Raw genomic sequence first — 144,179 nt, 5'->3', positions numbered from 1 at the left:
TAGACGTCAAACCGCCGTCGGGTTCTGACGTCAATCCGATGTTAATGTAGACGTCAAACCGCCGTCGGGTTCTGACGTCAATCCGATGTTAATGTAGACGTCAAACCGCCGTCGGGTTCTGACGTCAATCCGATGTTGAATGTAGACGTCAAACCGGCGTCGGGTTCTGACGTCAATCCGATGTTGAATGTAGACGTCAAACCGGCGTCGGGTTCTGACGTCAATCCGATGTTGAATGTAGACGTCAAACCGGCGTCGGGTTCTGGCGTCAATCCGATGTTGAATGTAGACGTCAAACCAGCGTCGGGTTCTGACGTCAACCCGACGAATTAGGTAACTAGGTAATTACAATTAGGTAAACAATTAGGCTATACATTCTCGCCTGAAAGACTCTTAAAACTACATTTCGTGACACAAGTCACACAACAACAGTAGTTCTGTCATGACAACTCATGGGAGAGATTGGCATGTCATTGTTATGACATCGTCATAATTATGACAACTCTTATAAAGATTGATTTTTATTATCTCATAGTTTAAACTTTTTATGTCAACTATCATTTCTGTCTCTTATAATTTCAACTTTTTCCTCATAATTTTGACTTTTATGTCATAATTAGGCTATGACTTTTAATCTTATAATAACTTTTTTTGTCATAATTCTGATTTTATTATGATTTACCAAAGTTTTTTTTTAATTATTATTATCTGGTAGAATTTGGCTTCCATATTCAGAAGTTGTGTTGAAGTTCTGACGTCAATCTGAGGTCAGTTCTGACGTCAACCCGACTTTCATTTCAACCCAAAATCCGACCTCTGTTTATGTGGCACATTTGTTGCCTGTCCTCAATTGTTTTCAGAATAATTAGTCGTCAAAAGCAGAGGAAGCCAGCGTGGTCATGCTTTGCGCCCATTTCCACAGCATTGTCCTGTGGGGAGATTAGCTTGGAGTCTTGTCAATGCTGGAAAGTAAGGAGGGTAATTCCTCTGCAGCCGGCTCTGGGCAGAGCTACAATGTGATACAGATCAGAGATTGTCAATCTTTCAGATGCCATGGACACCCAAATTATGATCATCCTCATGTGAGGGACCAACATCCAAAAAATGTATAGGCATTTATTTAGTTTCTAGTATAAAGGCCCAATTTTTATTGTAAAAAATATATATATTATAACTATGTCTAAATATTATTTATTATTTTCTTTACATTTTATTTCTACACGGTTTTTCTCTGAACATTTCCAGGGACCCCTAGCATTCCCTGACTGCTGGGTTACCAAAAATGTTCACGGACCCCCTCCAGCGGAGTACGCCAGAGCCGAAGCCTGAGCCCAACATCATCCCGGAGCCTGAGCCCGAAAAAATGTCTGACCAGGTGTGTGCGCCAGCAACATTGTTTCTGAGGGTATGCTGGTGGAATATGAGGGGATGAAATGGAGCCCTGTCCCTTTGACTATGGCGGACGTGGATGCGCTGAACTCAGCACCCCTAATATTGTTTGAGGAGATGGGGGAGGATAATTGCTCCATGTCTGTTTCGTCGCCCAACACCGAGTTATTGAAGTCTTTGATTTCCCCGCCCTGCACTCCCTCCTCCTCTGCCTGTTCTGTGTCGGCCAGATGAGGCCGTTTTTAGACTGCTTGTGTGTCCAGTATCGGCCAGGATTCAGGGAGGCCATATATTAACCTTCTGCCTGCACTGCCCAGTCCTTCAGCCCTGTCTTCATAACCCCCTCAGCTTTTCGTCTCCTCCTGCCATCGTGGATCCGCCTAAACAATTAGGTTGTAAACTACATTCTCGCCTGAAAGACTCTTAAAACTACATTTCGTGACACAACAGAAGTTCTGTCATGACAACAGATTGGCATGTCATTGTTATGACATTGTCATAATTATGACAACTTTTATAAAGATTGATTTTTATTATCTCATAGTTTAAACTTTTATGTCAACTATAATTTCTGTCTCTTATAATTTCAACTTTTTACTCATAATTTTGACTTTTAGGCTATGACTATTAATCTTGTAATGACTTCGAATCCCATAACTTTTTATGTCATAATTCTTACTTTATTATGATTTACCAAAGGTTTTTATTTATTTATTTTTTCTGGTGGAATTTGGCTTCCATATTCAGAAGTTGTGTAGAAATGCAGCAATCAATTTGCTAATGCCTTCTTGAATCCACAAGAGGGCAATGTAATACCACTGAATCTGGGATTATTGTCTGGGATTCAGTGGGTTTCAAAAAGACAATAAGGTGTAGAAATTAACTGCATATATTTAACTTTCTTTATAATGATTCTGATATAAAAGTAATCTAGGAGAACATAATGTAGTATTTTAATAGGTCCCCCAATAGGAAATCAATATATGACACTCAAAGCAAACCTACTGAAAATGCATTCATCAATCCACACAACACAATATTCATTTAATTCACAATGTTATATCAATATTGTTTGCATATTTCATAATAACCATCTTCAGACTTCTGTCATAATTAATTTGACTTAAAAGTACAAAAAAGCACTTGACCCCAGCAAAAGTCAAATATTCAGCTTTTTATTATTAGGCCTACCTGAATAAAACTTAGGAATTACCAATAAATAAATTCATAGTTCAAATAAATTCACAGTAAGCAAATAGCTACGTCTGTTTGGTTAATATTAACAGAAATTCTAATAAGAAAGAAAGATTTTTTGGAGATTTTTCTTTAGGGTTGGTCTTCAGATAGCCTGCAGATCTGTCTCTGGGTCTCTGTGTTGGCGGTGTGTCCCAAATACATGTGATGTGGTGCAAACATAATTCTGATTACATTTTGCAAACAGATGAAAAGAATTCTTCTCTGATTTAGGAACATGTACATGGCTAGGCAGCTTCCTTTCACTTGAAAGGCTTGGATTGCGCCTTTCCATTCTTTCAAGTCCAAGGAAGTTCTCATTTCCCTCCTCCAGGAAGCAATGGTTTCGCACAATTTGGTCTGAATAGCATCTCTTCTGCTGTTGAAGAAAGAATTTCAGCTGCATCCTCAACATCCTCATCCGGGACAAGCAGATTAATCTGGGATTCGTTGGCAAAGCGAGTGCAGTTAATGAACATTTTAGGGGTCATCCATCTCCAAAAGCTGCTATTTGTGTTCAGGATTGAATCAAAGTGACATGATGGTCCATTTTTCATACAGGCAGGGAAAAATCTAGCCTTTGATGCGAAAACTGAGTTTTTAGTGACATGGTCAGGGATAGCCAGCTGGGAAAGATGCCGCCGGTACATTTTCTGTGTCCTTTGAGCCGTTTCTCTTCATCATGTTCCAGTGCATTAGTGCATATGTTCAGTCATAAACAAATTACACACACTTTGTTTGCACAGTAAAGGCCCGAGTCCACTGGGAAAAGCACCATGTAGAGTTTTAGGCCTGTTTTCTGGGTGCCAACTAGTGTTTCCATTCTAGCCTGAAAGTGTGAAATCTTCATGTTTGTCTTTTATCTCCTGTCATCTCGACGCTTTCAACAGGAATTTAACCACTTTACCGTGGTGTTCTTGAGCGGCATAATCGAGTGGGCGTCTGCCCCCGTTGTCAGGGGTGTCTGTTTGAGCACCGTTGAGTAGCAGAGGCCGAACAGCATCCAGTTGTCCATGCTGACTCGCCAGGCTCAGGGCCCGACTCGTCCCGTCGCTCTACACCCGCCCCGCGCCCCGCACCCCGCACCCCAAAGAGCAGCTGCATGAAACAAGCTCTCGCGCTGTGCTGGGTCAGTTCAATGGAACACATTAACAGAGTGCGCACGTTTACACCTTCAATCTCCACACACGTGTTTACCACGTCATCTCCCAAGGCCACGAGGATGAAATGGGCAAGTAAGTTGGACGTTCCCTTCCCTCAGGGCCGGCCCGCGGCATAGGCGGTATAGGCAAATGCTAAGGGCGCCACTCATCCATAGGGGCGCCAGAATGAGTGAACGAGTGAATTTTTTTTTTTTTTACATATTTTTTTTTTATAATAGGCTACTATTTTAAAACCATTAATTCGAAATACTACCAAATAAAGCAAAAAAAAAAAAAAAAAAAAAAAGTCTGCGATAGATACAGTGCCAAAAAGAAGAGAAGAGGATAAAGACAGAGGTAAAGTGATGTAGTGAATGAACAATTTATTGCATAGGAGTAAGATACTATAATTTCATGGCAGTTATTTTTACCTTAAAGGGATAGTTCACTTTGAAATTAATTTTGGATATGTTTTAGCTTACCTCAAGGGCATCCAAGATGTAGGTGTCTTTGTTTCCGCAGTAGTTTCAATTTTTATATTTTTAGGTCAAACCGTTCTTGTCTGTCAGTCATATAATGCAGGTCTATGGTCACTGGCTCAAAACACAAGCACAGAGTCCAAATTAAAACAATTCCCCATCGTCCAAATGAAACAATTCCCCATCATAAGTACACATTGATGGCCTAAGACACGAAACGAGCGGTTTGTGTGAGAAAACGAACAGTATTTATATCGTTGTTATCTCTTGAAAACAGCACACGTCCAAATGATCTGACGGCGCGGGCGGGTATAGATATATACATAGATGTCACCTTGGCTACTGCAGTTCATTGGAACGAAACCGTAGTCAAGCGACATCTAGTGTATACATCTATACCCGCCCGCTGGCGGGTATAGATGTATACACTAGATGTCGCCTTCGCTACTGCAGTTCATTGGAACGAAACCGTAGCCAAGGCGACATCTATGTATATATCTATACCCGCCCGCGCCGTCAGATCATTTGGACGTGTGCTGTTTTCAAGAGATAACAACGATATAAATACTGTTCGTTTTCTCACACAAACCGCTCGTTTCGTGTCTTAGGCCATCAATGTGTACTTATGATGGGGAATTGTTTCATTTGGACGATGGGGAATTGTTTTAATTTGGACTCTGTGCTTGTGTTTTGAGCCAGTGACCATAGACCTGCATTATATGACTGACAGACAAGAACGGTTTGACCTAAAAATATCAAAATTGAAACTACTGCGGAAACAAAGACACCTACATCTTGGATGCCCTTGAGGTAAGCTAAAACATATCAAAAATTAATTTCAAAGTGAACTATCCCTTTAAACTTAATGTTAGCAGTTGAGTTCTGAGTCCCCAGACTGTGATTTTGTAACAATCATGTCAGTTTTAAGACGCATTTTTTATTATCACTTTTTTATTAATGTTTTACTCTACAGTTGTGCAGTTTTGGGGGGATACAGTACAGGTCAAAAGTTTGGAAACATTACTATTTTTAATGTTTTTGAAAGAAGTTTCTTCTGCTCATCAAGCCTGCATTTATTTGATCAAAAATACAGAAAAAAAATTAATATTGTGATATATTATTACAATTTAAAATAATTTGTTTTCAATTTATTGTACTTTAAATTATCATTTATTTCTGTGATGCAAAGCTGAATTTTCAGCATCATTACTCCATTCTTCAGTGTCACATGTGACATCCGGTCTATCACATGATCCTTTAGAAATCCTTCTAATATGATGATTTATTATGAGTGTTGGAAACAGTTCTGCTGTAATGTGTGTGTGTGTGTGTATATATATATATATATATATGCTAAATCATGAACACAATGACAGGGTGAAATGGGCTGTGATGCATGGGGCGCCAGGTAAAATCTTGCCTAGGGCAGCAAATTGGTCAGGGCCGGCCCGGCTTCCCTCATAGCCTGCAGAAATATCCCAGCTCCGTTCCATAGCTCAGGGTGGTCTCCTGAATGCATGTTATTAATACAATCAAATATATTCATATCTGTGTGCCACCCTTATGTATTATGGGGTTGAGTCTTTCTGGGCTTTTGAATTGTCTGTGTGCTTAATTACGAATTGATTTGTGAGACCTCAGGCGAGTCTCTCTCTCTGCCCCTCCCTGCCCTGATTTCCTCTTTCCATAAACAGCTCGATATTACGCTCAGTAGTTTGTTCTGTTCATATGTCCCATATTTCATGTGCTCTGATTCTCATCTCTTCAGGTGCGCTGTCTTCTGTCTGTGGCTGAGACTCACCGCTTGAGTGAGGTTGGCCATGTTTCCATGGTGACAGGGTATCTGACGTGAGCAAACGAGGGCAGCTGTGAACTATTATAGCAGATTGCCCTCTGTAATAGCCTATATATTACAAATCTATTTAATACGATTTTATTAACTTTTCCAGACTAAATTCAAACACATTTATAAATATTTTTTTATGGAATATTTTCATTTCTAAAGAAATTTCTGTTATGTTCTGTTATAACTTCATGGACCATTTGCATTTAAATGATGAGTTTATATATATTTGTATATAGTGAAATGTCACCATAGGCTGCCATTCAAATTCAATTGTTGATATCAGCCGGAGACGGTGGTGTCCAAGCCAGAGACGTTGGTGTCTGTGCCGGAGACGCTGGTGTCCGTGCCGGATAACGGTGGTGTCTGTGCCTCTGGTGTCGGTTCCGGAGACGTTGGTGTCCGTGCTGGAGACAAGCATCTGCAGAAGAGCATCTCTGAATGCATGTGATGGTGTGAGGGTATTTTCTTAGCACACTTTGGGCCCTTTAGTACCAAGTGAGCATTGTTTAAATGCCACAGGAGTATTGTTGCTGACCATGTCCATCCCTATTATGACCACAGTGCACCCATCTTCTGATGGATACTTCCAGCAGGATAATGCACAATGTCACAAAGCTCAAATCATCTCAGATCATCAGTTCACTACACTCAAATGTCCTCTAATAAAGTGGCTGTTGAGTGTGTGTGTATGTGTATGCATATATAATAGTTAACATCTAATAATGAAGAAATGAAATAGAACTAATAAAATAAACAGAAAATGAAAAGAATAATGAAGAAAATTGGTTGCTGTCCGGTTCTGCCATTTCTTTCTGTTCTGTTAAATAGAAATCTTTGTGGAGAAAAGACAGCAGTCAATTATCACATCCACAAAAGACAATGATGGCACCCATAGTTTATCTGCACTATTGTGTTTGTTGCTTTTTATTACCATTTTTTATTATAAACTACATGCTTTATTTTTTTTTTTTTTTTGAACAGACAATTTGTTTTAAATGTTGAAAAACACTTATTTGAACACAGATTTTACAAGTCTTGTGCAATTATGGAGCTAAATGGAGCTGGAAAATATGTACTGGATTAGTAAAAAGCATTCATATGCATATGGAATGGGTTGACAAGCAAACTACCCAATTAAACTCCTGTTCTGGCTCAATTTATCCCTTGCTTGAACAACAAGAAAACTGCTTCAGGCCATGCCCCATTCCAGGAGTTTAAGTGTACCTTAAATTATTGACAGTTTTACTGAAATGTCTTCTCATTTCTTTCAGCTCTCCTGATGTATTTGAGCCCCCAGTGAAGCCATTACCACCAGGGGCACCAAACTGGGCTCTAAGACTGCGTGGGTGTGAGGTTTGTCCAGTAGAAAATGGATAAATTGAGTTTTTTTTTTTTGGGACAAAACTTTCACTTATAATTTTTTTAATTATAACTTAAAAAAGTAGTGTAATATGCATGGAAATAGCCTAAATGCATTGTACTTTTTCTATTGTGCGTATAGCCCTCTGTCAAACAGATCCATTTACAGCAACACAATCTGATGATGTCAAGCTAATGTGGCTTGGTGAATCTTTTTTCTGTGTGATTGTTTCACGAGGAACAGAAGATCGGAGAATCGTACCGTGGTTACTGTAACACAGAGACAGAGCTTGAGGCCGTTCTGCTTCTACACAAGCAGCAGACTCACGGTGTGTTTGGCACCCGCCAATCACCCTCACCGGCTAAACCTGCCACCAGACTCATGTGGAAATCACAGTATGTGCCCTACGATGACATTCCCTTTGTTAATGCAAGTAATATGGCCCTTTTTGCCTGTGGGATCTGTGGTATGACTTTATGTGAGATACCCTTATTTAATTCTTAAAGCTGTTTAGTCATGTAGAGGATATGTTATTTTAATGCCTGAACTGTGTTTTGACTAATATTGGAATTTTAATCGATGTCTGTAAATTTGGGGGCATCTGAATGCTAGTGGTATATTGGCACACAAAATTAGCAAATGAAACTGGAGGTGTCTCCATCGCAAACCGCTGATCCAGCGGCCTCTTCCTCTCCAGCAGCTAACAACATCGAGCCTCTATCCTCAAACAGGGGACGCCGGCCCTCTAGATCTTCTCCGCATACTCCGAGACGCCGAAGACTCCCCTCACCACCGCCAGCGAGGAACTCATCATCTTCCTCATCGTCTTCCTCCGCGCCTTCACACCTTTCAGTGCCCCCAAACATCCCTCCCATAGGGAAGTGGACAGTTAAGGGGCTGAGACAAGCCTTAATTAATTCAGATGCAAATTTTTCCCGCAGGATGAAAAAAGCAGAGTTGTTTGATTTATATGTCACCTTACAATCTTCTCACCCTTCTGTTTCAGCTCCAATCCCATCGGCTCGACGAGCAAGGCCCGCCGGGCCCCGATCGCTCGTCCCGCAGCGTCTACACCTTCCTCACCCGCAGCGCCGGGCCCCGCCCCCGCGCCACGTCATCGCAGACCTTCCGCTAGCCTGGGCCGCGCCCCGGATCCAGTCGCGGAAGGGAGCCAAACTTTTCCGGGTCAATTCCTCTCCTCAGCCCCTCCCACCGTGGTACCTCACGCTCCAGATCTCTGCAATTCTACTTTCACACAAGATCCCCAAATGTTTTTCTTCCCTTCTACTTCTTTCAGTTTTCCTCCTTCCCAAGCGCCAGGTACTCACCCTAACGTGAGGATGCCTCCGTTAGCTGGTCAATCGCTGGCGCATTTCCTTCCCCTTCCCCTTCCACACTATGCTCTTCCTATTCCTCCTCCTTCTATCCCGAGGGCCGATCTCTGCGCGAGGATGCCTCCGCAATCGGCCACAGCCCCGACTTTTCCTCCCTTTAACCCACTCCAAGTGCGCTCTCCTTTCTCTCTCTTCTCAGCCACTCCTCAACCAGCCCCTCCGAATGCAGTTGCCGCAGAACCTCCTCCAGTGACGAACAACATCAGAGCCCAAATCCTCGCAGAAATTCAGGATGCTGGCACCAGATGCAGACCCCACTCCAACCCCAGTACCTCCTTATTCTCAGCTGATCTTCCCATAAACCATCCGCTAAAATCCCTCCTGGACACGTCCATTGATTCCATCCTCCAAGCAGTTTCTCCCAGAACCCTGCAAACATATTACACCGCGTGGAAATCGTTCAAGTCATTCCACCTCTCTCACAACCTGCCGTTTCCCGAATTCTCTCTTCTAACCGTTTCTTCGTTCATATCGCACCTTAATTCAGTTAAAGGTCTCCAAGCCGGATCCATAAAAAGCTATCTAAGCGGCATTCAATTCTTCCATAAATTAATCCACGGTAAACCTGCACCTGCAATTAATAACTCCCAAACGTCCCTTCTAATTAAGGGAATCCAAAGAACCCACCCCACTCGCCCAGACACCAGACAACCAATCACAATTGATATACTCACCAGATGCATTTCATCACTCCGTCTTGGATACCACTCCACCAACACCGCCTATACATTAGAAGCTATGTTCATCCTAGCATTCTTCGGTTTCCTCCGCTGCTCCGAACTGACCATCACTTCCTTATTCGACCCAAACATTCATCCTACAATTTCAGACCTACAGATCGTAGACCATGAAACCATATCATTTTTCATTAAACAAAGTAAAACCGACAGAGCTAAAAAAGGTCACTTTGTTTATATTTTCAATTTACAAACTCCCATCCAACCGTACCATGCTCTTTTTAACTACCTGCAGTACAAACGTTCCAGGGGTCTCATTTATAAAGCGTGCGTACGCACAAAACGGGGCTGGAAACGTACGTACGCCAGTTCCCACGCAAAGGTTGTGATCTATAAAAAACAAACTTGACGGGAGAATGTGCGCACCTTTAAGCAAACTTTGAGCCGTGCGTACGCACATTCTGGAGACAAAGGGAATTGGCGACACCGATGGTGAGCTGGAGTTAAGTGTCTTTTTGGTCACTTTTAGACAAAATCTGAAGAAAATTAAACATATACAGAAAGAAAATACAAATATAATTTCACTCACCAAGCCTATCATTTGAAGCAAATATCCATCCCTTCTTAAATGTCCGCGGCAGCGAGCGCGTTGGGCCGTTTAGTGAAACTGACGCAAATAACAGTTTAAATAAATAAAATAATGATTTAAACTATGTTTTACTTCTGATATAAACATTTAGATTAAATATGCAATTCAAATGAATGGAGTTACACACTTAAACATGAAATCATTACTGAGAAGTTACAACATTTTTATATTCAAATTCAATCAATAGAAATATTTGTTGTGGATGCGATTGTTTTTGAACACTTTTCCTGTGGCGTGCTTTAATGTTTTAACCACAGAGATAATTGCTTATCATGATAATACCAGATTGTCTGAGAAAATAGTTTCGTGCAAATAATGCCCAAGGCCTATCTGTTTCCATTAAAAAAATCAATTAAAAATACAATTCGGCCAATGGAAAAGATTGAGAAAAACTTTCTCTGAAATGTATTTTACACTATTTGATTTAAGTAGGCTATTCAAAAACAAGGCAAGGATAGACAACTACTTGATTTTTATTAATGTAATGTGTCTTGTACCGTTAAATGTTATCACGTGGATGAATAATCATATGCAAATGATATGAAGATGAGGATCTGCATAGTAAAACTAGGCGTTGTAAGCTCCATATATGGTTATTTCGGGGAGGAGACGCATGTGCGCACAATCTTCTGCTGACTGGGATTTATAAAGTGAATTCTGCGCAGGTTCTGGCGTACGAATGGTTTTATAAATCCGAATATTTTTTTGCGTACGCCATTTTTGGCTTTCGGGCGCACGTAAACTTTTAGTAAGGTTCCTACGCACAGTTTTATAAATGAGACCCCAGGTCCAAATCCCCACTCGACCCACTCTTCACTAACGAGTCCAATCATCCAGCTACGAGATTTTGGTTCCAAAAGCACCTCAAAGCAGTCCTCATCAAATCCGGCGTCACAGCAGATAATTTCTCTAGCCACTCATTCCGTATCGGAGCAGCTACCACAGCCGCACAAAAAGGTCTCTCCCATCAACAAATTCAAACCCTCGGTCGCTGGTCATCTGAAGCTTTCAAAACTTATATTAGATCCAGCCGCTTCCACATCAGAAACGCTCACCAAGCCCTAACTAATTAGATCATTCATTTCCATCACCTGCAACGTCACATCCTTCGTCACTTTCCGCACCGATACCTGTACAAACCCACTTTCCGAATCTATTTGCTCGCCGTATTTACACTCGCTTCAATAATTCTAGAGCATTTTTACAAACTATTGCAGGCTCCCCCGTTCGCACGCAGTGACGGCTCCCCGTTCGTGGGCCGGGCTCAGTCCCCCTTCCGAAGCGCCGTTCGAGCCCTCCCGTTCGAATTGCAGTGAGAGCCTGCCTGTCTTAGTCGTCGCCGGACGGCCGCGCTCGTGTCGCTAGGTGGGCTCCCCATTCGTCGGGCCGCGAAGGGTCTATTCCCGTGCCCCAGCCCCGTCGAAGCGCTGGTCGAGCCCTCCCGACCGAGTCCAGCGGGCGCCCTCCGTTCAACCTGGCGAGGCTTACCCGTCCGATGCCGTGAGCATATAAGTTCCCGTCGGATGCTGCGAGAGCCCTCCTGGGTGAACGGTTAAACTCGTTCACAAATTCACGCTCGCATAATTCTTGCGTCATCGAGCTGTCAGTTCAACTGCGGAACGGGCTCATCCGTCCGATGCCGTGAGCATCCAAGTTCCCGTCGGACGTTGCGAGAGCCTTCCCAGTCGAATAGGCAAGCTCGTTCCTTGGTAAATACATACCCTTCACATTTTGGGGAGATAAATTCTACGCTCGCTGTCCTGCGTTCATCTGGCCTTTTTGGGGGGAGTACTCTGGGGTCGGGCCGAATTCCGAGCTCGGAGCCCTCCCCCCGGACAGCAAGCCAAATACGCATTATAATATTACATCAGATTTCATTAACATGTGAACTCGTGAAATGAAGTTTTATGTAACAAAGTTCGGGAGGAGCATGTTCAGGTAATCATCCAATCAGCACAAGAAGAAGCCAGTATAAATAAAGCCTTCCCTTACCTCCTGTCTCATGACAAATTTCTCAGCATCCCGCCACCACCCCATCACCTCACATTCAGATGGGTCTGCTCATAGATACCTATGATCTATACATTCATAGGGGGGAGTACTCTGGGGTCGGGCCGAATTCCGAGCTCGGAGCCCTCCCCCCGGACAGCAAGCCAAATACGCATTATAATATTACATCAGATTTCATTAACATGTGAACTCGTGAACCAGGTTTACACTGTAAGCAGCTCAGGTATGACTCATATGGTTTCAAATCTCTTTGTTTTATTTGCTGGAAAACTATTTACCGTTGCTTTGTGAACGCCCTGGCAGGAGGTTTGTAGGACATGAGATGTTCCAGAACCACATCCATGAGGCTCAGAAAGCTCTTCAGCTGACGGCGGGACCACTGGCTACCTCAGATACAGAGGTGTGAACAGAAAACATGTTTGTAAAGCATTAGATTGGTGAGCACAAATATGCCAACCATTTTCTGTAGTAAGCATTTATTTTTATGTTTTTGTTGTTGTTGTTGCAGTGGAAAGCAGAGGCTAATAACCTGCTTCCAGAGACTTTGACCCTGACTCCTGCTACTGTGGATGGTAAAATACTGTTGAAATATTGTTTGAAATTCGACATACATTATTAAAACAATAAGTGTTTAATGACTTGAGGCTGGAATACACTACAGAATCTTTGCCCAGTTTTTTGTCATAGTAGCTCAGTGGGTAGCACTGTCACCTCACAGCGAAAAGATCTCCGGTTCGAGTCCCGGCTGAGCCAGGAGCCCTGTCTGTGTGGAGTTTGCATGTTCTCCATGTGTCTGCGTATCCTCAGTCATTCAGTGTTTGATACCCAGTTTTTCCACCAGCGTGTGTATGATGCCTAGAGTTTTAACATCTGTTCAGAAGTTGTGTAGTGTATTCCAGCCTTTAACATCTTGTAATCATTCAATACAATTTAGAGAGTAGAGGAAAGGTCCTGCCTCAAAAAGAAAGCACATACCTGTAGTCAAAGTATAAGCATTGTTTACCCTGCCACAGAATATAGTGTACTGCTGTTATATTGACAGTGTCCTCTCAGAAGGAAGGACTCTTGGAAGAGTGACACTCTTTCTCCAGAGGCTGTGCAGCTCTTCAGCTCTCTCACCTCACTGCAGCCCAAGATCTTTGCACATCTCCAGGTGACCCTGTTCTGAAATGATCATTTTTTATATGGATCTATTCATTTTAAGTTTTTAATTTCTGAATAAATGTAAAAATTTTCAGGGTGATCAACTGTTCTGAAAGTATAATTGAAGAAACAAAACAAAAAAACATTAAATTAAATGCTTGGAAACCTTATTACGTAATTTTTGTATACATTTTGGTTTTTAACTTTTTTTAATGTTCCTATTAACTTATTAAAACGTTATTTCAAAGCTTTCAAAACCTCTAGTTTTAAACATTTTAAAAACTTTTGTTGGTTAATGCGAACCTTAAGGGAACATTCAATTTTATAATTTTGCAAACATTATGTGAAGGTTACTTTTGAATGTTCTCTGAACAGTCTGAAACAAGTTGTAACATTTAAAAAAAATGTTAGATAAACATCCAACTAAAATATTCAGTTATTTCAGAACATTATTTAAAAACATATAACTTTGAACAAATGTTCTATTAACGTTAATGGAAGAATGTTTGTTCATAAAAACTTGCCTGGCTTCATTTGTGAGAATGTTCTCTGTTGCCTGGGACAAAGCTGGTTGGCAAACTTATCCTTTAAGAGTGCTCTCCTCTTGTCCGATAGGCCATCCAGATACAGCCTGCCTTGTATCCAGTTGAAGACACTGCCCAACCTACACCCCCACCACCACCAGAAGCCCCAGAGCTATCCAGTCCTGCACCTCCACAGCCTGTTCTGCTGAGTCCGTCCCAGTTCCTCCAGTCAAGTGGCAGTGTATGGGATCAAAATCCTGCCTAAAGTATTGCGTGAATCAAAAATTTAAAAACACATGTAAAAATATATTGCACAAACTGAAAAAAATAATGCAAAATGATCAGAACAGCAAACAACGTGGTCACGGATGAAAATATAATAAGCGTGAATCAAGAAATAACAAGCATGAATAAAAACTTTAAACGCATTAAAAGTTATTTTGCACAAAACTTAAACTTATGGTCATGCTTTCTTAAAAAGTATGTTTTCCTTGGTTTTATTACTCTGTACTTTGTGCTCTCTTGCATTTTCTGCTCATATTTTACTATTTTGTACGCTTGTGCTGTTTTTCTCTTTGCTCTTCTTTCTATGTTCTGCACTTGCTTTCCCAAATGTTGCGGTTCGAGCTTCATGTAAATTAGGGCGGGCTTAAGTGTCACCATTGGTCCACTAGTTCTAGATTGACAGCTACTCCTCTAGCCAATCAATCGAAGAGGGGAGTTGACTTCACACCAATGTTTATTCGAGCCTCGAGCGAGTTATTCGTTCAAACTTCTCGTTCAAATTGGCAATTCTTTGATGAAACACTGTAGCTTTACTGCTTTAAAGTCTTTGTAAAGTTAAATTAAACTGTCGTCTTCCCCTGTATAAGTAAGCATATTCATGCTTGTTATTTCTTGATTCACGCTTATATTTTGATCCGTGACCACGTTGTTTGCTATTCTGATCATTTTGTTTGCTATTCTGATCAGTTTGTGCAATATGTTTTAAAATTTTTGATTCACGCTTATTATTTTTTGATCCGTGGCTGCAATACTTTAGGCGGGAAATTGATCCCATAGCAGTGCTGGTGAAAGCATATCTCTGTGTGACCCCCCGACCCTGCTCGGCATGAGCCAGCTGGTGAGTGTGACCTCGGTGACTAATGCCGGAGCTGAAGGTGGCATCACACAGATCTTGTTGGAGGACGGACAGTCCATTCCAGTCCAGATTGTGGACCCTGCAAGCATAGGTAAGTACATGGCACCACAGAAATAAATAAAAAAATCTAAATTTAACCAATTAGAATCATGAAAATAACATACAAACCTGTTGTTTGTTCTTACTGTTCAGCTTTGACTCTCTCAGCAGACGACACTTCAGTTAAATAGGAGAGTGGGAAATCTATGGATGTGTCAGCAGTCAGAAATACAACAACGAGAAAAGAAAACAAATGTCCATTTCTGTGACAACAGCGATTGACGATTGAGCTCTTTGACCAATAGAGGACTGATTCATTGTTTCAAGTACAGTATTATGATAACATGAACTCATGCAATATTGATTTGTATTATTATTTGTTTTCATTTCCCATTATTGCTATTTTAATTTATTACAAAGCTATTTTATTATATTTTATTATATTTAAAGCTAAATGTTTTCTGTTGCATTCTATTCACACAAAAAACTATTTCACAACTTTTTATAAGAATATCTTATGATATTCCTATGAGTATTTCTGCAGGTATTTCTACCCTTTGAATAGAAGCCTAATGGATCCTTGCGGTGGACTTTTTAAAGTCCCCCTGTGGTGAAATTCAAGTTTTTAATGTTGTTTATAAGTCTATGTGGTGTTTTTAATATGCTTTAAGACAAACCATGTGCAAATTCATAAGTGAGCAACACTGCTGAGTATTTTCTCCTTAAAACTGCAGTGAAACAAAGACAAGGTTTGAAATTGCTGGTGTTTATGATGTCACAAACTACCTTGTAACCAATCAGATCAACATGTGATTGTTAATGAGAGGATGACAGAGCTGGTTAATTGGCATATTCATAGAACCAGTATTCTAAATGAGGCAAGGGTGTAGAGTTACATTCAAGCTATTTTAAGGCATGACGATTTTTTTTTTTTCAAGGACAAAACAGAAGAACAGTAGAAGAACAGTGTCTGTTTATGAAGTTCAGATTACTGTGATAGTGTTTACCTGTGAATAGTAATTGTTGTATTTTAATCATTTTCTCTGCTTGCCTGTATTTACATGATCGTGTGCCTGAATTTAGAAGATAATTATTTCATATTTATCATACAAGAATGTAAGAAATGATAATATTAGCATTCCTCTGATTTTAATTGGCCAAATGCTTTTACAAAAATGCTGAAGAAAGAATGCAGCCTTTGCTAATATTAAACTGTTTTACCTTGTTCTGTTCGATCGGTTGCTTCCATTGATCCATTGATGACTTACACAAATAATCTGTTTTACCTTGTTCTGTTCGATCGGTTGCTTCCATTGATCCATTGATGACTTCCACAAATAATCAGTTTTTCTTGAATCATGAATTTTCTTCCATTCAGGTACCGCTGATGCTGTTGTCGTTGTAACAAGACAGTGATCTTCTGCCAGGAACATCAGGTCAATCTTCTGCTGTCCAGAATCAGGTGGTTTGTCTTCGTCTGGCATCTCAGCTGAGACCTGTCCACTATGGGTGACCCTAGCAGTAGTTGTGAAGTACCAGTGGCGTAGCTCTCAGCATCACTGATGCACACAAGCCCTCACAGCACGTCAAGCTGCAAACCGTGTGAGGGACCCTAACCTTCCCTAACCTGCAGTAACTGCTTAAAAACAACCGCATATCAACCAACTAACGTTAGGCTACTCTAAACATCCTGACAACCACATAGCAATGCATGAAAAACCACTCAGAAGAGTCCAGCAACCGCAAAGCAACACGCTAACAACCGCGCAAAAAACCTTGGCAAACGCATGTCAACACGCAGGAAACCATCCAAAACATCCCACCAACAACCGTGTAGCAAAACGCTAAAAACCACTTAGAACGAACAGCATATCAATGCTTTGACAATCACCAAAAACATCCTGACAACCTCACAACAATGTGCAAAACACCTCTAGAAAATAAAACGTACTCATAAAACTATAAACTTACTCTGTAACTATATACAGTATTTACATACACGTCCCGCTGTGTGATACGTTACTCCGGGCTCCATGTGACACTGTGATGACTCAGTGTCTGGGCTTCTTTCTTCGGGGTTCCTCAGGCAGGGGCTCTTCACTGATGTCCACGTGGATTCGAGGAGCGAATCTTCTGCTGGTTGTGGAGAAGCTCTCAGTGATCCGGACACGTCCGTCGGGATGCTCCGTCTCCTCCAGTGAAGGGCGGTTGAGTGCCTCCCACAGTCGCTGCTTGATCTTCAGTCCTAGTTCAAGGCTGTAGGGACGCTGCCGACCACTGGGCGTCTTCATCATGGGCTCCACCACAGAGCGGTAGATGTCCTGGTAGGCCTCTACGCTGTAGCCGTGGATGGAGATAGGCTCATCCCGCTGACGCACGTCGTCCACTGAAGAGACTGGGTCTGGGACTGCTGGACGGATGTCAGGAAGGACAGCAGCGTTCTTCAAGTAGCCTTCTTCCAAACCCGTGGGCCTTTGAGCTCTGGCAGAGATGCGGCTGTAAGTGTGATCTAACCTGACCAACGTTACAGCTGCCAGCCTTGGAAGCTCACAAGGGTCCGGACTGGAAGAGACGCCCTCCACCGATCCCCTCAGGCGTTTGGGAAGAGCCCTGGTTCTTCCTGACCGACGCTGCTCCATGATAATGAATCAAGAAGAACTAACGTTACAAAGACTGTGGAAAAATCACTAAGACTTACCAAATTGTAGAGTTGTGAAGAGCTTGCAGCAAGTGCGTTCAGGCTTCAAGGCTTCACAGGTGTGTTGATTTTTGAAATCTACTGGACTGACATAGTATGTTTAGGATTAATTAAATGTAAACATCACTTAATATCAGCAGTAAGTCAATTAGAGCAGCATGAGCTCTATGTTATGTATTATGCTTCTCCAATTACCATTATCATCTTCATTTATTCCTCTATGTACAGAGATAAATACATGGAAATGTATTTAAAATACAAATACTGTGTGAAAAAAAAAGTATTTAAATAAAAATACAAAATACTGTGTGAAATAATGTATTTAAATACAAATACAGTATTTTGTATTTTGAAAATACACAAAATACATGTGAAATTGGCCATCCAGTGCAGGTATAGGTCTGAAGAATGACTACTGACTTTTCATTCCTAACCACATCTCTGCCCTTTCTTTCTTTCTTTCTTTCTTTCTTTCTTTCTTTCTTTCTTTCTTTCTTTCTTTCTTTCTGGCAATTACAAATAAATGTATGCAAAATAGCAGCCATTTATATACTTATTTATGGTTACAATGTAGTCTATTACTTTTTGATTATTATTTTTTATGTACAATAAAACTGAAGATTTTTGTGGAGTATCATTCATCAGTGCTTCTTTTTCCTCTCCCAACGTTCCAAGAATTCCTGCCCACTAAAAGCTGCACGGATATTTGCTTACCCCACAAATAGGCCCATCTATGTAAACGATTTAGAAAAAGTTCCATCAATTCAAACTTTATATCATCGATATGTAGTGTCATATCACCCAGCCCTAACATGCAGTAATGCTTTAAACACATTTGACATGCTAGTTGATAAAAATCAACTATTCTTTCTTTTGTTCTTTCATGTTAACTGAAGTGAATAATGCACTATTTTAACTTTAACCAACAAGTAGAATTGATCATGACATTCTCACCTTATAAAAAAGAAAAAAAGAAAAAAATCGCTGATCCAATGTTGAGCTAGTGAATGTCTGAACTAGTTGATGCACAAAATCAGTACCCTGATAAAGAGGTTGACTGGCAAAAAAATATTTTATGTATTTTGAAAATGCAAAAATACTCATCTTAAATGTATTTAAACAAATTACATTTGATTTTTTCCAAAGGCTTTAAAATACAAAATAGTATTTTGTATTTCAAATACGTATTTTAAATACATGCATTGAAATACTGCCCATCCCTGTGTATGTATATATATATTACTCATCTTTGTGTGTATGTAGTGGTGTTTGTTAAGGCCAGCATCACTGTTACTGGGTTCATGAATGAATCTGTGTGTTGAAATTCATCTTTAAAGTGAACATACCATTCTTGCATTGACTCATTTCTTTTGTTCACTAAAGTGTCTTATTTTGTTCAGTGCTCGCCTGCTCTGGTGGCTTTTCCTGCCTCCACAGACTAGAGCACAAGCCGGTTTTATTGGATTGCGGCCTGTGAAGAAGCATTTGGTTGGTTGTGAATCTACTAAATAAATCTGTTTGGAGTCTGATTAAATCCTGTTGGAGAATGAATATTCAGATGCACATACATATAGTTTTTTACATTTTTATTTGTTTTATTTTTCCCTTTTCTTGTTCTTTTTCTAGCCTGGTAAATGTCCAGTAGTTGACCAGATAAAACAAAATATCTGCTCAATTTATAAAATTAATTCTGCTTTTAACCTGTGTCTTGATTTTGTAATTGCAGACACCAAGGGCGAAAAGAAACATTGAGCAGCTGAAAAGAAGAAAGCAAAGACACATTGTAGGACACGCTAAGAAGTGATCGTCAATCATTACTGCCATTTGACTTTTCTCCTATAACAAAAGAAAATGAACTAATAATTTTGATTTATTTTAAAGCGTGCAAGTATATGCTTTGTTTACTGTGTTATGTTTGCTAACTTGCAAATCAATACATATTTATTGTCTGCATCCACTAATATCATTGTTGGCTAGTTAAATAATATAATAATTCATAATGGGCTGCAACTAACGATAATCCATTAATCTGTTGATTATTCCTTCACATAATCTGATAAAAAGGCTGATTTTATTCTATATATTTATAGAATTTTTTTTTAAATAATAATAATAAAGTTTTATTTATATAGCGCCTTTCCAGGGCTCAAGGACGCTTGTATTCCACATCTAGCTCCAAGCACTGACAACTTTTAAAGCAAATAGAATATGTATGTATGTAAGTACAGTATGTGTTTGTATATATGTGGTGCTGCATGAAGAAAACTGTCATTATCATCATCTGCCACTCAATCATGATGTTAAGTTAAATGATTTTTTTGTGTGCAAATTCTTTATAAAGTTTTCTATTTTTACTATGTTTATTACCTCATGAAGACTAATCTGGATTTTGATGTTTGCCCATTGTCTTTCACTAACAGATATTTTGGGTCTTTTGATTTTTCACACTGCTAATCATAATTCAATTACCTGCTTGTCTTTTTAATCCACTAGCTGTTGTGTAACTCAAGGTCTGTGCTGTGATCTTTCACACCAATATACTTTTATTCTACTATAGTGTCAATAGCCAAATTGAACTACATATAAAATATGAGAATACACCTGAACAAATCTCTCATCTTGTTAAAAAGACAACCAGTAGAGGGCGCTGCTCACTCAATGCCAGTGGCTCTCTCAACTTCTACAACTCCATCCTTCTATGACTGATTTCACCAAGTGCAACATGTTCCTGGATCAACATCTTTGTTGATCCTGGAACAACATTCCCATCAACCAATCAGGTTTGAGGGACAAGTTTATTTTATGTGAAGTGTAAGCTTATAACCAGGGTTAGGTGCTTCTACATGTTATTCACCTATCTATTCCCTCTGATTTGATTAGGTTTAGGGGTATGCATAGGGCTAGGACTAAATTTTCAGACAGAAATGAGGAAAAATCCAGTTTGAGCAGGCGCAATTCAAAAGTGCTGATTTAAGTCATGACATCTGAAATGATGAGAGCAATCCAGCAGATTTCCACATGTGGCAGATTGTTCACCTATTAGAGAAAACTGCACATAACTGAAATACTAGCTGTAAGCGCTGGTGTGGTGAGGTTACTGCATGAACCCAAAAGAAGGAATCACAGCACATCTTTGAGTGTGTCCTCCTCAGCCAAGCCATGCAGCTTTAACAGGGTGAAATAGGAGAAAAGCCAGGGACGGGAAATATCCTGCGTCTGCTCCAGCCCTTCTGCCTGCACAAAAAGACCCCTGTGAAACTTTAACTGCTGCTCCAGTGCTGCCCTCTGCCTGTCGTAGAGAGAAATACACTTTACTTCACATTAAGCTCCTGCAGTTTGAAAAATAGCAATATTATACTGCAAAATGATATAGAAAAATGTAAGGAGATTTTTAACCAATGCAATGTATGCTGAGCATTTTAAAGGCACACTAAGCAGTTTCCGTTTTTCTCAAACAGCGACCCCTAGAGTCTACTTGTATTTAACGTTACTGTCGTAACCACTCACGCAGAGCCGTCGCTGCCATACATAATAAAGGCTAAATAAATAAATAAATAAATAGCCTTTATTATGTATATCTGTGCGTTCTGATAACGCAAGAGTTGCAACTATGGCAGCTGAGAAGGCCATTCTTTGTGTTCTTTTTGAAGAATTTTCGGAGCCTGATGAAATCGGTATAAATACGTGTTTAATAATAGCCTACTGCAAAATAGATGTTACAGTCACTGCCCTTGCCGTCCAGAATAAAAGAGAACATTCCAATCGAGTGAAGGGATTTATGGAAACTGACAAAACAAAAACAATCAAACTAATAAATAAATAAACCAGGAGGCGTTTCTCTGACTGGATGTTCTTCCTCCATTTTTGGCCTATACTGGCGTTAAAAGAGGAGTTTGGGAAATCCCGTTCTGATTCATAAACTCATCACCATAGCTATAGCTATTCTTACCTGTAAAAATGACATTTCTAGATATCTTTAATAATATTTTCACTAGTTAAAATGCTAATTCTTGATATCAACAATTGAATTTCAACTAGTAAAAACTATACTTATTGATATCTGTAATTGTATTTTCACTACTACTGTATATATATTTATATTCTAATTAATTCAAATAACAGAAATGTCAATAAAAATGCCAATGTTTTATGACATTGTAAGATTTTTTAATTTGCAACTATTTTAATAACTTTAAGAAATACTAAAACTAAAGTTTTTTTTTTTTTTTTTTTTTTTAATACAACATTCATAAATGAACAATACATTTAAATATTTAACATTCCCCCCAAAAAATATTTTAATAAATTCAACATTTTGGGTCACATCAGACCGCAGTGCGAGCTAGCAGTACCTCAGACCGGCAGGGGGCGACAACATGCACGAACTCAATTATAACAGCTGACAGACAATCACGAAGAAGTGTTCTGTTGTCATGGCGGTGTTTTAAACTGCCGGACACTTCCTATAAACAAATATTGAGTTTAGTGGCTGTTTACCAACTGGCTGTCATGATAAAACATTATACCACTGATTTACTCGTCCATTTACTGTGTTTTCGTGTGATAAACCAATCTCTTTTTTTTGTAATCGATCGGTAACGTTACAGTCAGTAGATAATTAGTTGCTCTGTAAAGGATTAACTTACTCAAGCGGGATTGATTTCGTTTGTTATTTCCATCAAGACAGCTCATAAATAAGATTTTATCAGAATGATTTCTGATTTCCAAAGGGGATATGCCATTACCATTGGTGAATTGGGTCCTGTGAACCGTGAATGGATTAAAAAAGGCTTCCCTGTGTCTCAAATGGCTGGTCTGCAAACACAGGTACTGTACTGATGTAAGAACATATATGAGTGTGTGTGTGTGTGTGTGTGATGCTGCATGCTGTATACTTATGCAAACTTGATTTTGATGTTGATGAACAAGCTTCTCCTTGATTCTCATTTGTTCTGATTCTTCTGATCACAGCTTCAGTTCAATAACATAGCGGCACCCAGTGTTCATAACCGAGCCACCGGTGTGGGACCCCCTTCTCCCATCGTGATAGAGAAACTTATACCCCGTGTAGAGAGGCAGGATGATATGGAGAGCTGCAGCAGCTCCTTACACCTCTCAGTCCTCTCAGAAGAGCGCCTGCAGGCTGCCGTCAGACTCGCCAGGAGAGATCTGCGCAGGAAACGACAGGAATCCATCAGCCGTTCCTCACTTGAACCAGCGGAGAGATCCCAGATTATCAGCCCTGAAAGAAGCAACACAGATCACAGTCCTCATGTGGTCTACCCAAAGATGTCAGGTCCAAAGAAGCAAATACAAAACGGGGATCAGGTGCTTGTTTATACTCCTCAGAATCCCAACAGGCAACTTAAACAGGGCCCGTCACCCACCAAAGACCTCGATCCGAGAGTCAACAGCAATGAACCTCAGCTCAGCCAGGAGATCCGTAAATTACAGAAGGAACTGAGCACATATGTTCAAAGGATAGAGCAGTTGGTTAATAAAGGTATTCTTATTATTCCTAGTCACCCAAATTATATATTTTTCGCTTTTAAAGAGGCTTGCATGTGGGTTTTCTGCAGGACGTGTGGTGGAGGTTCTGGAGCCTGATGAGAAGCACAGGATGGAGATCCGGCGGCAGGAGCAGGCAGCCCGTTCCGCACGTATCATCTATGTGTTACAACAGCAGGTCTGTAAGCACTGCAATTCATGTACAGAATGGCAGCACAGTAATATGAAGTATTTAAGAGTACTGAAGAGGAATTTAGGCTGTCTTTTCACTATCTCTGATATTTGCGCATTTCACCCTCAAGTGACAGTCGCACAGAACTTTCAGATTGGTCGTGAAGCATCCGTTACTCTCTGCTTATTCACCATGGTAAAATAAATAAATAATGAATACATATATTCACACAAAACAAAAGACTGCCAATACATTTGAAAGAGAAGCATAGTAGATTTTTTAGAGCTAATTAACGTAAATAACTTTTGTCCTTAAAAGTGTAAATGTATACAGTTATTTCAGACATAATTATTCACAATTCTGCTTATTGAGCATTTTTAAATTATAAAAATATCCACACAAATAATATGACCGTCAATACATTTCAAAGAAAAGCATAGTAGGTTTTCTACTGCTAGAGTAATAATTTGTAATAATTACAAAATAATTATTTTAGTGCAAAAATTTTGGTAATTTTAACCTCAAACATTTATATCCACACAAAAACCTCACACGTTTATAGGTTTGATTAGAATACATAACATCTGTCGCATGCAGTTTATTGGCTCAAGTTGCATCTGAAAATTCTGCAATACGCATATCAACAACAAACCACGTAGCTCCTGTGCTACTCGCCCTTGAATGACTTCTGGTCTGTCATTTGTCAGAGATGAAAAGGAGGCTTTAGAGATTCACAACGGGACTGTTTTGTTTCTCTTTTCAAGATTAAACAGATACAGGAGGATTTAGACAAGCTGCGTTCCCAGAATGTCAAACACACCCAAAAGGTACCAAAGTTTATTTTACCCAACAAATCAATATCAAAAAGGTTAAATTTAAATTTTAGCTTGATTTTGAAGTGCATGAATTAGACATGCAGGGGCTTTAAATGTTTCTGTGGTTGTCTTCTCAGTCCAAGGCAATGGACAGACTGGCTGCTGCTCACCGGGGAGCTGTAAGAGCCATGCAGGTTTTTATCAACCAGCTGTCGGACCCTACAGAGAGCAGAGTGCCCACCCACTGCAAAGAGCTGGGTAAGCTGATTCGCCAGCTCTCTCTCTGCTCAGCCAAAGTACAGGCGGGACAAGGATCTACTGTACCAGAGACAGCCCTCGACATCCTGCAGAAATTAGAGGTGATTAATTAAATACACACTATGTATAAATGCAAAAGTTAAAGGGATACTCCACTTTTTTCGGAAATAAGCTCATTTTACATCTCCCCCAGAGTTAAACAGTTGAGTTTTACCGTTTTAGAATCCATTCAGCCGAACTCCGGGTCTGACGGTACCACTTTTAGCATAGCTTAGCACAGATCATTGATTCTGATGAGTCCAGTAGCATTTCTTTCAAAATGACCAAAGAGTTTCAATATTTTTCCTATTTAAAACTTGACTCTTCTGTAGTTAAACCGTGTACTAAGATCGACGGAAAATGAAAAGTTGCGATTTTCTAAGCCTATATGGCTAGGAACTACTCTCATTCCGGCGTAATAATCAAGGAACTATGTGGCTGTACCATGAGTGCAGCAGGCGTAATGATATGACGCAGCGCCTGAAAATAGTCCCCAGCTCGGTAACTTCTTCCAACGTGACCGGGACTAAGTTTGTCTAACCTATTAGACCTATTTTCAGGCGCTGCGTCATATCATTACGCCTGCTGCACTCATGGTACAGCCGCACAGTTCCTTGATTATTACGCCGGAATGAGAGTAGTTCCTAGTCATATAGGCTTAGAAAATCGCAACTTTTCATTTTCCGTCGATCTTAGTACACGGTTTAACTACAGAAGAGTCAAGTTTTAAATAGGAAAAATATTGAAACTCTTTGGTCATTTTGAAAGAAATGCTACTGGACTCATCAGAATCAATGATCTGTGCTAAGCTATGCTAAAAGTGGTACCGTCAGACCCGGAGTTCGGCTGAATGGATTCTAAAACGGTAAAACTCAACTGTTTAACTCTGGGGGAGATGTAAAATGAGCTTATTTCCGAAAAAAGTGGAGTATCCCTTTAATACAAAAACCTTATTTAATGTTTTTTTGTGTTTTGTTCCTCAGACGCTTGACTCAGCACTGAGTAAGCAGGAGGCACCCAGGAAAAGAGACGTAGATTTGCAGATTGTCAACCCAGTGGAAAAGACTTCTAGCCGGGTCAGGGCCCGCAGCATGTCCCCTCCTCGTCCTGCCAGAGACCCAGCTGAGAGGACCTCACAAAGACCCCGAAAGTCAGCTGCTGCAAAAAAGCCTGGTGGTGAGTCATGACGACCAAGGTGACGTTAATTTTTCAGAAAGCTTTTTGGTGTTGTATCTGTTAAGGGTTGCGTAGACTAGTCGACTTTAATGCTCTTCCATGAGACTTTAAAGGATTAGTTCACCCCAAAATGAAAATTTCCTAATAATTTACTCACCCCAATGCCATCCAAGATATCCATGTCTTCCTTTCCTCAGTGGGAGAGAAATTATGTTTTTTGAGGAAAACATTTCTGGATTTTTCTTCTAACAATGGACTTCATTGGTTACCATCGTTTTTAAGTCCAAATCAATGCAGTTTCAGAAGTCTTTGAAGTGTTTAAACGGGCTGTACGCGATCACAGCTGAAGAAGAGGTTGTTATCTAGCGAAACGATAGGTCATTTTAATAAAAAAATAAATAATTTATAGACTTTTTACCTTCAATAGTTCGGATTGAGCTGATCAACCAACGGACAGGGAACTACGTCATCACGTTGAAAGGTCACGCCGGCGCCGGCAGAAGTACCGCCCCACTGTTTACAATGCGACCGTACGTAGGAGGATAGTTCAAATAGTATTATTTGCTATTATATATAGTAATAGTATTCAGTGAATATGAATATGAATAGTATATGAATAACATTCTAATGAATATGAACAGTAGTTCAAATAGTATTGCCGGCGCCGGCGTAACCTTTCAACGTGATGACGTAGTTCCCTGTCCGTTTGTTGATCAGCTCAATCCGAACTATTGAAGGTAAAAAGTCTATAAATTATAAAACATTTTTTGAAAATGACCTATCGTTTCGTTAGATAACAACCTCTTCTTCAGCTTCAAACACTTCAAAGACTTTTGAAACTGCATTGATTTGGACTTAAAAACGATGGTAACCAATGAAGTCCATTGTTAGAAGAAAAATCCAGAAATGTTTTCCTCAAAAAACATCATTTCTCTCCCACTGAGGAAAGGAAGACATGGATATCTTGGATGGCATTGGGGTGAGTAAATTATTAGGAAATTTTCATTTTGGGGTGAACTAATCCTTTAAGCTTGACGTCGACTAGTCGCTGATCATGGCCTATAGAGGGCGCAACAGGATAAGAAATCTTTTAAGTCCACTTTAAAATGACAAATAAATGCATACTCCGAGAGCGCTCCACAAGATATGTTTGATTATACCATCTGAATGCTCAAAAGTGATCGAGAGAATGCATGTGTTAAACAGCTTATTGTACACATAAGTTAATCGCCGTTCTAAACTAATGCGCTGCTGCATTGTAACACGCAAACAGATAGTAGCTCGCCCATCATGAGTAGACTGCGTGCACAGAGAAACATTCAGTAGCGCGGAAATGTATTGTCAACACTGTTCTGTGAAAAGTGAAAAGTTCTAGCATATATTTCCTAGTAACTAAAACCCACAATCACCCCCACCAATCGCAATCGCTCTCTCACTTATAAATGTTATCTTTACTGTACAAATACTTTTCAGTGCCCCTGTATTTTGAAATAAAATCAATATTGAGTTATTTATTTAATGTGAAAATGATTTGTAGGGTGAGTTTGGTTTCAGGGTATTGCATAATAAAATCTGATATTTTTGTTAATGAATGCAGGCAGCAGACTGGCAGGGAAATCCCACAAGACCTCACAGGCTTTGGTGAAGGAGCGCAATGAAGTTCTAAAGGCAGGGCTAGAGAGCCTCATACATCATCAAAAACTCAGAGAGGCAGAAGCACAGAAACCCAACAAAACTACCAGTGCCATCAACCCAGACCATGTTAAGGTTTTTTCTTTTATTATTAATTCAGTGATGTTAGTTTTAGTTATAGTTAGTTATAGTAGTACTTTACTACTATAGTAATTTAGTACTTTTTTTACTTTAATGTGATACACTAACATTCAAAAGTTTGGGGTTAGTATGTTGTATTTGTATTTAGTATGTTGTATATGTATTTAAAGAAATTTATATTTTTTTATAAGGAGGCATTAAATTGGTCAAAAGTAGCAGTTAAACATTTAAATTGTTACAAAAGCTTTATCTCAAATAAATGCTGTTCTTTTGAACATCAAATAATCCTGACATTTTTTTAATCATGGTTTTCACAAAAATATTAAGCAGAACAGCTGTTTTAAACATTGATAATAATAATAATAATAATAAATGATTCTTAAACACATCAAATCAGCATATTACAATGATTTCTGAAGGATCATGTGACACTGAAGACTGGAGTGATGATGCTGAAAATTCAGCTTTGCCATAACAGGAATAAATTACATTACAATTAAAATATATTAAAATAGAAAAGAGTTACTTAATAATTACTAATATTTCATAATATTACAGATTTTACTGTATTTTTGATCAAATAAATGCAGCCTCGATGAGCATTAGAGACTTCTTTCATAAACATTACAAAATGACCAACCCCAAACATTTTAATGATAGTGTATGATTGTTGATATCTTATTTTGAAGGATTTTAGATGACAGTTTTCAAAAGAATCTAAGTGATAAAAGACACACTATGCCTCAAATTAAGCAGGCGGGTCATCTTCGTGATGCCAGCTTCCAGCAGCCCACTGTCTCATCCCGACTAAGAGAGAACCAGGTACCCCAGAAAGAGCCCACTGTGCCTTGGATGCCAACTTCTCCTCACTCTCCTCCTCGCCCACAGTCAGTACATCCAACCCTCTTATCCATTACTTATTCAGACTTGACATGGTTGCACCTTTGTATTCTACTCAAATGTATGTATGTATATATACACAGGTGTAGTGCTGTGTCCAGCCGGCCAGAGCCCAGATGTCTGTTCTCACCTCAAAAGAGCCCTGTAAAGGAGAAGCCACAGACCAATTCCAGTACACAGCTCCTATCACATGATAGGAAACAAGCCCAAAATGAAGCCCTCAGGTATATAGTGAACCCTCTCTTCCAGATATTTAAGATGTTTCTCAGGAGTTTCCAAAGAAAAAAATATTATTACCTGGCTTAGTTTATATAAACAATCATCACTCTCATCCTCAATTGTGAGATGCTCTTGTTCACTGTTGAGCATGTGACCGCAGTTGATGTTCATTGCTGTGCATTTTTCATTTGCAATAGGCAAGCCTGGTTGGACCGGATGACTGCAGACAGACTGAGAGAGCTGAATCGTCTGAGTAAAGAAGAGGCCGACCGCATTAACAAACTCCGGTACAACAGCAGCTGCTTCATTATTATACTTAACCAGCGGTTCAATTAACTATGCACGCAAAAAAATGAATTCTTGTGCTTTTTTTATTTAGTTCATTAAAAAGAGCTCATGCAATGCATTTCTTGAACATTTTGTCACTAAATTGAACTGGGTGCAATCAAAATGCAAGTTGACAATCAATTTACGTTGGGGCTACTTGAATAATGATGTTTGAAAATACAGATCTAGACAAGCTGGAAATAAAAAAAAAACTGTTGGTCTCAAATCATCTATCTGTATGGAAGCTTGTTTCCGCCACAGAAGAAAACTCACAATTCTGACTTGTTTTCTTGCAATTTTGAGGTTTTAGAGATTTAAACTCTCTCAATTGTGAGAAAACAAGTCAGAATTGTGAGATAAAAAGTCACAATTGCTTGTTATAAATTCAGAATTGTGAAATATAACTCGCAAAATTACCTCTTTTATACCTCGGAAACAAGCTTACATAAATCTGTGTAGTTAATTTAACTGAATAAATATACCACTAACTTTTAGTATACTAGAAAAAAAACATTTAGTGTGTATTAAAAACTCTGCTCAGTCCTTTGCATGTAGTAGGTTTGCTAAATTAGTTAGTCAAACCATTTGTTTGAAAATTCTTTAATTGCTTTGTAAAGTTTTCCTCAATTTAATTGTTCATTGAACTTTGAATTTTTGAGTGCATGTTATTATCATTGATGTGTTTTAATATGTGGGCATGGTAGGACCACAGTGGGCTCCCCGACAGAATGGGCGGAAAAAGCTGAGCGGGCCGTTAAAGAGAGAATTCAGCCTTTGTTGGATCGAGCACAGGTAAACGCATACATCTGATTACCCCCCCCCCCCCCCCCCCCCCCCCCAAACCCCCCAAATAATGTCTGACATGGTGAGTCCATCTGCAGGAGATTTAATCTCTTGCAAGACTGAGTGTACCATTGGACTGTTTTTCCACAATAGTTGTATGTTCTTCCCCTCGGGCACGCTGTGAACAGCTGTTGTGCATGTATGTTGGCATTGATGTGAATAGACAGTCATTTCTTTCTGTTTGTTTCTTTTCTTTCTCATACTTGTGCGGCAGGTGGTTGAAGCAGGAAGTGACACTCTCAGAGAGCGGCTGAAGGTTGCAGATAAGGTGAGAAACTCATTACTTTTCTAAAACTACTTACTTTCGTATTCCTGGTTGAGCACTGAGGCTTTTCAATCCATATTCAATTTAAAAAAGTTCTCATAAAAAAGAAAATGTGAGAATGTGACTACGCTATGCTGTGTTGTAAATGCTGGCAGCCTGGGGCCAGGGCGGATGTCCTGAGCGAAGCTCTTCTGGAGGATCTTCTGGAGGACGCAGCTCAAGCTCTGTGGGTGACGGAGAGGCAGCAGGTGGCCGAGACTGATGCTGAGAGGAAGCTGCAGGGCCCCACATTAGAGAGCATGTTGCTGAGGATGGAGGAGATAGAGGTCAGTGTGTGGGAGATAAAGACATAGATTATAAGATTTGTTAGTTTGGAGTTTTGCCAATGTTCAGTCCATGATGTTATTGGCGCTTTTCCACTGCATGGTACGGCTCGGCTCGGTACGGTTCGACTCGGCGCGGAACGGTTCGGCTCGCTTCGCTTTTCCACTGCGTGGTACGACTCGACTCGACTCGGCACGGTTCGGTTCGCTTTAGCTCGGTTGCTTTTCCACTGCAGTTAGTACCGCTTCAAAGTGATCGTTATATAGTTGCTGTCTCTACTACCATGACATCATATTAAATGCGAATTTTTCATTCCGTGTTTCCCCATCCACTCCTCGGCAACTGACGAGAGGAACGTCTGCACCTCGTCCACTGACCACGATTCAGCCATTTCTTTTTTTTTAAAGTTTATACTTTAAAAGTACCGTACCATGCCGTACCGTTACGGAAGAGGATTAGGGCCAAGCAATAATAAAAAAATAAAACTATCTCGAGATTAAAGTCATTATAATTCAAGATTAAACTCGTTAAATTTCGAGAAAAAAAGTCGAAATACAATCTTGAGAATAAAGTCATTAAATATCGAGATTAAAGTCATTATAATTCGAGATTAAACTCGTTAAATTTCGAGAAAAAAGTCTAAATACAATCTTGAGAATAAACTCATTAAATATCGAGAATAAAGTCGTTGTGTTTCGAGAAAAAAATCGTTAAATTTCGAGAAAAAAACTCGAAATACAATCTTGAGAATAAACTCATTAAATTTCGAGAATAAAGTCGTTGTGTTTCGAGAAAAAAAGTCGAAATTAAATGTAGAGAATAACGCATTCGATCAGTGTTCATTGCATAGCCTAGCCTCATCGAGGTTTCGTGGTTTCCCAGGATACCATAAGATGCATTATTAATCGCTGTTGGTTGTGTACGCCTCCATCCACAGAATGTAACGACTGTAACCATCTATACAGCCATTAATGGCAATGCCGTACGGTTTTAATTTATCATAGCTGTCCACAGTCTATATGCCAGAGTGCATTTGGGCCAGCGCAAGTGTAGCCTACTCTCCTTCGTCGAAATTCCACACATTGAGGATCAAAAAGTTTAATAATGCGTCTTATGGTATCCTGGGAAACCACGAAACCTCGTTGAATTTCATGTTGGACAAAAGCGAGTACATCGCGCAAATTGGACTGATTTTTTCTTCTAAAAAGACCTAGCCGACCTAAGAATGTTCTATTCTTTGTTACTGAAAGAAAGTCTAAAATATAGCTTGACTAAGTGATCCAACTCTGCCATGTCCTCTATCAGTAGGCTTGAACACTGATCCAATGCGTTATTCTCTACATTTCATTTTGACTTTTTTTCTCGAAACACAACGACTTTATTCTCGAAATTTAATGAGTTTATTCTCAAGATTGTATTTCGAGTTTTTTTCCCGAAATTTAACGAGTTTTTTTCTCGAAACACAACGACTTTATTCTCGAAATGTAATGAGTTTATTCTCAATATTGTATTTCGACTTTTTTCTCGAAATTTAACGAGTTTTTTTGTCGAAACACAACGACTTTATTCTCAATATTTAATGAGTTTATTCTCAAGATTGTATTTCGACTTTTTTTCTCGAAAGTTAACGAGTTTAATCTCGCATTATAATGACTTTAATCTCGAGATGGTTTTATTTTTTTTATTATTGCCTGGCCCTAATCCTCTTCCGCAGTACCGTACCATGCAGTGGAAAAGTGCCAAATGTAATGGACTGAACTTGATATGTTTCTTTTTTATTATTATTATTATTATTATTATTTGATATAATTATTATAATTATTATTATATAAAAAAAGAAATGGTCAAAAATAAAAACAAAATATTATTATTATTATTGTTATTAATTGATTATTATTGTAATTATTTTATTATAATATAAAAATTGTTATGATAACAATTATAATATGAAATTATTATAATTATTATATAAAAAAGAAATTATTAAAAACTTTTATAAATAGTCATTTATATTAGGTGTAATTGTTTTTGTATTAGTAATTTTATTTTTATTAGTATAAATTTTTCTTTTTATTGAGATTTTCTTTGCATCATTTTGATTGGGTCAAAATGTAAAAAAATAAACTGAAGTATTAAACCAGCCGACACATAAAGCTCTGTTTTGTTACTCAGAGAGACCAGGAAGATGTGCGTCGACGCTTTGCTATGATCTCATACTCAGACCCTCTCATTTGGGAAAAAGGCACAGGTGAGACACAGTACCCACACAGGCCATTCACATTCATCCCTGACAAAAATAGTTATCAGTTGTCCTTTTGAGAGCATTTGAAGGTCAGTCTCTGCATCCCCCCCCACTTTGTCCCCAGAGAGACAGACAAGTATGTGCTCTGCATTTTGTTTGGCTGATATGACAGTGATATCCACCAGATGGCAGCAGTGTAACACGTCTTGTGTGTTGCAGACGATCTGAGGAATATTTCTAGCTCCAGGCCAGCCTCTCCACAGCCAATCCGACTGACGAAACCAGTCCTGAATGCACCCGGCTCGGCCGACATCCTCCTGCAAAAGCCAGTGGAGACTGGGTGAGTGACTGTCGGCTGGTTTTAGAGTGTATATGCCTGGCACATTTGGATCAGTCACAATTGAATCAGTCTTTACTTGAATTTGCAGAAGAACAGCACATTGACCAGAGTGTTTTTTTGCACTGTAATATCTGTCTGTTTAGGGAGAATTCAATAACAGCCACAAAGCTAAATCTAAAATATCTGCTGGTAAAAGCTCTCTCTCCCTCCGCCTCCTCCTTCTATAGTTCTGCCAAGAGAAAGCAGGAGCCTCGCTTCTTTCTGCCCGAAGCTTTGGCAGCAGCTGTGGCTCAGTAAATGAATGAGGAAAATAAAAGAATAAATAGGGACAGTCTTGAGAGTGTGAGAGTTGTCTAAAGCGAGAGAGATGGGAAATTCAGTGGAACAGGTTCAATAGATGCATTAGAAGATTAAAATGTTTTCTCCTCTTCAGCTTCAGCTCACAGCAAGGCCCTTCAGCTCTGTGAACGCAGTGTAAACATTCAGCCTCCACTTTCTTTTTCTCTCAACATAGGAGCACAATGTCTAAACAAACTTCAAAGCATCATCTCATGTCTAATCTCAGGGAATTACAGCAGTGTCTACAAGCTTTCCAAGTGTGTATTCTGTCTGCTACATTCTGACTAAAATGATCAGTACACCTTTTAATAATTTATGTTTGCATATATTCATGTAGCAAATGCTTTTATCAAAGCGACAACACAAACAAATCATTCTGAGTGCTGCAATACAAAGTTTCAAAGGTACAAACTAGTATAGAGATGTAAGTGTGACAGTGAATAGTAGAGAGCGTACAGTATGTGTAATAGTATATACTGTATTTCATGTGCTGCTGTTCACTGAGTTTTACAAAATGTCACATTTCTGTCACTGAATGACTATTGAATATTTATTGGTAGGTGTAATGTGTTTATTGGTATGTGGACTTTGGTGAAATGACAATCCAATACCCCTAAAAAACCCTCCAAAACCCCTACACTCTCATTGGGTGAATTTTTTTTTTCCCACAGCAAATTATCAAATCTAGCACAAGAGCTTTTACATGTGAATATTATATACAAAATATATTACATTTTATAATTTATAATATATATTACATGTAAGTGTATAAGTAGAAATGATACACATTACAATAATAAATAACGGGGTTCAAGAGTTTTATGCCATTTATGCTGTTAGGGTTTATGTTGACCTGAAATGTACAGCTGACACCATAAAATATTCACAAAAAAGAATACGCTAAAACACACACACAGAAACGAAAGGCTTGAACAATAATACTTGATACTCAATAACCATGCTTACACACACACAAACACACACACACACACACACACAAAACTAAAAGTGTTCAAACGTTCAAACGTTTTGGCATCCTGTCGCGGACGTCAATCGATATGTTGGTTTTTTAAAAACATTTTTTAGGATTATTATTGACAGTCAGATTCTAGAGAAGCTTTCTGCACTGGTTGGGTTTCGATCGGGTGAAAACCCTAGAACTAGTTATTGAGCTTTTGTTCAATAGGTTTAAAAAAAAAAAAAAAAAAAACTTTCTGAGCCAAGGATTCCAACGATATAAAACACTTGAGCCTACTATAAACTGTTTAGGGGTTATGAGCCATTACGTACTTTTGATCGCTGTAGCGCCACCATCGGGCCGATTGGGGCGAGCCTTGGTGACGTTGTAGACGGGGTGAAAAGTTTGAAGTCTCTACGACTTACGGTTTGGTCTGCCCGATCACTTTTAGGGGAGAATGCTAATCCTTGGAAATGCTAACAATTACAATAGGGGATGGATGGATGGATGGATGGATGGAGATATGGCTGCCAACTGCTGCTGCCTCTCTGTTATCATACAGTGCTGCAGTATTGGGCATTTGTTCACTGGTCTCAGGTCAGTGAGCATCATGCTTCACTGATTATCTTTGTCCAACAAAAAAAAAAAGCACCAACTTCAATCTGGAACCGGTACAGATAGAGGACAAGGCACTGTAGTCCTTTTATAGTAATATTTGTGTTACCATACCTCTGCATGTAAACAGTCAATTCACATCCCAGACGGTAACCATAAGGACTGATGAGGCCCACTTGGAGATTTGTTTTCTCTCCCCATATTCCAGTGCACTCACCATGGGTATTTGGGCAAGCGTGGATGCCACAGGCTGAGTGGGCCATGGGTACTCTCCACTGCCCTGATCTGAACCTTTGTTTGGATTTATTTATCCTTAGCTAGTCACTTTATGCTGTCAGAAAACACTGGCTCTGAAATATCACTGCACAAGGAGGCTATTCTTCAGTCTCTCTTTTGTCTGTGTTGAAACATGAGCAATGACTGTGACCACGATCAAGATCCCTCTGGAGAAATCCAGTGAGCTGCAATGACTGAAAGGGATGCAGGGATCAAGGGTCTGTCAGTTATACTGACAGTTGTCCAGTAGAGAAATCACATAACTGAAATATGTTATTGCAATTTTATATGTCATTTATTTCTTGATTGCAAAGCTGAATTTTCAGCATCATTACTCCAGTCTTCAGTGTCACACGATCCTTCCGAAATCAGTCTAATATGCAAAAAAAAGCATACACTACATGAAAGTGTTTTTATTTTATTTTTTATTTCACCAATGTAAATAGATAAAAAGCACTATGATTTGACAAATGACACTTGGAATGTAAATCTTGTAGTGATTTGTGTAACTTAACAGAAATGGCCAATTTTTGTATGGAAAAAGTTAGTACACCTGTTTTTTTTATCAATACATCAGATGCATCAGTTAGATAAAATGAAGTACAAATTAGTTGAACCACATTAAAGAGTAAGGCCTACACTTTTTCTTAATTGGGTGCACTAACTTTTTCCCACAGCGCTGTAGTTAGTAAGTAATAATAGCAGTTGCTTGTATCCAAAGCAACTTGTATTACACTCAGTGCTATCACCTTACTTTAAAGGACAAAATCTTGACATCACTTCAATATCCTTGTCTAGTTGCCAGCTGGCCAACGTAATGCAATATTTTATTTCTTTGACTTAGGAAATGGCTGTCATCAAAAGCTTTTTGCAACTTATTCTTGACTAATCCATCCCAAAAAAGTGTCCATATCTGCCTTCATCCTGCTTGCACAGTATAGTGACAACTTGGCAACTGCTGCTCGTTTAAAAGCCACACAAATGGACATTACACTGTTGATCAGAAAGTTACAGCCAATCTACTCATCAGCTGTCTCTTAATGTCATTTATTCTTCTGGCCTCCGTCGTTAATTCTCTCCTGATGTTACAGTTTTATATATTAGAATCAACCTAATGGTGCAATCAAACTCTCAGTGAGCATTTTACATCCTTTTTGCAGCTTATTTACATCAGAATGGACGATTATTGGGCGGATGTGGCCGAGAAAGATAAAAGTCGTGGAAAATGAATTATGCAAAGCATTATGGTAATTACTCGGCTTTTAGTACAGCAACTAAAGGCCAAGGCCGAACAGAGGATTTATGATGGGAAACCAGTCAAATGTTATTTGCGTATGAAATGTGCCACTAGAGGGGGCAACAACTGGGGGCTTTTTGGCGGTGTAGCACATGCTCATGGGAGGTTATTTGAAGAGCGGATATTGGGCCTTGATGTTGATTAGCACGAAGAGCTTATTATTTGTTGTCTAATCTCTGATTACCTGTGAAGGCAACACACTGTTTGAAACGGAAACACTGTGGAGTTTGTAAATGGCACACACAAACTGATGTTATATAATCCGGATTCAGAAGGCTGCACACTGTTCATTTGTCACTGCTAGGTTGGTTGCATAGAGGCAATGTGTCCTTACTTCAGCGCAATAGAGAGCTGTCAGTGTGGCTTTGCTTTTTAGCTTTAGTTTTTATTGTTATGATTATTCAGAGAACCACTTTGGCTTGAGAAAAGGAATGTTAGGGGACCCAGGGGAGAAGCATTATCAATCATAAAAGCATCAAACAGACCAATCTGTGCACTGAAATCACCAGCCACTCCTCTTCTATTCTAGTCCATTTTAGTGCGCTCTTTCAACATCAATATTTCACACAATACACAGACAGAGAGGAAGTCTTCAATGTGGTTTGTCATTCTGCACCATTCATTTTCTGAATGGCTAGGTTCATATTTTAATTTGACAAAATGGCATTTGAAACATTTTGCACTGGATTTGATTGTATCTATCTTATCCATGAGTAAAAGTGGGCGGCACATACAAGTGTTACAGGTGGTTGTAGAGGAGAGGAGAATTTCAGAGATGTAGCGAGTTACTACATTTTGGAAAATTACTTAAATGGCTTTTATTATTTTATACTTCTATTCAGCACGGACGCATTCAATTGTTCAAAAGTGACAGTAAATACGTTTATAATGTTACAAAAGATTTCTGTTTTCAAATTGAATAGCTGTATTTTTAAACTTTGTTCATCAAAGAACCATGAAAAAACTGCATCATAGTTTCCACAAAAAATATAAAGCAGCACAACTGTTTTCAACAATAATAATAAATGTTTCTTGTGCACCAAATTGGAATGATTTCTGAAGGATCATGTGACACTGTGAAGACTGCAGTGATGATGCTGAAAATTCAGCTTTGCCAGCACAGGAATAAATTACAATTTAAAATATATTGAAATAGAAAATAGTTCTACAAACGTAATTCAGGATAAATTCTTTGAAAACAAGTCTTATAATCTTATACAATTTTGCTGTACATTTGTCTTGTTTTAATTGATCTTGTTTGCTTTGCAGTCGAGTGCTATTAAATCTTACACTCTGCAACAAACTCTCACTGAATGAGGTTTTCTAATGCAGAAGAGTCAGGAACAGAATCATAAAGAAGTGGTGATATCTTATAATGTCATGTGTCTGCATCCGCACAAAGAGGTTATGGGTGTTGGAGGTCTCAACAACAGAGTGACCAACACATCTAAGAGAGTGTCTGATCCCCCACTTCTCATTCAAAGCTTAAAGAGATCAATGCAGAGCTCATGGTGAGGCTGCCTCTTTCGGTTTGATCTTCATTCTCTGTTCTTTAACCTTTTAATTCATACCGCCATCTCTCGTTCTTTTCCTCCATCTCTTTCTCCATCTAACCTTGCCCGGCAAATCTCCCTCTCCATGATGGTAACCTTGCTGCTGGTTATGGCCCTCTCACTGGATGAAAACCACAAAACTGGAGCCCTTTAGCTTTATTGGTTTTGATCTCTGGCTTCTGAACATTGATAGAGCATTGGTCATCCAGAATCTCATCCACTGACTTTTACACGTCTCTTTTCTGTTTGCACAACCTTATTACGGCTGCCTTTCACCATTATATCACTCCCGTCTGTTCAGGTCAAAACGCTGTCCGTCTATGGTCTGCAGCTTTTCTGATCCATTCTGTATTCCTTGCAAGAACTTCAAAGCAATGTTTCCATCTTGTAACCTTTGTCGACCATTTTAAAAGCACAGAATGACACACCTGTAATGTTATGTATGTAAAATGTATTTATATAATATAAAAATATTATTTATTTTAACATTTATTTATGTATGAGGTATTTATTTATTTAGAATCATTTATTACACGAATGTGTATCCTTAACCACACATTTGCATATGAACAACCATTCTGTATTCATTTTGATTCTGTGATTTCGTTTGTCAAAAAGTGGTGAATTTTTCATTGAAAGAACTGGATCACAAAAGTAATTTACTTGTGAATCAATTTAAGGCCCGTTCACACCAAGGACGATAACTATAAAGATAACGATAAAGATATAATTCTAAAAATCGTTCTCCATATTAAAGAATAACAGAGTTCACACCACAACTATAACGATAAAGATATGAGGAACGATATCGTTGGGATCACTTTCAGAACGATTTTTTCCCAGCTGTCGAACGATAAAACACTGACAGCCAATCAGAATCCATTCTAATTTAAAGGTCTCGCGCATTTAAAATGGATCTGGATCATCCGGGCGCGCGCGTGCTTAGAATAAAAAGACCGTTATCGGTCGTTGGTGTGGACGCATATATAGTTATCTTTATCGTTATCTTTATAGTTATCTTGCTTGGTGTGAACGGGCCTTTACACTGGTTGCACTGAATAGAAATAGAAAATATACATTTCTGTAAATGTGTTTTTATTCACATTCTCTGTGAAGAGGTTCGCTAGATGGTGCTTCACCCTCCTTTTAACCTGCTAATTGCCCTTAAGGCATGCTGTGGCACTCTGGAGAAGTGTAAAATTCACTATAGTTGTTGTTTTATAGGTGTTAACTTCTCCCCATTTGCTATTGGCTTCCTCATTGTTTATTAAGCTTCCCTAAGAAAAAGTTCTCCTAACATCTCCCTTGCCTCATGCTATCGGCCAAACACACTGGAACGTGTCAGCCCAGCATTGTGTCTGCTCGTATAAATCACATGTGGAGCTCTGACAGTGTTTTTTTTCTTCTGATTGTGACTGCCGGAGCTTGTGTTGAAAGGAGGAATGGGAGAAATTTTGGTCATTATTTTTGGCTCTCCACCGTGCCTTGCCAGGCTTGTTTTGACAGAAGAAGCCTGGAAAGCCTTTGCCCGTTTCACTGTGCGTGTGCATGCTTGTTTTACATCTTACAGAACTGCATGTGCGTTCAGAACCTTGTATGACCTTTCTTGCTTGCATAACTTCAGAGCCACATTAACAGAAGGGACGCCTTCTAATTTGAATCCCCAAATTAAGCGTTTACCTTGACCGTCCTTTCACCCGTTTTTGTTCGCACTGTGCAACTGCTCAAAGTTTGACATTATTCTCCCAGCAGCGGTGAATTCCTCACTTCTCTAGAGTACCACAGCACGCTCGAAACGCTTGAGGTAGCTGTTAGCCAGAGCGGTATTCTATTAGCCGCACAAAGAGGCGCCTTGCGGGAACGGTAAAGGGGAAGTGATTGTACAATAGCAGCGCCGGCCACCATAATATTCCATTAGAAAATAAATGGCCCTTGTGAGCTTTTTGAGGCCTTGCGCTTTAAGTGTCTAGACTGAGCTTGCGTGCAATATTTCTATTAAAGGCAACCTGGAATAGGAGTTGTGAGGTGTTTCTTACCTCTGCTGCTAAATATGAAGGTGGAAGGTGTGCTTTAGAGGGTCTGATTAACACCAGTTGTACCCAGTGTGGTCCCGTTGAGACGGCTGGTGCACTGAGCTTACATGGAAGTGATCTGAGGGAGAGGTTGAGATGTTTACAAGAGTGCTTTTGATTCCAGATTTAGCACCTCTTAAATCAAAATTGAATATTAATTTAGAGTATTAATTTGTTGTGATTGTGTTTGTATCACTCTTTAATTCCCTTAACAGAATGGTGGCATGATGAGCTAATTGGAAATGTTTCTGTTTAACCACATTTCGAATAATTAAGATTTTTGAATGTCCCTAATCAGCATATTAGAATAATTTCTGAAGTATCATGTGAAAGTCAAATGCCATCATAGTAATACATTATATTTTAAGATATATTAAAATAGAAAATCGATATTTATTAATTGTAACAATATTTACAATATTACTGTTTTTACTGTATTTTTGATACAAAAAGCAGCCTTGGTGAGCATAAAATAATATATGTATACGTATATTCTGTCGAGTACTGTAATCAGATTGTTTAATACAGATTAGATTAAATTAAATTACAAACTGTGCTGTCTTTGGTGTAGCCTTTAGCTATGCACACAAGACAAGAACAAGTAAACCTGAAAATAATTTCTGTTGTCTTTAGATGCACACATTTGAAATGATATGACCTTTATGAAAGAGTGAGCAAAATGCATGAGAATTTCTTTTTTCTTCTGTTTACAGGGCTGCATCAGACACGTCGATGCTAGATGAGGAGTGTTTAACTCTAAATGACCCCAGGAATCCAGTCTCAGCTGGAGGGGAAAGCACACGAGGGACGTACCTTACTGTGCCGCCCAGCATGCAGAGGAGTATCCAGAAATACAGGGAGAACCATGATGCCTTCCTATGCCTGGTCTCACATGAGGCTCTGGGGAGCTTCAATCCTTGGGCAATAGCAGACAGGTTTGAATCTAATCATTTCTTTATTAATAATACATATCAATTAAAACTAAAGTGTGGAAAGAACTCAAATGAAAATGAATGATTCATTAAGGATATTAGTAACATTAGTGACTGGAGAACATGTAAATGCACTGTGGCAGTAAAACACCTTTTTTTTTTTCAATGACCGGGCTTTTTCTAAAAGTATTGAAAGAAGTAACTGTTAATTTTTAACGTTGGGAGTGGGAGATAACAAAACAGTTTTTTTATTTTATTTATATAATATTATTGTATTTATTCATATTTAGAATTTTAATACATTTCATTTTGATTTTCAGTTTTCTTTTTTCTTTTAGTTTAAGGTTTTGTAATTGTATGTGCTTTTGTCATTTTTATTTGTTATTATTATTATTTTTATATTTCTATATCTTAAAAGTCACGATTAAACAAGTAGTGACATATTTTCCTATGTATTGTGATGTACTTCTGAGTGAAACAGATTTTCAAAAAGTAAAATTGTAGGGCACAGACTAGTTTGGATACCTCACCTGAGACAAGTCGTTTTATATCGGAATATATATTTTGATTAAACATTCTGAAGTCAAAACATTTAATAAATGAAGCATATGCACAAATTAATTGTTCACAATAAGATTTATAACACACTTTTATACAATAGTAGATCAATAACAACACTGATGCTAAAATATACCAAACATGTTCATTCTGAATGAGGCAATTATAATAACTAAGATTAAAGGGGAAGTACGTACTATTTGTTATGTTAAAATACATTATCTTAACTTAGTTTATTGTTTTTATTCTTTAAGGATATTAATAACATTAGTGACTGGAGAACATGTATATATATGCACTGTGGAAGTAAAACACTGACAATTTTATTTATTTTTTCACACAAATTAAGATTATAGGGGCAGATTATTGATTAATAAATTAGTTTCATAGCACAGTACTATATTATGACCTCAAAACTCTTATTGCCATAGTGCATGGTTTCTAAACAAATACAATTTGACATATTTATGGCTTTCCCGACATAGTAAACGTGCTCGGTAGCACGCCTGGTACATTATTGCACTTAGCTGCAATAAAAAAGCTAGACGCAAGCTAAAATGGTATGGTTACTTCAGAAAATGAATTTTCATCTCACGTTTGCTTTTGTTAACACTATTGAATTCTGGTTACTGGACATTTCATTTTTTTGTGTTGTTAAATCTGCAAGAAATGTAATAGTTTTCAGAAATTAAACCACAGGCATGTTTTTCAATGAGCCTGGGTTGGAAAGGAATCTTGCATTACTTGTTGTCATTTAGATGCCAAATGATGTCAAGAACCATAATGTATTTGCCATTGTAATGTTATCTGCCATTATCTGAATTAATGCAGTGACTTCAGTAAACAACTGAACTATGTGTATATGGAAGCTGAAGTGTGCATGTGTCCCATTGACATATAACCTAAATTAGCTCTTACTCATTCAGCACTGATATCTGCAATTTCCTGACATATGTAATTTGTGCTTAAGACATGTACCTGGATGTATAAACAACACTAAAAGCTCAGCTCTTCTATTTGCACTCAGAGCAACAGCAGATTAATCATAAGCCTCAGCGTGTTTCCCACAGTGACACCGCTAGTAGGAGTTGAGATTGTTTACAGCCTTTCGGCTATAATGACCCTCGCACACGATGCTATTTTAAATGTAAATATTAGCTCTGTTTTTTGATGGGTGCTAATGTAGAGCGTGCTCCTGTGCAAATGAGCGTCTTTGTTGTTCCACTAGTGCTCCTGCACGCCCACCTCACCATTAGCATACTTAACAGAATTTTTAAGTTGGTGCAATGCGGTGGATATTTATCAAGTCCTTCTAGTTCACAGAGAGCACACTTTTAACAGCGGTGGAAAGAGAAACACTAAAACCAGAATCTGATCCTCGAGCTGAGGTCTCATTTGTCAGACTTGATCCTCGCGCCATGGGCTGTGTGGGTGGCGAGAAGAATTGTTGTAATAATAATTTATGGGAGCAAGAAAGTGAGGAATCAAAAAGTGAAAATATTTACCTGTGTGCTGCGGCTTGACATTTTTTGTTATTGCACGGATGTAAAATGAAATTGAGTGTCTATTTTTTTTTTGCAGAGGTCAGTGTTGCACCGTAGAGACTCTAAATGGTTATTATTCTAGAGAAATAGAGAAGATTCGAAATGTCACGGCAATTAGTGCTGCTGCTGGGAATGGGTCCGGGCACTTGTCAGTCTGCTGTGCATTGTGGGTATTAAGAGCCTTGAAGGCAGTCAAGGCCTTGAGTGAGCACAGACTGACTGAACTCTCTGGTTAGCTCTGCTCTTTACGCCGAGGAATATTTGCCTCAGAGGAGGAATTTAGATGATCTTATCACTGTCCTAAAGACAGAGAGAAGTATTTTCTTTTTCCTTTTTTATGTGCAGTTTAAAAAAAAAATAGCTTTTTTTGTACTGGAAGAAGTGCCTTGGACTCTTTTCTAAAAGTATTGAAAGAAGTAACGGCTATTTTTAAACGGTGGAGATCACAAAACAGTTTTATTTTATTATTTTTATACTAGTATTGTATTTATTAATACTTCAAATTTTAATACCTTTTATTTTTAGATTTTCATTTGTTTAAGGTTTTGTAATTGTATGTGCTTTTTGTCATGTTAATTATGACCGCCGCTAGCATAGCTAGCGAAAGCGGTCATATAGGGATTGTCAAAGGTTTTTTTTTTTTTTTTTTTTTTGTCATCTACTGAATTTTTCGTCAACGATACCAGGGACACCGAAACACCGGGGAACATGAAATTTGGTGGGCATGTAGCCCCACTAGACTTTTACGGAAAAATTTAGTTTGGTCCCCGGGGGCCACTCCCCCCCCGTGCTGGGCCCCCCCAAACCCAAAAAATGCAGTTTTCCCTAAATAACTACTTGAACCGTGGCACCGAGGATGAAGACATTTTTATGGTATGTTGGTCTTAAGGGCCCACATCAACCTAGCCCATAATCACTCATTAGTGATTTGCGCCCCTTCCCATAAAAACTGAAAATGCAATATTATTCTGCTTTAATCGCCCCTATCTTCAGTTGAGATGTTCAGAACTGCACCATATTTCATGTGTATGATTAACTTGACATCCTCTGGGGGTATGCTAAGTTTCGTAGAATTTCATCCATGGGGGGGTATAAAATAAATTCATTTATGTGCACATTTAGTGACTGTACACTCATCGGCCTGTAGATGGTGCTGTTGAGCGAAGGGTTGCTGGTTTAGGATGATACTGTCACACACACACATGCAGGAATACAAACAAACGCAAGCATGCACACACACTGACATCCACATGCACAGACAGACACACACACACACAAACACACACGCGCACACACATGTACGCACGCATACATACACGCACAGACACACACACAGACACAGACACACACATACACAAACACACACACACACACATACACAAACACACACACATACACACACACACAGACAGACATGCACATACTACTACTTTTTTTAGGTACCATTTACCCGATTTACCAATACCCAATGTGTTATGCTTGGGCAGTATACTAATGAGGTGGGTGGGACATGTTTCATGCCATGTTAGATCACATCCTGAGAGTCTACGCTTTCAGAAAATATATAGTTTATATAGTTGAATCAGTTTTCTCTTCATGGTACAGACCAAAATGTATTATGTGTACACTTTCTTCACCTAAATCCATAAAATCCCATTCATTTCAATGGGACATTTACTTAAGTGTTCTACTAGGTACAGTGGGAATGAGTTTAATTTTGTTTTGTTTTTGTTTAAAAAGCTGTTTGTTGTTACCAATGTGCATGAAAAAGACTTGCTTGAACACAATAAGTGTGTTTTTGAAACTCATTTTTATAATACATTATGTAGGGAAAACCACTGTTATGAATGTGACATTTTCACATTACGGATGTTAAGTGTCTAAACTAATGACTTTTGATATAAAACTTAAATAGTAATAGCAAATAATTACAAAACTCTAAATTATCCATGATCCACAGGAATACTCCAGACAGTCTTTTAAAATATACAACTTATATACATAAACACGCAATACAGCCAAATTGCTCCACGTCATTTATTTTTGTGGAAAGCCAGTGCAGGCCTGAGCGGCGGTCATATTTTGTACCGCCATGCGGTACATCTAGTTAGTTATTATTATTATTATTTTTACATTTAATTATTTTATTTAATTATAATATTTCTATATCTTGAAAGTCGTGATGAAACCGAAGTAGTGACATATCTTTTCCTAATTCTTATGTTTTGTGATAGTAAAATTGTTGGGCAGGGACTTGGATCTATGCTTCAGTTGGTGATTTGATTTTGAGATGTGGCGAATTAAATAATTGGAGAAGTTTGGATACCTCACCTGAGACAAGTCGTTTTATACCGGAATATATATTTTGATTTAACATTATGAGGTCAAGACATTTAATAAATGAAGCATATGCACAAATTAATTGTTCACAATAAGATTTATAACATTTATACAACAGTAGATCAATAACAACACTGACGCTAAAATATACCAAACACGTTCATTCTGAATGAGGCAATTATAATAACTAAGATTAAAGGGGAAGTACGTACTATTTGTTATGTTAAAATACATTATCTTAACGTGGTTTATTGTTTATTGACTACTATTAGGATCACATTAATGGGTTTATATCCCCCAGGCACCATTAAAACATTGAGAGCGGTCTGCTCAGATCTGTCAATCTCTTTGCAGCTCAACCTACTGAATAGACCTTATGCGCCAGAGAAACAAGCATGCAGCCATTTTTAGAATTTTGTGTTTGAACTTCCGGTTTTGCGGTTGATCTGTATATTTCTATGGCATTGCTGTCAAAGAGTAATTAGCTGGTGATGTGGATTTACTTATTGTAGAGTTAACAAAAGTTGTCATGAGCATTGTGATGTTAGAAGCAGATGTCATGACAATTGTAGGTAGACCTGGAAGATTTAAAAACGACCGGTTCATTCATAGATCTCTAAGATCTTATCTTCATGCAAACAGGAAGACAGAACATAATGAGCACAGCGCTGAAAAGGGGAGGGGCTACGAGAGTTTGGGGAGTGGCTGCTGTATCAGGCGGGCCAGAGGGTGTTCAGCCAATTTGGGACCGTGACTGATACCCATGACAGAAGAAAAGACATTCAGCTTCGGTTACAGAAGAACAGCCAAAATTCACTGCATTTACATCTTGTCATGAACACACCAAAGCAAACTAGGTATTGTGATGTAATTCCTTACAGTGGACTTTGATGTGTCCAGTTTAGACAGCCTCAAACCAGAGCCCGTCTACGGAGAGCCTGCGCACTCCCTATTAAGTCCTATTGTACCGAATTTTGGTTGTAGTTCCACCAGAGTTCCACTGGGGGCGATCGCCCATGAGTGCAAAATGAATAGGAGTCTATGGGGCTAGACGGCTAAATTTGTCTCTTTCACCCGATTGCCGTTGAGAAATCTCAGATTTGATTGTAGGTTTTGCAAGTTCAACATGGGTTATAGGTCGAAAGTTGAATGAACGAGTACTTATGTCCTTTCGATTTCTTACAGGTTGAGTTGTTGTTGCCCATAACACGCTAGCATTCTGCTAATGAACGCTGATTGGTCAGTGAAGAACTGATTACGACCAGAGATACCGCTTGATGGCATCGTGGCATCCGAAGCGGGACCAGAAACAAACAAAACAAAAACTCTTCTAGCACGTGTATCTACCTGTGTCAGCTGTGTTGTCGATGCCTCAAGACAAAAAAAGTGCAGAGCGCGAAAGCACCAGAGTGAGTGAAGGATTGCCGTAAAGCAGTATCTCTGGTCGTACGATGTGAAGAAAAAATCGAACACCCAGCAATGTGTAATTTCTTTGCATCTCCTTTCGAATACAACATTCAAATTACAAGATAAAAAATTATATCCTGAGAAAAGTGGATTTTGATGGGTATAGCGTCATAGACCTCCATTCATTCTGCACTCGCCTGCAAGCGCCCCCGCATGGACAGAGACGTGTTACTGCAGCCAGTCCAGTAAACCGGAAGTAACTAAAGAGTGCCAATTCTCTTCCTATTAGACATTCTCTGCTCAAACAGAGTGTTAGCCCACTCAGCTGCTAGCTTATGACGCATAGCAATACAACTAAAAATATTTTTTATATCTGGGACCTTTCATTAAAAGTAGTTTTACCCATTGAGACATGCCTTCATGTAGCACCCGTAAGAGCTGTCTTTGGGTTGGGGAGGCGTAGAAAAGGGGCGTTTGCGAAATATATTGTATTTTTGTAATTCTGCTAGGTGCTGCTAGTGTCGCAGAAACTACATACTTGAAATGTTTTGGGTGAACTATCCCTTTAAAGTAAACTGAGCAGTAAGTGCTATGAGATTGTAACACTTTTCCCCCTTGTTTCCCTCAGCCTGGCGGATGAGCTAATGGCCGAGGCACTGGCTGATGTGGCGGCAGAGTTCCAGGATGTTTGCGAAGAGTATGCGGAAGCTGTTTTCACGTCAGAGTTCCTCCAGCCTGTGCAGTCTCCCACTACATCAGTGTCATAGAAGCTCCTCATAAACAACTTACAAGTTTTTGGAATTGAAAAGTGTAATATCCAGGTTTATATATTTGTATGTTTTTTTTCCATGAATTACGTTTTCATGCTTTAAATATAGAGCTTACCGGTCAGTGTTTACTCAGACTGGCATTTCTGCTGTAATGCGAAACCTTAGTGGGCGGTCTGACTTCTAAATGCAAACAGATGCTTTTTAGCACACTGCTAACAAATGTCACATCAATGTGTCATAATCCATGCAACCTTCTTTGTGCATTAGTCAATGCAGTAGTTGCTATTCAGCACAGAGAAAAGCTTTAAAAGAACCTCTACATTATTTATGCATTGGAAATTCTAAGATTCACACTGTTATCCATAAATACCTCACACTAGAGGATCACTCACTTCCTCTTGAATAAGCATTATTAGAGGCATTAATGCTATCCGCATCGGAACACAAACTTGTTGCTTTGTGGACTGATTTCACACACTCTAAAGCATATGTTTTGTTCCTCTATGCTAATTGCTCTCCATATGTTGGCTGTGATCCCTAGTGTGATTGGATAGGTGAGGTATTTAGAGAATGTGTATAGTTTGTGTCGGGGCCTGAGGGGAGAATGGCCTCCAGTTGAGTCCAGATGTTGGGCAGGTACAGTAATGCTGGGAATGTCACCGGACAGGACACACAGGCACTAGTCTTTACAAAAAAATGTTCCATAGGGACCGTGTGCAGAAATGATACACGCCTACAGCTCTTATATAACCAAGGCTATAATTAATCAGAAAGTGTGTAGTTTAGGCATCTAAAATGAGGGTCTGCGTCTTTGTGTGGTTTTAAAAGTATCGGTTGTCCCATTACCGTTTAATTCTAATGTAGTGAGCAGATTTTAGGGAACGTTTCTTAACCTCAAGCTGCAGTTTAAACCCCCCAGATGTGAGTCACAGGTTTCTTCCATTTCTGTTCAGCAACCTACTTATTTGTGAAAAGTGCCAAAAGCAAACTAATAGCACAACATAACTGCATTTGCCAGTAAATTCTAGGCTTGGTGCCATGAATTATTATGAATGCTGGGACTCTACAGAAAAATAGTCACCAGTTCGTCATGAACTTGTTCTTGGTTGTGTTTTTATTGCTTGTGAAAGACGACTGTTGAATTGTATTGTATTTATAATCATGATTTAATTTATAATGGAAATAAATGTTTCTTTCAAGCATCTCCCTGGCCTTGTACCCTGGATGAAATTGCTTTTAAAAGAAAAAGTTGAAATGAATTGAATTATATATGTTTTTTTTTTCCTACGTTCAGTCGGCGTAATCAGTGTTATCTATCTTTGCTGAGGCTGTTTCTCTCCTGCTGCTTTTACCAGAAACTCAATGCAATGTCTGGAGTCAAAGTATTTTGTCATTGGGTTTTCCTGCCTGCTACAAACAGGCCGAGTCCTTTAAGGAGTGTGCTAATGCAACATGGGCAGTTTTGCCTGGAATTGAAAAACTCCAGACTTCACCTCTATCATTAGTCATTTAGAGCTTCTCCAGAACAGTTCATGTAGGATCCCTGATATGCAGCAATGCCTTACGTTAGACTAGGATGAGCTGGGGTTATTTTATATACTGTACATGGCAACACAAAACACTCTTTTCAAACAGACACTGAGCGGTTAAACATGCTTATGGAAAATGCACCACACTTGGCCTTGATTTTGCCACTTTTTCTTACAATTACTGTTTGACAGCTAGCACAAGACTCATATTTTATAGTCATTACACCCCAGCATTAATCAGCTGAACTGATGTTAGATGTACTGTGACGGAGTTGGTTATTTAAAGGCCTGAGGAGGAATCGCAACATCATGATTTATGAACAAGCTAACATTTTGCACGGTCATCTTACTATAGGACTACAGAGATATCGTGCCATTGGCAGGGTGAAGATATTTACTTCTGTTTTCTACTGCACACTCCCTTTTGCACTTCTGATTTCACAATGCATTTACTCAGTTTGCCGGCAGGCATGAACAGCACCTGCGGTCCCTCAGCGAGGCAACTGTTTGTATCGGCTGAGTGGAAGTTATACTGTAGGCCAAATTTTGAAGCACTTAAGGGATTTTTAAGGTAACCCTTGTGAAAGTTTCCCTGTGGTTTCTTTTTGCAACAGTTTTAACTATGATCTCAGAGGAGTTTTGAGTCATTCTTCAATTGTGATGACAGATTCTGTCATGTCACTCACTTTCAGGTGGCTAAAACAACAACCTGCAACACACACAACTACTAACCATATATTTTAGTGTAAAAGTGTAACTCAGTCCCTGAACCTCAGCCTTGTTTTCATTACAATATGGCTCAATATGCTTGAATTAAATAGATTGGTATAGTTAATTAATTTTTGTGATGTTTTGTGCTATTAGTTGGCTTTAAAAAATACACTCTGTTGGATACAATCGCATAAAATATTATATTTAAAGTTTAAAAAATGTCTAAAAATATTAAAGTTAACTTTTGACGCCACATTTATGCTGTAAATCAGTTTTCATTACTAGGTGTCATTTTAAGTTTTTTATTAGAACGGTTTATAGGGATACATACATTTCAGCATTAACATTTATTTTAAGTTACAAAGCTCAATTAATGTATTTTTTTATCAGTGTTTATTTAGTGGCATTTATACAGTACTAGTCAAAAGTTTAGAAACATTATATGTTATTATAATGTTTTTGAAAGAAGTATCTTATGCACATCAAGCCTGCATTTATTTGATTTATATTTTAAAGTATATTCAAATAGAAAACCATTATTTTAAATTGCAATAACATTACTGTTATTACTGTTTTTGATCAAATAAAAGCAGGCTTGATGAGCATAAGAGAAAAACATTCACTGTAAAAAATGTTACTGCTATTTACTTTCTTTTTTTTTTTTATTACGGTAACAATAGTTACGGCAGTTTAGGCTTGATTTCTTTCCTGAATAAATCATGTAAAATCCCCTAATTTATTTATACTTTTTTTTATTTTAAGTTGACTCTCAAAATTGTGTGAATTCGAGTGAATGGAAATTACCTGTTTATATTTGACTATGAGTTATATTGTATAATTGAAAGACTTTATGCTGCTAGCACAGCTCAAAAACACACTTGTTACTGCACTATCATTATATAGCAAAGTTATTGTTCATTGAACAAAGCAACATGCTTCAGAGTATTAATACATGCAATTATTTACAACCTAAACACAAGCCCTACTCTTCTGCACAATGGTAACAATCAAAACTTTAACATAATAGAAACTCTTTCAAATGTCAAACATAACTGAACATTAAACATTGACAGATGTTTCCCTTTACTCAAAAACAATATTTTTATATATCAAAATATCATATTAAAATATTATAATATATCAAAAACAACCCTTTACTTAATTTCAATATTTACTCTCCATTTACAGCCATGTGCAAAGCATGCTGGGAACTAACAATGGTGTCTGTAAATAAAACCGCATAATGGAGCTAATTTTCTTAAAATAAATAGGTAGCCTTTTTTCCTTAATTTTTTCAGCTTTATCGGTTCCTCAATTCAAACCTCAAAACTGTGAATGTTTCCTTAAAAAAAAATAGGGAAAATGTATCTCTTGGTTTTATTAGTGAAATGTTCTCAATATTTTCAATAAAACACTGACTTTTCTTAATAAAATATACACAATATTTTTAATTATCACCTTTTTTTACAGTGTAGTAGGCCTAATGTTTCCAAACTTTTGACCGGTATTTATATATGGCTATATGAACTGTGAAACATCCTTAAGGATGCGCTAGACTAATATTATTGAATTTCTTATCTAAATACGTACATGAATAAATAACTATCTAATATATCTGCATTAATGCGCTTGGCGGTTCCCAAGTGGACTGCAGCTCGCGCAGAGCCACTGGAGGCAGTCGAACATCACACCTCGAGCTCAACAGGAGGAGAGGAGGACAACAGCAAAGTCTGCACACATGCAAACAGCCCCAAGTCCGCGCTTACTTCAACACAAGGATTTCTCTCAGCGTTAATGGATACTCTCACCTTCGCATGTCATTTCCACTGCATCTTAAAACATGAAACGCGCATAGACTTTAAATCGCTTGTTCCGCGCGCAGACAAGGACAGAGGGAAGAGACGTGCGTACTGTCCAAACTAACTGCAAAGACGCAGGATGGCTAAAGAGACCAGAGGGAAAGGTGAGAGATGTCTGTGTGTTGCATGCATGTGATGTGACTCCTCCGGGATTGACGTGTAGCTGGCGGTATCACAGCAGAAAGAGTGGACAGTCAGTTTGCTCCCTTCACTTTCCGCGTCAATCTGTTGGAATGCGTGAGATGATCTAGGGCTGTGTCTCAAAACCTAGTGAGCTGCTGCCTACCTAGACAGCGTTTTTTTGGGCGTCATGGGCTCAATGCTTATGGTTTTGAGAACCAGTCCAAACGTTGGCTTTTTCTTATCTTCATCTTAGCATGTTCTCTCAACAAATTCACCTTTTTCTGAAATGTAGAATGGCTTTAGGGTCTAGGGCAGGAGTTGCCTTCCATATCTGAACCGGACCCCTTACCCAGACTTTCAGGCAATCCAGGGAGCCATAATACGATATAGATTCTAGGTTTTATTGGTAACACCTGAATAATAACTTTTAGAAACCGATTTGTATTTTCATGACTGATATTAGCCTTCTAATATGACTGTTCTAATTAGTTTTTGGTTGCTCTTTTACATAATAATAATAATACCACAAATCATTAAATTACATTCATTTACATATTCTTATTATATTCTTATTAAATTAACTATAATATCGTTATTATATTAATAAAGAATTAAGTTAAGCTTAAAATGCTGTTTTTTCTGACTTGAAAATGAATAGCTTTAAAATGAACTTTTTTATTCAAGCAAAAGTTATTTACCTGTGAACAACACTGTTTCATGTTAAAGGCACAGAGGTGTTATTATGTTGGGGCCTATAGAGACACACTGATTTATCAGTAGACCTGATATTAAAGGGGACACGTTATACCCCTTTTTACAAGATGTAATATACGTCTCAGGTGTTCCCAGAATGTGTCTGTGAATTCATTTTTGAGTGGAAGGAAAAACATGCTTTTTAAATGCAAATGAGGTGCTGCTCCCATCCCGCTTTCCAGAAGAGGGCGGAGCCTGTACGGGTACTCTGCCAAAAACGAAAACATCTGTTTGGTTTTGATTATCATATCTATTGCGGTCTCGCTCTCGTGACATTGCAGTTCTTCATCATCATGAAAGTTTATTATCTGCATACGTTTTAAAGCCATATAAGTCTAAACTTCTGATAGCCTATATGGTTTTATAAACGCACACATCCGAAGCACACGGTGCGTCCTGTGAGTATTAAAGGGGTCATCAGAAGTTGATTGTACTGAAATGTGTGTTGGCAGTGCCTGTACACAACCATCATAAAATGATAAAAATCCATCCAGTGTTTTTTTTTTTATCTTCTTAAATGTTTTCCCCCATCTCAAATCAAGCCGTTCGATTTTGTGATGTCACAAAATCGACGCCCCTCCCATGATTGTTGATTGACAGCAGCGTTTCAACACAGACCCGCCCTCTCAATCATAGTCTGCGCGGACCGGCGCGGTCATTGTTGATACGCTGGAGCAGAATGGCGTCTAAGCGATTGTGGTGTTCTGTTCTTGGGTGTAATAAGGAACACAGCAGTCATTTTGATGTTCCTAAATCCGAACCGCTGAAGACGCAGTGGCTGAGTTTGTTTTCAAAGGGAATATTCCCCACGATCAACAGCAATGCTTTCATGTTTGCGCGAATCATTTCACACACCAGACTGCTTTACAAACGAGGTCAGTATAAAGCTGGTTTTGCTAAGAAGCTGCTCCTGAAAAAAGGATCGGTACCAACTATTCGTGTTCCTGCTGCATCTCTAGAAGAACTGAAGTGAGTGTAACGTTTTATTAACCTTTATATTAATATTTATATTAATCTTTGCAAATCGCTTGCTGCACGCTTCACGATGAATGCGGCTGTTTACACTCAGGGTACATTACGGCATGTTTTCTATGTACGACGTTCTCAATATAATTCATAATCCCACGTTTATAATGAACAACGCGTTATGGTTATTGTGTTACAAACGGTGTATGCACAGAACAGAGGGGCGGGGTGAGCAACGCTCATTATCATTTAAAGACACATGCACTTAAACGGCGTGCTGAAAACAGAGCTGTTTTTGACCAGGTAAAATGAGTGTTTTCTTACAATACTAATGAGAATTTTTAATTAAAGTATATTACAAACTTTTAATTTAGACCCTAAAGAATCATATTAGCTTGTACAAAAATGGCATTATATTGACCCCTTTAAACTAAGTTCTCTTTCATATCTTATTGTGCTTAAACTTTCAAATACACTGACTCCAATATGCTTTAATGCATAAAGGTAATTTAATAAAAACACTGTTGCACTGAACATCTCAACATACATATACATCCAATGGCAGCACATTCAGTCCAGCATGTCAGAGCAATTATTGATCTGGAAGAAAACTTACCCTTTGCATTTTATGATTCTAAATTATTCTAAATGTCAGGTAATGTGGTGCTTTGCATTTCTATAAGTTTATTGATTATGTGATTCACATTGGCTGCTGAGGTATATACAAGTGGAGATTTGCGGAGGAATCTAATGATTGTATTCTTTTTAAATACTTTTTTTTTTTTCAAAGCAACCTAGCTTAAAGAGATAGATGAAGATCACCCAAAAATGAAAATTGTTGTCATTTACTCTCCCTCAAAACTGACTTCTGTGAAAGATTCCTACATTCTTCAAAATATATTATTTTGTGTTCATCAGAAGAACGTAAGGCGTACAGGTTTGGATTGGAATGACTTGAGGGCGAGTAAATCATGGTCGAATTTTTATTTTTGGTAGAACTATACCTTTAATATTCAGAGACAACTATAAGTATCATCAACAAATGGTGTGATTTTTGGGGCGGGACTATCTGTTTTATGACCAATGGCAGTTGAGGGGAGTGTTCAAAAAAACCTGTTTCAAAACAAATTTGCAACAACAAAAAAATTGTGAAGCTGGTGGTCCAAAATGACACTCTTCTGCTTTTATTCAAAATCACTTTACAAAGGGGGGGAAAAAATCTAATTTTTTAAAGCTACATTGTGTAGGATTTTCTCCCATCTAGCGTTGAAATTGTTTATGACTACAACTGAACATTACTTTCTAGCCCCTCCCATTCCGAGGGCTTTTTAACTCCTACGGTGGTCGTATTATTTCAAATCTGCCGGCAGTCGCGAGTAATCTCCCCCTCGCATTCGTCACGGTGCCACTGGGTGGCAAAACGCGAAAGGCGAAGCTTTAATTTCCAGGTATGTCCCTCTTTGGCTAATGTATTTTCAAAATGGAGGCGCAACATGGCTGCCGCCATTCGAGCGACTCGCTCGTATGTATTCTAAATGGCAGATTCTACGCTTACGAGAATACTTGATTAGTTGGTAGAAGTAATTACACATTAATGAGCACATATCATTTTGAAAGAACAAAGTGTTTTTTGCTAAGAATCAACTTAAAAAATTACACAGTGTAGCTTTAAACAAGATTATGTAGATCATTGATCAGGAAACCGGTGGAGAGTACGTCAGTTCTTAGCCTCGAGTTATCCTGTCAATATGTTTTGTGGCTTATGATCATAAGCTTTTTTTTTTAGGATGTGAAGCTCATAGCATGTGTCATCTGTGTTTTGAATTTGAAGCTCTATGAATCTCTCTGGGATATTGAAGTGACAGCCTGTCATCCATGTTGTATTTCATTTAAGTAGAAAGAGTTTCCATTTTAAGTTGGATAGCGGTAACAACTAGACTGCTAATAAGCTGCCAGAGGCATTTTATTACTCCATAAGGCATGTTTCTAAATCAGCCAAGAAGTTCTCCTCTCTCTGTCATATAGGTAGTCGAGGTATATTTGGTTTTGTAAATGGGGATGTGTTATTTTACTGACTCCTTTGGTTTGGTTACAAAATTTACCACAAAGTTTCAAGATTCTAGTTACTGAATCAGTGTTGTTGGCAGTGTGACGGTTGGTGGGAAAGTCGACTACATCTTCTTGCCATTGCATCAAAGTGCTCACTGTATTTGAACAAGCAGAAATTCATCACTGGAGCAAAATTAGTTCCTTTACATTTGTCAGAACTGGTAGCCAATCAGCAAACACTAGGCACTATTTGGTTGGCTTCATAAATAGCAAGGATTCTTCATGGATGCCTTTAGGATTTAGATTTTTTTTCCTTCAAGATTTTTATATTCATATTTTTCCAAAGTCAAAACTCATTAACAGATCAATCAGTTAATTTGTTATTTTACTGTACTGTAGATCAAAGATCACAAATTAGTCACCAGTTAGCATCCAAAAAAAAAAAAAAAAAATTCAAAACAGAGACACACGTTTTTAACATATATACCACAAAAAAGAGCATGTCACAATGTATATACACTGTAATCTTAATCTAAGAAACAGTGAATCGGTTCTGCTTATTCTCATTCACAGCGAGAATGAGAAAACGTGCTGAATGTCATGACAGCTACACAGTGTAGAGACCTTTAGAGATATTTACTTTAGTTTCTCATATCGATCAGACTCAGGAGTGCACATAACTGGTGCGCATGCGTGGTAAAAATAAACGATGCACAGTAGAAAACTTGGAGGTAAGCGCTTTTGAGTACCAACATTTTTGGGGACAGGGACACGTTTACTTACTGGAGTAAGATTTGGTAAGATAGCAATCATGATGATAAGCGTGTTCATTAATTATTTGCGGTGCAACTACGAGCGCCGGAAGCAAAAAAAAATGTCATTTCCTGTATTCTGCCGGTCTTTTACTGACAGCACTCTGAAAAGTGAACAGACATATTGGCTGAATAGGGTATATGTCGAACGTCGCATGACGAAACCGGAAACCTGGTCTCATCGCATCCGCTTGTCTTAGAAAGTGTTAACAGCCGTATGAACTGACGCCGATATCTTTGGAATTTTAAGGTAATCAGCTAACCTACCTATCTCACTTTGTTATTGGCGTTTTATTCTATTTAAATATCTAAACGTTAGTGTGAAGATTTTTTTTTTTTTTTACTTTTAAATATCGATCTTCACATGCGAGGGACATTGGTTATGATCATCTTTGCTCGCTCCTTTTAAGTTATCTTGAGTAAAACAGTAAAAAAATGCAAGAAGCACATACAAAAGACCTGAACCGGAAGCGATGCGTTCTGTTTTCCGGTTTCGTAATGCGACGTTCGACATATACCCTATTAGAGACTGTAAAAGTGAGTGGGTCCAATATCATCGGTCTTAAAAAGTGGGTGGGTCTTGTCACACCCACATACAATGGTCCGACGCCAGGATCGCAGTTGATCCGTGATCCGTATTTACCAGGCCCCACGGTTCGGCACGCATGTGATTGGTGGATTAACTGCTAAGTTTAACCATCATAGAGGGAAAATGTATCATTTGGACGTGTTTTTTCTTGCCGATTTACACATTCAAACTATTTTAAACGCGGAAGAAGAGACAAAAATCGGGACTCGCGATTTTTATTATGAAAAGTGCTATAAAGTTTTATTTTCATAGGGGTTTAGTGTTATTTCCATAGTCAACATTACCTCCTGAAACAGCTTTGTACTTTATTTTGGAATCTTTGATGGTTCAAACCTTTGTTGGGAAGAACGTTTGGAGGTTAGACCTCTAACAACATTGTGTACCCCTGTTATATATTTTGTAGTTGATGCTCATTCACTATCAGCCAGGATACAGACCACTAAATGAATATTAGCATTTTTTCTGTTATTTAGAAGTCACAGTGATATTCCCAGCAAAAGCAAAAGAGCAGCAAAAGCAAAAGAGCCCAAGCATGCATCAAAGGCGGTTTTAGTGAGTCAAACCATCATGTCATGTTTGTTTAAGTCTAGCTCAGCATGATCTCAGAACTTCAAAAGGGTTCGATTTCCCCCAACACAAAATTCATTTCATTGTGTGCACAATCCGTCTATGTTGCCTTTCCCGGAAAAAAATAAGGCTTTCTGGAAAAAGAGATCTAAGAACTCATCACTACTAGGAATTCAGGTCTCAAAATACACTTTCAGATATAACGGGTAGATGTTTCTTCACATTATTTCTTGAGTAAAGCTCTAATGTGCTGTTGTATCAAGTTTCATATGTACATAATGGGAGTCATAGTGGGTGCAGTGATACTGTATATAAGATACTGTCTGTTCTCAAAAATTAAGTTTGCTTGACTTTGGTTGAGAATGAATACAGGAAATACTGATTGTGCTCTTCACAGCACCAAGATTGAATTGCATTTTGAATTGTTGAATTGTTTTTGCCAAACCAATTAACATGCTCCTCAGTCTGTGAGTTTTCCTGTGGCGTTCTGTGATTCAAATGAGAAACATTTTGGTTCCATTTTGTTTGGTTTTGTTTCCCGCTGAAATGTTTTTATACTGGGATTTTTGTTGAAGGCATTGTGACACTATATCTGTGTAATGGCATTCCAGTCAATAGCACTTTCTATATCTGTAGCTGTCAGACCGCGAGACTCCGATGATCTAGTATTATCTCTCAGCAAACAGCATGTACTGCGGTTTCATGTTTATTTTGTTTCTTGCTTGTTTTTTTTTTCCACTGAGAAAATGAAATTCTATTTTTATCCACACCCAATAATTCAGCACTTGCTGCACCCACGCAGTATAGTGCGAAATGACTGTCATTCCCGTTAAATACATCAAGGACATTTATACTTGATGAAAACTCGTGAATTTATGTAACTGTGAAAAGCATAATAGATCATCAAGCATCTAGATCAGTGGATACAATTTTATTAAAAATTTAGTTTATATCTCTCTTATTTCCTTTACTGTTCAGATTTTTAGATGCAGCTCTTAAAAGGTTCTTTCAGATCTGCAAGGGACTGATATAGGGTTGTCATGCTGTACTATGATGTACTATATTCTACTATATGCTTTACTATACTGTGCTACAATTTGGCAATACACTTAGCTCACAAGATGATGCATGCATTGGGTTCACGAGAATGAGACGAGACAATATAACACTATTTTTAAGAAATCTTGATTTGTTGAAGTCTTGACCTTGATTTGTTTACAGACCGATTAAATGTGCGTTAACGTTAAATCTGCATGCAGTATTGATGTAATGGTAATTATAATACTCTTACAATACCGGCGAAAGTAAGGAGGTGGTTGTTTGTCTCCTGTCGTCGCCGATTCGGGGTCTGAGTCCGTCTCGAACATATAAGGCCGGATAACATTTCCCTCAGTAATGTCCATCATTACAGGTGTTTTATTTACCTTATTTGTGAGCATCCCCAAGCCACAGCAGGCTACAGCATACATGACCCTTAGTTACCTGTGGTTGGCCTGGCCGTGCGTCACACAGAAAACAACGTTCCAATCAGAAGAGAGGCTCATGAATATTAATAAGACAGGTCAAAATTGACCTGTTCTTAGCAGAGCACCTGAAAAAAGGAGCTAAAAATATATATTGGGATGGTTTTTGGTACTTAAACTGCAAATATATGTTCTTAAGGACATCACAACAATAAAACTTCAGAAAGGTGTACAATTTGGGACCTTTAATGCATGGTGAGGAGGAGAGTTCAAGTGGCAAAGACTCTCCAAGGATCACAAATGGAGAATTGTAGAGAGTAGTTGAGTCTTGGGGTCAGAAAGCCTATAAAAAAAAACTAAACAATCAAACATCACCACATGTTGTTTGGGAGGGTTTCAAGAAAACTCCTCCTCGCTCATCCAAAAACAACCTCCAGCATATTCAGTTGTCAGACACGACTGGATCTTCAAAAGGGACCGGATTCTATAGGGACGTCCCGCGTGACGTCACGCCATTTGGAGCAGCCATCTTGACGGAATAGAAAATGCTAAACCGCGGTGATACTACAGCTCGTCGCGAAATATTCCTATCATGCCCGAGCGATGCTGTGCAGTTGGATGCGATCAGATACGTGATCATACAAAAGGAATATCTTTATACCGTATCCCAAAAGAATAAGAAATACATTGACCAACCTTTGCGGTGATGATTGAAAAATCCTCCCCCGCTGGCGTCCAAATCAAAGAGTTGCTGACCCATCCGGACTCATGATACTGATAGCCTGCTAAGCTTTTGTATGCTTTTAATGAAGCTCCGGTGTAGCGTGATGGGAAGTGAATAAGGTAGCTGTAAATGTCACCGAACTCAATGTCAGGAAGTTTTTCTACACATTTAATGCCTGTAAAAAGAACTTGTGCTTCATATGGATCTATGATTCCTAATTCCTTTATCTTCCTCTTGTATCTTTTTGTGATGCTATTAAGTGCGATGTCATGACGTGAAGAGTTAGCTGACGGCTGCTGGGTTAATGGAGGGGGAAAAAAACGATTCTGTTCAGTATCGAGATATTTTGCGCACGCAATTATATCAATACTGTAGCGCAAAGTATTGCAATATTTAGGCTAATTATAAAATAATTATATTATTAGTATAATAATATACTAATAATATATATTACCCACCCCTAATAATAGATCCATTGCCACTGAGTAGCTGACGGATGTATTCCGTCAAAATGGCTGACACGCGGCTAGGGGTCACGTGACTGGGAGATCCCAATAGTCAGATGAAACTAAAAAAAGAGCTTTTTGGCAGCAAACCCACCAGATGTGTTTGGGGCACACAGGGATAAAAAGTACTCCATGCCCACGGTTAAATATACTGCTGGATTTTTAATGTTGTGGGCCTATTTTTTTGCTGGAGGTCCTGGACATCTTGTTCAGATACATGGTATCATGGATTCTAGCAAATACCAACAGCTAAAAAAATCTAAACCTGACGGCCTCTGCTAGAAATCTTATGGGCCAAAACCAAAATCAAAATCAACAAATAAAATGTGTCACCGAGCACAAAATGAAGCTTCTGTCATGGCCGTCCCAGTTCCCTGACCTGAATCCTATAGAAAATGAGTGGGCTGAACTAAAGAGAAGAAGCACCAACATGGATATTGGAATCTGAAGGATCTGGAGAGATTCTGTATGGAGGAATGGTCTCTGATCTCTTGTCAGGTGTTCTCCAAACTCATCAGGCATTATAGGAGAAGACTCAGAGCTGTTATCTTGGAAAAAGGAGGTTGCAAAAAGTATTTAATAAAAGGGTGACAAAAATGATGGCCAACATGTTTTAGAGAAAAGCATGTATTTCATAATGTGACCCCAACCCCCACTTTCAATTATTTTACTTCAATGAAAGGATGCATTGGAAGTTGTGAAATTATGGCATTGGCAAGTGATGGCAGGTTTGTCTTGGGTGGGTCAGTCAAAATATCCTGAGCCTTCTAGAACATGTGTATCAACAAGTAGAAACCTTAAACCTGCCTGACATCTGCAAAAAAAGTTTCCCTTGCTGAAATGAGAAAAACTAAACGTCTCAGTTCTATTTTTCTCATGCTCTTTAGCTGTTAATAATACGCTTAGGAGCTACCTGACACCTCATTATAAACGGAACAGTTCAGGGCAGATTCAGGTTTCCTTAGCAATAATTGTGTTCTAGCGAACTTGCACAATGATTTAGGTTGAGCACGGTGCTAAAAATAGCCTTGCACGAGAAGCAGTGACAGACTCACTGCTATCCTGTGGTCTAGTGAGAGAAAAAGAGAGTGACAGCCTTTCATGACTGTCTGTAGTACTGCAGTCTGACTTTTGTGTGTTTACAGGCAATTCAGGTCTCAATTTTTTTCATTGTTTTATTGATGCAATGATTTTATAAGATGTGAGACTACAGTATAGATTGGATTCATTAACCAGGGGCTATAGGTTTACCTAGATGAGATAAAACTATATCTCATAGTTCAACTATATAGATGTTTTAACTAGATGAGTTTGGTTGTAGTAGACAGATGGTTCTTCTAAAACATCTGCTTTAATAAAATAAAATAAATAAATCTCTTTGTCATTTAATTCATTATCAAACAGTGTTGCTTTTGGCAGCGGATTATAATAGCATGTTTGTTTTTTTATTACAGGGGGATTTAATGGAAAAAGATAAGAAAGAAAAAATGGAAGTCTTATTCATGTACAAATACCAAGGACGTTTGAGTGGAATTTCTTTTCTATATTTTCTATCTAAGAATCTAACTTTCTATTCATCGTTCAACAGCACAGTAAAAACATGCCATTTTTGTGGTTCAAAGGAGGGTGTTAACAAAAACAAATTATCATTCTTAACTGTATTTTTTTATTGATGCATGCAATTGATGCCATTGAGTTGGTGGTACATTCATGTAATACAACAACATGATCAAAAAGGAAAAATGTGATCTTTATTCCTAACATTTCAGAGAGCACATTTACACACAATGCCATGTCCAACAAACACTTCCTTTCGCTGTGTGCATATGTGCTTTTGAACAGCCTCACCTCAGTAGAAATGAGGTGACAAAAACTGATCACAAATCGAAAGCGATACGACAGCACTGTCTTGTTAACAGTGTCTTGATTTTGTGTTTGTATACATAACCGGGTTATATAAAGGCATAATTAACGTCCATCAGAGCGAGCTTCAGTCTTCAGCTGAGCTTTGGCAGGCGGAGGAGGCAGCTCTCGGGTAACCCAGTCAAGTGGCTCTGTTCCCTACTCTCTTTACTCACAATCCCCTCTTGATGTTGTGACCCTGATGAGATGTGTGGACACTGAATTCTCCGCTGCTGCAAAGATTGTACACTCACTTTTGCATTCTGTCTGTTGTCTGCATGTCCATACCCTTTCCAATTAGTCTGAAGGTCTCTTCTCTGAGCCTTGAGCTCATGAGACAGTTTTGGCCATGATTTTGCCATCTAAGGACAGTCAGCATTGTCAATCATATACAAAGTCCTAAGATCGTTGATGTTGCATAGTCTCCCTTGGAGTTTACCCAAGATGCGACAAGCAGTAATCGTAAAGGATGGAAAAGATCGCAGTGGGATTTAACCTGAACTGCCTGGAAATACAGCCTTAGTCAATATTTGCATCGTCTAGCAGCATCAGCTTTTGCATTTGTGGTCTTTTAGGCTTGCAGTATCACAGTTCTGCTTTGTCATGCAAAGTTATTTATCACACCAGTGTTTTTTTTTTGTGGCATACGTGCCGTCTCACAGCATGTGCGGGGCTGCTTTGAGCTGCCAAACGGAGGTGTTTACAAGCTGCACGGCACATATGCTGCAAGCGCACTTTCTTTGGTAGTGCAGGCTTAAAGATGAGAGTATTCCTCTGTGTAATTTAATGCAACAACTGATTGAGAACTGGTGTTATTTTGTGCTGTTTCTCTCTAAAAAAGTATGAACGTCTCTAAGGTTTAAGTGTTCAAGTGTGCAACGGAAAAGAATACCATCAATTCCAGACAATACTGCTGGCATAATTTACCTAAAATTGACCCCATTTAATAAATAAATAAGATTAATAAGTATTTAATTGGACTGATGGTAAAATTATATAAAATGTAGGCTATTATTTCTTATCAATTTATTATGGATAATTTATATTTAAAAAAAAATTGAGTATGTATATAATGTTAAGCAGCAAAAACTGTTTTCAACATTGATAGTAATAATAAGCAAATGAGCATATTATAATGATTTCTGATGGATCATGTGACACTGAAGACTGGAATAATGCTGAAAATTAAGCTTTGCCACCACTGGAACAAATTACATCTTAAAATATGTTGTAATTGAAAACAGTTCTTTTAATTTTTATTAATATTGTGCAATATTACTGTTTTTTACAAATAACAAGGTCACATGAGACAAAGACATCTTCTAACCGTATACATACTGGGAACTATATTCTCAGAAGGCGAAGCACTGCTACTTGGGCGGAGTGATTTGCTCGCAGCACCTGAGAAGCCCTGTGGTGAGGGAGAGTTCGCTCAGAGTTGGAGTAAATCACTCCGCCCAAGTAGCAGTGCTTCGCCTTCTGAGAATATAGTTCCCAGTATGTATACGGTTAGAAGATGGCTGTGTCTCATGTGACCTTGTTTGTCACATGCCTGTCCTGTCTCGTGTAGCACATGTGGTGTTTGTGTTCCTGTCTCTGTTTTGACCCCACCCTCCTTGTTATCTTATTATTGGTTTCATTTGCCCCACCTGTTGTTCCCTCATCACCTGCCTGATTTGTCCCTTTTATAAGTTCCTTTGTGTTTGCAGTCTGTGTCGGATCGTTGTCTTGTACACGTCTCCTGTTCTCCCGTGACCCTTTTTGGTATGTTGTTGTTGTTGTTGTTGTTGTTGTTGTTGTTGTTGTTGTTGTTGTTGTTGTTGTTGTTGTTGTTGTTGTTGTTGTTGTTGTTGTTGTTGTTGTTGTTGTTGTTGTTGTTGTTGTTGTCGTTGTTGTTGTCGTTGTTGTTGTTGTTGTTGTTGTTGTTGTTGTTTTGTATTGAGTTATGTTTTCCCCCTCGTGGGTTTTGTTTTGTGCTTAGTGTTTCTTTTGTAATAAATATCATTTTTCCTTTGCATTTGAGTCCTCCCTTAGTTTTCTTTAGTTAACGTGACAGAACGATCCGACTATGTCAAGGACTCAGCAAAGGATTTCACGTCATCCACCCGCTCCCTCTGTCTTGTGCCCCCAATATGAACGTATTATCTGTTTTCAGGCACTAAGTTCCCTCCGCCAACAAGGGACTGATTTGAGGAAGTTCGCGGCCGAATTCCTTAGAGCGGCGGAGGGATTACTACTTAATGAAGGGCCTCCTAAGGACCTTTTCTTTTATGCTCTCGACGAGACCATGGACTGGTTACTCAGGAGGGCGTATGAAAGGAGTACCTTTGAGGCAATGGTGGAGGGTCTCGCTCGCTTGCAGGAGCGAGAGGCCAGGAAGAGGGCCCCAGTTCCGGTGGTCCCGAGTCCAGTGGTCCCAGTTCCGGTGGTCCCGAGTCCAGTGGTCCCAGTTCCGGTGGCCCCAGTTCCGGTGGTCCCGAAACGGAGGAGGAGAAGGAAGACTCCCTCCGTGACAATCCCGGTGGTCCCAGTTCCGGTGGTCCCAGTTCCGGTGATCCCGAGTCCGGTGGCTCCTAACACGGAGACCATCCCGGAGGTGACTGCCGTCCCTGATGCACCGCCCAGGCGTCTTGCTCTGCCCGCGCCGCCCAGGCGTCTTGCTCTGCCCGCGCCGCCCAGGCGTCATGCTCTACTGGCCCCACCCGAGCTGCTCGCACTGCCTGCACCACCCCAGCGATCCGTCACGTCTGCCCAGCCAGAAACTGTTCACGTCACGTCTGCCGGGCCTGTGTCTCCGGACAAGATGGCCGCCGCCGAGCCGGTGTCTTCGGACAAGATGGCCGCCGCCGAGCCTGTTCACATCTCACGCCTGCCGAGCCTGGGTCTTCGGAGAAGATGGCCACCGCCGAGAGTGTTCACGTTACGTCTGCCGAGCCTGTGTCTTCAGACAAGATGGCCGCCGCCGAGACCGTTCACGTCACGTCTGCCGAGCCTGTGTCTTCGGACAAGATGGCCGCCGCCGAGACTGTTCACGTCACGTCTGCCGAGCCTGTGTCTTCGGACAAGATGGCCGCCGCCGAGCCTGTTCACGTCACTTCCGTCGAGCCTGTGTCTTCGGAGAGGATGACCGCCGCCGAACCTGTGTCTTCAGACAAGTTGGTCGCTGCCAAGCCGGTGGTGTCGGTTCCTGAGCCGGTGGTGTCTGTTCCTGAGCCGGTGGTGTCTGTTCCAGTTCCTGAGCCGGTGGTGTCTGTTCCTGTTCCTGAGCCGGTGTCGTCTGTTCCTGTTCCTGAGCCGGTGTCGTCTGTTCCTGTTCCTGAGCCGGTGTCGTCTGTTCCAGTGCCTGAGCCGGTGGTGTCTGTTCCAGTGCCTGAGCCGGTGGTGTCTGTTCCAGTGCCTGAGCCGGTGGTGTCTGTTCCAGTGCCTGAGCCGGTGGTGTCTGTTCCAGTGCCTGAGCCGGTGGTGTCTGTTCCAGTGCCTGAGCCGGTGGTGTCTGTTCCAGTTCCTGAACCGGTGGTGTCTGTTCCAGTGCCTGAGCTGGTGTCTGTTCCTGTGCCCTGGCCTCCTGAAGGGTCGTCTCCTCCCTGGCCTCCTGAAGGGTCGTCTCTGCCCTGGCCTCCCGAACTGTCCATTTTCCCTGCCCCACCCTGGTCTGTCCTTCCTGTTCCCCCTGTTTCACCCTGGTCTGTCCCTCCCATCCCACCCGTCCCACCCTGGTCTGTCCCTCCCGTCCCTCCCTGGTCTGTCCCTCCCGTCCCTAGTGGAGCGTCTGGTAGCCGCTCCTTAAGGAGGGGGTAATGTCACATGCCTGTCCTATCTCGTGTAGCACATGTGGTGTTTGTGTTCCTGTCTCTGTTTTGACCCCACCCTCCTTGTTATCTCATTATTGGTTTCATTTGCCCCACCTGTTGTTCCCTCATCACCTGCCTGATTTGTCCCTTTTATAAGTTCCTTTGTGTTTGCAGTCTGTGTCGGATCGTTGTCTTGTACACGTCTCCTGTTCTCCCGTGACCCTTTTTGGTATGTTCGTTTTTGAAGTTGTTGTTGTTTTGTATTGAGTTATGTTTTCCCCCTCGTGGGTTTTGTTTTGTGCTTAGTGTTTCTTTTGTAATAAATATCATTTTTCCTTTGCATTTGAGTCCTCCCTTAGTTTTCTTTAGTTAACGTGACATTGTTATTTTGTACACGCTGTAACTATACAAATCACAACATGTAAATAGAAAAATGTTGGCGTTATTTTGTCTCTTATTGGGAGCAGTATGCTAGCTGGAGCCATTTACCTCCAGTCTTTGTGCTAAGCTAGGCTAGCGGTGGGTGCGTCATACAGAGTTACGGCACGCACGGAGATGAAAAGGGTTTGTATGGAATTATCAAACTCTGGGGGATACGGTGAATAAGCTAAAGTCCCAAAAAGTCTGCGTGTTCCTTTAACATGAGGCAGATGAGCAAATTAGTAGAAATGGTGGAGGAGCTTTTTGAGTGCGTGGGTGACAGGGTGAGGCTGAAGAGGGGAAGGAGAGAAAGAGGGAAAAAGTGTAAAAGGGAGGTTGAGGATAGCAGCTGCTATCTAGCAGTTATTATGTTTTTGATTTAGAGCGAGGCTCTCAGTGAGCCGTATCATGAGTGCTCAGGAGAAAATGCCAATTTTGCACTGTGCTGTCTTCCAACCCAGATATCGACCCTAATCACGATCCTTAACCCAGAACTCATTACAAACTCTAAAATTAGACATTGGTTATATAGAGCATGCATACTTAAAAGTTGGTTTGAATGGGTTTTATACAACAGTTCAATAAACAAGAAGTTAATGTCGAGTAAATTACATTTTAGACACAAAATTGACAGTTTTTGTTCCACATATGAAAATAGTTTCAAACGAATTCACAGCATAAAAAACTGTTGAAAGTTTCCATCCAAGCAACACACAGTGGTGGTGTTCATTCTTGAATGGACCAGTATCAGTTTGATAAATGTTAGAAACTCCTTGTATAAGAAATCTTGGTATTCATACACCCACATTGCTAGCTACCTGAATAATAGCGCTTCTGGTTTACTAGTGCAGATGTCTGAAGGTAAAGTTAAAGTATGAATTGTCCTCAGACAAATGAGACCACATAGCCATCTTTCCTTAAGAGATTTTAGTTGAATTTTAGTTTAAACTCAATTTTTTAAGTTTTTAAAGGAAGGCTTTTTCAGCATGCATTCAATTTAATTTAATTCCCTTGTCTGATGACGCAATTAAACAGAAAAGCGCACATGATATCCTGACTTGAGGAAGCTGGCCAAATTATTTGTTATTGTATAGATTTGGTTTTCTTTAAATGTATCATTCATGAGACCATTCCAATTTCATGGCTGAAGTATATCCTCTTCTCAGCCAGATTTATTGTGTTGCTGTTTTAGTGCAAAGGCATCACCTGCATGACTTGCTAGACTGAAGACGATGCCACTGTTATGAAATTTCATGTAATGAAATTCATCTCGGTTCAGCTATGCAGTGGTTTATTATTACTTTGATTATAGCTTGCGAAACCATGACCATCTCTGTTACTGGTTGAAAACATTCATGTTTTTTAATGCGTTTTTTCTTTGCCAAAAAAAAAAAGTAAACCTTTCCCTTTCATCCCAGGTTGAATTATGGACGAATGTGATTAGAAATGTGAAAATGGGAATGCTGAATAGACTCAATTAGAGATGCTTTAGTGCAGGAGCTGAGGTTATATCCACCCTGCCGTCTCTGAAGACAGCCCTCACTGGACTCCCTCATTCAAAACTAATCTTCACCTCTTTATCTCCTCTGTAAATCTGTTTTCCAAGCGTCCCAATGGAAAAAGCATTTAATCTCCATCAAAGTATTTAAAAGAAAATGTTTGTTCACTCTACGATTAACCATAACTTATGTTAGATAATTAGTTCAGTATTTATACGGTTACTGTATGATTGCAAAGCGGAATTTTAGGCCAGTTATTGAATGTATAATCTCTTTCATCTTAAATCTTAATGAGATATTATAAATCTTATATATGTAGTTGGATCAAGAATGTGGACACTTAATTTGGACATCATATTTTAAAATGTTATTGCATTTTAGATAAGAAACTATTTGTTTGAACAAAAATGTTTGGTTTTAAATGATAAAAAAAACATGAAGTAAATACTTGGCAATTTGTTATCTATAGACATTGTCTGGTGGGATTTGGAAGGTGATACGGTCTCAGTATGTCCAGACAAAGGCCCCAGGAATGAAAAAGCTGATTGCTGTTGATGCTGCTGTCAAATGCGTTGTGTGTGTTAATAGTGCACAACTTTTGACCTTCTGGCTTTGTGGGAGAGATGAAAAGCTCATTAATTCCTGCATGATGATGTGGGGTTCAGCAGTCACAGGAAGAGAATGAAAACATTGGCGCTACACCGAGCACCAGTAATGGAAGGGGATACGCTATTGTTGAGCTGGATCATGTGGAGGTCCAGACACAAGACAGCTGGGGGAAGAAAACTTGACAGCTTAAGTGACACTTTTTGAGTAATGCCAACCAAATTGGCAAAATCATTTACTGTTGCCCTGCTGATAATAGTTCTCCATTATTAATCTCTTGTGCTTGTATATTTCTCTATATTTGTAATGCTTATCTGCTAACAGAATCACTATAAATGAAATTCTCTCAGTGATTACAGTTGGTTTTATTTGTTGTGTTTGTTTCAGTGTCTTTGATTTTAAGCCATATGAATGCAGCAGTGATCTTGCTAAGCCTTGCTGGGTGAATTACTGGATTTACATTACTTATAATACAAAATGTTTTAATTCTTTGAGTAAAGAGGCAATTTGCTGAGCTATAAAGCATCAAAAATCCCCATCGCTATATGTTCTCTCACAATGACGCAGATCTATAATTATTAAATCATGGCCCACTTAATATGATTTGGAGAGGATAACTTTCGTTTGACTTACACTGATTTGTAATTTGCATTATTGCCTTTATCTGTCATTGGATTAGAAAGTTATTAACTTTAGATTTAAGCAGCCCAGGGCTCCAATGATTATTAGAACGTGTTGTTCCAAAAGGCCCAGATTATTGTGACTATGCTTTGTGAGCACGTCATTAGTTGGAAATAATTTGTTGAAGATACATTTTTATGCTGTCTGTACTAATGAGTTGGGAAATATAGTTGCTGTCATAACTGCTTGTTAGAATCATCTTGTGTTTAAGAGAGAATATAATTCAGATATTTGCCATTTGCTTCGTTATGTCATCTTAATAGCAACAAAAAGAAGTCATATCACATACCAACATAACACAGAGTTGACAAGTACTAGTGTATGTCTTCAGCCATCGAATGGATGAATTTTCTAGAAAGAGTTTTTGTATCTAAAGATTTTGAAGATCAGGGATGAGATGCTTTTCAACAGCATAATGCCTATCATTCTTTGTCTATAATCATTGTAATACTAATTGCCACATTTTAGTCATCGAAACTATGTCCTCTCCAACACAAATGAATTTTTATTTTATTGTATATTTTTATCTAATATATATACAGACCCTTTCCAAAAAATTGGCATATCATGGAAAAGTTTATTTATTTCCATAATTCCATTCAAAACGTTAAACTTTAATAGATTATAGATTCAGGCCCCACAACTTAAACGATTTCAAGTATTTAGTTGTTTATTTGTACATAATTTGGGCTTCCAGCTCATAAAACCCACGAAAACAGGATTTAATTTTTTTTGAAAATTACATGAAATCACACAGTAATTACACAGTGATACCATGGTCATTGAACCAGGTTTTGGTTATTTTGGCAGTGTGAGCAGGTGCAAATCCTGCTGGAAAATGAAGGAAGCATGAAGCGCTCTGAAAATGTCCTGGTAGATGGCTGTGTTGACTCTGGATTTAATAAAGCACAGTGGACCAAAGTCCTCTTTTCTGATGAGAGCAAATTTTGCATCTCATTTGGAAACCAAGGTCCCAGAGTCTGGAGGAAGAATGGAGAGGCACACAATCCAAGATGCTTGAAGTCCAGTGTGAAGTTTCCACAGTCTGTGTTGGTTTGGGAAGCCATGTCATCGGCTGGTGTTGGTCCACTGTGCTGTCCACTCAACGCAGCCGTCTACCAGGACATTTTCATGCTTCCTTCAGCAGACAAGCTTTATGGAGATGCTGACTTCATTTTCCAGCAGGATTTGCACCTGCCCACACTGCCAAAATAACCAAAACCTGGTTCAATGACCATGGTATCACTGTGTAATTACTGTGTGATTTCATGTAATATTCAAATTTTTTGAAATCCTGTTTTCGTGGGTTTTATGAGCTGGAAGCCCAAATTATGTACAAATAAACAACTAAATACTTGAAATCGTTTAAGTTGTGGGCCCTGAATCTATAATCTATGGAAGTTTAACGTTTTGAATGGAATTATGGAAATAAATAAACTTTTCCATGATATTCTAATTTTTTGGAAAGGGTCTGTATGTATATATATATATATATATATATATATATATATATATATATATATATATATATATATATATATATATATATAAACACACACGTACATATGTATATATGTTAATAAATTAAAGTATTAAGTATAAGTTTATTAATTTATTGAAAATATGAAACAATAAATAAAATTACATTTTATGTACATATTTACACAATTTATATTAGTCTTACTAATTTCAAGCATTTAAGTATAAACTTTTAGATAAAGAGGTTTTTAAGATAGTTAGAAACAACCTTTTGACAAGTCGTCTTAAGCATGTTCTGCACTCCCATTTAGATTCCCTGCATCTCAAATTTTACACTTTGATTTTCACGTTAGCCAGTCATACATTCAATTAATTCCCGACCGCTCCATTCCTTTGGACGTCTTCACTTCGTAATATTAAATAACACTATCATTATGCATGTCTAATTATTTAGTCACACAATGCTCAGTAATTGCATGCAGAACTTGTGACCTTTGGTTTGATCGTATCTTTTTCATGTTCTCTCCCCTTAGCGACCCTACGCAAGCACAGCGCTTCTCACTGGCGCATGCAGAACATCGCCCAGGAATCTGTTGACAGCTCGGATGATGAGTTTTTTGATGCTCGAGGTAAGTGTCACTTATTTTCTACCCTTTGTAATAACCTGATGGCTTCAGCTCATCAGCATCTGTGCCCTACTCTCATTCTCTTTTTTATGTCCATCAAATATTCTGTCTATTACAGGTATCTCCTCACATTTTGGATGTATTCATCTTAAGTATGCACTAAAACAGCTGTAAATTTGTATAAAGTAGATTTGTAGGCCTTTTTCATTCTGAACACAAATGCTAAACTGATGTGACATGGTTGAACAGCGTAGTGTGTCCTCCAAATTAGCACGTACCAATCCTTGATATAACATTAGCATACTTTTGTTTGTAATGGGGTCCAAATAACAAGCTTTTATAATCAGAATGATGAAAACTGGAAAAAAACCTGCTTGTCAGCTCATAAGTGTCCCTGCAACCAGCGAGCCAGTCGAGGCCCATACAATAAATAGCTCAAGATTTGCGTCTTCAGCAAAATGCCATGATTAAACAAAATCCTCTATCTAAATGGACTGGGCTTCAATTTGCTTTTGTCAGCATTGCACCTCCATTTTCTTTTTCCAAAATGTACATTTAGCTGACTCTTATATCCAAAGCAACTTACCGTCCAGGGACAGCAACCTGAGGATATGTTTCATACTCAAGCAACCCACTGCTACCCATTTTATTTCCTTTTGTGACTTATTTCCATACTGGATGTTTAACAAAACAAATGTATAGCAGGATGTTTTTCTTTGGAATACATATTATGTTGAGGAACGTGTATTAAGCAAATAAATAGGGTCAACATCGAATGGAGCATGTAAATAAGCAGATTAATAGATACAGGGAGTTTCCTGCTAGTTTATTGCACAATACTGTGTGCATTTCAAATCTGTAGCAGTCGAGTTCTAGAGCAGCCACATTTGGTCAGTGAAGACATAGATGTATTTACATAGAATCCTTATTAGCGGCTGTTTCTAAGGGCCACGATACGCATGTCATCCGCCATATTGGAATGGTCAAAGCTGGTCCGTGAACGCTTAAGATCGATTAGACTTTGTGTCTGCAACTGTAGTTAGACGTATGGATGATTATTTATATCTGCAATGGACTTCAGCAGATGATTTGCTAAACTAACACAATACAACAAGACGAAGGCGTTGGCTAACACAACATTAAAAAGTTACCATAGTTTAAAAACCTGTTATAGTGAGTTAATACATATAAAAACACAAACCAACACATTCCCACCTGTAACAGATTATCCCAATTCTTTGGGAATTTAAATCTCTGAAGCTGTGAGTGAAGGGGTCAAATGTGGCATCTACAAATACATATCTATAAGTGAAGAAAAGTGAACAAAATGGGTGATTCTCCATTAGAGATGCAAACAAGATCACATTGTCTCTTGAGTCGCATCTCCAAATTAGTTACTTTGATTGTAGCTTTATTTAGCGCTATAATTCATTCACATTGTCTATATGAGCTGTTGTGTCTGTCTCCTACACATTAGTAAAACATTTGTTAAAGAATGGGTTGAAGCAGTGTATAATGCAATTGGTAACCTGCATGTTTCCACATCTGTCTTTCATGAGACACCATTTCTCATTCATTCTTAATGAGCCCCCGGCTTTGCTACACCGCACAGAACCTCAATTAAAGTCCAGATGTTACAGTGGCATGGATTGGGAAACATGCAAAATAGCTCCTTAATATGTTTTTGGCTGTTTTTGTTATTATATTTTTGTCTGACAAACGGCATTTGTGTTATATACACTACTGTTAAAAAGTTTAGGGTCAGTATTTTTTTTTGCAAAGAAATTCATTCTGCAAGAATGCATTAAATTGATCAAAAGTGACAGTAAAGACATTTTAATGTTACAAAAGATTTCTATTTCAAATTTCTATTCATCAAAAAATATGTAACAGCACAACTGTTTTCACCTTCAACTGCTTTTCCACCATCGGGCTGAACAGTTGTAAGAACTGTAAGGAACGGTTGCAGTTATATTTCCATTCGAGGTTGGTTCGGCACAACACGATTACAAACCGTTCTCAGCCCAGAATTCTCAGCACGGTTGGCTAACTAGTTACATCGCCACTCAGGATTGGTCACTTGTCTGTTGTCTGGCTACGAGTGAAGTAAACACAAGTTAATAATAAAATTATTCACTATAACGTGGTCGCTATTTACATCTCATAAATCTTTTAACTCTTGTATTACTGGGCAAGGACTGAGACATATGATATGTATTACATTCCAAAGAGCTGTGTTATCACCCCCACAGCGGGAAATGAAACCATACCCGTCGGCACGGAATGGAACGGTTAAGTAATGGTTTGGCCCGCCGGTGGAAAAGCAGCTTTTGATAATAATAATAAATGTTTCTTGAGCACCAAATCAGCATATTAGAATGATTTCTGAAGGATCATGTGACACTGAAGACTGGAGTAATCATGCTGAAAATTCAGATTCACAGGACAAGCCAAACAGGGCAAATTAGCGTAAGAGCGCAATTCTAAAAAGCGTCGATGAGAGTGAAAAGTTCTGCGCGTGATTACTGACGACGCACAAATTAAAGAACGCAGAAGCAGGCGGATCATTTCCAAAATACCAACACAATCTCTTGCAGCTTTTAAAAAAAAAACTAAAAAACATACCAACCCCAAACTTTTGAACAGTAGTATATATATGAGCTTGATCGATGTAAAGGGTTTTCTTACTATAGTAATTTGTCTGGACTTAGAGAAGAGTTAGCATGAAACATTAGCATTACTCTTAAATAATCATGTGAGGATTTGTTTACTCTAAACACTGTAGTGACATTATTGCCCACATACAAAAATAACTGCAAATTAACATCTGGTTTAAGACATGCTTTTTTTGGGTGGTAAATAATGGCGTTAATACCAGTAAATTGACCAGCGCAAACCTAAACCTAATTCACATTGCGTGATTCATTTAAAAACTCTCCTCCCATAAATTTTGCGTCTGAAAGGGAAACTACAAATGCATATGCAATAGGGTTTGCGCTGGCGCAATCTGTTAGTAAATCTGGCCCTAATATAGAAAACAGGTACTTTAAATAATATTTTACAATATTACTGTTTTTACTGTTGTTTTTTGTTTTTTGATCAACTAAATGCAGCCTTTTTAAATAAAATAAAAACCTTACCAACCCCAAACTTTTGAACAGTAGTATATATATGAGCTTGATTGATGTAAAGGGTTTTCTTGCTATAGTAATTTGTTTGGACTTAGAGAAGAGTTAGCATGAAACATTAGCATTACTCTTAAATGATCATGTGAGAGTTTGTTTGCTCTAAACACTGTAGTGGCATTATTGCCCACATACAAAAATAACTGCCTGGGTACATGAAGATGACTGCTGACTGAAATGACTTTCCCTAAAGGGACTTTGAAGAAATGTATTCTCAACGCTGTCACGTTGCATTATAGGGAATAACCGAGGCTGGTGGCACAGAGGGACCAACAGTATACAAAGCATTCTTATATTACTAAATCAATTTAAATCCTCACTTTGTGTATCAGAAAAGATTTAGATATAATTATAGAAAAAAATATTTTTGTTTACTTTCTCTTAGTGTGATGGATGGGTACATTTTTATTCAATTTTGAAATACATGTCTGGAAGTTGCAAGAAATTATTACTTTTTTTCTGCAAGGACACATTAAGTTGATCGAAAGTGACAGTGAAGATTTTTACATTGTTACAGTACAAAAGATTTCTATTTCTTGTTTTTATTTATAAAAGAATCCCAAAAAGTTTTCAACATGGATCATAATGTTAAATCTTTCATGAGCACCAAATAAGCATATTAGAATGATTTGTGAAGGATCATGTGACACTGAAGATTGGAGTAATGATGCTGAAAACTCAACTTTGCCATCACAGGAATAAATTGCATTATAAAATGGCAAAGGGTTATTTTAAATTATATTAATATTTCACAATACAGTTTTTACTGTATTTTTGATTAAATAAATGCAGCCTCAGTAAGCATAAGAGACTTCTTACCGACCGGTAGTTTAAACAGTAGTGTAATTGGACCAATGAGAATCCACTCTGGGAAGGGCCATCCAAAGCAATTAGCGTGAAACTTAGCATGCAGTTTTATAGTTTTATAGTGCTTCTCTAATGCTGAGATTGTTTCTGCTCTTAGAAAATATTGTTTTCTAAAGAATTAGTGTCAGTTTCATGATTCAAAGCATTGCAGATAATTGTCTCCACTGAGTGTCATTTTCAGACTTGTTTTGACCTGTGAGAACTCTTTCAGAAATGACAAAAGAAATATGCACACTTAAATGTTGTTTTCTTGTGGCTGAGTGTTTGTTTAGCAATCTTTCTTGTCAGGAGAGCCACAGTCAAGTGTTTTGGCCCAGACTTGGAGTGCAAACTTAATTGCTTTTTGTGTGAGTGACACCGCAAAGGTGTCTTTGTGAAATCACAGAGGTTGTGTCGTGTGTTTCTGTGGGTCTGTGTAGATACTTTCTGTGACTGACTGTTGTTGACTCCTTTTCTCTGACCTGTGAGATTGACCCCTGTCTACAGTGTGCTACAGATGATATGAGCAGCAGAGAAATTGAGGCTCATCACGGTTCCAGCTTTGTCAGCCTGCCTTCACCTCTATGACACTTGAGCCCCTTTCACGCGTGTCAGACTCTCACTCACTTACCCTATTCATGCCTCTCATATCCGCTGGGTTGATCTCCTTTAAGCCGCATCATGGAGTGTCTCTCTAGTGGATATAGGGATGCGATTTTTCTGTATTTATTCTTTGCCATTACAGGAATAAAGTACAAAAATACTTTTATTATTATTTCACTCTCTTACTGATTTTATTGTATTTATAATAAAAAAAATGCAGCCTTGATAAGCATAAGACACATTTTTTTGGTTTAAAAATTCTAAAAATCCTACTGAATGAATACACACACACACACAGTATATATGTACAGTATATGTACACACACACACACACACACACACACACACACACACACACACACACACACACACACACACACACACACACACACACTGTTTATATAACTATATATACAGTATATATGTAAATACACTCACCTAAAGGATTATTAGGAACACCATACTAATACTGTGTTTGAACCCCTTTCGCCTTCAGAACTGCCTTAATTCTACGTGGCATTGATTCAACAAGGTGCTGAAAGCATTCTTTAGAAATGTTGGCCCATATTGATAGGATAGCATCTTGCAGTTGATGGAGATTTGTGGGATGCACATCCAGGGCACGAAGCTCCCGTTCCACCACATCCCAAAGATGCTCTATTGGGTTGAGATCTGGTGACTGTGGGGGCCATTTTAGTACAGTGAACTCATTGTCATGTTCAAGAAACAAATTTGAAATGATTCGAGCTTTGTGACATGGTGCATTATCCTGCTGGAAGTAGCCATCAGAGGATGGGCACATGGTGGTCATAAAGGGATGGACATGGTCAGAAACAATGCTCAGGTAGGCCGTGGCATTTAAACGATGCCCAATTGGCACTAAGGGGCCTAAAGTGTGCCAAGAAAACATCCCCCACACCATTACACCACCACCACCAGCCTGCATAGTGGTAACAAGGCATGATGGATCCATGTTCTCATTCTGTTTATGCCAAATTCTGACTCTACCATCTGAATGTCTCAATAGAAATCGAGACTCATCAGACCAGGCAACATTTTTCCAGTCTTCAACTGTCCAATTTTGGTGAGCTCGTGCAAATTGTAGCCTCTTTTTCCTATTTGTAGTGGAGATGAGTGGTACCCGGTGGGGTCTTCTGCTGTTGTAGCCCATCCGCCTCAAGGTTGTGCGTGTTGTGGCTTCACAAATGCTATGCTGCATACCTCGGTTGTAACGAGTAGTTATTTCAGTCAAAGTTGCTCTTCTATCAGCTTGAATCAGTCGGCCCATTCTCCTCTGACCTCTAGCATCAACAAGGCATTTTCACCCACAGGACTGCCGCATACTGGATGTTTTTCCCTTTTCACACCATTCTTTGTAAACCCTAGAAATGGTTGTGCGTGAAAATCCCAGTAACTGAGCAGATTGTGAAATACTCAGACCGGCCCGTCTGGCACCAACAACCATGCCACGCTCAAAATTGCTTAAATCACCTTTCTTTCCCCATTCTGACATTCAGTTTGGAGTTCAGGAGATTGTCTTGACCAGGACCACACCCCTAAATGCATTGAAGCAACTGCCATGTGATTGGTTGATTAGATAATTGCATTAATGAGAAATTGAACAGGTGTTCCTAATAATCCTTTAGGTGAGTGTATACACACACACACACACACACATACATATATATACAACTACTACAAATACTCGAACTCTGGTCGCCTTAAGCTGTACTGCGCTATATTTTGGTGTGACCAAACTTCATGTTTTAATAGGAAATACGTCAACACAACACAAACTGTGCTTGTTAAGTGATGTCATGGGGTCTTTAAGAATAAGGCCCTTGATTATAAATGAGGGCATTTAAGATCATTTTTAACTGACATGTTGGCAAATGTCTAAGGAGGTTAATTCAGGTCTGTTATTGGAGTGAGTGTGTGCATTTGAGTAATGAGATTTGAGTCAGAGTGTGCCTAAACAGAACCCATTTGTACAACCTGAAATAAGATCGGACCCTCATTTAATACGGTGTAAATTTGAGCTGGAGACAGATTGCTGTATGTATTCGCACTCATTCATTGTGACTCTTAATGCCAATTGATTAGCATTACCTACCCTGGCTTTGCTTTTTGAGCTGAAGTGTTTTTCTGTTGCATTGATTGTTCTCTGCAGTCGGGTAGCCCTGGGCCCTTCGCACACAAGATTCATCTGCACTGACAAATCAACTAGGAAGTAGGCTATTTATAACTTCTGTTAGATTAAAATGCATCTCTTAAATATTGTTGCCTTCGATTTTTAATATAAAGACCCTGTTTCTTTGAAAATAGCATCTTAGCATTAGTCTAGTTGCATGATTTGCATAAACAGATTGTATGAATATCATAAGTCATCTAAGCAATTTAAATGTATATAGCCTACAGTAATTGTCTTTTAAATGTTAAATTGTGACATACAAAAACATGTCCAATCCATTTCTTCTTAGTGTTTGTGTTGAAGCTTTAAATCCCAGTGTTTCAACTCTGTGTTAAGAAGGTCAAGACATGTGATTTTCATAACCAAATATGGGCCTTCATTTGGAAGATTTTCCATGAAAAGCCTTTTTTCCTGAAACTGTGTCAGACAGACAACGCAGTCTTATGTTCTTTGTCTCTACACAGTCACAGGCATCTACGGTCATATTCTAGTCATGGAAAAAATATTAGTCAAACAAAATAAGCGCAAAATGACATCTGTGCACACAGTAAATGCTGCTGGTTTTCCTACTTTTGACTTTTAATGAAGCTGACTATAGTTTTACACCTTTTTCCATACCGTGAAAGTGAATTGGGACTGAGGCTGTTATTTTGTGTTCCACGGAAGAAAGAAAGTCACATGGGTTGGGTGTAAAACAACTTGATCTTGCACATAAATCTAGGAACGTTGAAAAAGAAAATATGGTCCTGGTAAGTTTGTGTTGCAAATTTGGTTCATATGCCGAAGGTATTCTTTCAGCCCACATGGACAGGTCTTTTGACTCTAATCTCTGTCTGTATGCCCGCTCTATTTAAGAGTAAAGATGAGTTGAAGAATGTTAATGGATAAACTCTGTGCCTCCATGGACTCATTACCTCCAGCCATTTTTAGGATTCTATGAAATTCAGTTTCAGATCTCTCATTTTATTATTTAAAGCTACACTGTGTAGGATTTTCTCCCATCTAGCGGTGAAATTGTTTATGACTACCAACTGAATATTACTTTCCATTAATTATATAAAACTATTGTCAGTGCACTACAAATAAACTGGTTCTATGCCTTTACTTTATTAATAAAACTTATTTAAAAAATACAAGGCTTAAGTAATTTATTTTCCTTTGGTGTTACAGCCTGAGACATGCACAAGCCTTCTGCATTTTTGTTTTGCTTTTCCCTCCATTGTACCGAACTCGTACCGAACCGTGATGTCTGAACCGAGGTATGAACCGAACCGTTCCCCCTCTAGTGGCCGTATTATTTCAAATAACGGTGAAATCACGGTGCCACTGAGTGTAAAAACGCGAAAGGCGAAGCTTGAATTTCCAGGTATGTCCCTCTTTGGCTAATGTATTTTCAAGATGGAGGCGCAACATGGCTGCCGCCATTCGAGCGACTCGCTCGTATCTATTCTAAATGGCAGATTCTACGCTTACGAGAATACTTGATTAGTTGGTAGAAGTAATTACACATTAATGAGCACATATCATTTTGAAAGAACAAAGTGTTTTTTGCTAAGAATCAACTTAAAAAATTACACAGTGTAGCTTTAAAAAAAAATCTCTTTTAATAAACTTGTTTCTTCACCTTGTTGCTTTTCTTTTATTTTTTACTCCAATCAATAACTGTTTCATGCACTTTTTTTGTGAAAGTATTTTGAGTTTCTCACTCAAGGAAGATAAAAAAGGAAAACTGCTCCGCCATTGTTCAGGGAATTTTTCATTCACTATCATTAGGGATGGGACAGGAAGTTTGATTATAAGGTCAACTAATTTAAGATATTTATATATGTGTATATATATATATATATATATATAGAGAGAGAGAGAGAGAGAGAGAGAGAGAGAGAGAGAGAGACTTAGTCTCTTATCTATTCATTAATTTCTAGTGACATCTCTGCTAAATACTGACTACTTAGAGGAACTAATTAGAAAAAAGCAACAAATGAGTACAAAAGAAATGTAATCATAATCTGGGACAAAATATTATAAACTAAAGTAAGTTTAGAAAATCTAAACATTTAGCAAAAAACATTTATTGAGGAAAATGTTTTAAAAGTGAATGTAAGTGTAGAGCTAAATATGTTAATAATGCTTAAAGAAACATCACAGCGTGCAGCGGGCACAAAAAGAAGAGATATTATGTATCACTGTATGTTTGTTCAGAGGTTTATTGAGTCTTATTTCTTCATATTTGAATTCCAGTTAAATTCCATGCCAATTCATGGTCCTCACTACTCCAGTGTTGTGATCTAACAGATACCTGGGGTAGTGAATATCACATCCTTCAGCAGTAAACTCTGGCAAGATAAAGCCTTTTTATGCAAATCCACAGACTTGAGTATAATAATGGGAGCATTGAATCATCTTAGAGATAGTTTTACCGAAGCCAATAGCAATGCTAAATATCGGAATTGGTGCATCCCTATTGGTACAGGAGTGCAAGCCAAATTACTCTGCATTTAGACCTTCAAAGATTAAACGGGTCATGAACACTTTAAAGCCAACGAAGCATTGCGATGTAACTCGCAACAATAGACGATTCAATACCATAAAACATCATTATGCACCCAGTGCAGATACGTTGGATGGGTTTATTATAAGCGAGGCATTGCTACTGCTTTTACAGCCTCATTATGCTTATAATTGTGCTCTTACAAACTATTCCTCAAATTGTATTCAAACCCTTGTTTAGGCAATCCCTAGTCGGTCATAAAAATAAAAAATATTTAGCTTTGGATATTCCTGACTTCCATATGAACAAGTATACAGAGTGTTTTTCATAATGTGCGGATTACACTGAAAACTTTCAAATGAATTCTTCTGCTAGCTCATCCACTCAAAGCATGTTCCAACATTTTTACATTGTTCGGTTTCTCTCTTTTTCTCCTTTTAACTCCCACTTTTTGCTGTCATCCTTTCGCAGTGAGCCTCGCCGACAGACCCTTGTGCGTTAGCAGTTTGTTTCTTTTATTTACTGAAATGCTCTCCTTCAGGAGCCGAGCTGCTGTCGTTGCTCTTCTTTGTGCTAAGCACATTTCACATTTCAGAAGATCTATGTTCTTCCTGCTCTCTCTAAGCGCCGTTCCATTTGACACGACTCAGTAACTGCCAGTATTTGGATTATGATTTAAAACCCTTCGTCTCTCAACTCTGAGCTTCCCTCGTATTGTTTCTGTGAGCATGCACATGTTTCTTTGTCTACCCTTGTGTGAACCAAGTCAAAAAACAGTTCAATTGACAGTCTGGCAAATAGAACGCGACAAACGGCGACCGATCGGCTCAAGTGGGTGATGCAGACGAGCAGGCCTAACGGAGGCCTGTCACAACCTCTCTTCCACACTGAAATATCGCCCGAAGAGATCCGACACGGCCCTGGGCTTGCAGCTCACTGTCACACGCTGTGATGCGCGCAGCCGAGTCCTCCATCAAACACTCGGGCTGTCTCACAAGGACCAGCGGAGTGGCTGATCTCTCACTCTCTGCTCATTAGTCGGACATCACTTTATGGCTTGAGCTGTATTCAAAGATAATTCGATGAATCCTAATAGTCTTTGATGTACTGCTGCATTCCATGTGATTTTTCAGAGCTGAAATGAACATAACATTATCTGTATTATCTTGATGATGAGCTAAATTATTGTCTCATCCTGAACAAATTCCAATCTCACTGAGTGTATGTTTGTGTGTGATGTCTTTCAGAGGTGCTGGAGGGGAAGACGGCCATGCTTTTGGGGATGAGTCAGTGGAACTCTAATGATCTGGTTGAACAGATCGAAACCCTGGGCCACATTGACCAGACGCAGGGTAAGAGCTCATAAATGTAAATGTTATGCTTACAATCAGAAATCGTATGAATATGATACATGAAGATACTACAAATGTTTTGCGATAGTAAAAGGTTGTTTACATGGACTGCTGAGTGCACGTGGATACTGATGGCATGGATCTAATATGAGTTTTGGACCAAATAATGAAAATTGCAGTGATCTACATTTTATGTTTGTTGGTGCATGTGTTTTTGTGCTTTAAACTGAAACATTTGGATTTCTGTGATGGATTTAGGATTGTTGTTGCACAATCTGCTGATTTAAATATAGCACAGAGGTAACATTGTCTAGCTGGTTTACACAGATGAAATTACAAGTTACGACAGATTTTCTGAATAATCATCATTTAAATTAGCTCCGTTAATGATTATTAAAATCCCAGGATTGTTTATACTCTTTTACTCCTTACTCTATTTTTAGTGGAAGCATGACAACTCACTCAACTCCATTTTGAGTTGCGTTGGTAATACTTTTAATGTCCATTATATGTTCATTATATTGAATATGATGCAAAAACAAATGTCTTTTCTATTGTGGTGTCCTTGCGGGCTGCATGCAAGAAAAACAAACTAGACTTGACTAGCATAGTCAGATTCATGAATAAACGACTTTTAATAACCCGTCGATTTTTGTGGCTACAAAAAGTATACGCCACAGCTAATGTAGCCAATTCTCAAAACAAATGAATCTTGTGAGTCGGTTCTTTTAATAAATTGTTCAAAATTATGAGTTACTGTATGTTTTGAAACACTGCCCTGTATATTTGCACCATTAGCTGTGAGGATTTCTTTCATATGAATTTGAATCAAAAGCTAGTGAATCAAAGTTGATTCAGGAAACCAATGGATACCCAACCCTACTAGAAAGTATCAATTACATGTGGTATAAAATCATAAATGTTTAGCATCATATACCATAGATTCCTGCATAAGTATTTAGGGTATTTATTTGGGTAAAGAAAGCCCCCTCTTGTCAAAATCAACATTCGAAGGGCCCCCAATATATATGGTAACTCTGCTGTAATGACTTAAAAACAAACTTAAAAACAAAACAAAAAATAAGACAAATTATGAGTGGAAGAAATAAAGTAAGTTATACATGTTTGGAGCAGCATAGGGGTCAGTAAATGATGATAGAATTTTCATTTTTGGGTGCACTGTCACTTTAAAGAAAAAATACTATAAAAATACTACTTGCTAAAAGTATCTGTATCATATTTGTGGTGGGGTCAGTGAAAATGAAAGCAGGGCGAATAAACATCTGAATAATACCTAAAACAATTTTTAACTTGACATATTTGAAAATGCATCGTTCATGGTGTGAGACATTGACAAAAATACAGCGAGACATGAAGCAATGACCAAAGACAAAGTCTGACACATTTGAACATAGTCTAGCGACCCATCAACCTCACCCCGAGTCCTCTAGCAGTCAAAATGACCCAAATGCACATCACTAGCTCATATCCTCGAAAACAAAGGAGACTGTAATCTGAAATGGCATTTTATAACACATCTCATTATGTTCTACATTAACCACCCATGTCAAAAAAATTGTTCAACAGCTGCTTGCCAAACAAATCTGTAATTTTTCATTTCACCATGAAAACAGAGGAAACAGACGTCAGGCTTTATTAAGCAGCATCATGTCTCAGCTGTCTCCATTGATTTTTCTGACTCTTTGTTCTTATCTGGTCTATTCTTGTAATAATAAGAGTTAGCTAGCATGAGTCATTAGCGAAGTAAACATCGGAATACTTCGCTTTCTCAGAATTCTCTTTCAGGCTTCTCGTGTTTGTGTAAAGGTCCATACACGTGAAACTTAGAGACTCTTAGCTTCACGCTAATACTGCTGAGATGTATTCAGTTTTGCTTGCGTTATATTTAGTTTCTGAAAGCTCTGCTAGCATTTACCGTTGTTCAGTGTAACATGGAAGGAGGATAGTGTACATTTCTGCTGGGATTGCTTGTGAAGTAGCTGATATGTCTAAATCGAATTTATGTATAAAATATTTCTCTCTCTGGTGATGTATTGCCTGTGGCATGCAATTACACAGCAATTACATATCGATTTACTTGCCCATATTGAGTGATACCAGTGATGTAAAGCCACCGTATAAAAAGCCCTCACACACATCCAGATGCCAATTTCCATAAAAAACATGACATTCCCATATATTATTGAGTTCTCTGAGCTGTTTGTTGTATTCCACATATTTTTGGTACTGGTTATGGAAAATGCGGTTTTACCTCAGATTGTGCGTCAAGATAATTCACCCTCTTTGCCTCAATAATTCAAGTGACCTTTTCTCACATTTCTGTTTTCCTCCTGTGTGAAATATGATTGGTCTATTGGATGGCACTCAGGTGGATGGAGACTTGAGCTGATGCAGCAGAGCGATAAATTAGCTAAGTGAGAGACAGGCGTTGACCCCGCCAAAGGGACGTTGAGCCCCTTTCAGCTTAGTTTTCAAGTGCCTTGTACCAAAATGCTTCTTCCTGCAAGATGAAAGTGATGTTAGCTTTAGGCGGTCCCTTTAGTGAAATTGCTCATCGTGCATAAATTCTCCTCTCAAGACCATGTGCTGTGATTAATGACTATGACTTCTAAAAGAAATGCATTCATTATGCCGAAAAATATAATATATATTTTAAATGCAGGTTCAGGCCTTCAGGATATTAGAATAACTTTGTTAATGCTCAGTCTGTTGAATTTTCTTTAATTCCTGTATAATCTGAATTGTGTTGGTCTTAGTACTAAACTAATGCATACTAGAGCTGAGTGAAATTTCGAATAATATTCGAATAATATTCACTATATTTTTGACTGTTTTGTTGGCAGTACAACTTTAAGCAATATTGTAATGATTTTTTATGCGTTTTATTTGGCCATTTTCTGAAAGATCATGTCATTAGACTAGTTTTGCAAAGAACTCAAATGCACCATTAAATCTATTTTTTCGTTGTTTTAGTAAAAATCTATGTGGGGGAAATAGTAAAATTATATTTAGGTAAATATAAACATTGAGATTGTATTAAAATGTAGGATGAAATTGTACAAATATATTTAGTTAGAGGAAGCTGAAATATATTTTTAATTTTGGCTTCAATGACTGTTTGAATCTGGTTCACACTTCTAATTATATAATATTTTTCACATCAAATTCATACTACTTCATACTGAGACAAAAAACATTTCTTATCATCACAGTTAAAATGGTAATACTGCTAAACATGTTTTGTGAAATTGTTTTTGATGAAAGTTCAAAAGAACAGTATTTATTTGATTAGATTGAAATATTTTGTAGCGTTATTAATGTCTTAACTGTAATTTTTGATTAATTTAATGCATTCTTGCTGAATAAAAGTATTAAATTCTATAAAAAAATATATTTTTGGCCACAAACTTTTGAATGGTATTCTATTATATATAGTAGATAGATAGATAGATTGATTCATCAAAATAACATTGACATTATTTAACTATAACATTCAGCCTTATGAATCTCTTTATCAAGTGGGAATTTTCTGTTTCTAAACTTAGCGTTAATTATATTGAATCCCAGTTATTTCCCCATAGTCCATTACAGTTGAGACACTTTATTGAAAGGATTAAGTGTTGGAGGTACCCTGACAACTATGGATACAATTCAGATTAATTAGCCTGTCAAATAGGGGGCTTTCTACCTGATGTGCCTGATGACTGATGGTAATTAGAAAACAGTGCTGAATCTTCTTTCAGATGCAGCTAGCGGGGGGTCCTCCTATCCAGATTCCAGCCAGCTTGATCTCAGTGATGCTGTCGTGGAGTAAAATAGCGGGTTTCTTGATTGATCCGTGTACAATACTGAAACACTTGATTGACAGCCGTAGGTTCCAGCCTGTATATCATCCATCCTTCAAATATTACAATAACCTGTCAGAACATTTGACATTTGGCTAACCTTTCTACGTAGGCAACATTTCACTCTATTCGTGAAAATTGTCACATTCTTAGACAGCATTACATTTAAACTTCACGGAGAAGACAATTCCAGAATGCATTGCAAAGAGCACAGTGAAAGGAGGCCTGAGAAATGTTGATTATAAGTAAACTTGTATTTCATTCATATTTTAATTGTTGCAGTTTAATGTAATTAAAATTGGATTATTAATTAATATACATTTTATTTGTTTCTTTTTTTAATTTTCTGTAAATATTTCTGCTATGCATATTTTATGCTTTTTAACATGCTAAGCAAACTTCTAATGTCAAATTTAATTTAAAACAATTGTTTCATGTCTCCCATGTGGAGCACAATTTGTTTGGCATGCAAAGTCGTTGTCTGAGTAGAGCGTTCAATGTCTTTGACTAAATGATGGACATTTATTTGATCTCTCTTTTAACTGCATTAAAGGTGAGCTAGAGCTAATTTGATTGTCCTTTATATCAAGTCCATTGATGTCAAATCTAGTAAAATCAGTGATACTGCTAGTTAGATAAGCAGGAGACATGTTTCTTTTTTCTCTCTCTGAATAGTACCTGTAGCTTTTATTCTTTGTTTCTGAATACAGTCTGGCTTTTCATCAGTCAAGCTTTGTTTCCTGATGTACTTGACTGGGTTCGTAACTCATAGAGGTTGAGGGATTGCTTTTATTCCGTCTGCTTCCCTTGATGTGAAAGCAGTAGGTACTTTTTAAAATCAGACTTATGGATTATCCATGCTACCATTTTTTTACTTTTCATAGCAAGATGATAATGATTCTATAAATCAATTTAATGGGGGCTCATTAGGACTTTTAAAGCAGACACTCCAGTTAATTGCAGTTCCTCACAGGTAAAATTCTCATCAATCTTTGATCTAGAGGATCTGGATTACCTTCCCTAAGGGCCACCTGATTGACTATCTAATTGACGACCTGATTATTTAAGGAATCACATGCGTGACTGATAGGTGGATCCACACCAGACAGTTTAGGGATTTGGAGACTTTTGTGACGCTCTCTCAATTTATAAACTTGCGTCTTGGGTACGTCCAGGTACGTCTGGGCTGTGGTTTTGTTTTTGCTCATTTGCTATTTCAAGTAATTACTTTTCAGTCAGTGGCATTGCCTAATCATCTTGATTACATGTGTACTGTTTTAGCGAGGTGAGGGCGTTGTGCGGGCAGTGATTGTTTATGTGAGCACAGATGGAAGTTGGCCCAGAATCCCTGTGGAGCCAAGAGGTTTGGGTGCCCATTGGCAATTTGGCAGAGCCATTGAAACAGCCTGATGATGCCTCAAAGAGAAGCACCAGACAGAAGCCAGCCACCTCCTGTCTCTGGATCTCCAATTTTTCCCCTGTATCTCTTTGTACCTTTTCCACTGAGTGAATCCAATCACTGTACATATGATGTAGTACTCCAGTAGGTTACTGGAGATTTAAAGCTTGACCTTTTCTTCATTTATGCACTTTTATCATGATTATGAATCCGTGTACACACATTTATGCTGCTTCTATGTAATTTGAAGCTTAGATGTGCCTATTACAGTGGCTCTCAACCAGGGGCCAAGGTCCACCTGGGGCCCACCTCACCAAACTTCCATCTAAAATTATTTTAAATAAGACAAAACAAATAAAAATCTATATATTACCTATTTTAATTTACAACAGTTAACAACAGTTTTTTTTTTCCTCTTGAAAAACCTGAAAATATGAGGATGTGTAATTTTAAAAGTGTGAATTCTAAACCTAGTAAACTCTAAATTAATAAAATCTTATTACAGCATGGTATTTTTATAATGAATATTTTTTATTGGGTCAAAATTGTGAGTACAAAATATTTCATAAAAAATCTTTATCTTTAATCTGTAAGGCCCGTCCAATCGGCCCAGTTACGGTTTCCAATAGAGCGGGTGAAGGTTTCCTGCGCATTCTGTCTTTTCAGTATGTAAAGTATTTTTATTCCAATTAAATTAGATCTGTATACACTTGAATTAAAGTAACACTAGAGTTCACAGAGGTTACCACTACTACAGATATAAGCCGACCAACATTACTTTCTCTGATAGCTATGGTTTGATTATGGCATGGTTTCCCATGTACACTTAGCTAGGGTAATATTACAATAAACGAGGTAAGGCTCATCCTATGGCCGAGCAACATTCTGTTGTCAGAAATACAAATTCTCTTTATAAGCCTTACAGTCTAAGTACACTTGAATCAGTGCCAAGTGTTAGCCGGAACTAAAATATAAGTTGGCATGCCCTATGCTCCTCTCAAAACTGGACTTTAGTCCGTTACTAACCTGACGGAGATTTGCTGCAACAATGGATACAACTTAATCTACTAAAGTAAATAATTTTGGAGCAAGTCAGAATAAATTCAAATGTAACAATTTATTATTAGTCAGGTAAATGTATCATGCCAATTACATAATCAATTTAAAGAATCAATACAAAACATCAAATGCTCTGGAGTGAAAAAACGCACCTCAGACAAATACATAATGTGGAGTGTCTGGAGGACACACAGCATTACGGGCTGATCTGAGTACAAATCGCCCTGAGCCCTTTTGCAGCATTTATTTAAATACCAAACCAAGACAGAAGCCTCCTCCAAATGTAGACATGAGCTAACAATGGGAATTTGCGTTAACAGGGACATAGATCTAGAAAGTTTGCACCTTTTTGAGGAACAGGAGGTCATTTGGATGGAGATCTTGGGAAAGGATCCACCCTTCTCTGCAAGCAAGATATCTCTAAAGTGGTTGAAATGGGTACTGCAGTCTAAATTGAAAATATTGTAGAGAGTTGTTTCCCCCGCTCCCTCCTCCTCAGACTCAACACTCAAGCGTGTTGCATGATTGAGCACGCACAACAGGAACGAGTTCGACAAGTTGATCAGTTGATTTATTCGTGTTTAAATAACTTCTATAGAGCTTTTTAGATGGATGTGGAGGCTTTTTAGGTCAGGTAGAATCTGCGATCTCTGATCCAGTTCGTTCGCTGGCTTCCATGGTTGGCAATACGCTGTGTTTTCTGCCAACTGGCAACCCAGGGTCTCGAAACACTATTGGGTAATTTGACAGTGGGCGGGATCACACAGAACATTTCAAAGTAGAATAACCGGCTGTAGAATTGTTTCAGAGAAACAAGTATGTGAACCTAGCATGCTTTATCTGCAAACATATAGTATTTTTATGTTTTAGTACAGTCAAAAAAATTTACATACAGCACCTTTAACGATAATAATCCTGAAGTAAGATAAGAAAAGAGGATAATTTCATATTGTTGTTAGCAGTTTCATGTGATCATTTTAGACCAATGCAATTTATTTATAATGTGTATTTTTTATCAGAAAGAGAATGGATTGTTAAAGTATTATATAATATTATTAATTATTGTAATTACAATAAAACATATTGTTAAATGTAAAATAATATGTTTTGCTATTATTATTTTCCCCTCATATATCATCAGATCTTCCAAAGCCGTGGCAAGTTGTGCAGCCGGCAACAACAATATAGCCATCAGGGAACCGATAAAACTATTTGAAAAAAACCTTGCTCTTGCGTTTATTGATCTCAACTTTTTTGACTGTTGATTCAGCCAGCATCTCAGGGTCCCAGAGTGTTTGTCTGGCACTATAACAGAAACGTACCGTCTGTTTCTCTCCCCTTTAACATTTTACTCAAGTTTTCAAATGTTAATCACCTTGTCGGCGGCATTGCAACAAGAGCAAACTCTGTGCAGTCCAGGTTCTGATTAGACTTCAAGTTCTGGCTGAATACATTTGAAAAAACGACTAATTAATGCAGAAAATAAGAGCCCTAGCCTCTGTTGGCTGATCGAATCACACACGTTATCTGCTCAGCTTATCTGACAGGCTCACGTCGCTTCTGGTTGCTCGCAGACACGGCCCCTCCGTGCCTCGCCGCGGCCAGACACTCGAACATGCCTCATCTGTATTCTCCCCATCGCGAGCCACTGCCAAGTCGTTTTTTAAACATATGCCTTTTGTAGGCACAATCTCCCTCACACGCTAATTCCCATTTAATTACTTTTTTCTTTCCTGTTCTTTTGCCCGTTTAACCACAGAATGCCCCAAGCAGGGAAAACTGAAGACACACGAAGCTAGGAACAATAAGATGACTCCACAGAGAGAAAGAATGAGAGAAGGGAGGAAAAGAACCATAATAAGGTGATGATGGAGCTTAATGGCACAGAAGGAGAGCTCACGATTGTTGCATTGACTCGAATGTGTCTGGCAGCACTGAAGGACACTGGTTCCAGACTGTGACAGATTCTGCTGTTCAGAGAATGAGGTGTCCGGGGTCCAAAATTAACACTTGCCAAGTGCTAAGTCCAAGTAAAAATTGTCTTTGGCAAGTACAACTGCAACATTACATACCGTAGTTTAAAGTGAATGAAAAGAATGTTGGCCCACCCTTATGTTAGTCATGCCTGCAATTCAAAGGACTGTCTACTAAGAAAATATGTCGCGGCTCAAGCACATTTGTCTTTAGTACAAAATTTCCCCATCATACCTGTAAGTTTATCTCTCAATAAAGTTTCTTTATTCAGAGCTCCATGTGATGATACGTACTGTACAATATGTGGATTATTTATTACATGAAGCCAACAAAAAATGAAAATACTGAACAAAATCATATTTTCATGTTTTTACAACAATCATCAAACACATTTTGAGTATTTGGTATGACCAAAGTCTTATATCACTCATCACATACATTACATAACAGTATTTTATAATACTTAAAATGAAAGGAACTTCATCGTTTTTTAATTTAAATTAATTTACATTTATTTTTAAAACCCTACAGTAACACAATGCTTTGTTATTATATTATTATTTTTATTCTATTTTATTTTGGGTTAAAAACCTGAAGTACCATCCTTACACTGGACGATGGGTGTTCAAACTGATTCACTCCAATTATAATCAACAAAATTGTCTACACTTTAAAGTGACGACGAGTAGTTGACCGAATAGATTATAGTTTTGACAGATTTTTAAATCACAATGTGAATGTACTTCAGTACAGATGTTACAGCAGAATCTCTAGCGGCTGACACATTTCTATCTTACAATGGGAGATGAGTGCTGTTGATGCATCTAGCCAAAATAAATGGGCTTGTTCAGTGTTAACACTACACACCTGTTGTGATGTGTCCTCCCAGGTTGATGTGTTTCTGTAGTGTGATGGTGGTGGACAGGTGTTAGACCTGGACTTGTCAGTTATGCAACAAGGGTGCCCAGACTTGTCTACTGACAGCATGCCAACATACACACAGCAGAGAGTACAGATGCTCTGCTGCAGTAACTTCAATCACATGCTCACATACACAGACTTGAGTTTGGGTGGAATTCAGCTTATGTGCTCCTCGCAGTGAATTTTGTAGTTTGTCAAGTTTGTATTTTTCCTACATATTCGTTTATCTGAGAGGGTGAGTGCTGGGGTCAGATTGTTAAATGTATTTCCACTGAACATATTGCTGTCCATAGCAAATTTGACGAGAAGCTGGAATGTGTTCTTTTTTAACATTCTGCATCTGGGATTTGGTACAGCCAGGTGTGTTCCCTGTCAAGCAGATGGTCAGAAATGTCCTCTCTGCTCTTCCTGAAATTGCAACACTTTTCCCATGTGGCTGTGGCCACAACTCATTGTTATGTGTCTCACAGTAAAGTGACAGTCTGTAACTGTTTCACAAAACATCAATCACACCATGCAGAAGCAATCCATTTAAAGGGGTCCTATTATGCACTTTTACGAAGTCTTAATTTTGTTTTTGGGGTGTACTAGGATATGCTTTCATGCTTGATTGTTATTATTTTTCACATATTTTACAGCACCTCTCTCCCCTATCTGACTTGAATGCGTTGTTGGTTAATGTTTCAATGAAGCCCCTCCTTCTGAAATATGAGATGTCCTGTGATTGGTTAGCTTGCCCAGTGTGTTGTGATTGGCTCCCCGTGTTCGGGAAATGTCACGTCCCTTACCATAACCGCGAGTTTCATCTGCTCAGGTGTAAATATTAAGGATGGCGTCAATTTCAAACCAATTCAAGCCTGATTCAGACTTAAGAATGTTAACAAACAAGAGGATCGTCCAGAGTGGATTACATGCACGGACAATGACGTATTTCACTGGATGTTTCAGAGTGGTATGTTCTTTTTTTTTTTTCTTATACATTTTAGATACGTTATACACCATTTAATCATGATATTTGTCATAAACTATGGTAATACAAACAATAATCAATCACAAATCCATGGTTAATTTTTCTAAGGGGCGGTAAACAGTCTCATAGAGGCGAGAGCTTACAAAAACACTATAGTCAAAACTAATGTTGGCTGACAGGCGAGCAGAGCCAAACAGCTTTGCCCTTTGTTTACATCATAGAAACTACATAAAACTTATAATTGGAACTGTTAATAGAAAACACAACTACAAATAATAAGACATACTTTCAAGTTGTGATCCATAAACATTTGATTGTCCCGACAAAATGGGAACTGCTCCGTTTTGGGAGAAGCTTTTGTGTGTAACAGGTGTTGTGCCGAATTCTGACCCCAGCCAAATTATTACCCCCCTAGTATTGTTAGGTTTAGGATTAGTTGTGGGGGAGGGGTTAGGATTAGGTTTGGGGTTAGGATTATCAGGCCATCAGGTACTGACTTCAACGAGGGGGGTAATAATTTTGTACAAAATTAAAAAGTAAAAAGATAAAAAGGGTAAAAAGATTCAGCACAACACCTGTCTCGTATCTCTCACGGAGGAGCGGAGGCATAAAAGGAGTGACGATCGTGAAGGATGAGAGAGGACCAAGCCTGGGCTGTTTTATTTGATGTTTTGTTTTATTCTGTGTCCGTGAGGGGCTGCCATCTTAATTTTTATTTCTTTCTCCTTCCCATAACAAATAACCTTGCTACATTGGGGTTGTAATGTTCAGGAACAATTTTAACCACTCAAGTTCGTCGGCCTTAGGAAGGTCAAACAAAGGAGTTTTGGAAACGGGGGGTGGACAAAACATTGTCTCTTTGACATAGTAACAACACTGTCTTCTCTAATGCTGCTCAACCAGGCCTCGCATCCATGGGTGGAAATTATTTAAATGAGTAACATTGTGACTTCATAAAGCCCAGAATAACACGTTGTAGTCCAAACGAGTTGTTCGTTGTGGTTCTTGGAAAGTAGATTCTGTTAAATAAAATATCTCCCTTTGGAGTGGACTTTGAGCTTTGTAACCTTGCAGATCTTTTTTATGCTCAAACAGCAACATTACACACTAACTAAAGTTGAAAAGTGAAAAAGCATAATAGGATCCCTTTATTAATAGCTAGAATGCCATACATCACTGATTTGGGGTGTGTTTTTGTAAATGGTTTTCAAAGGCCCCTGTTATCCAACACAATATTCAAATTCAACCAAAATGCAACATAAAAATATCGTAAAATAAAAGTCCTGTTACTGTAGCGTTTAAAAATAAATAAAAGCACTTTAATATTTTCAGTATTTCTAATATTTCTCCTGTAATTATGACAACTTTTTGCAGACTATTTTTTATTAACAGAAACTATAGAGTATTGATATATTCAATGAATAAATTGTAATTCCAGAAGTGCCAAGATCTGTGTGTTCTTCAATAAATATGAACGTTATATGCATATATATGCAGTTATATGCAAATATACATATGTTAATAAATAATAACATTTAAAATCTGAATTAAATAATGTATTAAGTAGCCTATGGTTTAAGCACCAAAACTTCAACCACAATTTTTTTTATTTTTGCATCTAATCTGCATAAGTTCTGCATTTCCTAGCATTTTGGATACACTTACTGCTTGTTCCGCACCGTTGGCAATTCAGTTTTCTTATGTCTTCTCTACACTACAGCATGTGATCAGAGCAACATTTCATTGATATCATCTCTAGCTCTCTTCAGTTGAGATACTCGTAACTTCTCTGTTGAGACTCTGCGTGAGCTCAACCGATCACTGAGTTAAAGGCAGCTTGCAGCCACTGTCAACCTCGTGATATTTTTGGCAACACGTTCATGTTTATCTCCACTATAAATGCATATCATTCTGCACTCTGAACAGCCCTCTTTCTATCTCTTTCAATCTCAATCTATTTCATCTGTCGCTTCCATTCTCTTGTTGCTCATTCTCTCTCTCCTTGATCCCTTTCTCTTTATATCTCTCTGTCTTGACACTCTACCACATCATGCTTTAAAAACATTATAGACCAATCCTACCTTAGCAGCTGTTGCCTTCCATCAAATTATGAGACTTTATCTTTATCTACGCTTTTGCTCTTTCCTAATGAGAGTCTGTAGAGGTCATTTGTGTTTGAAAAGTTTTACACTAAATTTTCCTGAATTGATCAAAAATATTGTACATTTTCTCATTGGTGAACACAAGATAGTAATATTTTCATCCTGTACAAATATTTCCATCCGGAATTTTAATAAAAAAATTCCCGTCCCCTTTATTTATTTTAATATTCGTCTAAATAAGACCAAATATTTATGTGCAAAATCAATATTATTTATTTCTATGACATTCTGTTGCATATATGATGTTTTTTTGTATGAAAGTAGGTAAAGATTTATTTTAGTTTCATAGTTCTCAAGCTTACTAATGTGCATTTTAATGTTGTTGCTTGCAAAAATAACAAAAACCACGCTGAAGTTTTTTGATTAATTTTTAGTCAAAATACCTGATTCAGTCCATGATTCAGACTGTGCTTTTCAGGCTGGGGAGAGGAACGTCCTCACTGTAGTGTTATCCTGGCTCAGGTTCCCCTGGTAGAAATCCGTTTTGTTAAACTATAAGATTGTGGAATCAAAAGGAGGAACGAGCTCAGTCAATACACATTTTACCCTGCTCCAACTTGTTTCTCTTCCTCCTTTCTTCCTCCTTTCTCTTTCGCATTCTTCACATGCCCTCCCTGTCTGTATCTCTCTCTCTCTAATTGCGCTGTCTCTCTCCCTGTCCATTGATTCTGTATTTCTCTACAGGATGCTATAAATCTGCAGGGGTAGAGCTGGGTGTCTGGGCTGTTGTAAATAGAGGACATGAGCTAAAGCAACTCCAGATCAGAGTGAATAAGAACAAAATGTCCCCATTGTCCCCCACCTTGTCATTCTCCTGTCCTTATTGCTTGTTATCCTTTTCTCTTCATCTCTTTGCCATCACTTTCTCACCTTTTGAGCCCAATTGAAATTAAACTGTGGGAGTTCTCAGCGTTTCCCGCTCTGCCGCTCTGGCCGAGCATTAAATTCCTACTGTGGAATTTCATTAACACACAAAGCTCACCATCCATCTGTCTGTCTGTCTGTCTGTCTGTCTGTCGGTCTGTCGATCCATATATATGGCCAGGGCCGTCGCTAGTGGGGTGAAAGGTGGTGACAATTATTTTTCCCCCTGCTGCCCAGGGGGCCCCACAAAATACTATATAGGCCCCTGTTGAATGAATAGAATAGAATAGAAAGACTTTAATAATCCCCAAGGGGAAATTGTGATGTCACAGCAGCAATTTACAATACATACCAGACATATTACATATAACATACATTGACCTATACTGTATAAAAATCCTTAAGAATAATAATAAATAAATAAAATAGTTACACAGGATGTGCAGTTTAAATATCATATACCATATATTCATGTGTTATTCTCTATTCTGTCATTAATGTCCATAATCTCTTATCTACCCAGAGAAGATCTGTTATATATTGTTATTGCAGTGGGTAGGAATGGCTTTCTGTACCGGTCCTTGCTACAGCAGAGTTGCCGTAGTCTCCAGCTAAAAACACTCTTCTGCCCAACCACCAAGTTGTGCAGCGGATGTGATGTGTTGTCCATGATGTTAAATAGTTTCCAACAACCAACTCCATAGGTTCCAGAGCAAACCCCAGCACAGAGCCAGCCTTCTTTATTAGTTTATTTAGTCTCTTACTGTCACTGCCTCTGATGCAGCTGCCCCAGCAGATGACTGCAAAGAATATTGCACTTTCGACGACAGACTGATAAAACATATACAACATCTTGTTGCATACATTAAAAGACTTGAGCTTCCTCAAGAAATAGAGTCTGCTCTGGCCCTTCTTGAAGATGGCCTCAGAGTTGCGTTTCCAATCCAGTCTGTTATCTAGGTACACACCCAAATATTTAAAATGATCAACCACCTCCACCTCCTCTCCATGCAGGTAAATGGGTTTTAATGTTGTTTTCCTGGTCCTTCTAAAGTCCACCACCATCTCTTTTGTCTTAGTCACGTTTAAGAGAAGGTGGTTTATCCCACACCACGACACAAAGCGATCAACCAAATCTCTGTACCCAGTCTCATCTCCACCGTTAATATATCCAACAACTGCAGAGTCATCTGAGTATTTTTGAAGATGACAGGACTCTGAGTTGTGTTGGAAATCTGACGTGTACAACGTGAATAGAAATGGCGAAAGAACAGTCCCCTGTGGTGTTCCTGTACTGCTGACCACTCGTTCAGACACACCACCCCTTAGTCGCACAAACTGAGGTCTGCATGTCAGGTAGTCTATAATCCAGGAAATTGTGGAGGTGTCCACCTGCATCACTTGAAGCTTCTCACGCAGCAATGACGGTTGGATCGTGTTAAAAGCACTGGAAAAGTCAAAGAACATGATCCTCACCATGCTGCCAGCTCTATCCAGGTGAGAGTGAGCTCGCTGAAGCAAGTAGATGATAGAATCCTCCACACCCACCCCAGGGCAGTAGGCAAACTGCAGTGGATCAATGAAGGCAGTAACTTGTGGTCTCAGATGGGCCTGAACCAGTCTCTCTAGAACTTTCATAATGTGTGAGGAATAATTCTAATATTTATATTAGTTGTATGCCTGAGATTTAAATGAAAACCACAAAAACCACAATTTTTCCCAAATATCTGCTTCTCTTAGGCTACCTCCCTAAAAATGGTTTAGTCCGACTAAAGTATTTATTAATTTTTCAGTCAGTGACAAACATCAAATGGACCCAATAAAATTGTAAGTCCCATCCCAGCTCGTGAACAGAACCAATCAGAGTTGAGGCGGCAGTGCCTGAAGTTAACGATGAATTTGCTGGAAGAGCAGGAGACTGACTGACTGAAAAATGTCGGGGAAAAGAAAACATAAAACAGGGTACTAGAAACGCCATGAAAAGAAGGAGAGGGAGGCCAGGAGAGTTGTTGTATCCCAGTTGATCAAGACGTTCTAAAAGACGGGTTGTATTGTTATTTCGCTGGGAATAAGAAAACTACCGTCTATAGCAGGGGTGGGCAACTTCGGTCCTGGAGGGCCACTGTCCTACAGAGTTTAGCTTCAACCCTAAACACACCTGAACAAGCTAATCAAGGTCCTCAGGATTACTAGAAAATTACAGGCAGGTGATTTTTTCACGGTTGGAGCTAAACTCTGTAGGACAGTGGCCCTCCAGGACCGAAGTTGCCCACCCCTGGTCTATAGCCCTCCGGGTACTGTCACTTTTCATTATCGGTGCGCACCACAATCGACTGAATGATGACGTGTTCAAAATCCCTGTATTTTTACACTATTGTAAATAGTCACGACGCATTGCATTATTCACCTGACCTGCCAGCTGAAAACATGAATACAACACACTGCACTTGAATGAATAAATTATAGCTTTATTTAATAATATTACCAGTTCCATATTATCTTTATTAAAAAATAAGACAATAAATGATTTAAATTTTTTTTTATTTGACTGCATTCTTGTCAATTTCTAAATGTTTACTTTTTGATTTATGAATTATAACAGACTGATGAAAAAAAAAAACCATTATGTTTTATTTTTAAAATTGGTTTTATTATTATTTAACAATTTCTTGCTTTTTGTTAGTTTTTATTAGTTGTAATTTTTATATAAACATTTAACTTTTAAAATAAAAGGTTTTACAACAACATCACCGTCTTCTGTTATGTGGGCCTCCATGCTCATCTATTGTACAGCATATGATATTGGTGGAGGGTTGTGGGGGCCCACATCAATATTTTTTCAGGGGGCCCCCGAATCCTCTAGCTACGGCCCTGTATATGGCTCATTACGTAAGCTGAATTTGTTTGTGTCTTACATGCATCTGGGGATGTAGTCAGACAGGCTATAGTAAGAAAGTGGCACTGAGCCTGAAAATGCTGCAGCTTATTGGCAGCATAGAGTGTAAAGCACAGGAGAGAACACAGCTCTGCTCCCTGACTGTTTTCCTTATGGTGCGGCTGTGAATGAAAGCCTGCAGCTGGGATTAGCACAGGCTCTCACTATTGGGAGGGTTTTCTGCAGTCGGGTACAGCTTTTCAATGAACACAATTGCTCCTTGGAGACCTAGTGATTTAGAAGTGAATGAATATGCCATTAAGAGAAGTAATCTGGTCTATCATCAGCTCAGTCTGTTTGATGTTACAGCAGCTCAGGGTTGTCATGACATCATCTTGATGGTCAAAAAACATGCGTTTTCCCACACTTGTCTGCGAAAGGATGGATTATCAATCCAGTGCTTGTTTGTATAACTCTTAACTGGCTCTGTTTTTCAGAATATGCTTTCTCATTACATAATGATGGGATTGGATTTCAATAACTGTTGCAGATTAGATCATTGAAAAAACACCTGGAATTTGACAATAATGAGAGGAGCACTGAGTAATATGGGAAAAGAAAAGAAAACCAGACATTGTTATTCATAAATTCACCATTGACAAATATCCAACTGGTTTTAGAGGGCATGTTGTAAATATGTGTAATGTTACATTGAACAACCACTTGGGGATTGAATTCCTTGAAGTTTCACCTTGTGGATTGTGAGTTTCCAACATTACTATGAATGTAAAGGAGTAGCAAAACTCGAGAGCACGTAGATGTGAATTTGAGAACTTGTACAATAAATATTCGTACTTGTACGTGAACATTTCACTCACAGCTCCAATGTGAAAACATGTGAAATAAAAATCTGAAGTTGAATGTTGAAATTTGCACTCGCAGACAATAGTCACAAACCTGTATTCTGAATTTGAAGCTGCAGACAAGTAGTCACAAATGTGTAAAATGCCATTCACTGAAATACAATCACAGACACAAACTTTAATATATATTTGCATTTAATCTTACATTCATATTCGCAGTACAACCTCAATTAGGCACTTGCAACTTCTCAAATCTGTCACTGCAATTTCAAATTTCGCTTTTGCTACTCTTTTCGCGATATATCAGGTGCAAAACTAACTTGTGCACTTGCAACTCAGTGATGGCAAGAGAGAAAGGGGGGCGGGAGCGGGGGTGTTCAAAGGAGCCGTTTTATTGGTTGGTGCTTTAACATGTTATATTAAAATATCTGTGGGGTATTTTGAGCTAAAACTTCACATACACACTCTGGGGACATCAGAGATTTATTTTGCATCTTGTGAAAAGGGCATTTTACCACCCCTTTAATTAGACGCACTGCGTTCATATTCTGTGCTCATCTGCTTTTCTGTAGTATGCATTATTAGTATGATGTTTACTGCGTTTGATAATATAGTTTATTTCTTTTAATATCAGTCTAATGCATTAAACCATGTTAGTGTTTCAGATCGTCCACGAGGAGGCGGGTTTCGTGACATCATCGCGTACAATAGAAGTCCCATTTCATTGGCTAGGCGCCAACCAATAAAACGTCTCCTTTGAACACCCCCGCTCCTGTCTCCCTTTCTCTCTCGCCATCACTGAGTTGCAAGTGCACAAGGACGTAATATATATATATATATATATATATATATTATATAAGCACGTAATATATCGCGAAAAGAGTAGCAAAAGTCAAGGCGCAAAATTTGAAATTGCAGTGACAGATTTGAGAAGTTGCAAGTGCCTAATTGAGGTTGTACTGCGAATGTGAATGTAAGATTAAATGCAAATATATATTACAAGTTTGTTTCTGTCATTGTATTTCTGTGAATGGCATTTTACACATTTGTGACTACTTGTCTGCAGCTTCAAATTCAGAATACAGGTTTGTGACTATTGTCTGCGAGTCTGCAAATTTCAACATTCAACTTCAGATTTTTATTTTACATGTTTTCACATTGGAGCTGTGAGTGAAATGTTCACGTAGAAGTACGAATATTTATTGTACAAGTTCTCAAATTCACATCTATGTGCTCTCGAGTTTTGCTACTCTTTTACCTTCTTACATTTCCCTCCTAAAAGCACAGATTAATAAAAGGCATTGACATGGCATGCGCACAAGCTCCATGCTGTCAGAATGACTGGAGGCCAGCCAGATCAGGAGCGCTAGATCATGAGAGTGTGAGAATGAGATGGCAGAACAGAGCGGGAAGCTACAAAAATAAAAAATAGAGCATGCAATGGTGAAGGTGAGGTATAATTATTTTAGCTAAAGGCCAGCAGTCTTATTTGGAGACTCGGAGACACCGAAAAGCTTTTTGTTGGTCCTGTTCACTTCCTCTTGTGTGTAATTTTGTTATTTTTTATGACACCAGCTGACATCAAAATGAAAGAGTTTGCCTGATAAAAATCCCAAGCTCTGTCTGTTTCTTATTGACCTATTTTAAAATATGATGGTACCAGTATGGTGTTTTGATGATAACACTACATTTTTCTGTTATTATGAAGAAAATAAATAGAAGGTAAAATCATTAGTGAGAGGCGGATGAGTGTGCTTTGAAGGATCGATAATCATTTGTGGTTTTGTTTGCTGTGCATCTGTGCAAAGTGGCTATAATCACCCTCTTTCTCTTTTTTTTTATGTGTATCCCCATCTATCCATCTCATGCTCTTTCCTTAATGGGCTCAGAGAGTCTGTACCGTGTAAGGAGGCCGAAATGTGTCCCTCAGACTAGCATTGACGGAGAGGAAGCTGAGGTAAGATTATCCTTTTTAAATATTCAGTATTCTACTGTTTTCTTTTCCATAATATTGTGCTGTGACTTTTCCGTGTCCCTTGTCCACCAGAAGAAATGTCAAACACATCTGCTGGTGCTGGTGGTTCACGGGGGGAACATACTGGACACGGTGGGCGGCGAGCCAGGTGCAAAGACTGCAGATGTAAACACCCTGTCCTCAGTATTGGAGAAAGTATCTCAAGCTCATTTCCAAGCTGCAGCTCAGCATGTCGTCCTCAAGTTGGTGCCGTGTCCAGCTATATGTGCAGAGGCCTTCTGCCTTGTGTCCAAGTAAGTAGCTATTACTGAAAGCAATTTTTAATGGGCATGTTTTTTTTGGAAATGCGCCATGGTATTCTTTAAAGTAAATACCATTGTGTATATAGGCTATCATCTAATACCGTCACGGTTTCCTTTCAACTGTACTGTTTTGTAACTGGTTGGACTGGCTTTATTTCCTGGCATGGAGGGTTTTGCTCCGTTGTGCAAACACACTATGAAATGAGATCCCACATACATCGATTTTTTGTTCTGAAGTCATGGGAACACCCTTAGGTGAAACTGTCTGAATGCTCAAAACTAACTTTATGGGAAAATGCTGACAGATTCGGAGGCAGTTGTTTTTCTGAACTCAGTATACATACACACACACATACATACATACATACACACACACACACACACACACACACACACACACACACACACACACACACACACACACATATATAAATATATATTACGTAATATTTAATACATTAGAAATAAATCATTTGATAATGAATTAAATATAAACAGACTTATACTTAATATGGCAACTTCACATAATTCACATTAATCCTATTTCAGTATTTTTCACAAATAAGGAAATTGTTGAAAAACATGAATAAAAAGAAAGTAAACACTGTAACCAACAGGGCACTATGTAGTCTGGTGCGCTGGAATCATATTTTTTTAAATAAAGGTAAGGTAAATCTAACTTCTCTTACAGCACAGTGAAAATAACACAAATATGACATTGGACAACTATATATAGCTCAGCATAGTTTGAAATCAAGAATTTAAAGTTTGTCGATCGTTCGTCTCCAGTAAAGCTGAACTCATTTAATTCACACGGACAGACCATAACGCACACAGTAGCCTACACAGGTTTTTATGCAATCTACAAATACACACTTCAGAAGATCTCACAGCTCGATTCGAATAAGTCTGCAAGGTTTGTGAAATTAAATGTTTAACAGATTACAGTACTTCATTTATTTGACATTCCATTACCCGACAAACCTGATTGAACATTGTGGCGAGCACGACGAGGTCGAGGGCCGTGGGAGGACGGCGCGAGGCCGGTGGCGTGATTGATAATGAGCGACACGTGCGCGACGCACCGGTCTCGCATCTCTCACGGAGGAGCGGAAGCATAAAGGAGGAGCGACGACAGTGAAGAGCGAGAGAGGAACAGGCCTGTGTTTTATTTGATGTTGTGTCTTGCCAGCAGTCGTCCGTGAGGGGCTGCTGGCTTTTACTTTCATTTTGTATTTGGTTTATATTTATCATTAAAATATGTTGAATGTTCGCCGGTTCCCGCCTCCTTCTTCCCATAACATCTGAACCTCGTTACACTGGTGCCGAAACCCGGGAGGAAGGAGGGACACGCTGTCGGAGAGCCCTCGCTGCTGGGGGGGATCGCGGTGCTGAGGAGGTCGGGCAGCACGAGGGAGCGATGGCCGCCGATTGCTGCCCGAGGCGATGGTGCTGGAGCGATGGAAGATCTGGTGGGACGGAGAGCTCGCTGCCGTGCTCCTGGGTCGAGGAGGGGTGGCTGCCGTCCGAGAGGGAGCGGAGGAGTCCCGTTCGCCGTGGGCCGGAGCCTGTTGCCGTCGGCCATGATGGGGGCGGAGCAGGGAACGGGAGACTCGCTGCCGGCTGCCCTCAACCGGAGGAGCCGTCGCCGTCCGCCAGGAGGCGGAGGAGCGTCGAGCCGTCCCCCAACGGATGTCCAGTACCATCGCATGGCACCGCGAGTGACTCTCAGCTGGTTGAGGACCGAGCGGCAGTGTGTCCGGGAACCGGAACAAGAATTTTTTTTTGTTTATACTTTTTTTTTTTTTTTTTCTCTCCCCTCTCTCGTCTCTGTCGCTCCTCGTGCTTCCGTTTCCTTTTCCCTCACCTCGTCTATCCATACCCCCAGCCCAGGTACCGCAGCCGCCGTGATCGGTCCCCCCGGGGAGGGGGGGAGGGGGAGTAGGCGCAGTCTCGTGGGTGCCCCCCGGCCTGCGAGGGGCGATGGGGGTATGTGGCGAGCACGACGAGGTCGAGGGCCGTGGGAGGACGGCGCGAGGCCGGTGGCGTGATTGATAATGAGCGACACGTGCGCGACACACCGGTCTCGCATCTCTCACGGAGGAGCGGAAGCATAAAGGAGGAGCGACGACAGTGAAGAGCGAGAGAGGAACAGGCCTGTGTTTTATTTGATGTTGTGTCTTGCCAGCAGTCGTCCGTGAGGGGCTGCTGGCTTTTACTTTCATTTTGTATTTGGTTTATTTTTATCATTAAAATATGTTGAATGTTCGCCGGTTCCCGCCTCCTTCTTCCCGTAACAACATACCTCGTTACAAACATGTTAAAAGCATTGCTGAACTTTAGTCTGGAAAGTGTCTGTTGCTGTTGGTCGCTGTCTGTCGTGAATTGGCCTTAAAAGTCGGACACGCTATCGAACTAAATGTCCCGCTTCCGACAAATTGATCAGACAAAAAAACTTAACGGCCAATGCCGATATAAAAAAAATGGCAAATATCGGCCACTAATTTGAGCAACATTTTACAGATTCATTTCCTCAAATAAGAGCCCATTTAGGGCTCCAGACTGCAACAAATGGGCTCCAAATTCTGCAATGTTTTTTCTTGCTGGTGCTAGTGTAAGCCCATCTAAATCAGTCCAATGGCGGTTTCCGATAGAAGGGTGAAGGTCTCTGCGTGTTACTGTCTTGCCGTGTGGCAAAGTAATTTAAGCTTTTATCTGACTCCATTTTATCACGACCTTGAATTTAAGTTAGATTGGCAATTGGTTATTGGTCAATTACATAATAGTTTAGCAATACATTTGATCTCGCCAGCTTAGGTCACTAAACAAAGGTAATTGCTATATACCTGAGATTGGTCGCATTCACGCGTACACAGTCAAAGATACTTTGGTATAGCCCCCGTGATTGCATACACTTGAAATTAAAGTAACGTTTACTTCAATAGAGGTATGGCCACTACTACAGATATAAGTCAACCAACTTTACTTGTCTTATAATAGCTTTGGATTGGCCATGCAGTGGTTTCCCACATACACTTATCTAAAGTAACATTAAATTAAAACAGAGGTAAGACACACCCAGATTTAGGTTGGTCAAGCAGCACGTTTGCTGCCCTAAATGGAAATTCACTTCTTGTCTTTGCAAAACACGTACACTTGAATTAGTGCCAAATATTAGTCGTCACTAATCTGACACAAAACTTGCAGTAACATACAAATCCATTTAATCTACTCGGGAACAATTTCAGAGTCAGTCAGAATAAAATCAAATGTAACAATTTATTATGTCAGGTAAATGTATCATGCTAATTTCATAATCAGTTCAAAGATAATAAATACAAAACATCAAATGCTCTGGAATAAAGAGAGAAGATGCAAACCTGACATTATAAAATACATAATGCAAATTGTTTTGCGTACACTCAGCATCACGGGCTAGTTTGAGTTTCAAATCGCCCTGAGCCTCTTGTTGCATTTCTTTATATAGACATAAACTTCTTTCACATGGAAACATTTGCTAACAATATGAATTTGCATTCAGAGTTTACACCTTTTGGGAGCAGGATGCCATTTGCCTGGATGGACATACCCTCCTCTGTGTGCAAGTTATCTCTAAACTCTTAAATACCTTATTACCTTTAGGTTTACTTCTTTGGGAATGAGACCTTTGTACCAGTCGCACTGAGACATTTCGAATGATACCAGACATGTGTAATACTGTATGATAATTATTCACATTAAACCATATAGATTCTTGGGTGAATTTTGGTGATCTCAGCATGAGAGAGAAGGAATGGGGGAAGAGAGAAATAGATGTAGATTAGGATGATTCTGAGGTGAGACTTGCGTCTCGAATGGTGCACAAGAGTGAGTTCAAATGTTAATTTCCTTTGGTCTCTCAGAGAGTTGCCCTCTCTTCCAGTTCTTCCAGTCTTACACTAGTAAATTTTGTTGGAGGTCGCACTGGTGCTACCACCACATTGCCCAACTGATAAGAGCTGCCATTTCTGTTCTGTTACTGAAAAACATCAAACGGCAAACTAAACAAAAGCGGAATGAAACTGCGCTTCTCGTTTGAGCTGCTCAGTTTATCAGCTCCGACCAATATTAGACTGCACGGCACGAGTTCAATCACACAACACTGTTACTACACAGCACCAGGAAATCAAGTAAGAAAGCATTTAATTCACTGCAGTATTATCGCTACAAGATCTAGTGTGAAGCATTCAAATTCAGTGCAGAATTCTATGTTATATACTATATATATCAGATCAAAAAGCGCTGACGTGGAAACCAGGAGAAATATTGTGCCATTAACGAACAAGTTATAGAAGGCTTTTCAGTCCATAAATCACCAACATCCACCATGGATTTAATGTACTTTGTTTTTATCTGCATCTCAACTAGCTCAGAGCTTTACTTTCCAAGAAATAAGCATGCCATGTAATATAATAATAATAATATAATATTAGTTACTGCACTTATCAATGCAAACCAATAGTCATTTTATGATTAAATTAACTTTAAAGGACTTTTATGTTGAAGTGTTTTGTGTCCCCCCTGGTCCTGTGTTCATTTCCTGTTTGCCTTCTGCCTTGCTTGTTTCTATAGTAACTCTGATTAGGTCTTGATTGTTTCCCAGGTGTGTCTTGTTTGCTCATCACCCCATGTCTTTTTATACCCCAGCGCTTCTCTTGTTCTTTGTCTAGCTTTGCCTATGCATGGTTGTATCGTGTGTGTTTGTTGCAGGTTCACGGTCATGGTCTATCTTGTTGCTTGTCTAGAGTTATTTCAGTTGTCCTGCTTCAATACATTTTTCTGCACTTGGATCCAACACCTAACAGCAGCCACATTACAGATTTAATGTTTTGAAAATTAGTGTCTTATGCTTACCAAGGCTGCATTTACAGTAAAACGTTAATATAGCAAATCACAATTTAAAATAACTGCTCCAGTCTTCAGTGTCACGTGATCCCTCAGAAATTATTCTAAAATGCTGATTTGGTGCTCAAGAAACATTCTTTATTATTATCATTGTTAAAAATAGTAGTGCTGCTTAAAGGGGATGTCTAATGCTATTACATGATTCTGACTGTTTACACTGTTAAAGAGTTGGATTCTCATGCTAAACATGGCCAAAGTTTTTAAAAATAAATTGGATGTACTGTATGACTGAGTATTTCTGTGCCAAATACACTCCTTCAAGATTCGTGTAAGTTTTGGAAAGTTTTTTTTCCGAGTATGGCCCTGTATGACGTCATAAAGGGCGGGATTCCTTGTATGGGCACTTCTCCCGGAAAAGCGTGCGCACACATCAACCAGAGCGAGAGCAAGAGCGAGCCCATCAACGTGCAAGTTCGGGTTACGGAAGCCGTCTGCAATTCTGCACGGCACACCTCCAGGAGCTCGGCTGTTTTCGGAAAGACTCGGTACAGCGTATCTGTCTTTTATAAATCTGATAAAACTAAAGACTCTTCGGAGATATGAAGGATGCAATACTACTCTATAGGTACTCAAGATTAACATGAGATTGTCAGAAACTGCGTGTGTTATGTCCCCTTTAATATTTTTGTGTTTAGGCCTACTGTGATATATTTTTTCCAGGATTCCTTGATGCATAGAAAGTTCAAAAGAACAGCATTTGTTTGAAATATTATGAATGTCTTTACTGTCACCTTTGATCAATTTATTGCATCCTTGCTGAATAAATTGATTAATTTTTACAAAAAAATTAAAATAACAGTATATTGCAATGTAAATTCACCACCCTTACGGCCACTGCTATTATTAATTGTTCATTTTCACTCTGAAAATTCCAGAAGGGAATGCAGTATTTTAAATGATAAAGTTTATATTTTACTTTAAATTTTCCCTCTGAAAAGTCCTGAAAACAATTCCCTAGGTTAGGGAAAATTTATAATAATTTAACATATTAATTTGCATTGCCTTTTGCTCAGCATCTGTTCATCTCATGCAGGTAGAACAAGGGTTCAAATAAGATACAAAGCTTAGGCTTAATTTGATTTGTTTGCTTGACGAGACACAATGATTTTTTTGTCGGCCCTCTGCCGCTGTTCATTTATAAGGGATGAAGCGAATAAGAATTAGAAGACAGCCCCAAGTAAGCATATAACGCTAATACTTTCTGTGAGAATCAGCCTTTAAAACGAACAGAGTCCTTCAAACCGTAAAAGTGGATCCATCGCTTCAAGGGCTCAGTGGCTCAGGGCCCTTCTGAGTTATTTCTTCTATAGCTTTAGGCCTTTTATATCGGTTTGTTCTGTCTTTGTCATCACCTGGGTAAAGCAATGAAAATGGAGGAGCTCCATAGAGTTGGAACAAACAGAGCAGAAGAGGATCTTTGATCACATGATCACAATCTCTGCCTGCTCCCATGGCGCACAGGGTCTAATAAAAAAATGTCAATCACTGGGGTACCGTGGAGATTAACATGATAAACCCTGTTCATGAGTGACATACAAACTGCATTTGCTCTTTTGCTTGTGATTTTATGGTTCAGTGCTGGAGCTGCAGTGAGTATTAACCAACCTGAGCAAAGGACAAATGGATAGATGCAGAAACCATGACCAGTTTTATGCCTATCTGTCTGCATTTGTCCAGTACTGAGACAGGGGATATAATAAAAGTGATATAATATTGAACAACAGGCTGCAGGGAGAGACAGTAGTAATTGTTGTAGATCATAATCATGCTCCCTGGATACAGAATACACAGAAACACACATTTACACATGCTTCAGAATCATACAATAGGGTTTTCTTTTCATCAGCACGACTTCCTTTTCCTTTCCACATGGTTAATGGAGGCATTAGGCTGTCAGTTTACGCCGTTACTTAGCCCGAGATCAGCCAAAATAACATCAGAAGGCTCTGGTGATCCAGGAAGAGACATGTGGCTGATTTTATCTCCTGCTGTGTCTTGCCTGTTGGACAGCAGCAGCGAGGACTGAACAATGGGGTGAATCTAACGAAACCTGTCGAAAACTTGTGAATTACACACACACACACACACACACATATATATATATATATGTATAATCTATTTGATCTGCTGGTTTTGTCTATTAATCTTGTTTTTTTAATAATATTTGAAAATAAATGGTTTTCAAAACAGATGGTTTGCCCATGTGAAGGTATATTTATTTTAATAATTTTTATATCCTTCCTGCAGTCCACTTTGTGACTTTTGAAGTGACCTTTATTTTCATTATTGATAGCTATTGGTTTAAAAAAAAATTTTTTTTGCCCTAATTTACACTTTATAGCAGTATTTTTGTACAGTTTTTTCCATTTAATCTATTTCTAAAAATCAGTATAATAAAGTTATTGTTTTACTGTAATGAATTTTAAAAACTTCTGTATTATAGTCAAGAGAATCTACTGAGAATCACCATTCAGAATATTGAGAATTGCACAGGAACACTAAAGTAAAACATTTTGGTGATAATTTGAGATAATTGGTGAGAAAAACATAATGGTCCTACAAATTGACATTTTATAAATAAATAAATAAAATTATACAATTTTATAAATTGACATTCAAATGTTTTTCTTTTTTCTTTTTATTTCTTTTTGGTATTAGGGTAAAATATGACCTTGGCATGTTTTTGTGAGAATCACCCAGTCAAAACTCTGACTGACAGACTGACAGACAGTCCAGACGTTAATGACTCACTGCCATGTTTAGAGCCTCTTTTATAGCGCACACATCTTCTGTCAGTAGAGCTGCCGTGCATGTATGTTCTCAGTTCCTCTGTTTAAGAGCTAATGAGTTCCCTCTCCTAATGATGTGTGCTTACAGATGTGGCTTTACAGTATGTGTGTGTGTGTGTGTGTGTGTGTGTGCAGCGTCTTACACACAGAAAACACTCAAACATGCATTAGCAAAGGAGGGGCGGAATGTTATGGAGCTTTGTGTTTGCCGTCTCCACACAGGATTTCCAATTAGCAACTCTGGTAAAAAAGCTTCCACATTGATTTTCTCTCACCAAAGCACAGTGTGCAAGTCAATTCAATACGTGATTCCTGGAGTAAAACAATTTGGGGCTCTGTCACAGCTCAGATAGGAAGGAGGTGTATACTGATTCGTCTTTCGAGGACAGCACCACCTGTGAGCGTTGATGGTGCAAATCTGCTCCATATTCCTCATCTGCTTTGGGCTACAACCTGTAACTCCTTGTTAGTCTTAGGCCTGTATCTTTGCCACTTTAAACATTTTATTATAGGTCCATTTTATTATCTGGCCCTTGATTTTTTAACAGTCTGTGCATTAGTGGAGGAGATCTGATTGGCTTTTACACGGTTGCATCAGTAGGTGGCAACAAGTGACTGTCAGTGATCAACTGATTCATTCAAAGATGCTGATTCATTCAGGCACGAGTGAATCATTGAATCATTTACTCAACCAGTTTGTTGTAACATACTGATTCATTCAGGAATGAGTGAGTCATTATTCACTCAACCAATTCATTTATGTATGAGTGAACTATTTCATTATTTAAATGCTGATTCATTCAGGAACAAGTTATTGAATTATTCACTCAAACGATTTGTTCAAAAACACAGATTCATTCAGAACACCATTACGGTGTAAAATATGTCTGACACTTTATGCTGTACATTTGTTTAGAACTATTTTCAGTGGCAGAGCAAGAACAGAAAAAGCAATAATGTGTATAAAATGTAAGTAATTATATTTACTTTATTGCATAAAAGCTGCATCACTAAGCAGGCATGTTGTTGGTGTTGCTTATTTATGAACTTTAGTTTACTGGTAGTAGGACAGTATTTTACAAATTTAAAGCTATTTTTGTTAACTAATGGATTTGTTTGTGGCCAATGCATCTTGTTAGGTCCCTAACATCATGGAAAGGAAGAGGAAATATTTACCATTTAACAATCTTATGTTGCTTGAGAAATAGAAAGACATAGCTTTGAGATGCATATCTTTTATCTGAGCCCTAATGGTCGGAAGAGAGATCCCATTAATGAGAGCTAATGCTTTATAAACATAAATGAGACTTATGACTCCCCTGCAAATTAGATCTTCGTATGACTTTCTTACATGTAGCAGTGTTTGTGGATGTCTGGTTAGATTTCAGCTCCCACTTGTGCATTTGCAAGAGGTTTTTTGGCAGTCTGAATGTGGGTTATTGATCAAAACTCCTTCCTCTCACCCTCCTCAGCTGGAGTTGGGTTATTTTGAGACCCAGAAGCCATCGCCTGTGGAGCAGGCTAGCAGGGAGTACAGGGGTCTTCATTTGTTCTGAGTAGGCTTGGAAGGTTTTGTCTTTGAAAGAACAGGGGTCACTTCTCCTGTGTCAGTTTTACCAACATCATTAATGAGGGCGGTAGGATTAGTATGCTAGGATTAGTAAGATGTTAGACGGATGGATGGATACATGCTTGTGTTATTGATTTATGCTTGATATTCATAACAGAGAGTTAAATATGTTAATGACTATGGTTTTATATGGTAGGCTTGAAATGTTGAACTACACTACCATTAAAAAGATTTATTATAGTTTTGTTTTTGAAAGAAATTTCTTATGCTCAACAAAGCTGTATTTATAAAAACAGTAAAAAATGTTTTCTATTTTAATATTTTTTTAAATGTATATTTATTTATTCCTGGGATGGCACAGCTGAATTTTTAGCAGCCATTAATCCAGTCTTCATCCTTCAGAAATCTAAAATTCTGATTTGGTTTGGAAACATTTCTGATCAATGTGGACATTTTTTTGTTGCTGATAAATATTTTTGTGAAAACCGATACATTTTTCTTATTTTGGATTTGAATAGTAAATTTAAAAGAACGGCATTTATTTGAAATAGAAATTTTTGTAACATTATAGATGTCTTTACTGTAACTTTTCATCAATTAGTGCATCCATTGAATTAAAGTATTAATTTCGTAAAAATATCTTAATTTGTGTTCCGAAGATGAACGAAAGTCTTACGGGGTTGGAACAACATGAGGGTGAGTAATTACTGACCGAATTTTCATTTTTGGGTGAACTCACCCTTTAAGGGAGGGAAACTAGATCATCTAATCTATATTTTATGACACACAACAAAGTTCAGTGCTCAGAGTTCTTCTTTGTGAATTTCTATCCCTCTTTCTAGCATTTTTTTTTCTGGTGAGATTGTTTTTTACTAGTTCCCTCAGGTAAAGAGCGTAGGCAGCTCAAAAAGACATCTTCTTAAGGTGCTGTTTTTGCTAAGGACATGAATAACACCTCAAATCATTCAGCTTGTTGAGAGGAGGTGTTCTATTACTTTTCAAAGCAATCTGACTTTAAATTCTCACCTAGCGAAGAAGGGAACTGAGACTCGCCTGGGCTTAATGGGCTCTTTTGACTGAAGTAACCACCTAGAACACTAGTATCCACCTAGCACCACCTAGCAACAATATCGGCATTTTGAAACTGCTCAGAATACATTAGCAACCGTATAACTAACACTCACAGAAAATATTTGAAAAAATATTGCTGTATCATGTTAGTGTAGCCTGGAATTAGTGTTTTCTTTATGTAACATTTTGTAACATGGTTTGTTTTTACAGTTTATTGTTGTTATTCTGTCTTACTACAGCCATTTGAATTTGTGATGGACAGCCTACAAAGCTACACTTGAGAGCTACCTATTGAGAGTAAACACTAAAAAGTATCAGAAAGCACAGTCATTACCCTTAAAAATTATGACAGGTTGTTAGACTTCATTACCCAGCCTGGCATATTCATATTAGTGAGGTAAAACAGCACCTCAGTAACAATGCCAGCTGCTAGCATGGACCAAATATTAATTACAGACTGTGTAAATAAATAATAAATTAGGTTAGGGGGCATACTGAGTGGTTTGGAGGTGCTCCTCTCCTGCTGTGGAGCGTGTCTAATAGGGCTGGCCCCTGGTCTGCTGGCTTGTTACTGTAATGGCTGTGTCCTTCTCCAGCTAAGAGAGTTCATGTAAACATGACAGGAACTACTGTTCACACTGGGTCATAGCGCATTAGCCTAGCCTTGTAAGGAGTCAGGGTAAAGATCAGTGGGCAGAGCACAGTTTGGAGGAAATCTTTGCATGTTATCAGAAGAATACTACAAGAAAAATAGCAGTAGATCATAAGAGAGGTTCAAAGGAGAAGCAGACTTTCTCTGCTGAGTAAGATGTAAATGGACCCGCTTTTGTGGAACATTGGGCAATGTCACGAAGACTGATTACAATGAGCTTATGAATTATCATTATAATCAGAGAAGTGACTCCTCTGTGACTTCCTTCAGCTACATAGTTTCCCCCAGACAACAGGATGATAAAAGGAGCTTGACTACTATTTCAGGTCTCCAACAGACAGATCCATTTGGGACTTGTTCATTTCCACTTGGAGGCATCACCTTCAACAGTCATTTATCACAAGTAGCCTGTGCCACACTTCGCCAAGCAACAGCCTATCAACTACACACTTGGGAAGTTTCATGTCTTCGCTCTGCACATCACTGCCATTTTGTCGCCAAGGGTTTGGCACTATTCAGATTAGAATTGAGAATGAGTGTTAAATTCCAAATCAGTACTTGAATGAAATAGAATTTGAATTGAGGTAGCAAACATAATCCAGAATTGCAATTCGAATTTGAAATAAACGATTTAAAATTCGAACTATATATATATTTTTAACTTCGGGCAGTTTGTCAAACCAGATAAAGCCAAATTTGCAAGGCCACTTCTTAGACCACTCATTGGTGTTTCTCCTCAAACAGGTACAATTATTTTGGAGCTCATGCCCCAGCACCGTGTCTCTCTGTCAGAGCCTTCGGGTCACTAATCTCTGTGCTTGATCAATGGCTCTGGGGTTAGCCCAGCTGTTCAAGGTGACAACGGTGGGCCAGGGCGATCTTTCACTTTTATGCTGTGGGCTCATGCAGACTCATGCAGTGCAGCATGATAAAGCACCTTGGCTTGCTCAGTGGTACTTGGACAAGCTCTGTAATTCCTCTTGTCGAGTTGCATCATCGTCATCTCTCCGGTCTGAGTCACGCTTTTTAATCATCTGTGCTGAAAAATCCAACTTTTTTGCGGTTAGCAGTATATTGGAACATGGTAATCCGTTTGTAGCTGGTCTAAGTTGTTTATCAGCTGGTCTAAGATGGTCATTAGCTAGTCAAAGCAGGTCATTAGGTAGTCAGAACTGGTCATCAACTGGTCATTAGCTAGTTCAAGCTGCTCATTATCTGGTATATCAGCTGGTCAGTAGCTGGTCAAAGCTGGTAATTAGGTAGTATGAGCTATTCTAGCTTGTCTAAGATGGTCATTAGCTAGTCAAAACTGGTCATCAACTAGTCTGAGCTGGTCATTATCTCATCCGAGTTGGTTATTAGCTCGGCTGAGCTAGATGTTAGCTGGTAGACATCTTGGACAAACAACAAGTTTGTAACTACTGTAACTACAACTACTGTAATTTAAAGTGGTCAGGCTGTTTTTTTAAACATAGTGGCTGGTTATTTAGCTAATTTCCAACTTGTACCAACTGGATTAGCTAATGTCCAGTTTAGGCCGACTACAATCTGGCTACCTACCATGTTAAGATGGATTTTTCAAACTGCCGTCATTAAACTTGCAGATGTAGTGTTTTGGGAACTAAATCTCTTAAAGTTCGGTAGGGTAGCAAAACAAAAATGTTTTGTGTCAGTTGCTTTGTCACGGGGCCATCAGTATGGACTCTAACATGCTTTTCTCTTCCACAGTCTGAATCCTTATAGCTACGATGAGAGTTGCGTGTCTAGCAGTGTAGACCATCTACCTCTGGCCGCTTTACCGCTGCTCGCCATAGCTGCTCCACACTACCAAGATGCCGTCGCGACCGTGATTTCCCGGGCCAACCAGGTGTACCACAGCTTTCTGCAGTCTCCAGAGGGACAGGGGTTCACAGGGCAGGTGAGTTCAGGAGCGCCCAACAATATTAAGTTGCAGTCTTATTAGCCATGGGCGAAAGGTCCATGCATAAAGCATCGTTCACACAGAAGTCCCTTTCAAACCAAACAGCTTTATGTTGGTCAATGTGGCAAATTTGTGTGATAAATTGAACATGAGCTGAAACATGCATGAGTGAAAACTTTTCCATCCTAATGCAAAACTCCCGATTTCAACTTATTATCAGAATTGTGTTTAACAGCTACTCTCTCAAAATTCTTAATTGTTTGTATATGCATATTCTGCTATAAACTTAAAGTGTATTGTTTCTATTTATATAATCAACAACTTTAAATTAATCATTTTTATTTCTTCATTGTTTTTAATTTGATTGTCTTTCACAATGTTTCATGGGATTGTAGTTCTTTCCCTCATTAAACCTGTTAAATACTTCTTGTACCTTTGTGATTTTGTTGATTTTCAAAAAAATGTTTGCTTCAAATCAAAGTCTCTAAAGTTGTGATTTACCTTGTAGCTGGTTGGTTCAGTTCATGGCTTAAAATCCCTATAGGAAAAATGTATGTAAATTATACTTCTGGAACCAACACCACAAAAAAAGTGGGCAGGCAGTGGTAAAAGTGACTGCATGCGATTGCATCTCAACCCTGAAACCATTTTTGACTGCTTTTCTATGACAATCTAGATTGGGCCACACAGGCAGATGAAGGCAGTCCCAGATCAGTATTAGGAAGGCAAATGCTGTCTGGAGCAGCAGTGGGAAGGGTGTGTGGGTCTGTGACAGGGATAGTGACTCATCAGTGATGAGTCATTCAAAACAGACAAAAAGGAGGGGGTCTTTCCACTCATCTTACTCCATAATCTCACATGATTAATACAATAACACACTCCTGTCAATTTAGGAGGCACAATGATTTCCTAAAGTGGTCACTGCAGTTTATGAGTTGTGTGTCAAGTGTTGACTCTCTAGGGAGCCGGACTATTCAAATAGCATATTAGCCCTCACGTTTTGCAGAAAAATTGGTGTGCTTTTTGACATGGCCACAGCCGTGTAGTTCATTTACAGTGTGGCACGTACTCGTCTGTTGCTGACACTGATAATTAGACCTGTGGATTTGTTTGTTTTTGGAGCATCTATACATTATTTGTGCTCATCAGCATCAAATAGGAAAGTGCTAGAGTTGCCGCTGTGTTATTTCTGTGCAGTTAATTAAACGTGTTATTTACTGTCAGGCTGCACTGTAGATTGAGCTGTCATTATGCAATCTTGAGATTTGCCTGACGGTGTTGATTGCATGCAAAAACACTGCACTGATTCTGACTGAATTAGTTTGTGTGTGTGTTTTGTACAGGTGTGTTTATTGGGTGACTGTGTGGGAGGTGTGCTGTGTTTCGACGCTCTCTGTTTCAGCAACAGCCCACGACACAGCAGCCGACATAACAGCACAGAGAGCTTAAAGGTTTGTTCTTAAACACTGAATCATTCCGTTTTCTAACACATCTGTAACTTCTTTTGTTCTTTTCTTTCTTGTCTTATTGTGGTTCTAGTAAAAAATCACTTTTAGTGGGAATGCACTGTTGACATTATATATACTGTATATAGATATACTGTTATAGTACTGATATATTTTGCAGCCCTAAAATTGAGATCTCTTAGACTGCAATGAGATGTTATTAGAGAATAAATGGAGGCGTTTGCTTAAGTCTTCTGCTTCTCTGTTTTTTCCCCTTGTTAGTATCACATCTTTAAGGTTGTAGATGAGATCTCAACAATGTTGCAAACTCTGCTCATATATGCCAAGATGTCAAAGCCTGAATATTTAATATCTCAATATCCCAAATAATCTGAGCTGTTCTATCCACATTTATTTTATAGCTTTAACTCTGAATGTCGACAGTTGTCTCATTATCTTTTTCTATCTCTAAATGCTCTGAGACAAAGTCGATGAAACATCACCAAGAGCTCAATTTAGTCCTCTGAGCTATGAAGGAGCAACTTCTGAGCAAATTCCTGTGGGTTGTTCAATCACATTTCTGTGATCTTCAGGGAGCACAGAACATCTGTCACACCAGGCAGACTATATCTGACACTCTACTTCAGCACTCGCTTATATTATTTTCACAATTATATAAACAATGACTTTATTCAACCTGCTGTCTCACTTTTTCCACACACTCAGGATAACCCTGAGGTCAGTCCGAGCCTGAGCTCCAGCAAACGTCTTAGCAGGAGCAACATCGACCTATCTGCCCCCAGTGAGACCCGGAACAGGAAAACTCCACTCAGCCGCAAACAGAGCGACTCGTATGATGGAGACTCTTCTGGCAGCCAGCACCACCCATTCCTCAGCAGGTACAGCATACAAGAACAGAGACCAAATGCTGTTTTATGATGCTGTAACTGTAAGTGAGTGTTTCTATTGCAATATTTTCAGAGACAATCCCTGAAGAGGCATTTTCAGCATTGCTCTTGTTTTTTTGGAGTAGTCTGACATGTTAAAGGAACACTCCACCGTTTTTTGAAATAGGGCTTATTCACCTTCTTTCCTACATTTAGATAGGTGGGCAAATGCATTTTTGTCTCAGTGCATGCATTGTTTTAGTTTGACAGGGTCAGCGCTAGCTTAGCTTAGCATAATGAATGGAATCCTTTGTTGCCAGCTAGCATGTCCTGAGTAAAAGTGATATATAAAAAAAAAAAAACACCTAATTACTTCTTGTGGCCTGCGTATATTAAGGACTATATTAGGGGGAAGCACAGGCGAAGCACTGCTACTTGGGCGTGATATCTCTGAGCCCAAGTAGCAGTGCTTCGCCTGTGCTTCCCCCTAATATAGTCCCATGTCAATATCTGCATAGGAAATCGCCTAGTGTTAATCTGCATCGCTATTTGTACTCGTTGTAAATACGCAGGCCACAAGAAGTAATTAGGTGTTTTTTTTGTTTTTTTTATATTACTTTTACTCAGGACATGCTAGCTGGCAACAAAGGATTACATTCATTATGCTAAGCTAAGCTAGCGCCGACCCTGTCAAACTAAAACAATGCATGCACTGAGACAAAAATGCATTTGCCCACCTATCTAACTGTAGGAAAGAAGGTGAATAAGCCCTATTTCAAAAAACGGTGGAGTGTTCCTTTAACATTGGCCTAACCAATAGCGTGAGTTTGAGGTGGGACTATGTTTTTGTTCAAACAATGGCAAATTTAAAATTATTTTTGCAGCAGATCAGCATCCTTAGTCATTCTCTATATTTTGGAAAATCAGTGAATGTACTTCTTTTCTGGTACAAAGAAATCAGAACAAGATTACCCAGATGTGTCCCGCTGGCCAAGCCATCCATAAATGTGTCACTCTTTTTCCCATTTCTGTTTATCAATATTGGCTGCTCGATGGCATGTTGCGTGCTGCAGTGCTATTAATAGTCACAGCTGCAGTCAGTGTGCAAGTACTGTATGAGAGAATGAGGCGCAGACTGAACGATGCCTTTTCAATAGAAGTTGCTCAATGCCACGGCGGCAAAGGTCCAAACATCCAACTGTTTATCTTCTAAATGATGCTATTTAGGGTATTGATGTGTCAAGAGAGATTTCTCAGCACTGTTGTTGTCACAAACCTTCAGCACAGCTCTTTTATTAAAATAGTTCCTAAAACAGTAGCATTCCGTGTTTTTACCCTCGATTAGAGCTAGCAATTTATGTCATGTCATTGTGCATAAAATTACATATCAAATAAAGTAGTACTTGTGCAGATTTGAGGTAGGGTTAAGCTGTGTCATGTCGAGGGGTAAATTAAATAAATAAATCAAATTTAAACACAAATAAGAATAAATACATTATTTTAAAAAAGCTCTTTGCAATTTCCCAAAATCTTAAATCCTATAAGCCAGTCAGGAAAATATAATATTGTATGATATTATAATATAAAATTATAATCAATATATTTATTCTAAAAGTTTTAATTTTTTAAAACTATTCATTTACAGTATTTATGTATGTATTTATTAATGATGATATTATACTATTATCCTGAATATTTTAATGTTGTGAAACAATTTTCAACACATTTTGCATATATATTGTAATTTGTAATATTAAACTTCAGTTTTTTTAAAATATTCTAAATGCAAATATTAATATTATATATTATACTGTAATAATCAGTATATTTTATTGTAGTGATATTTTCAACATGTTTTTGACTTAATATTTCCTGGATGCAAAGCTTTCTAGCACAATTAGTTAAGTAACTTGCACAACTTATGCGGAAGCATCTGGCACACTTTACCCCTCAAGTGTCATTTTGGGAAAAGTGCTTCATTTGATGCTTAATCTTTTGTCAAATGTGACATGATATATGTGCAACCTATTTTTGTATATTTATATGTATGTTTAAATTAGGGCTGTCAAAAGATTAATCGCGATTAATCGCATCCAAAATAAAAGTTTGTGTTTACATAATATATGTGTGTGTACTGTGTATAATTATTTTGTATATATCAATACACACACATGCTTGTATATATTTAAGAAAAATGTGTAATTTATATATATAAAAAAATTATATTTATATATAATATAAATTATATATAAATATATACAGTATATGTATGCAAATATTTCTTAAATATATACATGCATGTGTGTGTATTGATATATACAAAATAATTATACACAGTACACACACATATATTATGTAAACACAAACTTTTATTTTGGATGCGATTAATCGCGATTAATCTTTTGACAGCCCTAGTTTAAATATTTTGATAAATTTGCTGTTAGCTCAAACTCATTTTATTTATATATATAGAAAATACATATTGATATGCAAAAATAAACAAAAAAAGTAGGGGTTTTTTTACAATAAAAATGCTTGCTTTAGGGCACCATGGTGCTGGTTGGCCTAGTGATTGATATTGATGATTGATCTAGCGACCTTCTCATTACCAGCTCTTGCATTGCAAGTTATCTTACCATAGATTTTTATATCTTGGACTTTGTGCAGTTACTATAGGGCCGCTTAGAGAAATGCCGGACAAAAGCACTGACTCTCACCCAGGACTGATAGCGCTGGATGATTGATCTAGCGACCTTCTCATTACCAGCCCTTGCATTGCAAGTTATCTTGCCATAGTTTTTTATATCTTGGGCTTTGTGTAGTCACTATAGGGCCGTTTAGAGAAATGCCGGACAAAAGCACTGACTCTCACCCAGGACTGATAGCGCTGGACTGGAGGGAGACTTATCACTTAGCTCATCCATACCCCTCAGCTGTACTACATTTCACTCCCAATCATCTGTCCCCGGGGCCCTGTACACCCCATCCTTTTCACACTCAGTCTGAGGTGAGATAGACAGTCAGAGTCTTTAAGAGCTTTTCTGTCATCACTTGTAGAGTGATGATAATAAAGACAAACAATGTGCAAAAAGAGTGGAGATTTGAAAGGCAGTGAGGAAATACTTATTGACGGTCTAGCAGAAAGATTCTTGCTGTAATCCATTGGGGTTAGATACAATTTTATATCAGGACCCGCATTTCTTTTTCTTTTCATTTTTCAAGGAAAACTGGTTCAGACAATTTGATTAAGAAATAATTGTTGGATTTGCCGAAGCCAAAACCAGGTTTTGACAACAGATAGTCAGAATTTAGTAGCAAGTAAACTCTCCGTGAGCACAACTGTGTGTTGTGATTAGTTTTTTTCTGGGTATTTTGGCCGACTTAAACAACTCCCAGAAAGTTCAGAGTCATCCAAATGTAAAAACTCTGTGGCGTAACTTTTGAAGTAAAGCTCATCTATGTGTGTGTATTCAGTTTGATACAGGATGGAACAGACCTGAGGCCAAGCAGCAGCACCAGTATAATGTTGAATCCAGGTCGCTTTGACTTTGAGGTGTCGGATTGTTTTCTGCTGGGCTGTCCTCTTGGATTGGTGCTAGCCATGAGACGCACTGTGCTTCCCGCTGTCCAGGGTTGGTGTAAAAATTCTCCAATTAATGACCAGAACACATTGTCCTCTTGATACACTGGCAGACATTCCCATTAGATTGTCCTCCTCCTCAGTCATATTTACAATTAATTTAGTCATGTCTATCTTTTCTTTTTATCCTGCAGTGTCTCAACTCCGGCCTGCGTGTTCACAGATCTTCAACCTGTTTTACCCCTCCGACCCATCGGCCTCTAGACTGGAGCCCTTGCTACACTCCGAATTCCACAAACTGCCTCCGTTCCCTGTTCCTCGCTACCAGCGCTTCCCTCTGGGAGACGGCCGCTCCACCCTTATCGGTGAGTGAGATATCCCGTTGAGAATCAATTAAACTGTTCAGCGCTAAACCACATGCACAAATAAAGCACAATATTCACTCATTTGTTCCTTTTATTATGTTTCATAATTGCTTTGTCACAGTAATGCGCTTATCTTAGGCTGCCAAATGATGTGCTATTTTGAGGAATGATTCTTGTTCGGTTGTTAACAATGTTTTCTTGTGAAGAAACTACAGTCTTTCTCACTGGATTTTTTCGGTGACTTCCTTTTTTCGTATGCATCCTTTTCCTGACAGATAACCGCTAACCTGAGCACTGCTGTGCCTTACATTATTTTACTCCGTGTCAGATTCCCTGGAGCTTTACCAAGTTCTGCAGGCTGGTGTCTCACCCTGTAATGAGGTCCTGATTTATTTAGAGCATACTTTATCCTGCTTTGCAGACATATTTAATTGGTGTATGTCATCCATTTTAGGCTCATCCTATATTCTACACTAGGCCTAGAACTAGAAGTAACAAAGTAAACGGAGAACTAAAGTGAAGCGAAACTAATAACAGTGGCTGAACTGAAACAAACATAATCAACAAAAATAAACATACTAAGATGAAAACATTGATTTAACATAATGAACTGAAATAATGTAAAGTAAACATCTGAAAATCTTGAAGATAACCTCGAGAAACAAAAAACTCTACTCCAAATATGTTGTGTAAATAAGCTGTTTTAAAGATCATTTGGCACGAAAGCAAATATATACAGTATTAGCTGTGCAATCTTCCTGGAAAAGAAGGGATTATAACCCTCATCAGCACAATGCAACAGAGAGAGGCATCAGCCATTGAGAGGAAAGAGTCTGTGTCTCACAGGAAATGTGACACTGACTTTTAATTATATCAAGTCTCACTCTGCTGATCATAGGCGAAGAATGTCACAATATTTGTTAGATACCGAGGCATGGATGTGTCTAATTTAATGCATGCACTCACACACCACTCACACATGCTCTGTTTTTAATGCAGTAGTTAATAATTGCCATCCTAATGGAGTATCTCTGGAACGGCCTCCCATGTGTAAGGTTCTTTCATTATGAATCATTACAGATTTACTCAGCGGGCCTTTAATGTGAGAAATGTATCTGATATCCATCTGTTTTCCTGTTTATGCTGTTCCTGTGCATTTGGATTGATTCATTTCATTTGGCGGCCGGAAAATCCGGAGCCATTCATTTCAAGTAGTTGAAAACTGGGGAGTGAGATTCTAAAGCCGTATATGGAGCAACATCACAGAGTTCTTTTTCTCATTACGCTGAAGAGCAGCATGATTCTTTCCACTGAACTCTGTATTCCTCTCCATGTCGCTTTCAGCCCCTCATGCCCAGAGCTCATATACCACCTCGGCCTCATCTCAAAGGTCTCTCTTGTGTTATTCTACAGCGCAGTAAATGCTGTATCCTGCCGTGCCTTAGTCTTCAATCTTCTCTGAGTCGCCCGATCACTTTCAAGTCCAATAAGCCTAGCCCAGTATTTTGAGCAAGACCTCTTGCTCAATTGACCTCTCTTATTGCGTTCTAGTGTATGTTTCCATTTTTTCCCGCTTAAAAGTTGAGCGTTGCGACCTTGCCATCATGTCTCTGACCTTCAGTCAGGGTTCCAGACTAAAACTGGCTCCTAAAGTGTTTTAAATATGATAGAATCACTCAGTATAGATGGATATTCGGAAACGCTGTCTTGCTTTGACTGCAGTGCGTAAATAGGAAATGTATATACACTTCAGTTCATTAAATGTATAGTGTGTAGTGTTCTTCAAGTGTATACTGGGGTGAAAAACTCAGTTAATGAGGGCCACAGCCCTGCAGAGTTTAGTTTAAACCCTAATTAAACGCACCAGCTAATCTAGTCCTTCAGGCATATTTGAAAACTATCTGTATGTGGGTTGGAGCAGAGTTGGAAGGGCTGAGTTGTGCACATCTGGTGTATAGTGTATAGTGTATTGCTGTTTAACCAGCAATCACTGACATGTTTTGTGAGAAAGGGATGTAAAAGAATGTACCAAACCTATGCATACCATTTTAATTCTTTGGAGAAAATAATACAATTGTGTATCTTTAAATTACATGTTGGTAAATGTAGGTCTCAGTAAGCTCATTTTAACAAACTTGACTGCAACGATTCATGGTTGTTACTGATTCAACCGATTCAGTAGCCTGGCAAGCCAGACCTACATCAAGATGTTTGGTCTGGCAACTCACCATAGACACGCTTAATCCGAGGGGCGGGATAAACGGCTGTCTTTCAAATTCCCTCTGCACGCAATAGGACAGCGCTTCAACCAACCAGAGCGTTTTCCCACCAGCGGAGCTAGTTGATAGATTCAGCAAAACTACGAACACATCTTCCTTTTTTTAAGAATGACTTAAGTCCCGTTCTTTGCTCTTTCCTCAAAGAAAAACGTAACTCCAAATGCCAAAAAGCCAATGAGCAGCCGTCATTCTTTGTTTTCAAGTAGCAGCCAGGGAACCGTCGCAACTCTGTCGTCATATGTTAAGCCCGCCCCGCATACTCTATACGCGATGTGATTGGCCTGACCCAATTTAGGTTAAATACATTTTGCTGCCGCTAGGGTGCGTCTAGATTTCTAGGCTACCGATTCAGTCATTTGGGGAGTCGTTAGATGATTCTAATAGTTATTGCTTTCAATCAGTCTGTTATATTGATTAATTAAAAACAAAAACGGCTAATTAGAGTCATATTTGCAATTCGGATATCTCGAGTCCACTTGTTGATTTAAGTCAAATAGAACAGAATGATGCAGAATAGGAAACATTTTTGCATACAGAAGACAACGTTATGAAAACGATCCTCATTCACATCCTTGAAAATGTGTAACTTTGTATAGAAACATACATTTCAGGATTCTTTGGATTGAAAGGTCTAAATAATAGAATTTATTTGAAATTAATTTTTTGTAATGCTGTAAAAGTCTTTACTGTCAATTTTGATCAATTTTTAAGCATCTTTGCTGAATAATAAAAAAAAAATTCATACTCCAAACTTTTGAACGGTAGTGCACATGCCCTCTATAGATGACCAAGTGACATCTGATCACACTACATTGATGGTAATACAATTTGCCTATAATTTTGAATAACATTTATATTTTGTTTTGCACTTAGAGCACTGTCACTTTCACAGCCTCAGTTTCACTTTCTGTCCCCTTCATTTATCCCCTATCTCTTATTCTCTCTGTTGCTCATGTCTTACTTGTCAATTATAATTGAATGGATGACTCATGAACATGGAAGTGGCTATTTAATTATATGTTTTTGGTTATCCTCTTTGATGTATTAGCACTGCATCTGTGTACTCTTGCTGTACACAAGTCAAGTGTTTGTTCATTTGTCAAACTAATCTCTTACACAAATGTTTTCATCGTGTCGTGATCACAACAGAATATATTTGTTACCATTTATATGCATGCTTCATCTTGGTAAGACTGAGCAGGATTGTTGTAAAAAGCCCATTGCTCACATAAATAGATGGCTTTGGGAATGCTAATGAACTCTGTATCGTAAATGTGATCAGTCTCCCTGTCCGTTCCTCATGTCTGCATAAAGAGCAGTCTTTTTTTCCTGTATTCATCCAGGATTGGTGTAATGGTGCTGTCTGATTCCAGTCCACGCTTTCTGAAGAGAGAGCTCCTGTGAATTTGTATTTTGCGTCTGGCTCTGGGGCCTTTAGTGACATGAGAAATTAAGCAGAGCAGCCATGCATCCTGCGCCCAGCAAAAACTCCTTGGAAAAGGTCAAGCGCAAAGACTGTGGGGGTTAACTCTACAAAAACGTACCCAGATAGGAGAGCAGAGCGCTTGGCTCTCTGGAGCTTTGCAGATTTGTGGCTACAGTTGGAGCGGGCATAAGCACATTCTGAACACGCCTTAGCCCAGCTCTCAGAGATGTCAGCATGACTGGAAAGCTATAAATTCGCAGGAGCTCGTTCTGATGACCAGCACTGATAGGACTGCCCCTGTTTAGAATTCACACACAGCCTCAGGATTGTGCTCCCTGTCCACCAGCTCTCCGTCCTGCTCCTTTTCCTGACCCCTATTACCAGGGCTGTTGCAATCATTATAACTCGTCCCATCTCCTTTTTTGTAAGATTTCCACCAGCAGAAAAATATCATATATTTATATTAATATATCTATATTTTTAGCCTTTCAGAAAATTTGTTTAATCAACAATAACATAGTAAATATTGCATCATATAACATTGTAAAAATGTATATTAGTGCCTTGCCATGATACCATATATACTACTTCAGAAGCTAAAGCTGCTAAACGCCACCTCCTTAAAAAATTCGATAATGATATTAAGCAAACGCTCTCTGCACATACTATATACATTCATCGAATACTTTCGCTTCAAACCAACTAAATCCCTGCCTCAGCTTATTCAGAAATACTGGTTCGCTGGCAGAAGCTTCTAAACGCCACAAAAGCCTCTAAGTTCACAGAACCAAGCTGAGGACGCAAATCGAATCATAATTTTCATACGGCTTTCTATTGGAGTTGCAAGGTTTTATACTATTTAAAGAGATTTTTAACTAAACAAGATGAAGGATTATGTTGAAATGGATGAACTTGTCGTAATTTCAATCACTAGCTAGGTTTCCATTTACCTATTTTTATGCACATTTTGGGATATCGCATTAAAAACTGGTGGATGGAAACGCAGAGATGCGCATGCATAAAAAAAAAAAAAAAAAGTTTTATCTGATAAGAACACATGCGCATAAACTATGATGGAAATGCATAAACCGAATAAATTCCTCAATGCACATCAAAAAAATCATGTGACTTTGCGATGTGATGGCATAACTGGACTAACCAGTGGACCAATCTCGTTGCACAGCATCTAAAATGCTATTTTGGTCATTCTGAAATGCCTGAAGATTCTGTAGTTAAAGTCTTTGGTATAATTCCCTCCCAGAACTCCCTTACACGACTACATTCCCAAACAGCAGCATCTGCCTCCAGACACAAGATAACGTGTTTATTGTGTTTCGTTTGCACGCTCTGAGATGCAGGTAATTTATTGGTATTTATCAGGAAGTGACGTTTTTGTTGGATGGAAACGGTGCTTTATTCGCAAATGTTTTATGCCATATTCCAATTTTGCGCATAAGTTAAATTCGCAACTTTGGATGGAAACTCAACTACTGACAAAAGGAAACGTTGTCAACCTCATAATGCCTGTTATAAGGCTTTTCGGATTGTTCCTATGCTCTTGACATCCAACCATCCCTACCCCCCACATTTCAGTGACTATCATCATAATCGAAGCCCTGGCCATTTGTGAGCCAATGGCAATGGCAAATGAGAGAGAAGCCAGTTGCTAGAATGACAGAGGTGAGGTGCTCTTTACTACCTGTAGTGGTCAGTGGCACATAGCTGCCAAGGTCACACACAGATATTCAAGCTCACACATGCGTGTGGTTGTGCCAGTAATCTGGGCCAGCCTAATGGGATGTTTTCTGCACAGGCTGCTGGACTAATGAAAACAGATTCAATATGCCCCGTCAGAAATAACAGGCCATGTGTGCACGAGGCAGCAGGCGTATAAAAGGACAGATTAGCCAGGACGGTCACTTAAAGAATTTCTGCCTGTATGTCATTCTGTATTCTCAAAAGAGGGAGAAAAGGAGAGTGCTTGATCTCTGTCAGGAAGCATTTAGATCCCTTACACAAACATAGTCTGACGTTATGGTGAGCTATATTGAGAGTGAAAGGGAGGCTTTTGTTGTTTGGTTGTGTAGTGGCTGAGGGTTTTATAAATTCAATTTAAACAGGCTCTTCTTGGGTCATGATGCGGTGTTGTCTGTAATTCAGTTCTCTTTATTTCTGTCTTTCTCACACACACATGCAAACACACATTCATATTCATGCATATGAATTCATATTTATAGTCTTTCCATTAAATCAAATAAAATCTCTGATCCTAATATAACATATAACATCAGACACGTTTAAATATTTGAATGTTTCCACAAAAAAAAATTACATATGTGTGTATATATGTATATATATGTATATGTATGTGTGTATGTATGTGTGTGTGTGTATATATATATGTATGTGTGTGTGTGTGTGTGTGTGTGTGTATATATATATATATATATATATATATATATATATATACAGTACTGTGCAAAAGTCTTAGGCATGTTAATCCCCCCCCCCCCAGGTCAGTTATTTATATCTTTTGCTGTAGTGTGTCAGTAGGAAATATCAGTTTACATTTCCAAACATTCTTTTTGCCATTAATTGTACTAATCCAGTGAGATTTCTGTATGCACAAGGAGTCTGACAACAGCCAGGATGATCTGATCTCACCATCATCGAGTCCGTCGATGATCAAGAAACAGAAAAAACTGAGACAAACTAAATCCAGAAGAACTGCGGGAACGTCTTCAAGATGCTTGAAGAAACCTTCCTGCAAAGCTACCTGAAAAACTATGCGCAAGTGTACCTGGATAAAACCAAAAGCCGTTTTAAACGCAAAGGGTTGTTACACCATATATTGATTTGAATTAGTTAATAGAAGTTAAATCATAAATAAATTCAATTTGTGATTTTATTTTTGAAAGCATTCTCACTTTACTGCATTTTAACACAAGTGCCAGTACTTTTCACAGTACTGTAGCTTTGCAGGAAGGTTTCTTCAAGCATCTTGGAGACGTTCCCGCAGTTCTTCTGGATTTAGTTTGTCTCAGTTTTTTCTGTTTCTTCATGTAATCACAGACGGACTCGATGATGGTGAGATCAGATCATCCTGGCTGTTGTCAGACTCCTTGTGCATACAGAAATCTCACTGGATTATTACAATTAATAGCAAAAAGAATGTTTGGAAATGTAAACTGATATTTCCTACTGACACACTACAGCAAAAGATATAAATAACTGACTTAAAACCATTGGGGGTGGGGGGGGTATTAACATGCCTAAGTTGCTTAGGCAACAAGTAACATGTTATATATATATATATGTATGTATGTATGTATATATGTGTGTAGATGTATGGATGTATGTGTATGTATATGTATATGTGTATATGGGTTTATATATATGTGTGTGAATATATATATATGCATATATGTGTATATATGAAAAAGTAACGTGGAGAACTGTGGTATTATTGCAGCTTTGTTTTGTTTGTAGTTTCATTTTGTTTCACTCCATCAGTCACTCAAGACTGTTTGTTCTGCCTAAGGTATTGATTTGATATTAGTACCAGAGGCTGATATTATACTGAAGCCAAAATGTTTATACCGTTCCAACCCCTAATCAATAACCCTGTCTACTTTTCCAACTTTCACTATCATGATCTGTTTTCCCTCCAGTCAACGATATCCACAGCTACCCTGACGTGTTCCTTCCCGGTAGTGCGGTTCCAGTGGGCGCTCCGAAATCCTCCTCTGTCCAAACGGAACACAGCACAGGTGGGCGGGTGGGCGTTGAGGTCCGCAGGTCTAGTTTGACCAGCATGGACAGCCAGTTATCAGGCTGCTGGGAGAGCAGGCTGAGCGGCACCATCGCCAACAGTGAGTGGGCAGCGGGTGGGCGAGCTTCAGGCACAAAATTAAACTCTCACTAAGTTGATCTAAAGCTCTTTTATCTTTTCGTCAGACCTACTCTTTACTCCGTACTGCACAAACCTCATAATTAGAAATGCTTTTTGCTCTCCAGCCAAGCAATGCACTGTTAAGAGCTCGCTGTGCTGCCAAAAGACCTGCCGCAGTTTATTTAACCCTGTTTAAGTTGATCGTATCTCAGCTGAAGAGAAAGGACATAGTGGCAGTTATTAGTCCAATACATGGCAGTTTTATTTACACTGCTTTATACTTACAAGACCTGTCTCATGATAATAAAAAAAATATAAAGGCGTTATTCACAATAAAGGCGAGTGTGCCTTTATAAAAACAGACTTAAAAGAGGGGAAACAATAAATAAACCTTACTGACCTCAAACTTTTGAACTAAACTGTGTAAATGTATGTGTGTGTGATAGTCTCCAGCACATGGTGGGGGTCTAAGCGGTTGGATTATTCTCTGTACTGCCCGGACGTCTTGACGGCGTTTCCCACAGTGGCTCTGCCTCACCTGTTCCACGCTTCCTACTGGGAATCAACCGATGTGGTCGCCTTCCTTCTGCGACAGGTACATTCACAGCAATTCACAGCCAAGGTCCACTCAGATTTTGTAAAACTGTATTTTGTTTTGTTTTATTGTGCATCTTTAAGGTCAAAGAAATGCAAATAACTTTTCTAAATCCCTGATTATTGCTCTCCTCGTGCCAGACAACTCAAATTAGTACAACATTACAAGACCGAAGGAAGAAAGATTTTAGATACCCTGTTCTCAGAATTTGTCTACTCATCCCCTTACTTCCTCTTGGTCTTTTGTGCTGGATATTTCGATTCACCCGAAGGGCTGTATCTTATTCTAATATGCCTTTTTTATTCATATCAGCCGAACCTCTGGCTGAGAGACAAATAAATGTGGCACATCCTTCACTTTCAGAGACTTTTGAAGATCAAATCACTGATGTACTTCGTGATGCAGATGTACGCAGGCTTCACTTCAGAGTGTCAAATGCAAATGGCACCTCTTATTAAATTCATTCTTAAGAAGATGTCTCGGCACAGGTGGAGAGGAAGTAGTCAATTTAGGCAAATCATAGACCAATCTATCTTTCTGAATGCAGTTCCTTCATAATTGTCTTTGCCTGCATGAAAGAGAGATAGAGCTGACAAGAGTTCCAGCTGCAGTGTTCGGTTTAGGTGTCACGCCAGATAGTGTTGTTATCTATGTGCAAAGTTTGTGCTTCGGTTTCATGTTTTATGTATTTGGTCTAATCTGTTTGTGTTAACTCTCCTTAGCGTATTATGCGTTCCTCAGGGCCTGAGAAAGCTATTATTGTAGACACAATTATGACATAATCAAGTCATTACACACCACTTATACATTTAGATAAGTCTCGCTGAAGTGTCATTCAGAGATTTGAATATGGGTCGTTTAGCATGAGAAATGGTTTTTATCCATTTATGGTCGCTTCAAGCAACGTGGCACAATGTTATTTTACTAATACAAATGAATTAATTTTAATTTTGGTAATTTTGTTATGTGCTTTTGACATTTTTATTAGTTTTTGTTCAATCTAATATTTATTAAGGTTCATTTCAGTCAGAGAAAAAAAAATAATGGTTTAATATTTAGTAAACAATAAAAACATTGACATGAGACTTGCAGCTTGTCTTAAACAGACATGGGGCCCTATCTTGCACCCAGCGCAATTGACTTTGTACACCGACGCATGTTTCATTCCTATTTTGCACCCGCGCAAAGCGCGCTTTTCCCTCCACAGAAGCACGTCGCTAAACTAGGGAATGAACTTGCGCTCATAAAACGCTCATATACCTGTTCCATAAAACAATTGCTCCACTGGCCAGAAAAAACCTAGTCTAAAGTCAGTGGCGCGTTGCGCGTTGTTCATTATGCTATTTTAAGGCCGCATGCTTGACCATAATGTATAGAGTGCACAACGCTCATACACTGTGATTCTCTAATCTACACAGAAGCAGCAGTTTTCATTTTTGCAAATCATATTATTACAAACGATAGATAGATAGATAGATAGATAGATAGATAGATAGATAGATAGATAGATAGATAGATAGATAGATAGATAGATAGACAATTTATTATAAATATAATAATTTATTATAAAAGCATACATCTAGCTTACACATTTACCCACATTATTATATGCCTGTTTAACCGAAGCTAATTTGGGTGTGTTTCTCCCATCCCCAATGTCACTTCTCTCTCTTTTACGGCCGTGACGAGAGCGTTGGTCTCCTCGGCTGTGAACCGCTCTTGGCGCGCGCCTGGCAAATCCGCCGTTATAATAGCAATCCGCCAAGGAAAAAGTGCGTCTGCTCTTAAAGGGAATGTGAGATGATGCTCTGATTGGTTTATTTCACGTTACGCCCAAACCACACCTATGAATAATGAAGCTACTTCAGACCAACCCCTTTTAGATTTGCGCCCGGCGCAAGAGTCATTTATCCCGCCGGGAAAATAGCAACAGCGCCGAGACCCGCCCACAAAGTTACTTGCGCTTTGGGCTTTGACACTTGCGTTTCAGATCGTTAAAATAGGGCCCCTGATGTGATTTATATTTCTGCAGCATCACTAAAATCTCATTGTTCCTACCACCTGGCACCTGCTCCACATAGCTGTATATTAAACAATTCTGATTGGCTGTGACTGTCATTTGAACGGAAAAAGGATCACTTGGATCTTGTCTTATGTTGGGTCTGGTTTAGGATTCAGTGTCACCTGTATTCAGTTAGCGCATTCCCTGACAGTCTGCATACAATATAAACAACTTCATCAAAGTCAAAGATTGACATAATTTATGTCCTCAAATGTAGCTTTCATCTCACATTCAGCAAATCCTCAAGCCCTAAGAGTAACACGAAAGACTAGTAAACATGATCCCCTTGATACGGCTCAAATGATGCAGCAACAAAGACGTTTCATCTACACCCGAATCCACTGAGTGAACTTTTCGTGAAATACCAGAGGTCATAAAAACGCTTTTGATTGTTGGTGTATTTCTCATAGTAGCAAGTTATGTTGCTGCAGGAAACAGAAGAAAAAAAAAGACAAATTATGAGACTTGTATTTCATTTGAAGTTTTTATACCTGCACTTTGATTCAATCAGACCTGCTCAGTTGCAGCATTTAAAGAATGTTTTGTTGTTTATCCTTAGAAAATAGCAGTTCTTATTATCTGCGCTTGGATGGAAAATGATTACAGCTTGACTTGTCATTCCTTAAGATAAAAGGACTATACTGCTGATTCATAGTTGGATTTAACACATTACTACACATTTTAAACAGTTATTAAACTGAACTGAATCAACACTGAACTGACTTGAGTTGAATAATTACACTATTATCCTTTTGGAGCTGCTTTACAACAAAATATGAATGAATTTATATTTGATTAAGTTTGCATCATTGATTCTGTTGTTTTAACTGTGAAGCTGCTTTGAAACAATCTGTATTGTATAAAGCACTATATAAATAGATGACTTGACATTTTATTGTCCATTTTGAGTAATTTCTGTCCAAGTATAATGTGTAGTACTACTATAAGCAATTTGTTGTCTGACATCTGTGCATCTGGCTTAACCAGTGGTGTACATTTAGGGTGGGATTATATGTTTGTCCAACCAAGGGCAAGCAGGAAACTTATTACCTATTGCTGTGGCGTTTCTAGTGCCGCAGAAATTACACACTTTACCTTTAGTCTCTCTTAGAGGTTAAACAGCCTCTTGATGACAGTAATGGTTGGTTTCCAATATCTGTGTGATTGATTGACAGGTGATGCACTATGACTATGCGAAAGCCCAAGAGACAGACAACTCTGACTCCGCCCCCTTCTCCCCTTCAAGCCCAAGAGAGAAGTGGCTACGCAGACGCACGCACGTCAAGCTTAGGGTAAGGACAAACACGGCCATGCTGACAAAAACACACCCTCACATGCATTGGAAGATCTCCAAACACCATTAAGCTTTGCTCTTTAGCCCAGGCCTGCTGATGACGTGATGCAAGATCAACTTTTTCTTCATTATAAGTGTCTGTTGTGATTAATTGTAGTCCTCTGTGCATGAAATCTGCTGAGTAAGGCTAGCCATCAGTTAGATGTCAATGTGATTGAAGTATCTGTTTGCAGCAGTGTCATATCTTTATTAAGAGGTAATATTTGACCCTTAGAATTGATTTTCAGAAGCTAACTTTTTCTAGCCTTATAAATTGCACTGCATGATATATTGATACTATATTGCTTATCGTCTGATAGTTTTTTTTATTGTATCTGTCATTGTTGGATCCTTATTGCAATGTAACAGAAGTAGCTGCAGATCATTTTTTTATCATATTGTGACATACATCCAAGTGAAATGGATTATTGAATAAGAAAAATTGAGACAAATCTGAATGCGAGCTTGCAGACGATTGTTAAGAAATGTGAGGATGAAATGATTGGAAAAGTCTGGCATACGTTAATAGTTTTCACCAAATAATCCATTTATGATAATGAAAAAATTATAAGATCAGAATTTTAAAAAATTGAAACTTACAGATGAGTGGTTCACAAATGCATTTAGAAAATAGAAAGGGTTAGAATTTTTTTGAATATTATCGGCCGTAACATACAAATATTTATCAGCTTATCGATATGCGGCAGAATTTTAATATCAGTGCTTAATTTAAAATAATTGGCTGGTCTGAGTGTCAGATTGTAAAGTATACTTCTCTGCTGTCAATGTAGATTTGGTGTAATAGCTGTTTCGATTGAGGACATTTTTTGGCCCCTACATTTAAATATTCAGAGCTTTTACAGTATGTCCCTTTCAATGGCATTTTCACCCCGGAGCCCTGATTAATTTCAGACTCTGGTCTGCAGACAGTCGTACACTCACACACTCATATCACTCAAGTAAAAATGTGGACCGCAGCAGAGTCCTGACATTGTAGAAGAACTAAAAATATCCCCTCACTGCCATTGCTTTGAGTTTCTCAAATGCGGCACAATAGCTCAGTGTGTGTGGGCCAGAAATCTGTGCTTTACGAAAATAAGCATCACAGCCGACCTTGATTTAGTGCTTGGAGGCATATCAACAAAATTACCTAACAGTGCTGTTGAAAACTAGTGCCTGTGCAGGCTTACTGTTAGGCTCATGTTCAAAAGAACCCGCCATAACAGTTCTTCCCAGTTCTTCACTGAAATTAAGTATAGCTTGCAGAAACACTTCTGTGTGTTATCGCCGCTACCTTTTCTTTTCACAGGGAATGGTGTTTTGATCACTCAGGACCTTGATCTGAAATTGCATGTATTTCTTCCGCCCGCTGAGCCCTTCTCAATGCGCTGATGGCCTCAATAGAGTTTGATCAGAGCTCTTGCTAGCCTTTCAAAGGTGTTTCTATGCGGTCGTGTTGTTTTCGAAAGAACTCTCCTGATTCTGTTGTGAGAATGTCTTTATCCACTTGTGCATTTGTGTATATATGCTGCGTCATTTTGGCTCAGTGAACGACCTGCAAGGCATAAAGTTTGCACCAACCTGAATCCATGCTTTTCCTACATAGCAACATGCTCCTATGTTGGATCAGTCTTGTGTCTGAAGATCCACTCAGGTGTGTCACCAGCACATATTGCGGTGTGCTGCTTATTGGCAGTGTGTGCACATCGCACCAGTACGTGTCTGTTTGGATAGCCCATCAAATGGCAATCATGTATAGGCCCATGCCAAGATGATTTATTGACTGACTTGATCAATATGCAAATGGCTGCAAGCTGGGTAATGTTTAACCGCTTCATTAAATGATAAATCTGCACAATCAGTCTCATTAGCTTGTGTGGTCTAATTATTTACTGGGCTGTTACAGCTCTGTGTGGACTCATGCCATGCCAACATGATAGCATAATATTAACGAAGTCACAGTACTTAGCTTCTCATCCTAAAGTTACCATGCTAAGTAGTTATTTTTTAAAGTGACATTCACGCTACCATGACCAAATGACCTGAAATTATTAATTTACAAAGAGAGTTGGCGATTTCTGGTTGTCAATGTTTACATGACGTTAACTTAAACTGATATTTTTTAGTGGGGCTTGCTAATTCAAGTATCAGTATGATGATGTCTCATGCATAGAGTATTAGTTTTACTAAATAGCTGGTATGTGAGTGGGACGTTTAAGACGTGCTTATGGGGAAAGCTTTTGTGAATTCAGACGCCGTCTCAAAGTCTTGCCTTTGCTCTATAAAGCGGCAGAGTTAAAGCTTCTTGTGTTTATCTTCCTCTCTATGTTTGTCTGCTTCCTCTGCTGGCATGAAGGTGACTGCGAACAGTTATTCTCAGGATTTGCATAGCTCTGTCTTTTGCTTGCTTTAATTTCACATTTCACACTCAGCAGGGGCTGTAGGATTTATCTTCACTGGGCTCTGTGTGAACAGCGTTATCATTAAAATGAAATGTATGTGGGAAGGATTAGAGTTTGACACCCTCTTTTGGAAGGACTTTGTACTGCATACTTATGAAACTGCCCCTTTCTCGTTTCCCCCCATCTATCAATAATGGTGCAAGGCAGTAATGGTGTATTATCCGTGTCATTTACTCTTATTTTGGCAAATGCTAAAACATTTTTAAAAGCAGAGACAACCTAATATCTCCACTTTCTGTCTGCAGAATGTCACTGCCAACCACAGAGTCAATGATGTCATTGCGACCGAGGACGGGCACCAGACCCTGGTTGGTCGTTTCATGTATGGTCCTCTGGATATGGTAACCCTGACCGGTGAAAAGGTGAGAGAGCACTGGTCCAGTATCTGTCAATATACATTCAAACAAGCTATTTGCATGCATACATTTTTTTATAGTGCAACAGTACTCAAAAGCACTGGCACTTCGACCCCAAGTTGATACTAAAATAAAATCATGCTCCCTTACCAGTATCATTTACAGTATCAGTACTCACTCTATTCTCTGGAAGAGCACTTGCACCTTATGATAATATGTGGCTGTGTAGGTAAACAGTTAGAATTAGGGATGCATCAATACGGAAAGTATTCATTATTTACATTTTGAAGCCAATAACTAAAATATTGGCCATCTTGGCGAAGTTCTAATGTAAACATTAACGTTATACTTTAAAAGGTTGGGAAATAAATCTAATATTGTTGTTAAAATATCTATTTATGTTGTAAATATTAATCAAAGCAATATTGAAAAAAAAACTAAAAAAAACACTTCTCTTTATTTAATTCTGAATGATTTTTAATTATTATTTAATGTTATTGACAAATACTTGAATACTGCATGACATACAGGTTATATAAATGCTATTCTTTTATAACTTTTTATTCACATTGATAAATCTGTTTCCAACACTGATAATAAATCAGCACATTAGAATGATTTCTGAAGGATCATGTGACACTGAAGACTGGTGTAATGATGCTGAAAATTCAGCTTTGCATCACAGAAATCAATTATATTTTAAAGTATATTAAAATAGTAAACCATTATTTAAAATTGTAATAATATTTCACAATATTAGTGGGGTTTTTTCCACTTATTTTTAATCATATAAACACAGGCTTGATGAGCATAAGAGACTTCTTTCAAAAACATTAAAAAATAGTAATGTTTCCAAACTTTTGACCAGTACTGTATATTATATAATATTAACATGAACATAATATTTGCACTTAAGAAACTAAATATTTACACTACTATTAGAAGGTTTAATTAATTGAAAGAACAGCATTTGTTTGAGATCTTTTGTAACAATATAAATGCCTTTACTGTTACTTTTAATAAATTTAATGCGTCTTTGCTTAATAAAAGTATTAATTTCTTCTAAAAGAAATCTGAATGACCCCAAACTTTTGAACGGTGTAATATTTTATATTTAACTTTTCCAAATAATCTCCCTTCCTCTCATTCGCTCCTTCTCACTGTCTTTTTCTTTGTTGTTTTGTCTCTCAGGTCGATGTGTACGTGATGACCCAGCCACAGTCTGGTCGCTGGGTGCACTTAGACACCGAGGTGACCAACAGCAGTGGCAGAGTGACCTACACCATTCCCAAAACCAAAAAGCTGGCCGTGGGAGTCTACCCCATTAAAATGGTTGTCAAGTAAGTCAATGGGACTCTGAAGATTACTTGTAATGTTTCCAAAAGTGCTGTATCTCAAGGTTGTCTCAGCGGGGATAATTTGCGAGGATACCAAGCAGCGTTCAATTGGCACTCGTAAAACTCTCACCCTGAGGGCTGAAGGAGAACAACTCCTCGTTGTTAAATTGATCTCGGGTTTGATCAAGAGCCGGATCTTGGTTCTCCTCTCACTTCATGTCTCTCTTTCCTCGCAGGGGTGACCAGACGAGCGCAGAGGCCTTCCTGACGGTGTTGCCACGAGGGATGGAGTGTGTCGTCTTTAGCATCGACGGTTCATTTGCCGCTAGCGTCTCTATTATGGGCAGTGACCCTAAAGTACGGCCCGGAGCTGTGGATGTGGTCAGGTAACAAATTCACTTGCTGGCTTTGTGTGTAAATGTGTGCGAGAGAGAATCGATGCTTTCATTTCATGCCTTAGCGATATTGAAAAGAACTGGCCTGCCGGTGAAACACAATTGGATTTCATTTAATAGACAGATAGGGAAGTGCTGATACCAGATATCAGATGGGGTTTGGGATTCACAAATGGACAATCTTGGGTTGTTTCCCAGACTGTCCTTGGGCAAATTTACTGCTTTGTCAAATGCAATCTGTTGTTGGAGGACCAGGCGCTATGACTATCCTGAAATCAGTCCCCAAATCATGGGATTGTGCAAAGGGTAAATGATAGTATTTTGCGTGCAGGCACTGGCAGGACCTGGGCTACCTGATCATTTATATCACTGGCCGTCCAGACATGCAGAAGCAGAGGGTTGTGTCCTGGCTGTCTCAACACAACTTCCCCCAGGGAATGATCTTCTTTTCAGAGGGGTTGGTGCACGACCCACTTCGCCAGAAAACCATCTTCCTCAGGAACCTGGTGCAAGAGGTAAATCTATCTGCTATCGTGTCCATATGTACAGTAGGTCATTCCTGTTCTGCAGTACTTTTTTGAACTATATATGAATGAAACTATATATGGCTGTGTTGTAGGTGTAAGTGTTTCTATAAATGGGCACACTAGACTTTCAGAAATGTGCTTTGAATCATAACGTCTTATTATGTACACTGTGGAAAATGAACAGGAAAATAAAAATCTGAATTTAACCATTGCTCAGTGAGGGATTAAAATGAGGGTGTCAATTTGATTATTGTTTAATTAACCATCTTTCCAATTTCATATTATATAGATTTTGTGATTTTATCAAAAATAAGAGTAAAAAAAGAACCAACTAATACATCAAAACATCACAGATTTCATCAAAAACATTTCTAATACTTAGTGGTGTTTTTGCTGTTGTCTTGCCACCAAAAATGATGTCACTTGCTGGAGGATGATGTCATTGAGGAACTTGTTTTTGGTAGACTAACATGAAGTTGAGGACCTATATTTTTAAAAATGAATTACCAATTAAAACTGTTTTCTTCAGAAAACATGCATTGATTTGAAATATTGTAATTTAAGAAAAAATGAAGAAACACCTCAATTGTTTATTAAATTGCCAGATTTTCATGTCAAAAGCACCTGACAAAATGTCAGAATTGGAAACATCCATTAAAACCAGTGAGATTACTCAGAAATTACTCACAATTCAGTTAATTGTGTTTGGGATTAGTTAATTATTTTTTTTAAAGAAATGAATACTTCTTTTTTAGTAAGAACACATTCAATTGTTCAAAAGTGACAGTAAAAACATTTATAATAAATAAACACTGTTCTTTTGAACTGTTTCTACAAAACATATTAGGCAGTACAGCAATTTTTTAACATTGAAAATAGTAAGAAATGTTTCTTGAGCATCAAATCAGCCTATTAGAATGATTTCTGAAGGATCATGTGACACTGAACATAAGAGACTTCTTGCAAAAAATGTTATAGACACCAAACTTTTGAAGAGCAGTGTATATTAGACATGTGATAGGGACATAAAAGTATACCACACCACATAGTAGGAATGAACATCTCTTTTCTTTATTCCTTTTTTGTATCTCTTGGCCTAGTTCTCTCACGCTCGCTTCCCCTGTCTCACGCACGAGTAGTCACACAGGAACTGAGGTGTTTTCGTAGTGTATCCTCAGGCCGTCTATCACACTTTGACCTTTTCTCATGTTGGCAGTGTCACATTAAAATCAACTGTGCCTACGGCTCCATGAAGGACATTTCCGTCTACAGCATGCTGGACCTCAGCCCCAACCAGATATATATAGTGGGACGGCCCTCCAAGAAGTACCAGAATCAGTGCCAGGTTAACTTTGATTCTTCCTTGTCTTTCATTCAATTTCCACCATAACTGGTCAAAAATGATTAAGTTTTCTCTAATATTTTCTCACGTCTTGTGATCCATCACAGTTCCTGAGCGAGGGCTATGCGGTACATCTCTCCTCCCTGCAATTCAGTCACAGAGCCCGGCCCAAGAAGACCTCTTCCGTGCGAATGGTGCTTCGAAAGGGCTCATTTGGTCTTTCGGCCAAACCGGACTTCTTGTGTAAGCGCACACACCTTCGTCGCACGATGTCGGTGCAGCAGCCTGATCCGCCCATGACACCCAACCCAAAGCCAGAACGAGCACAGAGCCAACCCGAGTCGGACAAGGACCACGGGGGTGGAGGGGGTCCGGGCAATGCCATGTGGGCACGGGGGTCCATGCACCGTGGTGACACCACTCCCTGACCAAAGAGAAACATAGCAGGGGTGGAAAAAGGAATGATCTCTCGGTGGCCAGAGCCTAGGTAAGCCATTCACACAAAACACATTTTTGCGTTTCACTGGGATTCTATTTGAATGTGAACATGCTCTAGACCAGTAGCTCTCAACCAGGGGGATTGGGACCCACTAGGGGGCCTCAGCACACTTCCAAGGGGGGCCGCAAGATCACTTAAAATTGTTTAAAATAAGACAATTAGATTTAAAAAAAAACTTAAAAAAACAAAAACTATAAAACAAAATGTAATCTGAAATCATATTTCCTATATTAAGTTGTTCCCCGGACAGAAAAGTCATGGAAATGAATAAAATCTTAAGTCATTTAATAAATAAAATTGTATAATGGTTGAAATAGCTATTTGTGAGTAAAAAATGCATTGGTAATAATGAAAAACATTTAGCCCCGTCGAACAACCTTTTAGGCTGTTTTGATTTTGTCTCTAGTCATTATAAATAGATTTTAAATGAAGATGGAGCATGTTCATATTTTAAATAAAAATTTCAAATGAGCACAAATCTAATTCTTATCTCATCGCAATTGTGCTGTAAAATTTTCCTAAATTCGATTTCAGCATCGTTGAATTAATAACCCATATTTTGTATTCAGACCCCAGTAAGACCTCACCCCCCATGTTATCGGTTTTCTCCTTGAATAATTTAGCGGCTTTATCCCGTCAAATTGGAAAAAAGCGATTAGGGACTGTACAAGTGGCTCGACATCCTTCCAAACATCTACATTAAATCAGAGGGTACCCCTCCTCCAGCTCCACCTCATTCATAATCAGGACTGTAGAAAAGGCTGAAGGATTATTAATATAGCCTGGGCCTCCCACCGCCTCATATCTCATCACGCTGCGCAAATCTGAATGCAAATGTGCAACTGGGAGGCTTCTCTGCTGGGCCCGGTGATCCGCAAATAGAGTGCCTAGACATGCCCCGACTCCAGCGCTCTTCCCTTTTTCCAAATAATGATTAGATAGATGCCTTCCACGGCCGTTTGTAATTTTCTCTGATGATTTTCATAATGGAATAGATATTTATATGGGCGCTCGTTGGAGCGTGACTGCTGTGCGAAGCATTCCTTAATTCACAATCTCTCTCCTCCCTCAACCTCACAGCATCTTTACTACTTCTGCAGATATTACACACCATATAATAAGACAGATCCCACCTGAGCTGCTAAAAGTGAAGTGCCGCCCGAATGGATCTGACGCAACGGCACACAAACTTTCAGCAGCAGGAGCAGAGGAGTCTTGTTTCGAAATTCAATTTCATCCATGTTTCATCCGTCCGTGATGCTTTGGGGTTGTACGTCAGGAGCTTCTGGATTTATTTAGCATCCTCTGAAGGATTCCTCTCATCACCTGTCAGGAAGAAAGAGGATGTCTGATAAGTGAAAACATTAAATTTCTTCGTGCCTAAGCAATACGGAGGAAAAGGGAGGGCGAGCATCCCGCTGCTCGGACAGGTGGCAGCGCTGACTCTTGCAATAATCCCTCTATTTTAATATTGCAGGCATTTGTCTGCTCTCTGGGCGGCTGTCTACGGCCCGCTTGTGGCCAGATGGACTTGCAAAACTGTACATTAACCTTTTGTGCCAGTGTGGCGACCTGCTCTGAACTCTTGTCGCCCCGTCTCTGTTCAGCCACTCAGCCAGAACACAGTCTGACAGCGGATGCTGCTGAACTCCGCCCACTCCTCTGACGGGTCACGCCACAACTCGCAGCTCTCTGGTACACTGCAGAAGCAGATTTATAACCATCGATGGTTTTTCTGTGCCTGTCTCTTACCCATGTTGTAAATATAAGTGGCACTGAGACAAACATACTGCAGTGTGTTTGATGTTTATGAGCGTGGCAATAGCTGACTGCAGCAGTGCTCACACTGCAATAAAGCATTTTCTTAATCAGTATTTTGTCTCTTTTTCCAGTACAAATATTTAAACATCCTTAAAACAAGATAAATTTACTTGAAGCATAAGAATTCTGTTTTTTAGACAGTATATCTTGGGAATAGATAAATAAAAGAAAAATTGTTAGATTTGAATGAAAATTCCAATAGGGTAGGACAAATAATTATGAAATTATAATTATTATAATAATTATAAAAGAAAAATTAAAGAATTGTATTAAAGAATATACACTACCGTTCATAAGCTTTTTTTTTATTATCTTTGAAAGAAATTAATGCATTTTTTTCCCTCTCTTCATTAAAGAATCCTGAAAACATCACTGTTTCCATAAAAATATTATGATCGTGTGACACAGAAGACGAGTAATGGCTGCTGAAAATTCAGCTTTGCCATCACAGTTATTTAAAATTTTAATAATATTTCATTGTATTACAGTTTTTACTGTATTTTTTTATCAAATAAATGCATTGGTGAGCATAAGAGACTTCCAAAAACATTAAAATATCTTACTGACCCCAAACTTTTGAACGGTAGTGTGTATATCCTCTGAATACGTCTTAATTTTATTTTATTTTTTTCATTTTGTTTCTTAAGCAAATGCATCTTGTTAAGAATATTTACATAGTTTGACTGAAAACCAAAAACCAAAACTCTGATTGCGAAAATATTTTTTGTAGTGCGCTGGCCAAATTACTATTTTAAATTTGTATCGTAACGTGACTTTGATTGTCATGATGTCTTTGTCACATTAATCAGTTTTATTGGTACGACTTGCGCAAACAGACATTGATATTGTTTACATGTAAATCCATCTCACTGAGTATGATGGTCTTGTTGAAGAACATACTATATTAGTATTTGATGCTATACTTGAGGATAAACCTTGGTGTTACAATAAAAAAATGTAAACAATCTACTGTGTTTGAACAAAAGACACTATCAGGCCGTTATAATGCTGGTGTCACTATGACTCTGCCAGAGGGTGTCCATAGTCAGTAGTTCTTGTTATGTCACATTTTTTCCTATTGCAATTACTGATTTTTTGGTATTTTGTATGGGGCTGTCAATTTCACAACTAAAGTATGTATCATTTTATTTACTTGTATATTTAACTGTAATTCTTTATATTGCCCTAGAAACTGTGTGAAAGTGGGTAGGCATGAGTGTTTTGGTCTGTGTGGATCTGTATCTATATGTGTGCATGTACATTACGTGTATGCGAGTCTTGTGTGAGTGTTAGTTTGGATATTTTTGTATTTATTGTATATATTTTTAATCAGAGATTGTGCTAGTGGCCTTTTGATCCTCTGATAGTTAAAGTTTTAAACCGAGCCTGTAATTTGTGTAGATTTTATAGGCAGACTTTTTAATTATTCTGTGTGTGTGATCATTGAAACGACATTGCTGAATTGTCAATGTACTGTATATGGACTTGTTTTCAGCCTTATCAAGATGTATATTTATTTGTCTGATATCTATATTCTTGGATGGTGTGTGAAAAAGTATATTTGTTTTTTTTAAAACATGTAAAGGACATATTCAATACGCAACTGTGTCAGTGGCCTCCCATAAAAGGTCTCTTGACAACATGTATTATTGTGGTATTTGGTCCAGTCAGTCTATTTCAGTGGATGTGCTTCTGTTTGGCCAATACTGAGCTGTATACTAACTCAATAAACCATTGTAAAACCTGCTCGATATATCCATTTAAACTTTGGCTCTGTCAGTACTGTGAAGACGTCTCAAGTTGTGACTTTTTCTGAGTATAGCTCTATCAATTCACACACACACATTCAGGAAGCAGCTCAGTGTTATACTAATTACTCTGTCAATAGTCACAACGCTTTAGATGGACTGACCTATTCTTTAATATGTATGCAAATCGCTTTTGCGCTGATGTAAATTATCCCTGAGCAAAAGAGTGAGTGATTTTGAACCAAAACAAACCAGTCGGTTTTGTCTTCAGCACTCAATTGTGTCCGCCACTCCGAGTAGTTTGAACCTAGCTTAAATAAATTATATTCTTGAAACAGACAACAGGTTTCTAGTGAAATTAACTTTTTCTTTCTCTCTCAAGGGACAGTTTTCAGGATATTGTCACAGGTCTTTTAAAGTCAGCAGGTGCACAAATATTCTCAGTGGCTATTACTGTTAAAGGGTTAGTTCACCCAAAAATGTGGAAAAAAAATGAATAATTCTGTCATTAATTACTCACCCTCATGTCGTTCCAAACCTGTAAGACTTTCATTCATCTTCAGAACACAAATGAAGATCTTGAATGAAGAAATGATGAAATCTGAGAGCTTTGTGTCCTTCCATAGGTAGCTAAACAGAAACTCAAGCATGTTCGCTTGACGTGAGAGCCAATGAGGTTCATTCTCGTGTTACGCGGCACGTTTGAGCTTCAGCGAGAACCAATGAGGTTCATTCTTGTGTGTTAGACAGCACGTTTGAGCTTCAGCAAGAACCAATGAGGTTCATTCTCGTGTTGCGCAGCATGTTTGAGCTTCAGCAAGAACCAATGAGGTTCTCGTGTGTTAGACAGCACGTTTGAGCTTCAGCAAGAACCAATGAGGTTCATTCTCGTGTTACGCAGCACGTTTGAGCTTCAGCAAGAACCAATGAGGTTCATTCTTGTGTGTTAGACAGCACGTTTGAGCTTCAGCAAGAACCAATGAGGTTCATTCTCGTGTTGCGCAGCATGTTTGAGCTTCAGCAAGAACCAATGAGGTTCATTCTCGTGTTGCGCAGCATGTTTGAGCTTCAGCAAGAACCAATGAGGTTCATTCTCGTGTGTTAGACAGCACGTTTGAGCTTCAGCAAGAACCAATGAGGTTCATTCTCGTGTTGCGCAGCACGTTTGAGCTTCAGCAAGAACCAATGAGGTTCATTCTCGTGTTGCGCAGCATGTTTGAGCTTCAGCAAGAACCAATGAGGTTCATTCTTGTGTGTTAGACAGCACGTTTGAGCTTCAGCAAGAACCAATGAGGTTCATTCTCGTGTTGCACAGCACGTTTGAGCTTCAGCAAGAACCAATGAGGTTCATTCTCGTGTTGCGCAGCATGTTTGAGCTTCAGCAAGAACCAATGAGGTTCATTCTCGTGTTGCGCAGCACGTTTGAGCTTCAGCAAGAACCAATGAGGTTCATTCTCGTGTTGCGCAGCATGTTTGAGCTTCAGCAAGAACCAATGAGGTTCATTCTTGTGTGTTAGACAGCACGTTTGAGCTTCAGCAAGAACCAATGAGGTTCATTCTCGTGTTGCACAGCACGTTTGAGCTTCAGCAAGAACCAATGAGGTTCATTCTCGTGTTGCGCAGCATGTTTGAGCTTCAGCAAGAACCAATGAGGTTCATTCTTGTGTGTTAGACAGCACGTTTGAGCTTCAGCAAGAACCAATGAGGTTCATTCTCGTGTTGCACAGCACGTTTGAGCTTCA

General features: G+C 38.7%; 2 protein-coding genes and 1 pseudogene across 10 annotated transcripts; all 3 read left to right on the top strand.

The window, feature by feature from the left end:
• Positions 1-1,282: 1,282 nt before the first annotated feature.
• On the top strand, positions 1,283-15,407 carry LOC311297345 (calcium-responsive transcription factor-like; annotated as a pseudogene). The gene is made up of 16 exons: positions 1,283-1,375; positions 6,012-6,074; positions 6,373-6,484; positions 6,918-7,001; positions 7,330-7,442; positions 7,693-7,878; positions 8,199-8,337; positions 8,456-8,666; positions 8,983-9,111; positions 12,483-12,579; positions 12,688-12,751; positions 13,222-13,332; positions 13,938-14,087; positions 14,676-14,680; positions 14,909-15,078; positions 15,180-15,407. The product of its transcript is annotated as a calcium-responsive transcription factor-like (transcript).
• A 6,649-nt stretch (positions 15,408-22,056) lies between these two features.
• kiaa0753 (KIAA0753 ortholog) lies at positions 22,057-48,792 on the top strand. 4 transcript variants are annotated; one of them, XM_084419971.1, is made up of 17 exons: positions 22,057-22,551; positions 22,696-23,227; positions 23,304-23,410; positions 24,169-24,231; positions 24,357-24,578; positions 25,500-25,692; positions 27,290-27,459; positions 28,222-28,352; positions 28,449-28,589; positions 28,782-28,871; positions 29,616-29,703; positions 29,969-30,022; positions 30,175-30,345; positions 32,516-32,591; positions 32,805-32,925; positions 40,749-40,970; positions 47,445-48,792. In XM_084419971.1, exons 1-17 carry the CDS (start codon positions 22,435-22,437, stop codon positions 47,581-47,583), a joined length of 2,637 nt encoding a protein of 878 aa, XP_084276097.1. In that variant the 5' UTR covers positions 22,057-22,434; the 3' UTR covers positions 47,584-48,792. The 4 variants fall into 4 exon arrangements, with proteins under 4 accessions (XP_084276097.1, XP_084276096.1, XP_084276094.1 ...); XM_084419970.1 differs by having other exon boundaries at positions 22,126-22,551; positions 28,219-28,352; XM_084419968.1 differs by having other exon boundaries at positions 22,133-22,551; positions 25,500-25,689; positions 28,219-28,352.
• A 2,721-nt stretch (positions 48,793-51,513) lies between these two features.
• On the top strand, positions 51,514-140,910 carry pitpnm3 (PITPNM family member 3). 5 transcript variants are annotated; one of them, XM_084419499.1, is made up of 20 exons: positions 51,514-51,789; positions 71,149-71,244; positions 81,805-81,909; positions 100,752-100,819; positions 100,913-101,130; positions 113,894-114,083; positions 115,430-115,537; positions 116,258-116,430; positions 119,893-120,050; positions 120,193-120,363; positions 127,740-127,940; positions 128,407-128,555; positions 131,793-131,909; positions 134,658-134,774; positions 135,960-136,108; positions 136,342-136,491; positions 136,832-137,015; positions 138,244-138,372; positions 138,477-138,856; positions 139,949-140,910. In XM_084419499.1, the coding sequence occupies exons 1-19, from the start codon at positions 51,765-51,767 to the stop codon at positions 138,795-138,797; spliced, it is 2,829 nt and encodes a 942-aa protein (XP_084275625.1). In that variant the 5' UTR covers positions 51,514-51,764; the 3' UTR covers positions 138,798-138,856; positions 139,949-140,910. The 5 variants fall into 5 exon arrangements, with proteins under 5 accessions (XP_084275625.1, XP_084275626.1, XP_084275622.1 ...); XM_084419500.1 differs by having other exon boundaries at positions 51,530-51,789; positions 100,910-101,130; positions 127,740-127,838; XM_084419496.1 differs by having other exon boundaries at positions 51,530-51,789; positions 100,910-101,130.
• The last annotated feature ends 3,269 nt before the right edge of the window (positions 140,911-144,179 follow it).

This window comes from Rutilus rutilus (genome assembly GCF_951802725.1).
Source record: "Rutilus rutilus genome assembly, chromosome: 9".
Classification (NCBI taxonomy): Eukaryota; Metazoa; Chordata; class Actinopteri; order Cypriniformes; family Leuciscidae; genus Rutilus; species Rutilus rutilus.
The sequence above is the reverse complement of the archived record's forward strand: the minus strand, read 5'-3'. Positions and strand labels throughout refer to the sequence as shown.

What these genes read in the sequence shown, in the direction of transcription:
- kiaa0753 (XM_084419970.1), top strand. Translation starts at nt 22,435, where the DNA reads ATGATTTCTGATTTCCAAAGGGGATATGCCATTACCATTGGTGAATTG. An exon ending in AGAGCAGTTGGTTAATAAAG is followed by an intron (nt 23,228 to 23,303) that starts GTATTCTTATTA and finishes GGTTTTCTGCAG; the next exon opens with GACGTGTGGTGGAGGTTCTG. An exon ending in TCAACCCAGACCATGTTAAG is followed by an intron (nt 27,460 to 28,218) that starts GTTTTTTCTTTT and finishes CCTCAAATTAAG; the next exon opens with CAGGCGGGTCATCTTCGTGA.
- pitpnm3 (XM_084419496.1), top strand. Translation starts at nt 51,765, where the DNA reads ATGGCTAAAGAGACCAGAGGGAAAG. An exon ending in TAAAGAGACCAGAGGGAAAG is followed by an intron (nt 51,790 to 71,148) that starts GTGAGAGATGTC and finishes CTCTCCCCTTAG; the next exon opens with CGACCCTACGCAAGCACAGC. An exon ending in GCCTTCTGCCTTGTGTCCAA is followed by an intron (nt 101,131 to 113,893) that starts GTAAGTAGCTAT and finishes TCTCTTCCACAG; the next exon opens with TCTGAATCCTTATAGCTACG.